The sequence below is a fragment of the Pygocentrus nattereri genome, chromosome 28 (assembly GCF_015220715.1).
Source record: "Pygocentrus nattereri isolate fPygNat1 chromosome 28, fPygNat1.pri, whole genome shotgun sequence".
In the NCBI taxonomy this organism is placed as follows: domain Eukaryota; kingdom Metazoa; phylum Chordata; class Actinopteri; order Characiformes; family Serrasalmidae; genus Pygocentrus; species Pygocentrus nattereri.
The window spans coordinates 21,343,189-21,487,367 of record NC_051238.1 but is presented as its reverse complement, the minus strand read 5'-3'; the positions used below and the strand labels follow the sequence as shown (position 1 = coordinate 21,487,367).

At 41.0% G+C, this 144,179-nt stretch overlaps 3 protein-coding genes and 1 pseudogene across 19 annotated transcripts in view; 3 read left to right on the top strand and 1 right to left on the bottom strand.

The window, feature by feature from the left end:
• cux2b (cut-like homeobox 2b) overlaps window positions 1-31,574 on the top strand; it is a 182,679-nt gene extending 151,105 nt beyond the window's left edge. For 6 of the 9 annotated variants that reach the window (XM_017702803.2, XM_017702804.2, XM_037535853.1 and 3 more), the window contains 16 exons: window positions 1,784-1,860; window positions 1,949-2,015; window positions 5,778-5,826; window positions 9,847-9,951; window positions 10,233-10,433; window positions 12,342-12,400; window positions 12,522-12,570; window positions 12,868-12,967; window positions 14,020-14,664; window positions 16,665-16,766; window positions 21,509-22,332; window positions 23,087-23,252; window positions 23,386-23,673; window positions 23,952-24,140; window positions 24,780-25,056; window positions 26,744-31,574. In XM_017702803.2, coding sequence (XP_017558292.1) covers window positions 1,784-1,860; window positions 1,949-2,015; window positions 5,778-5,826; window positions 9,847-9,951; window positions 10,233-10,433; window positions 12,342-12,400; window positions 12,522-12,570; window positions 12,868-12,967; window positions 14,020-14,664; window positions 16,665-16,766; window positions 21,509-22,332; window positions 23,087-23,252; window positions 23,386-23,673; window positions 23,952-24,140; window positions 24,780-25,056; window positions 26,744-27,563 — 4,018 coding nt within the window. In that variant the 3' untranslated portion in view covers window positions 27,564-31,574. The remainder of the gene's footprint in view (window positions 1-1,783; window positions 1,861-1,948; window positions 2,016-5,777; window positions 5,827-9,846; window positions 9,952-10,232; window positions 10,434-12,341; window positions 12,401-12,521; window positions 12,571-12,867; window positions 12,968-14,019; window positions 14,665-16,664; window positions 16,767-21,508; window positions 22,333-23,086; window positions 23,253-23,385; window positions 23,674-23,951; window positions 24,141-24,779; window positions 25,057-26,743) is intronic. The other 3 variants (XM_037535856.1, XM_037535851.1, XM_017702805.2) reach the window with 3 other exon arrangements.
• Window positions 31,575-35,175: 3,601 nt separating this feature from the next.
• Window positions 35,176-61,811, top strand: mtmr3 (myotubularin related protein 3). 3 transcript variants are annotated; one of them, XM_017702808.2, is made up of 21 exons: window positions 35,176-35,327; window positions 37,674-37,750; window positions 37,959-38,037; window positions 42,056-42,145; window positions 42,429-42,545; window positions 47,213-47,295; window positions 47,388-47,554; window positions 48,028-48,124; window positions 48,468-48,581; window positions 48,735-48,937; window positions 49,647-49,778; window positions 50,004-50,115; window positions 51,118-51,313; window positions 52,563-52,748; window positions 53,060-53,230; window positions 53,652-53,797; window positions 55,511-57,017; window positions 58,035-58,145; window positions 58,334-58,422; window positions 58,950-58,973; window positions 60,820-61,811. In XM_017702808.2, the coding sequence occupies exons 3-21, from the start codon at window positions 38,035-38,037 to the stop codon at window positions 60,989-60,991; spliced, it is 3,720 nt and encodes a 1,239-aa protein (XP_017558297.1). In that variant the 5' UTR covers window positions 35,176-35,327; window positions 37,674-37,750; window positions 37,959-38,034; the 3' UTR covers window positions 60,992-61,811. The 3 variants fall into 3 exon arrangements, with proteins under 3 accessions (XP_017558297.1, XP_017558296.1, XP_017558298.1); XM_017702807.2 differs by having other exon boundaries at window positions 58,947-58,973; XM_017702809.2 differs by lacking the exon at window positions 58,950-58,973.
• A 1,485-nt stretch (window positions 61,812-63,296) lies between these two features.
• LOC108430361 (citron Rho-interacting kinase) lies at window positions 63,297-136,640 on the bottom strand. Of its 7 annotated transcripts, none has more exons than XM_017702815.2 (40): window positions 136,341-136,639; window positions 117,166-117,263; window positions 116,664-116,807; window positions 116,448-116,567; window positions 109,954-110,124; window positions 108,588-108,641; window positions 108,375-108,428; window positions 107,615-107,755; window positions 106,590-106,718; window positions 104,813-104,908; window positions 104,106-104,222; window positions 103,823-103,932; window positions 102,882-103,056; window positions 102,295-102,492; window positions 100,543-100,596; window positions 95,931-96,128; window positions 91,775-91,968; window positions 91,498-91,633; window positions 88,475-88,579; window positions 86,943-87,083; window positions 86,749-86,829; window positions 86,138-86,336; window positions 85,155-85,328; window positions 84,775-84,798; window positions 83,952-84,107; window positions 80,532-80,709; window positions 78,414-78,502; window positions 77,673-77,777; window positions 77,340-77,509; window positions 76,476-76,556; window positions 74,176-74,311; window positions 73,821-73,960; window positions 73,607-73,699; window positions 73,151-73,259; window positions 71,785-71,913; window positions 70,384-70,464; window positions 70,216-70,294; window positions 69,953-70,126; window positions 64,802-65,117; window positions 63,297-64,434 (listed from the first exon to the last, which is right to left on the bottom strand). In XM_017702815.2, the coding sequence occupies exons 3-40, from the start codon at window positions 116,805-116,807 to the stop codon at window positions 64,411-64,413; spliced, it is 4,875 nt and encodes a 1,624-aa protein (XP_017558304.2). In that variant the 5' UTR covers window positions 117,166-117,263; window positions 136,341-136,639; the 3' UTR covers window positions 63,297-64,410. The 7 variants fall into 7 exon arrangements, with proteins under 7 accessions (XP_017558304.2, XP_017558306.1, XP_037391812.1 ...); XM_017702817.2 differs by having other exon boundaries at window positions 86,722-86,829; window positions 106,590-106,715; XM_037535915.1 differs by lacking the exon at window positions 84,775-84,798 and having other exon boundaries at window positions 86,722-86,829; window positions 136,341-136,640.
• Window positions 90,612-90,774, top strand: LOC119262753 (annotated as a pseudogene).
• Window positions 136,641-144,179: the final 7,539 nt, after the last annotated feature.

Sequence of the window (144,179 nt, the reverse complement as noted above, 5' to 3'; positions counted from 1 at the left end):
AGGTAACGTAGACTTCTGTGATGTCACCATTAAGGCTGAAAGTATGTAGTCATTTTGGAGCAATAAGTGCTGCCTTCAAGACAACGTCTTTTTCAGAGAGGCCCAGCATATTTCAACAACACAATGCAAAACTACATTCTGCACACGTTACAAAGGCACGGTGGTGAAAGAAGAGAGTGCGGGTGCTGGACTGCTGAACTCTCCCCAGTAGTGAATGTTTGTCACACCTTAAAGCACAAAACTTGACAACAAAGACAGTGTACTGTTGCACACCTTTAAACTTATTTGCAGGACAAACGGGACAAAATTACACCTGAAATGCTTTGCCACTTAGTGTAGTGTAGTCTCGCCTCACAGCAAGGAGGGCCTGGGTTCGATTCCCCGGCCGGGCGACCAGGGTCCTCTCTGTGTGGAGTTTGCATGTTCTCCCCGTGTCTGTGTGGATTTCCTCCGGGTTCTCCGGTTTCCTCCCACAGTCCAAAGACATGCAGTAAGGCCAATTGGACGTGCTAAATTGCCCCTAGGTGTGATTCTGTGAGTGTGTGAGTGTCTGTCTGTCTGCCCTGCGATGAACTGGCGACCCATCCAGGGTGTATCCTGCCTTCCGCCCGAAGACTGCTGGGATAGGCTCCAGCACCCCCCCCGCGACCGTGATGGAGAAGCGGCTTAGAAAATGCATGGATGGATGGATGGATGGGTTGTCAGTTTGTAAACATTTATTAGGGTTAGTAGTAAATGCTTTACCATCGCAACTTTTTTTTTAATGTTTGTTGCAAGAATCAAAACAAAGTTCTTGAGCTAAAACATTAAATAATGTGCTGTTGTATTATTGTCAATATAATACTAGTCAGAAATAATTTAAAATCAGTTTTCAGTTTTAATTTTAAATTAGCACACTGTCCCAAGTTTTCTGATTTGGGGTTGTAAATAACATTATTTACATTATCACAATGTATTAATATACAAATGCACGAAGGAGTAGATAACTTTTTAAGGTTAGGTAAAAAAAAAAGGAATGAAACAGCCTCAAAGAGAACCAGTTTGAGTAGTTAGATAAATGACTAAATAACCTTTAGTTATCTTAGAAGTTATTACAGAAGTCATCTATGGAATATCTAGAAGTAGAGGTGCAAGTCAGCTCTGGCTGATCTGAGTAAAGATGGGATAAGTTTTACATGTAGAGGTGGAGAGATGTAGGTATCACATTAGTGAGTTTAGTCCCATTCAAATCCACCTTGTCCATCGTTTTTATGGACTGCACACTCATGCTACAGTAAACATTCCAATGGCTTTTACCTACTAGAAAATAAACCATAGCATTAAGCTCAGATGATAACCTCCCAGTCTTCCATGTGCTTGGGTTTACCTCCCAGTTTTGTCCATGTGCTTCTTTGCTTCGATTTTCTTTTCGTTAAGATGTACACCAGTAACAGAAATGGCAAAATGAACAGAGCAGAACTTGTTATTACCTTCGACGGGAGTTAAGATTAATAGCTTTGTAGGGTGTTAGGAGAAACTCAATTACAGTTATGTTAAATGTTTGGCTGAGCGAAACTTTTTTGGTGTGTATGAATTGAGTAAATCCCATCTCTGTAATTTATATCAAGATTCCTTATCCCATGCAAAATGGTTATAAACATTACAGACATTCTGTGTAAATGTGAAAACAAACCCATCTTAACACTTAAAAGAGTAGAATCATTTTTGAAGAAGACTGGTGTCTTGTTAATGCTGGGAGTGTGGCTTGTTCTACCAGTTGGTGCTGTACTCTTTGACTCCTCAGGGAAGCAGATGAAGCAGACACTACGCTCTCTGGCAGACTGGCCCATGCTGAGGACAGGATCAAAGCTCTTCAGTCATGTCAGTATTGATTAAAACCATACACCACTTAGGCCCGCGAAAAGGTTAAAGGTAAAGTGTTAACCGTGTTCATTCTGTTTGTTCACAGCACTGAACAAAGCCCAGTCGGAGCTGCAGGAGCTGAGGTGTAAATATGACCAAGAAATGGCTGCAAAGTAAGCCTTTATTACTACTGAAATGTTTTTAATCTGCCCCCATCATTACTTTCTTTTTTTTTTTGATGTTTGATGTTTTTCTCTTCATGCCACATCTGCCTAAAACAGATAATCACTGTATCCAAGTCTAACAGTAGTTTTACTTGATGACTGCATCCAATACATCACCATCAGCAGCACGTACATTAGGATTGAATGTGATATTGTATGTAGTTTTGGATGCGGCTGTTTCTCAAGATAGGAGATATTTTTCCTATTCTGTCATAACCAGGCGCATCTTCTCTATTCTGGTCCTGGAGTTGCCCATCGTGCACATCGTGTTTTACCCAGAGACACTTCAGGGAAAACAGCAGGGAGAACATATACATAACTTTTTCTACTACTTTTCATTGGGATTCCTAATAAGAGTCTTCAAAAACTACAGTACGTTCTGAACAGTGCTGCTTGGATCCTGATGAGAGTACAGAAACATGAACACACACCTATCCTTCACTCTCTCCACTGGCTTCCCGTCTCTGTTAGGGTTGAATACAAGGTCTCCCTACTCACGTACCGGTGCATCCGGGGAAATGCTCCTCCCTACCTGAAAGAACTTCTCACTCCACGAACCTCATCATGATCTCTCCGCTCTACAAACTCAAATCGCCGTTCCCAGGACTAAGCTCAGCACCATGGGTGATCGGGCTTTTTGCTCCGCAGCACCTCGTTTATGGAACGCCCTCCCTCCCGCACCACAGACAATTGAGAGTTTTAAAAAAGGATTAAAAACATTTCTTTTTAGCAGAACTTATGGTTCTTAATCAACTTGATTGGTTTTATGCCGTTTTATACTGGTGATTTTACTTTGTAGCACTTTGAGATTTGTTTCAAATGTAAAGTGTATTATACATTTTTTAAAATTATTATTATTATTATTACTAAATACTTAGGTTTTTGTTTGATATACATCTGTGAAACTTGCTGGAGGGTTGGAAAAATGAAAGGCAGTTTATAAATGATATGTGCAAGGATCCTATCCTAACAAGCTGTTGCTGTATCTGTGCTGCAGCAAACCTGTGGATTCCACAATCTTCATTAGATTGCACTGTCCTTAGCCAGTCAGCAGTGCAGAACAATACTTGATAAGGGCACTAGATAAAATGCTCTTCACTAATCGAGTAGTCGCTGCTTGGCAAAGTTAACATGCTTTACAACAACTGGCTGCATTTTCTTATGATGGCCAGTTTAATAGACGAGGCAAATGCAACACAGCCTCCTGCTACAGTTGAGGGGCTTATTTTAAATCTGTATACGTTGGCATATTATTTTGCTAAACCTTTATCAGTGGGATATTTAATATATTTGTGTCGAATTTCATGCAGTCAATACAACAATGTGTGTTTTTCAACAGGTTGTTTGTGATCGAATTCAGTTGTTTTGTGCTGTGTATCTCTAGGGTGATGTGCTGATAATATACACTGTCCAGCTGTTTTGTAATTTGCTTCATTCTGTCTGTTGCTTTGTCTGTCATTATGTTGGCTTGAGAAGGATCGTAGAGCCTATATTTGACATTTTTGAGACCAGTCTCAGGTATGGTTTTTGCACATCATTCCTTCAAACATAGCATTGGGATAACACTGATTGCAAAGGACATTGCAATCTAGCAACGCCTTAGCAACCAACTGGGATACCACTGCACCAACATAATAACACCTTAACAGCTGCCTGGGATTCCATAGCGACAGCCAAGTAATACCTTACCAACCACCTGGGAAAACATAGCAACACCTTAGCAACCATCTGGCGTTTCATAGCAATTGGCTTTGTCAAGCCAGCTTAAAATTCATTTACAAATGTTCCCTTTCTAGTTCCACATGCAGTGTGTCTATAACACAGCGCGCTGATGTATATAAATTGAGTTTTATTTTTTTATGTGAGGCACCTGGATTGTAACTCTCACTCAGACTAAGCATTCAGAATTAAGTTTGCATGTTCTCCACAGGGGGAGACATTAGCACTCAGGTAGCTTTTATGTGCATAATTAGAATGGTTATAATAATAGTAATGGTTATAGAACTATTACAGCTATCATACAAATAACATTAGTTTTTTAACTAGGTTGTGGATGACAGTACAGTAGCATCAGTGGCATAGTGTGTATGGGGCAAATGAGACTGGATCACTGTATTAGAGTGATTAATAATGTCACCCCTCCCATTTGGCAAAACCATGTGCCACTACTGGTTTACCCTGCTCTATAACACATGATTCAACACAGAAGGGGTGTGTTAATTTGCTATTGAGTTGATCAGGTGTGTTAAAGCAGGGTAAACACCAAAATACACAGGGAAATCTTCAATGATGTCCCCATATATCCAATTGAATCATTGTATTTTCAAGGTTTATCTCCATCCTGGATGTCTTTACGGCTCCCTGTATGCACGTGCATGTCCAGCACTGGGCAGCAGGATGTTAGCCTTCTCTCTGTCTGCTTGGCTCTGGCTGTCGGCCTCTGACAGACCTGAAGAAGGATTGCTCCATTTACAGATTGCCTCAGCAAACACTTGGGCCTGTCATCATCTCCCGACATAATGTTTCCAGCTCACGCCTTGAACGAATCTGGAACTCATACAAGGGGGGCTGTCAATAGGCATTCGCAGTAAATGGCCGCTTTGTTCGGTTCTGCTATGGTAGGCCCGAGAACGCTCAACTAATGGATTTTCTTCCAGGCTTAATCCATGCCGCAATTGAACTGAAAGTTTTCAGATAAAGCGTGCACTCTCCATTCGGTTGGATTTGAAGAATTTTCCATTTGACTCCCTCTCTCTCTTTCTGTCTCTCTCTCTCTCTCTCTTTCTCTCTGTCTTTTTCTCTCCCTTTCTGTGATGTTCACCAGCAATATATGAGCCCAACTACTGGCCCAACAGCTCTTTAGCTTTTTGGCTGCTGTTCTAATGCTACACGTACTTCAGCAGTCTTTCTCAAAGCTTGGCCAGATACCTAGGAATTCATTAGCGCAGCCACTTATTTACCCCAAGAGAGAGGAACAAAGTCACGCTTAAGTGTGGTATGGCAAGTTCAAAAGGTGGTGTAGAGTCTTAAGAGGCACCTATCTCTCTGATTTTGCTCTTAAAGCAAATGTTCTCTAATTGAGAGGGGATCTTTGTTTAGAGGAACCTCGGAGATTCGTGTATTTAATCAATCTTTCAGCCTTCCTCATTATTCAGCCTCTCCACCTTTTGAAAATCAACTCCCTGATGACTGAGAGGAAACTGTTGAACTTCAAACAAACCTTATGAATCATCTCCCCGAGACGCTATTCAAATGAGAGCTCTCTGATTGTTGGGAGTGTGTAGGCATGTCGAGATGTGATGTCGAATAATGCGCGATAGATGTGACTCACTCTGCTTTAATGACAGGAGACCTTGCTTCTTCTTCCTTTCCTTTTTTTTCCCTCATTTCAGCGACTTTCTCCAGCTCTTAGCAACTTTGGAGGAGGTTTTGTAATCGGGCTGTTTTTTGTTTACGATGGAGAGGCTGTTTTATGGTTTGAAATTGGAGCAGATATGCATTGTGTGGCAGTGACGGCTCTAGTTTCTGGAGTAGCGCATTTGTTGCGAGGGCGTGCTCCGTACATTGATGAACGCCAAAGATAAAAGATGGTTTGCTTACAAGAATTTTTGTGTGGTGATGCATATAGAGGCATGTTGTCAATATTGATGCTGTATGACCTAAAATGTTGTCGTTGTTGTTTGATGCCCCGGCGTTTATTCTGTTTTTCAGAGCGGAGGAAGTGGGCACGCTCAGGACGAACCTGGAGAAGGCCAACCAGGTGAGTACAGGCCTCTCCACTCCGCCGCTGATTGAGGATCCTGCATTTGTTAAGATAATCACCTTTTGTAATCAAGCCTCGGGGCTTTAATTAGACGCCCCTGCAACCCCTCTTCCTCTGCCCCCGCCCTCAGCGCTCTCAGGGCCCCCGTGATTAGCCGTCTGCCTTTCTGCAGGCAGCGGAGGGCCACCAGACAGCAGAGTGCGATGGCTGCTGAGAGAGAGGCGTGATGCAGCGCGGAGCGGAGTGGCGAGAGCGCGGGGAGGCTGTTAGTTGCCTCGTCGCGCTGATTGCTTCCTTTTTTTCCCTTTTTTTTCCTTTCCGCAGCGATTTTCTTTTTCTCCCCTTCGCCAGCAGCTCTTAGATAAATGTTCCGAAAATGAGTCATTAATTAGCAGGCCGTGTGTGACAGAGCAGGTAAACAGTTTGGGAAGAAAGTGCCTGCGAGTAAACACTCACCTCAGCAGAACAGGACCAGAGAGAGAGAGACAGACAGAAACAGTGTACATTCTTTCCTTTACTCAGCTCTCTCGCCCGACTGTGTTTATAGAAAGTCTACAGTTTTGTGTTATACTGTTTCAGTTTACATAATATTATATAGGTATTTAACAAATTACATGCAGGTCACTTTTCTAGGGCTGTCAGACGATTAAAAGTATTCATCTAAATGAATTGCATTATTTTGCATAATTAATTTCATTTGTCATTAATGGCTCAAATTTGACTGTGACGAAAAACGCAGTTGCCAGTTTTTATTACTACAGTCCAGTGAGAACAACAGCGATTCAATGTCCTGACCAGTGACTGTGTATACACTCACCAGCCACTTTATTAGGTTCAATTGCATGTTAACACAAATAGCTAATCAGCCAATCACACGGCTGCAACTCACTGCATTTAGGCATGTCGAGGTGGTCAAGACAACTTGCTGAAGTGCAGACCGAGCATCAGAACGGGGAAGAAAGGGGATTTAAGTGACTTTGAACGTGGCGTGGTTGTTGGTGCCAGACGGGCTGGTCTGAGTATTTCAGAAACTGCTGATCTACTGGGATTTTCACACACAACCATCTCTAGGGTTTACAGAGAACGGTCCGAAAAAGAGGAAATATCCAGTGAGCGGTCAGTTGTGTGGACGAAAATGCCTTGTTGATGTGAGAGGTCAGAGGAGAATGGGCAGACTGGTTCCAGATGATAGAAAGGCAACAGGAACTCAAATAACCGCTTGTTACAACCAAGCAATGCAGAATACCACCTCTGAACGCACAACACATCAAACCTTGAAGAAGATGGGCTATAGCAAAAGGGGGTCCAACCTTTTACTTGCAACTAATAAAGTGGCTGGTGAGTGTACATTATATACACCAACTGGCCACTTCATTAAGCACACTCCTTGTTTCTACAGTCTGTTTTATCAGCTTCACTTACCGTATAGTTGTATTTTGTAGTACAATTGTAGACAGTAGTCCATCTGCTTCTCTGCATACTTTGCTAGCCCCCTTTTGCACTGTTCTTCAATGTCAGGACCACCAAAGAGCAGGTATTATTTGGGTGGTTGATCATTCTCAGCCCTGCAGTAATGCTGACGTGGTGGTGGTGGTGTGTTAGTGTGTTGCGTTGGATCAGACTGTACTGGAGTATGTTTTTGTTGTTTTTCAGGTTTTGACAAAACTTAAAAATGACTGTTGCCCTTTACATTGTGTGTAAATTTCATAAACAATGGACCAAAAGAAATAGCCCAAAATTACAGGCATTCCCTTTACTTGCATTAAAAGTTTATTTTTGGAGATAAGAGGTTTTCTTACAATTGAGGCCCTCAAGGGAAACCGTAGCTTTCCACTTATGTCAGTTTACTTCTGATTTAGGTTTTAAGCAAACACTGTCTACTGTAGTCTGTTGATGGTTATGAAGTTCGTTGCTTTAAAAGCCATTTAAAAGCTCTATTTGAACGAGAGGGCTACAGTCGTGATTCTCTCATAGCAACATACAGCATGCAGGCAGCTGGGCTTCAGCCTACACTAACATCAGAGGGTCAGACTAGATAATACGCTTAGGCTTGAACTTTCACAGGACTCAAATTTTTAAAGATTTACAGTCTGTATTAACAGATTTTATTCTGCACTTCTGACTTTTTGCATTTGTTTCAGTGTCAGTATCAGATTGTGGACAACTAACTTTTCATAAGATTTAAATAAAAATAAAATATCTTTCCAATTTACAAACAGACATGATACTGATTCTAGGATTACAGTCAGTCCAGAATGTCCACTTGTGGGATGTGTGTGATATATTAAGTCATCTAAAATGATGGTGTGCTTTTGTTTTATTCAAGGTAGCGATGCACTGACATGGAAGTTCTTGGCTGAAACTGAAACTCAGGCACGCTGGGCCTTAAGCCAAAAGCCAAAAACAAGCTTGACAACAGGGCTGCAGCCAACAACTACTTTTGTAATCAATATGACTTTATTAATCAATAAGTTGAGAAGTGAAAATCTGCCAATATAGTCTGGTAATAATGTTTCATTCAGCAGATTAAAAATACAAGGATTATTCTTATTTTATAAACGCATAAAATACCTACCCTGTTTTCTTTTTTTTTTTATTTTCATTATCTTAATTTTTATTTTGTAAAAAGGGCTTTTAGATTTAGATTAGATAGAGCAGTAGATTTTTTGCCTCTGTGTGGTGGATTACATAGTGTCATGACTTTGATATTACAGGTCTTACACTAACAGTGCAGTTATCACATCAGATATGATAACTTAAAGCAGTTCCCCATACTTAATACTTTTCATATATAGAGGTTATCATTCAAAATAGATTTAAAAATTTTTAAATTCTCTTTTTTATGTGGAAAGTGGAATAAGTGTATCTTTAATCTTTTGTTTAAAGTGAAGTTTTTTCATCATTTTCAGTTTTTTGGGTTGTGCACGACACTGTAGTGCAGTTTGCGCTGTGTGTATTTCACATCAAATAAATGAGATGTGCAAACATCAAGCCAGGTAATCCACAGTTTGATTCGTTTTATCGTCAGCGTTATCGATCATGTCAATTAATTGTTGCGGCCCTACTTTACAATAAGTAAAACAATAAGCTTACTAAAATGATTACAATAAATGCAAAAAACTGAGGATACAGATGCTGTGTGGATGCTAGCAGGGGCTTTCTCCTCATTGCTCTGGAGTATTGAGCAGTACGTTTTGTTCTTAAATTGTATTAAACCTGTAGTGGAGAAGTTCCTCACTGCTCTACTCCATCTCGATACTTGGCATGAGCAGTGATTGAGGCAGTCATGGGCTGGAGGTTAGGGAAGCAGCCTCGTGACCGGAAGGTCGCTGGTTCGATCCCCAGAGCTGACAGCACATGACTGAGGTGTCCTTGAGCAAGACGCCTAACCCCCAACTGCTCCCTGGGTGCTGCGGATAGGGCTGCCCACCGCTCCAGTCAAGTGTGCTCACTGCCCCCTAGTGTGTGTGTGCTCACTAGAGTGTATGTGGTGTTTCACTTCACAGATGGGTTAAATGCAGAGGGGAAATTTCCCCGTTGTGGGACTAATAAGGGTCACTTAATCTTAATTACAAATCACTTGGGTAAGGCCCCTCATAGAAACTGTAAAATAGTCCCACATGTTCTTGTAGGTCTATTTAATTTTTTTTTGGACATTTTTCTCTTTCTGTTTTTTGCTTCAGCACGTCACCAATTCTAGTCACTGGTTTATGTTTTTCTATGAGCTCTTGGTAAAGTTAGTAAGCAGGTTAGTATATTTAGTAAGTAACTATCATAAGTAAGTAATAGTGCTACTCCTAACTATATGAATAAGTAAGTTAAGATGCTTAGTAAGCAGGTGCGAGTTGGTTAGTAAGCAGGCCCTTCTGCCATTCAGAAAGTTTGCGCAGCGCTGTAGTTTTACTGTTTTAGTAGTTCATGTTTTAAGATGTACTTTCAGAGAGCAGCTGCACTTCACATGTGCACATAAGCAATACTGACAGCTCTTGTAAAGCTGGACTGTGTGTTTGATGGCAGAGAGCAGAGTTGGCCCAGAGGGAGGTGGAGCGTCTGAGGGAACAGCTCGCCAGTGCCCGCAGTGCTTCTAAAGGGAGTGGCCCCTCCGACGAGGGTCCCAGCGAGGTATGGAAACTTCGACATTAAAGAGAGGGAAGTGCACTTCGCAAAAGCTCACAAAGTCTTCACTGCTTCCCAAACGATGTTGAGAAGAAAGAGTCACTTGTCCATACTGTAGCCCTCACACTACTGCCTCCTCATTAGTGACTCTTTGAAGCAATATGATTAGGAAACTGGAGTGAGAGAGAGAGGCAGATATTTTGAAGTTGAAACAGGATTTTCATGTTTTTTTTTTCCTCCTTTTCCCCCACTTGCTCTTCACACCGCCGTTCTGGTCCCCATCTCAGGGGAGAGGAGAGAGGGATGAGAAGGGCGAGTGCTCGCCGTCACGGCTGGAGGCGGTGCTGTTCTCTAAGGACAGAGAGATCCTGCGCCTCCTCGAGAACGTCCAGAGACTGCAGTTCACTCTGCAGGAAGTGCAGGACTCCTCGGCCAGTCAGATCGCAGAGCTGGAGCGCCAGCTGGCCTATAAGAGTGAAGCTATAGAAGTAAGTGGAGCTCAAAAGTTTCAGCCGTTAAAAAGACAAAGAACGTTTCTTCTCTTTATGTTTGTTTCTTTCTTTTTTCGTGGTTCCCCTTTATTTACGTCTTTCTTTCTTTTCCCATTTTATTTAGTTACTTTTGTCTTGATTCTCTCCCCACACTCTTTTTCTGTTCGTTTCTGTTTCTCTTGATTCTTCTCTCTTTTATTTCCATCCTTCGTTTTTCTTTCTTTCTTTTTTCTTTCTTTCTTTCTTTCTTTCTTTCTTTCTTTTTCTTCCTCTTGATTTCCTCTTTCTTTCTTTTTCTTTCTCTTGATTTCCTCTTTCTTTCTTTATTTCTTTCTTTTTCTTCCTCTTGATTTCCTCTTTCTTTCTTTCTTTCTTTTTCTTTCTCTTGATTTCCTCTTTCTTTCTTTCTTTCTTTCTTTCTTTCTTTTTCTTTCTCTTGATTTCCTCTTTCTTTCTTTCTTTCTTTCTTTTTCTTCCTCTTGATTTCCTCTTTCTTTCTTTCTTTCTTTCTTTCTTTCTTTTTCTTCCTCTTGATTTCCTCCTTCTTTCTTTCTTTCTTTTTCTTTCTCTTGATTTCCTCCTTTCTTTCTTTTTTTCTTCCTCTTGATTTCCTTCTTTCTTTCTTTCTTTCTTTTTCTTTCTTTCTTTCTTTCTTTCTTTTTCTTTCTCTTGATTTCCTCCTTCTTTCTTTCTTTCTTTCTTTTTCTCTTGTTTCCTCCTTTCTTTCTTTTTTTCTTCCTCTTGATTTCCTTCTTTCTTTCTTTCTTTCTTTCTTTCTTTCTTTCTTTCTTTTTCTTTCTCTTGATTTCCTCCTTCTTTCTTTCTTTCTTTTTCTTGATTTCCCCCCCTTTCTTTCTTTCTTTCTTTCTTTCTTTCTTTCTTTCTTTCTTTCTTTCTTTCTTTTTCTTTCTCTTGATTTCCTCCTTCTTTCTTTCTTTCTTTCTTTTTCTTGATTCCCCCCCCTTTCTTTCTTTCTTTCTTTCTTTTTCTTTCTCTTGATTTCCTCCTTCTTTCTTTCTTTCTTTCTTTCTTTCTTTCTTTCTTTCTTTCTTTCTTTCTTTCTTTCTTTCTCTTTCTCTTGATTTCCTCCTTTCTTTTTCTTTCGTTCACTTTGCAATTTCCTCTTATTTCTTTCCCTCTCTCTCTTTTTCCCCTCACTCCTTTGTTATCTTCTTCTTTGTTCTCAGAGGCACCAGTGTAGGCCTAAAGAGTCTATATTCGTTTCATTGTTTAGTTTTTCTCAAGTGTTTTGTTTGCTTCATCATTTATCAGCATGTCGTTGCTACACGTGTACAATATTCACCCTGTTTGCTGTTTGTTAAATGTATTAATATATTAAAGTAATACCACACTCGACTAATGCCATCAACTATCCATCAGCTTTTTCATGAGCTGAATCAGAGCTGGAAAACATAAAATGTTCCACTTCACAAAGAAAGCTGGGAAACACTGCTGCAGTGGAGTGGAAGGAGCTGTAGTTTTTGTAGAGGCGTATGATTGGCTCATACAAAGCAGCGACCTTGCTATTCGTTTGCCATAAGTGTTTGTCGGCTCAACATTCAGGCATGTTTCTGCACTTGTGTGGTTTTTGCTTGCGCTGGTTGCTACACAACAAGACGTGCCAACACTATAGCAGATTAAAGAGTTGGCAGAGTTAGTTAGAAGAAGTGAAACAAATATACTCTTGCTATTTTCATCATGTTCTTTCTCTGCTTCCAACGGAAAAAGAATTCGTCCTTCATTCTGTGTAGAAGTTTATTGAAGAATGCAGCAGGTGAATACATATGCAAGACTCTGCTCACCCTGCTGTGAACCCATTAGGACTCTATGCTGAAACTGGAGATATCACTTTTTCTATATCACTTTTTCTTTCTTTCTGATTTTTCGTGCATTTGTCTTTGACAGAGACTAGAGGCTAAACTGCAGTCTCAGCTCGACTATGAAGAGATCAAAACAGAACTCAGGTAAAAAGCAAAGTCAAATGATATTAATAAAAAAAAATTTGAATTAAAGGAAAAGTGCATGGATTATATTGGCAATGTGTCACTGTTAGTAAGGAGGGTCTTCCTCTTCTCCCCCCTACAGCATTCTAAAAGCAATGAAACTGGCATCCGCTAATGGAAGCTCATCCCAGGTGAGAGATCTGGCTTTAAAAATTGTGAGCTTTCATTGCTCAGGGTTAGTTCCCATCTCCGTTCTGCATTATATTGGCATGTTGTTCACCGCCACCCGAAACAATAGACAAATGAGTTCAGTTTTCCACAAAAAAGCACCTTTGTTTTTCTTTCAATAGTCCAGATCTGTCAATGAGGAAACTCTGCTGCGATGCGAGTGAATGCCTCGCTAGCCTTCATCCATAATGTGGATGCGCGCACCCACAGCCACTAGCATTGATTAATCTGAGTTTAACTGCCTCTGTGTTTGTGTACAGGAATCTGCCAAAGCTGCAGAGGCACTGTTGCTGGACAAAGAGGCCTTCCTTCCCTCCCATAAATTTCTGATGGACAAAGCCAGAGTCCTACACAGTAATGGTAAGGCTATGACCTCTCTCAGTTGATTTGTGCATTTTCCACTATTTTCTGGGCCTTTTGAAATGATTCTAATACAAATGAGCAGTTTTTCTTTAATCAGTTTGCTGTGACTTAACACATTGAACACTAACCTGTATTACTGAGGAAAACATTATCATACATGTACATATTAGGAACAATACTTATGGAAGTCGAGGAGAATTGGGCACAATCCAACACATTTTGCTTTATTAAATAATTTGAACGAGATCAATGATTTTTATGCAAGCAACCTCCTACAAGTAAAAACTTTTTTTATTGCACAGCCCAAAAGCACAGTGAGTGCAGATGTTACAATTTAGCCCACAGGTGGGATTAAGGGAGCCTAAAAAGTCTGATTAATCAGTTAATTCAACACAGTTCTGTGTTGTTTGAATCAAATAAGCTTTCTAACCAAAATGCATAAAAATATGTCCCTCAAAATCAATATGATAGGAAATGAGGCGCACTTATTTTTAACTGCAAACTACACCCACCGGCCACTTTATTAGGTACAGTTGCTTGTTCAGTTGCTTGTTAACACACATAGTTAATCAGCCACTCACACGGCCGCAACTCAGTGCATTTAGGCATGTAGAGGTGGCCTATGATAAGATGAGACAGTGACCAAAAGCATGTTCTATTGTTTTCTTGTTCTATTTATTGTTACATTTTGCCCAGGGTTATGTTTGCCCCACCCTCCCCTATTACTTTGTATAGTAGGGGAGAGTAATATATAAGCGAGATAATGATATACCCTATGTCTTTTATACCTTTGTTGTGATATCAGCACTAATCAACACTCAAGACTTTTAGGTGTTTAAACCATCTTTGGAGCACAATATGTTTGATATTAATTTAAACAACAGTTTGAAAAAGAAAACAACTCTTCATAGCAATCTGAAATATACAGATAAAGCAGAGTTTTGGAAAATGCTGTAACAGCAAAAAATAATAATACTTATAATATATAATCTCTACATTGCAGACGCAGAACATTAATATTTTGTACTTTCTTCTTGTTGTCCATTAAGAAGACCAATCCGATGGCTCCAGTAAGGACCTTAGCCGGCCTATGGGCTCATACTCCTCCCCTCCAGGGGTGTTACCAATGGATGGTCAGTCCTCCTCTAGTCCAGGACCGCCCAATCCCGATGGGGCTTCGACAGCCCACGACCTCCCCCGTCCTTTCTCAGTCTCCCCTTTTTCTGGCGATAAGCTTGCTGGAGAGCAGCTCCTGCAGAAGCAGCTTCTCTCTCCTCACTTCAAAAGGGACGGCTCCTCTCTCCTGGCCTTCCCCACTGCCCTGTTCGCAGCAAAAGCTGCCCTCATGTCAGCCAATCCGGGTTCTTCAGGCCCCGTGGCCATGGAGACAGGTTTACCCAGCAGCGACCAATCAGAAAGCGGGAGCTCAGGTGGTGGGGACGAAGATCAGCTGGACACGGCTGAGATAGCCTATCAGGTGAAAGAGCAGCTGCTCAAACACAACATTGGTCAGCGGGTTTTCGGGCACTATGTGCTGGGCCTCTCACAAGGCTCCGTCAGTGAGATACTGGCCCGGCCCAAACCGTGGAGGAAGCTGACGGTCAAAGGGAAGGAGCCCTTCATCAAGATGAAGCAGTTCCTGTCAGACGAGCAGAACATCCTGGCCTTGCGCACAATTCAGGTGCGCCAGAGAGGTGAGTGCATCTTACTGGCATCACAGCTCATGAAGGGGTGGAAATGGGCCGGCCCTGTTCTGAGAGTAAAAGTTGAGATGGAACGGGAATTCTGGCTTAGATGTCAAAAACCTGTAATTATTTTAATAGCGTAGTTTTACTGTGTTGTAAAGTTGCTGATGCACTTCAGGAACTGGATGATTATGATGATATATCTTTTTGAATGTGCAGTGAAACGTGGTGTGAATTCAGAACATTTTCACATTTAGGTTTGAGGTCTGCGCATTAAATTGAAGCACCAACCTGACCCGTACCCGCAACTTTGAGAACCAGCCCGATCAGGCTGGACTGGTTTGGACTAAATTTGAGACCAGTAGCCGACAAGAACCGACTCACACACATTAACAGAGATGGATTACTGCAGACAGATTTTTTTTACTAAAAAAGTAGACTTAAAATAGATTTGGAGAACTTAAGACTATAAAATGTTGGTGTAATAAATGTGTTCAATTTAGGGATCTCCACTCCCGGCATTTTTGAGTGGATCAGTTATCAGATAAAATAATTTCTTCTGTTGCTGTAAAGGAACCATAAACAGTATCCACAACCTGCGATGAGGCATGTTTCCAGAAGGTAGCAAAGCTGTTTAAATGTCTGAAGTGTGGAACTGCTTTAAGGTGGAAAATAAAAACATTTAATATCTCCTGTGCCTGTGTTTCAGGCACATTGTTTGAGTGACAAGCTGCCAATACAATGGATTGGATTGCTGGGCAGGGGCAAAGGGGGACGAATCAGGACCATCCCTATGTCAATTTTAAGATGAATCCTTAAAAGCAGTTCATTTTTTATTTTAAACTCATACAAGACAGCGTGCCAACCAAAACTACCCAGATGACAACAGTCATGTGGTCAGAAACTAACCACTGATGAGGGCTAGAGGCTGGTGAAACTGAGGTCAAGCACCCTGAGAAAACAAGCATCTGTGCAAGGATCACGCAGCCTTACAGCCATGCTATAAGATAGACATGCCATATTTGCCATATCTGACATATTTTTATGTAATCGCTGACCGCAACTGCCAGAGAACAGCAGCCGTGCTTCTCTGATCAACTTTTAGCCTGCTGCGCTGAAGTTCAAGTTAAAGATCCTCTCGCCACTGCTGCTCCTGCAGAAAGGCTTAATACATTTTGGACAAGCTTGTCAAGTAAAGTGCAAGAGACTTAAAGATCTTTCCTCAAACTCCTGACCTATTCTGAGCACAGCTGTAGAGAGAGAGGGAGAGCACAAGGCACAAATAAAAACAAATCTGTTATGTAAAAGTGGCTAGAAAACAAATCACAGCTAACACAAGCTCTCTGTTTCTGTGAAAAAAAATTTTTTCACACACAATTTTATCAGTAGCATATCTCTACTGTGGTCGCATGGTCATGTATTGGATCTGCATCCAGTCCAGGATCTCCTATGGAAGTGGCTGGAATCTGGTTTACAAAGATCAGATTTTTTGTGTTCACATTGCTTTTAAAATATTATTTCTTACAAGATTCTGTAATGTGAACGTAGCCTAAGTTCTGAGCCCATACCAAAATTTTATGTCCACTTGCCGATGTTTCCCTCTGTTCCATTATATTGCAAGGCAGCTATATTGTCGGCGTAGATCTTCCAGTGAGATGCTCCTGTCAGCTCCAGTATAGCACCTGAAACCCCAAGTGTTGCTGCAGTGCTTCCTCTCCCAGTCCGACCCTCCCCAACCCGTATTTGTTGTGATACTTTCAACTCTGTTTTCTTCTCGGGTTTTCTCAGCTTTGAAAGTGGAGCTTTCACGTGTTACTGAAACCCTCACTTGATGCCAAGTTCTCAAAGGCTGCCATTGATCTAGCAGTCAAAGGGAAAGCTTTGGAACTCCTCTCTGATCAACCATCCCACTCACCTCATCTCTCTCTCCCTCTTTCTCTGTCTCTCTCTCTGTCTCCCTCTCTCGATCTCCCTTTCCCTTTCTTTCTTACTCTTACTCTGCGTGGCAGGGAGCATCACTCCTCGCATCCGAACTCCAGAAACTGGGTCAGACGATGCCATCAAGAACATTTTGGAACAAGCTAAGAAGGAGATCCAGTCCCAACGAGGAGGTAGGAGTTGCTTTTCTAGACCTAGAGTGGCCCCGCAAAGTATTTGGACATTTGTGCCATGTTCAGATGTATTACATTCATCATGGTAATAAACAAAATGTCAAACCTAGTGGTGTTTATTTTATACAGACCATTACAAGACTGACATTTTATTTTTGGCAGAGTATTCTGAGTTCATGGTGCTATAATTGAACACAAGCTTACCAGCAGCATTGTAGGAAAAACTGCTCTGGACATGTTCTACCTCCTGTGCTTTACAGTACTCTTAGTGCAGTCTGGTTGGAGTTTTTCTCCAGGCTTTGTCCACACAGAGGTTCTACAGTCAGTTTATTGTTGTGCTGAAAGTGTTTCTCTGAAACACATATAATTTTGTTTAACATTTCATGAAATGACTTAAAGAACACCAGTAACATTTTCCAAGGGTTAAAGTGTCCACATACTTTTTGGGGTTGCTGAGCATTCAGCTCATTTCAGTACATAATTACACAATTAGAGGTGATTTTAACATTATATTTAGGACAGGAAGGGCGGCAGGTCCCCAGTGTTCCAGGGAGCTACTCCCAATCATTACAGATGCTGAAATAATGAGCATAACCAAAATTGTTATTGAGCTAGTACATTATTTACACTCATGTACCACTAATGTGAGCTCTATTGCATTCTATTTATTAAATTTATAGATCATGTACTGTTTTAGTCACCCTTAATTTAATATTCCAGGTTCGTTTCTCCAGTTACAAAGATCTCACAGTCTGTTCTGAACAACCCACCAGTGTTGAAAAAATACTGAACATAATAAAATAAGGTAAAATAAAAATTTGAAGCAAAGCAGTGTAAATATGGGAGTTGAATGGTGTGAATTCACAGATTAGTTTTCTTAAGCACTGAGCTTTGTGGACTACATTAATCATTCATATGGAATGTTAATACCTTTGTCATGTAGACTTTAAATATGAAACTTTGTTTCAAGCGGTTAGTTTTTTTATTATTTAAATTTTGAAAAATCCACATCACAGTGTCCCTTTAATCTACTCGTGCACTCACTTTATGAAACATTAAATAATACATTATATCCTCAAGCAGACTTCGGCTCAGTATGTCCTACGCACTCGTGGTTGGTTGAAGTACGTTTTTAAATTAAAATGAATATCCACTAAGGCATAGTGTGTGAAAGTAGTACATTATACCCACATGTATTTTTAGAAAGTATAGGTCAAACACAGATTTAGCACAGCTTATGCAAGTGTACTTTTCAAACGCATATTAAACGTCAGGTGGGGGGTGAAGTGAGATAATAGATCTGAAGATTACTTGCAAGGTTTTATTGCCCTGAAATAATGTTTGTCTGCTTTTTTTTGTTGTTTTGGTTTTTTTTGCTAAAGAATTTAGTATTCTCAAATTGTGGATCCACAGAAATGCTGTAACTATTCCATGGATATTACATTACATTTTACTGCTGAAAGTGTAAGCAGTCAGCAAGGTCCAGACGAATGCGGATAAAAGTGAGAAGAGCGCCTTTATTAACACGAGGCAAAGTCATAATCCGAGTACATGCGTGGGTCAAAACCGAAAGAAAATAGATGATCACAAATGTGATCATCTCACCAGGCAAACAAAACAAAAGAGCAATCCAAAAGACAAGGCCAAAAAGGGTCAATAGCACAAATCCAAAATCCAGCAATCAGAACAAAAGGGTAAGGAAAAATCGGAGTCAAAAAACAAGATCAGGGTCGGAACAAAACAGAGATAGGCAATCAGAAAACCGCTCGGTACGTTCGCAAGGGAAACAACACTTTGCACTTGACCTAACTAAAGCCCAAGCTTTTATACTAAACTATAGCAGTCATATGACAAAACCACACAGGTGAAACCAGTCAGTAAGGGTGACTGAGAGCGCGGATAGGTTCGAGACCGATCGTCACCAGTCACGTGATCCCCTGTTGACTCCTGGGTATTGGAGTCCATGATGGACTTATAAGTCCCTTATCACGTTCCCCCACGCAGTCGTGGGAAATGTAGTCCGCAACACTAGGAGAGTCTGCCTGAGGCGTGACAGAAAGCAAGATTCTATTACCTCTGATTTTAAGTACATTTTGGAAAAGTTTTGGAATCGGCCAGAGTTGGGGCAGTCATGGGACTGGAGGTTAGGGAACCAGCCTCGTGACCGGAAGGTCGCCGGTTCGATCCCCAGAGCTGACAGCACATGACTGAGGTGTCCTTGAGCAAGACGCCTAACCACCAACTGCTCCCCGGGCGCTGCGTATTAGGCAGCCCACCACTCCGGGCAAGTGTGCTCACTGCCCCCTAGTGTGTGTGTGCTCACTAGAGTGTATGTGGCGTTTCACTTCACAGATGGGTTAAATGCAGAGGGGAAATTTCCCCGTTGTGGGACTAATAAAGGTCACTTAATCTTAAAAAGTTACATAACATTATTAATCTGTATTCCGCTGATTATTCATAAACATTTTTTGGAAACGCCAAACAGACATACATATGTTTAAACACAACGACTGTCTATGCTGTGAATTATAATACATAATAATAGATAAAAATAAATGCAGTAAAAATGCATTTATAGTCTTATAGTCTTATAGTACAAGTCAAAAGTCAACTGACCTGACTGAATGGATCCTGTACATAAAATTGCCGTCTAAAAGTAGTTTTCAGACGCCGACAGTTCAGCACGTGTTCTTTAAGCCTGTTCAAAATGTTGCCCAGTGATCTTGAAGCCGCTTGAGAGAATGATAACTGTGGGCACATTTCATAGTTTTGTTGTCAATATAATTTTAAAATGTAGAAAAAAATAAAGAAGTTCCCTTTTAAGGTGTGTTCAGACATTTGACTGGTACTGTATATCATAGTGTCATAGTATCATACTGTATATCACCTGCATAGTACCAATGATTAATATATCAGCATCCTAGACTACCCCTGTCCTGCATGTGTAGTTGGCTTCCTTCAAACACACGTGATTAATCTAATCAGATCATTAACAAGCGCTTCGTTAATGTGTTAATGTGGAAGTGTTAGAGGAAAACAGTAAAATGTGCTGGGCAGGGCTGCTTCTGCAGGAGAATTGACAAACACTGTAGTAAGTTAAGTTTAAGTGATACTTTTTTGATCCCACAACCGGGGAAATTCCACCTCTGCATTTAACCCATCTGTGAAATGAAACACCACATACACACTAGTGAACACACACACTAGGGGCAGTGAGCACACTTGCCCGGAGCAGTGGGCAGCCCTATCCACGGCGCCTGGGGAGCAGTTGGAGGTTAGGTGTCTTGCTCAAGGACACCTCAGTCATGGACTGTCGGCCCTGGGGATCGAACCGACAACTTTCCGGTCACAGGGCCAGATCCCTAACCTCAAGCTCACAACTGCCCCAAAGCAGTATTTAGCTGATATTGAAGCTGCACTATGTTAGATTTTTGGTAAAACTGAAAGATGTGGCATTACTGAGTCAGGCGGTAAAAATGAACCCTGTAAAATCTGAAATAATTATTTGAGTGGTCATTGTCTTGATATCGTCACACACACAGACTCAAAAACAAGGTTCGGCTCAGTGTTTCGTTCACAGATGCAAAGTTAACACAATACTGATGAAGATATGATGATATTACATAATTCACTTACATCCTCAGAATACAGGTCCTTCATCAAGTTTTGGCTGAGTTCTCTTTGAATATTCTCTCAAAGCACTCAAAATCATCAGACTTTACATAATAAGGCTGCAATTGCACATTTCCACCAGAGAGGTCTCTAAATCCATCAAATGTTTTGGTAGGGCTGAACGATTTAAGGAAAGTATCTTATTTCAATTTGTCTGACAAATATCATGACTGCGATTCAAATTGTGATTATGTTCTACAAAAATAGAAACTTTCGGGCCAAGAAAACGAGGACTTGTGGTTGAGCTGTCATGTAAAAAGGTGTTTCATTGCTTCAATTTATTCTGACTCATCTACAGGCACTTCACACACTTTTATTAGGTTAAGTTTCTCCTCTTAAAACTGGCTCAGACGATGTTGTTGAAAATGTAGGCTGTAATTAAAATTGCAGCTTTTACGATTTGGTTTGACAAGTGGTTGGTGAGATGCCTAAGCCACATACTGTAATTCAAACATAAAGCTGTAAATTGCACTCTTTGCGAAAAAGGGCTCTTTATAGTACTAAAAAAGGGTTTATTGATTCCTTAACTCCATTTGGTGCTGTATAAACACTTTTTAGAAGGGTTCTTAAAAAAAGATATACAGCTGGCTTTTCATCATGTGGAAGATAACATTCAACCATTCAGCTTCAAAGAACCATTTATGTATTCAAATGGTTCTTTAAAGAACCCTTTAACAACCATGTTTATTGTTGTTGTATGCCTGCAATTATGCTTATAATATTGATATCTCGTACTTCATATGTCAATAATGATAAATATGATGAAAGAAAAAGGACTCTTAACAACTGTTATGGTATAAGTCAACAATCAATCACAGTACAGAGAAGAAGTGTTGAAAATGATTCCAGGACAGATTAGTGCTTCTTTCGGTTTTAGCGCTACTGGCTATATAACTAAACAAAACAGCAATCTGTTTTGGTTTTAATCAGTGTTTGGAATTGTAATTTATAGCTATAAAAACTGATAAGTTATCAGAATGATCTGTTATCAGGATTTGTGCTTTCTGAAAATCAATACAAAATTTTCATATCGATCAGAATATTTTTATCTATGTGCCTGTTTTGTGTAGGTGATGGTAAGTCCTCTCTGGGTGGCTCATCTGGCCGCAGCAGCAGTGGTGGAGGCAGTAACTCTGATGAAACCATTAAGAGCATCCTGGAGCAGGCGCGGCGGGAGATGCAGGCACAGCAGCAGGCTCTGCTGGAGATGGAGGCCTGTGGCCGGACGCCCATTGGAGACCGCCTGGGCCTGCAGGATCCATCCAAGAGTCTGCCCGTCCCCATGCCCGCCTTCATCAAACAGGAGGAGGGTGGTCCTGTGGCTGTGTGTGCAGCCAACCCTGTCGGCAGCCCCCAGACCCCTCTAAGCGTGCTATCCCCTGCCGCCTTTGTCCAGAACATTATCCGCAAGGTCAAGTCCGAGATAGGAGAGGCTGGGACCTATTTTGACCAGCACTGGTCAACTGAGCGGGGGTCAGTGATGACGGGCACAGGTGCTGTGTCTCACCCTTTCAACTCCGTCTCACCCTCGCTGTCCTCTTCCTCCTCCACTGGACACTCCTCCTCTGTGCCGCGGGCCTGGCCACGGGCTGAGAACGGTGACTGCACGCCTGGGCCTGAGGAGGCTGTTGAGGATGAGCCCCTGCTGGGACGTCCCGTGGAGGTAAAGGTGGAGCCAGAGGTGTCTGTAAGCGGGGAGCCTCCCTGCGGAGGAGCGAGGATGGGCTACTACCCCTCCTACATCCCCCGCACACTCAAGCCCACTGTGCCACCTCTGACCCCAGAGCAATATGAGATGTACATGTATCGTGAAGTGGACACTATTGAGCTGACTCGGCAGGTGAAGGAGAAGTTGGCTAAGAATGGCATCTGTCAAAGGATCTTTGGAGAGAAGGTAGATCACTGTATGGATACAGTGCTTGCAGTGTTCAGTATTGTTTCTAGTGTTTTTCACCTTTTTTCACCTGCCCTCCATCATCCGAGACCGCTGGTGCACTTGTTCTTTTTTTGCTTTTCATCCACAGTCCAGAAATCTTAACTCTAGCAGTTACTTAGATATTCAAAGGATCTGAGTGATAGTACACAGGTGTTAAGAACAGTTATAGAAGTCCTGATAATTCTGTTGATAAACTCTAGTATAGTTAGTCCAGTCCCAAAAAACTGTATAGTACATTGTTATATCAGCACAATATTCAGTAAAGTGTTCGTTTAATATAGACAGTTACACACAAATCAGTCACTGCAAACTTTGTAATAACACGTTGCAGAGTTTGTTTTCTGCATTTTTGCTTCATTTTGGATTGCAAGTTGTGCTTTGCTGCCACCTAGTGGTGGACCAGAGGCTACACTACAAATGATTGCCACTAATGAGTCCTTTTTTTTAGTTTATTTAATGTAATAATTAGAGTCCATGATACATTAATATATATTATGTTACAATATGCATATTAGTATAAATTACAATGGTTAAAGCACTTTTTTCTGATCTGTTGAAGTCTTTTTTTTATGTCAACTTATTTTCACTCAGTAAATCCTCAAAACCTGTCATTTGACAGGGGGTGTTCTTTTTGTTTTTGGATACATGGATCTAGTTTGTGAAACCTGTTTGTATGACTGACTAACTGACTGTATCTGATTTGTTTCTCCAGGTGCTGGGCCTTTCTCAGGGTAGTGTCAGCGATATGCTGTCCAGACCCAAGCCCTGGAGCAAGCTCACCCAGAAGGGCAGAGAGCCTTTTATCCGTATGCAGCTGTGGCTTCTGGACCAGCTAGGCCAGGGCCTGAATCAGCAGCCCAACCACAGCCACAACCAGGGTGAGTTCACTTAGACAGAGATATTTAAATGACAATAATCTTATGGGTACTTGCTTTAATGGAGCTGCATTGTATGATGATTGCATGAAATTAATTGAAAACCTCTATAATCTCTATAATTATCTGTCCTTAGATAAAAGCCCAGTGACGACTCGCTCGTCTCCATCCCCTCCCCCCAGCCCAGAGGAGAGCCACCCAAGCCTGCCCCTGGAGCCGGTCAGCTTAGCCCTAGAGAGCAGCAAGGAGAACCAGCACCCCCAGCAAGTGGAACCACATGGAGGAAAGACCACCCCAGGCATGGTACCCACGCAGCAGCCCCACACCCCACTGGGCATCCAAGAACTGGTGGCCATGTCCCCAGAGCTGGACACGTATGCCATCACCAAGAGAGTCAAGGAGGTGCTCACTGACAACAACCTGGGTGAGCTCAGCAGTTTTGCATGGTTTGAGATACGTACAGAATGTAGACCATTTCTGTGTCTCAGTTATTGAGCTATTTCAAGTCAATGTTCAATATGAACCTTAGATCTATGTGGGGGAGTTTAGATTTTTTTTTTTTTTGAAGGTTTATGTGAAAAATCTTTTCGACTGCAAATGCAATTCTATGCAAAAAATGTGTTTGTCCCTGGTCAAATGACTTTTTATTGAGTTTCTTTGCAGAACACATTTTAATGCCCAATTACGTATGTGTGATTTCAGGCCAGCGTCTGTTTGGTGAGAGTATTCTAGGTCTGACTCAGGGCTCAGTTTCAGACCTGCTGTCCAGGCCCAAACCATGGCACAAACTGAGTCTGAAGGGCCGAGAGCCGTTTGTCCGCATGCAGCTTTGGCTGAATGACCCACACAATGTGGACAAGCTGAGGGACATGAAAAAAATGGAGAAAAAAGGTGAACAAAAGGAAAATGGCTTGCATGTGTATAATATGGGTCAATGTTTACTGTTGATTACTGTAAATATATTGCCGACGTACAACCTCCTGTTTTAGAATAGAAAAAAAGCAGTCATACTTTTAAAGGTACAGTTCTTGTCTCTGGGACAGTGCCCTATAAATTACAGTCTGTGTACCCTTAGGCACAAGTACTTAGACCTTTACAGCTAAGAAAAGATACACATTATTACCTTTGGGTTTGATTTAAGGTATTTTTATGTCAGTTTGACCCAAGACAACAGAGTTGAACCCTTGTGGTATTTCTGCTTCTGGCTGTACCTTTAAGGCCACAGTTCAGCAAAAAGTCAAATCTACGTTTTGCACTTTGCCCCAAATGCAGTTGATCGGCCAAAGACACTCTTGTTTTTGCTCTAGAGCTGAGAAGCTAATGGGGTTAACAAGTAATGTAGCTCTAGTGCAAAACTGAATGAGCAAATATGCTTTTACCAACTCCCTACATGTGGTTGTGTGAATTAGATTTTAAATTAGATTTTTTTTTCACCACACTGTCCTTTTAAAAGATGTGTTGAAATATAAAAAAATGAAAAAGTGGAACTTTTCTTTATGATGTCTCTGTGGTTATATGCATCTCTTGTAGCTTACCTGAAGCGCCGATATGGCCTGTTGAGTCCGAGCTCTGACAGCGACTCTCCTGGTGCTCGGTCTGACTGCATCAGCCCAGGCCTGGCCCCCATGGACCTGTGTCCTTTCAGCCAAGCCAAGAAGCCCAGAGTTGTTCTAGCTGCTGAAGAGAAGGAGGCTCTGAGGAGAGCTTATCTTCAAGAGCCCTATCCCTCCCAGCACACTATCGAGATGCTGGCCACTCAGCTCAACCTCAAAACCAATACAGTCATCAACTGGTTCCACAACTACAGGTCAGAAATGAGTTCTGGTTTCGTGTAACTTGTACCTCATGTGCCTGTGGCAACTACACTGAAAACTTAGGAGGATCTAAAAATGCTGCAAAACTGAACATGTTTATATATGGGGGAATCGTGGGCTGGAGTTTAGGGAACTGGCCCTGTGTTTGCCGGTTTGATCCCCAGTGCCGACAGTCCATGACTGAGGTGTCCTTGAGCAAGACACCTAACCCCCAATTGCTTCCCGGGCGCCGTGGATAGGGCTGCCCACCGCTCCGGGCAAGTCTGCTCACTGCCCCCTAGTGTGTGTGTATTCACTAGTGTGTATGTGGTGTTTCACTTCACATATGGGTTAAATGCAGAGGTGGAATTTCCCGGTCTGTGGGATTCAAAAAGTATCACTTAACTTAAAATTATGTTAAATGAAATAAGACTAAGAAATAATAAGGTAAAGAAATAGGTCAATTGAACCTATATGGAAAAGAAATAAATGTAAATTTATAAAAAAAAACATTTGAAATGCATCAAAATGGCCAACAATATATTTTTACTAGTGTTTAAAATATATTTTGGAATGAAATTTGAAATATATTTCACAAATATGAAAATGCATATATATATATATATATATATATATGTGTGTGTGTGTGTGTGTGTGTGTGTGTGTGTGTGTATTTTCAGTTTGAGAAATATGTGACATACATTTAGTATAATACTGATAAACACAACAGAATAATAACATAATAACACAACATAATAATGTATCATTTCCAAAGTGAGTATTGGTAGTAAGTACTTGAGCTGAGCTGGGTAGTGTGCACTCTGGTTAATGAAGTTTTGCAATAGTTTGCACCCTGGTTAATGAATTTGCTCCAGCAGCCTATTGCCAGATTGGATCTGACAGAAAATCTATTCTGAAATCGGTAAAACTGAGCACTAAGCTTATAAGGAGTGGCAGTGCCTAAGAAAGAATCAGGGTAGTGGCATGAGTAAAACGCAGAATTGCATCAGTTCAAGCATTGGCTGCCAGTCCTGACAACTAAACCAGCAAACTAAATGAAATAATTGTTGAAATAATAAAATAAGGATATTAATATTAAAAGAAATGGAGAAATAAGTATTTTACTTTTACATTCTGCTCATGTTTTCAAACCATTTGTGTGGCATCTTCATATATATTAGAAATGGCCAGTCATTGATTTGAAGAGCACAAGCTTTTATCACACACTTTCACCTTTAGCTACACCCCTGGATCCAGCCCAAAATCCAGCTCACATAGGCCTTCTATGTGCTGCTTAGGAGCTGAGTTAGTAAACACTGCTATATGTAGCCAAGTGATTTCCGTTATATTCCCAGTACTGAGAACCCGGCATTCAGCACAGTTTGTTTTCTCTACTCTTACATACTAGGACTAGCACAGGGGACCTTGTTAATTACTTAATGAGTTGAATCAGGTGTGCTAGATCAGGGAAAACACAAAAATGTGCCCAGGACTAGGACTGGGAATCTCTGTGCTGTTGAGAGCCTGCTGTGCGACTTCAGAATCTTTGATGGAGACCTAGCACCACCTTGTGGACAGTATAAATAGTACCAAAAAGTATACTAGACCAGAGAACTTATTTTCTGATTTTATCAGCAATAATTTCCAGTGACACTCTTAGATGCTTAAGTCTGTGCATTGTCTTGATTTTCCACTTGTAAGCAGGTCACGGATGCGGCGGGAAGTCCTCATGGAGGGTCCTCAGGACAATGACATTGATGCAGAGCCTCACAACTATTCTCCTTCTGTGGTTCGCAGTCCCGTCTCCGACGGTGATGAAAGGAAACAAACCCCGAGCATCCTTGGCCACCCTCCCAGCAATGGCCCCAGGCCACTGGCCGTCAAACAGGAGGCAGGCTTGTTGGAGGACGATGAGGAGTTCCACATTAGGCAGGCTAAATGCTCCTCCATGGGTGTCCAGTTCCCCCAGCTGAAGACTGAGAGAGAGGAGCAGGCATCTGGTTACAGGGACCCAGCTCTGCCCCCACACTGTCCCCAGGGCCTCAGAGAGGATGAAGCGGGCAGCAGTGAGGTCCAGGGCATCCATTCAGGACCTCTGTCCTCAGAGGGCATCCAGAGAAGCAGCTTGGCTGCACGTGAAGGCGAAGACCCGGATAAGTCGCCGGTAGATCCAGTGAGCTTCAAGGCCTCATCAGAGCCCTGCCGCGGCAGCCTGGAGGTGTCCCTCAACTCTCCGTCTGCGGCGTCCTCGCCCGGTCTCATGATGTCTGTCTCTCCGGTCCCATCCTCCTCAGCCCCCATCTCTCCATCTCCACCTAACCCACCCCCAACAAGCACTAACTCCAGCCACGAGCCCCCGTCTGGCCCCAGTTATGGCCTGGACAATCCCCAGTCCCTGCACAACCCCAAACACAGCAAGAGCACTCAGAGGCGCAATGAGAAGATGGCCAACCTGAACAACATCATCCACCGCCTGGAGCGAGCTGCCAACCGCGAGGAGACCCTTGAGTGGGAGTTTTAAGGCAAGGCTGCTAGTCTTGTCCCAGACACTGAAGTCTCTGTAAGAGAACTTACTCTGGAAAAGGCTCTTGAAGAGGTTCCCTGTTCTAAAGTCTGGAGCTAGGCTCCACATTTGCCTGTCTGGGTAGCCTCACAAGAAAAACAGATGAAAAAAAAGAGCGATACTCTCCAACTCTCGCAGACAAAAACCCAGTATCTCCCCGTCAAAGACTTTTAAGAAAGAAAAAAAATATTTATAAACGTGTTTTAGGTATTTTGATAAAAAGGATCTTACTTTGAATTCTATGTTACAGCACTAGCTGTTGTGTTTTAAACAATGAAGGAGAGAAATACTCTTTGACATGAAGACTTTGCAGCTATGGTGTCATGAAATGCACACTGAAGTCCTGTAGATTGCCACTGGGTGAGATTATTTCAAATGAGACCTCTGTCTTAAGCCATCAAAAAGCACTACTTATTTAAAGAAAAAAAAAAGACACTGACCAAATTTGCTACTTTTTGAATAGCAATTTTTCAGATTTTGTCTGTAAGACGGGACAGTTAAAGTCATATAACATGAGAGCTTCATACTGACTGAGGGATAGTCCTTAAAAGACTCTAAATAGTGAACAATGCGTATGTACTTAGTTTCTTGGTGACATGTTTTGGAACATTTGTTACACAAGCGTATAATGTGTGGTTGTACGTGCTGTAGAAATTGTCTGCAATAGCCTTCTCCGAACAAGATGTAGCATGGTACTCAACTTACCCTCTTATCCTCTATAGTTAGTAACCTGTGATATACTTGAGCGATTAAAAAAAAGTGAAAACGTTGGAAAATTCAGCAAAAAGTAAGAAAAAAGGAATTGTAAAAAAAAAAAAGTTGAACGATAGAAACTTTTCAGTGAACTTGTTCTTGGTTTTTCTTTTTTTGTTTTTTTCCCTTTTTTCTTTAAAGATTCTTTGAGGTTTACAATAGGGACTTTTGTGCACTTGAAAGTGAGTGAGCCATTTGCCACTTGTAGAGCAACGTACTTGTCTTCAGTAATTTATTTTGCTTTTGCCTCACTCTCCCTCTGATGCACTGATCTCACGCAGACATGGGCCAAGGCAAGGCCGCTTACCTCAGCGTCACGGTTTGGAGCCAGGGATTTGATCCCTGTGATTCAGAGCTCTTTGTCCCAAAAGGTTTGGATCCAGTCATTATGTAATACAAGCTTGAAACGCGCCTCAAAGACCATTAGGGAGAAACTGGTGAGATAGGCCAGTCAACTGGGAACTGTTAGCATGAACATGTTTCAGAGTAACCATTTATTTCCCTTTTTCCTTTCTATTTTTTTTTCCAGGTGTAGGAATTTTCAGTACACATATACACTAGAGGTGCCACTAGGTTCCAATATGAGACCAATATCAGCGGAAAATGTTGGCTCGGATGATGCTGGACTTGAAAAATTTATTTGAGAAAGACTTCTCTGATTGTGTCACAAATCTAGGCTTAAATATCACAGAACTGCAAAGTCACAACATTATTAGCCACATGATAACAGTAAGGGTGGCAGTGAGGACTGTTTTAGTACTTTGTGTTTGATATATATATATATATATATATATATATGGTATTGTGCAAAAGTCAGAGACCACTCTTTTGGTTTTTCAATTTCCAGTCAAAAGTCCAGTCCAGTTAAATACGTTATTTATTTTTCAGTGTCAGAAAAAATCAAGATAAATGTAGTTAAAAGAAAACTGCATGAACACTTCCAGCGGTAAGTATATCAAATCTAGCTGTATTTCATTTGTCCTCTTTTCCACTCTTTTACCGATGAGTTACAGCTGTGTCTTTCCCCACAAAAATCACTGACATCATGTTCCCAAACAGACAAACAACTACCCAAACACCTCAGCTGCCTTAAAATTTCTTTCTCATGTGGGCCTAAAACGACTAAAGGAGATATTTGTTAAGAGATTATATATAAGATAGTCCACTCACATAAGAGAGAGGAAAATCCAAGGAGTTTCTAGCAGTGGGGTTGAAAAGCTGTTAGAAGACATGCAGAAAATGGGACTCTTAATAAATATCCAAGACTTGGTAGACCAACAGACCTGTCACCTTTGAGAAATGAAGAGATCCACTCCGCTCTTGCTTCAGATCGGAAAACAATCCAAAGGTGTTTCTGTCCATCCTTCCGCTGTGCGAAGACGACACAACGCAATGGGTCTGAAAGCACGTTTAAATGTGAAGAAGCAGTTACTGAGAAAATAGAGCCGCATTTCCATTACAGCACTGAAACTGCGCACCTCAGGGCTAAAGACTATTAAAAGTGTAACTGTAACTGACATTACCCGGACAGGGAGAAGCAGAAAAATCACACAACTTCTAAGACTAAACTTTCTTTGAAAAACTGAAAGCGAGTCTCCAAATCAAATAAAACCGAAGCTCTAGGGTGAAGGCAAAGGGTGGATACACGTAATACTGAAGAAGATATTATATTTAGTTGTTGAGGTTCCTTTGTAGTTTTCTGTCAAGCAAGTAGGTTTATTCTTTTATCTGTAAAAAGTATTTATTTAACATACTTGACTGGAAATGAAGTAAAGAAAGGGGATCTGTAACTTTTGCACAGTACTGTAAATATTTTTCATTTTATAGCTTTGTAATTGTTAAGGAAATATCAGATTGCATTTATATTATTACATCTGATAGTCAAGGAAAAGAAAAGTGGAATCGTGCCATCTCTGGTATTCATGCTCTATTCGTCCATTCCTCACTTGTCCTCTCAGGGCCCCTCTCCCTGGTCCTCATGTATGTGAATACTTCATCATACAGACAGGCAGCAGCTAAACCCTCCGATGTTAATGGCTCCTCCTACATCGTTGCTGTCATAAAACCTTGTATCTTTGAAATATTCAGAAATGTATGTAACACGGCTTTATTCCAGGTAATGGGCCATGTTCACACAATGTGAATGGCAGCTGGAGCTTATAAAACGATGTGAGATCAAACAAACAAACATTACGAGTTACACGGTTTAATATGACGGCGACCGACGAGAGCGCTTACTTGGTTACGGTCATGATTGCTGTTGATGTGACTGCAGCGAGTGTCCTTACGATGTCCTTTCCTGGGGACTAAAAACGATGCTGGGCACATCTGGCTGTTTGTAACTGATGATGCGTATGCGATGAGCATTTTAGAAGGGTTTTTAAAAACCTTTGGTTTTGGAAGTCTGTTCACTTCAGTGAACTTGATGTTCCTTGTTTGCTGTTTCAGCCTGTAGCAACACTCATTACAGCTTCTCTGCTTCAAAGGAGATCCAATGATTTTGTTTCACTGTTTTAAAAAGAAAAAAAAAGGCACAGAAGCATTATTGTACAAGCAAGACGAGACACACACACTCAAACGTTGGCAGACGACAAAACTGGAAGACTGTTAGCATGTCGTGTGGAAAAAGAAGAAACCCTCGCCCGGTCATTTTTGCGGTACACTCTTCGTTTTAACGTCTTAGAGACTTGTGCTCACATAACGTCTAAAAGAAAAAAGCTAAGCACCTGAACCAAGTTGTTTTAGTTTAATCTATCACTTAGCGTTTGTTTAATGTAGAAATAGGCCTAGTATTTTGGGCGTTCTGCTGCTGGTTATTGAAATGCTGTTTTTTTTTAATTTTATTTATATTTTGACACAATTACAAGTGTTGCTTTCCTACTGAGTTTATCGTTTTCTTTCTACTCTTTCTTTTTCTCAATATGTATAGGTCTTCAATACCTCGTATGAGAACTACTTACAGCACTTACCGTTTAAAAATCGTGAAGAGTCGAGAAAAGTTTGAGTATGGAAATTCTTCTAACTTTAGTGTTCCACAAGTCTTTGCCTTGATGTATTGTTGAAGTCGGTAGTAAACACTTGCACATGTCTAACTAGTACTGAGGATTGGAATTATAAACACGTGTATAGATATATGAATATTACACATGTACTGAGAAATAATAGGGGATCTCGACACTAGCGTGCTGATGTATTTAAAAAAAAAAAAAAAAAAAAGAGTGTACAGTTATATTAACCAAACACACAGAGTCAGACCTTGTCTGGCAAGCTTGCCCATGTTCTAGAAACTTCTCTCAGGGTAGTCTTGCTTCTTTAAGCTTTACAAGAACCTGTCAGGTCACATCACTGGTCAGCTTTAACTGTTCACGCCACTGTTTGTTGTTTTTTTTGTTTGTTTGTTTTTGTTTTTTTTTTCCCTACAACATGAAGGTTCCATTTTTCAGCCTAATATAATGGCTTTTCATGGAAAGCTCTGAGCAACCGGAGCTTAGCTGTTAGCTGACGATGAGAGGTGCTGAAAGCTGAAATCAGGACAAAGACAGATTGGTGGTGCTCATGTTTACTCTTCCTTTATTTTGGTCTGTGCTTAATTCAGATTTTATCTACACCCTTATAGATGTATTGTTTTGGCACGCAGCGGTTAACAGACAAAAACAGTACTGATGCTGTTAAAAATGAGACCTGGAGACTCTTTTTAGCCGAGGTAAAGCCACTAGGCACCTACGAAGTGTACTATAATAAACTGCCCACTTCAAGGGATTTTTTTATTTTACATTCTTTGCGGAATTCAGTTGTTGAGATGTAAACAGTCCGAGTGGTTTGATGTGAAATGGTTAATTGTAGAGGTGATGGGCACCAAGGATCACAGTGTCTGTAACGCAAAATTAGCTATTTTAATAACAATCCAAAATAACCAGTGAACATATCGCTGCCGTCGGAAGAAAACCTCGTATCTCCATTTTTGTAATTTCTCAGTTTTTGACATAATTTCAAAGGACCTGTTGCTCTGTACATTGTGTGGAAATTTCATGATGAACGGATCAAAAGAAACAGCCCAAAATGACTTGGAAAGACGTCTGGTTCCATTGACTTGCATTAAAACTACAGTATTTTTTTCTTTCCACTGTGAAGTTCCAATTTTGGAGAAACGAGGTTTTCTTCCGACAACAGCGATATATGAGTCTCTGGAATTTTTTTATGTAATGTTGATATTAAAAAAATAGTGGTAAAAATTTTTTTAGGACTGTTTTGCCAGTGACCTGCATGTACACCTCTGCCTTCAGTGTGTTAATATTTCTTAGGCCATAAGCTCAACTCAAAACTACTGCGAAACAGTGTCTTAGACATCAGGCGGTGTCATATCTATTTCATGTGATAACTTTCTCTAAAAGGTTGCTTTTTAGAGGCGTTAAATGTTTGAGGCGTCTGGTTCCTATCACCGCCACTGACACTAATTCTGACTTCATTAGTTCCTCTAGAACAGCATTAAACATCAGACCACTCCGAATGAGCCTGTTTACATATTAACCATTTAATTATGCAGAAAATTTGAAAATTCAGTGGAATTCCCCCTTCCCCTTGCATTGTTGTCCAAAACAGAGATGATTCATAGCAGCAACAAACATGCCGTCACCTGAATTACTGAGATTAACTTTTCCTACGATTCTAAGATCTTTTTAATTATCTATCTTAACGCCTTTACATTGGATTCTTTTTTTTCTTGCATGCACTTTTCTTACGTTACCTTCATAAAGAAATTGTATGTTGTCTTTTGTATTATCTCAAGAAATCAGCACTTGCGCTCTAAGGTTGGAGAACTATTTCCCTGCATGCCAAAATTGGAACTGGAAGACACTTCGGTGACGTAACACGAAGAGCCTAAGAAGTATGTTACACATAGGCTGATGGGTTTTTACCTCAAAATGATTTCAGCCATAACATACTGTTACTTTGGTGCTTAGGTGTATTGTGAGCCCACTAATCTCACAACCCTTATTATACACTGTCCAGAGTGAGTGGAAGGCCCCAACTTCAAAGACGTTGACTGGAAAGCTGAATTTGACTTTGGCAGGGGAGCTGTACTGAAGTGTTCAGTTGTTCCTCTTTTGAGCATCAAAAAGAAAGCAGTGCACCCTGTAAGAGACGTTTTCCCCCCTCCTCCCTCTTTCTTGTGACATTTTACACATTTTTTGGCACTCATCTCGCATCACCTTAATGGGCAGAGCACTTAAGCTTTGGTTTTAAAGAGAGGGCAAGAAAATGTCATGTGTCTTTTAATCATATGTATCAAGCCATCATTGAATACAGTACATTATTGTATAAAATCCTTTGTGTTGTGTTTTTTTTCTCCATAATGAGGCCCTCTCCCTCTCTCTCTCTCTCTCTCTCTCTCTCTCGAAGCAGCCTCAAACGATAAAAGAAAAAAAAAACAAAAGAAATAATGTATCTCGGAATACAAGGAATGCTTCGACGGCTGTTCCACCCATGAGATAAAATTACTAAATCATATATATACACACACACACACACCAGTCACTTTATTAGGTACACCTGTTCAATTGCTTGTTAACACAAATAGCTAATCAGCCAATCACATGGCCGCAACTCAATGCATGTAGAGGTGGTCAAGACAACTTGCTGAAGTGCAGATCGAGCATCAGAACGGGGAAGAAAGGGGATTTAAGTGACTTTGAATGTGGCGTGGTTGTTGGTGCCAGACGGGCTGGTCTGAGTATTTCAGAAACTGCTGATCTACTGGGATTTTCACACACAATCATCTCTAGGGTTTACAGAGAACGGTCAGAAAAAGAGGAAATATCCAGTGAGCGGTCAGTTGTGTGGATGAAAATGCCTTGTTGATGTGAGAGGTCAGAGGAGAATGGGCAGACTGGTTCCAGATGATAGAAAGGCAACAGTAACTCAAATAACCAAGTTATTGGTGTACCCAATAAAGTGGCAGGTGAGTGTGTGTATATATATATACATATATATGCATATATGTGTGTGCAATATCCAATGACTTAAATTAAAAGTAAAGAAGGTTTTTCCTTCTTCTGTAAAGCTACCATTTTAAAGATCCAAATTAATGACAACAGCGATATATAATCCTTTAAACCGGTGTTATGTGCACATAATATCATCTTCATATCTCACTGTTGTAGTACTGAGACTTTGGTCATTTAAATTGGAAAATGTTTCTAAAAATCACTTAATAAGAATATAGTAACTATTATTATTATTATTATTTAAAATAAACTATTCATGTCTCTTTTTAACTATTCAACCATACATAGTAGTTCATGTAGCCATGAACTACAATGTATTCATTTATTCATTTATTCATTTTTTTCACATTTATTCACATTTATTTATTCATTCATATTCATTTATTGACATGTTGTAAATATATCTGCTGCTGTTGTAAATAAACCTGTTGGCCTGCTAATGTAGAAAGATATATCACGTATGTGATTATCAGCCTCTACATTCACGATTTCTTTATTGTAAAGGGGAGCTCTCAACGTAGGAATGACGTGTATTCGTGTAATGCATGCTGGGTATTGTAGTTCGACGACACTGACGAACAAAAAAGTAAAAAAAAAAAACATGAACTGTCGAAGCGATTAGGCTGAAGGATGCAATGCTGCGCTACGGAGGGTTAAATGAAATTATACATAATATATCAAATACTAGTCTTAGCGTAAATGTCCTTTTAAAGGGCTTTTTTACTCGTAAAGACTGTTGTTTGTATGCCGTTTCACTAACCGCTCCAAGCGTCACCACGCAGCGCAGCCGTTACGCGATGACGACACTGCCTGTGTCTGGCGATGACGACGGGCTCGGCGGAGGGACGGACTGAAGAGCGCAAATGGATACGAGGCGCGATTTGGCTGTTTTGACGTCGTTTGTTTTGTTTCGCGGGGCTCGGAAGAAAGTGCTGGACGGTTCTGCTTCGGAGGTTCCCCAGAGGTTTGTGCACAAGTCGTTTTCTCCACTTCTGTTCCCTGCGTTTGTCGGCCGCGGCCTTGACGCGGGGGTCCGCCCTCTCTCTCATAACAACAACAACAACACAGTCAGCTCGGCGAGCCGAGCCTAGCCTAGCCTAGCCTAGCTCAGCTCAGCTCACGGCCTTGTGAAAGTAACGTTATGAACGCTCTTAATGATGTGGACTCATGCTTTGACTTTCTGCTCCTCAGAATAGCCCAGCAAGGCGTATCTGACCCCAGCGTGGGTCACTAGTCGTTCAGGAGGTGCTGACAGGAATTTGAAATGTAGCGTTAAGTTAGCAAACTAGCTCGTCCGCTAAGCCCGGCGGTACTGATATTGTGGTCTAAACTGTCTGTAAACTTCCACGTTAGCTCGCCAGCTTAGGCAAATTCTACATAAACAGAAGCTGGGTGGGTGTAACTTGTAAGTCGTGCTTTTTTATTTACTTTGGCTGCTTGGCCTTATTCTCTTTCACAACTCCCAGTAGCTTTTGCTGCTTAGCGTATCGTTACTTCAGCATTGGCTTGTTAAGTCTGTGGGGAAATGTTGAAGATCGTTCACTAACGACCAGAATAATAACTGCTAAGACGTTAGTTTGACCACTTAGGCAATTACGAGTTGCCTGGCATGATGAGTTAACCTGTCGACCAAACGACAGCGGTGTGATATGCTTTATAACAGAAACGCCGTTTGTGCTGACTGAGTGAGGTGGGATCCCCACCTGCTCTTTCTTGTTATAAACCTAAGTGAAGGGAATATGTGCCTCTTTTGCCTCGTAGCATTACAGACTAGTTAGAAGTGTTGGTTTTATTTCCAGGGTGCATTCTTTAGTGGTGAAAATCAGATTTGAGTGAAAGTATGAAATTCCATTGAAAGTAGCGTTTCAGGTTCATTTCGAGGCCAGACTGCATTTGAGGAATGAGGAGAATGAGGAAAACTGGGTCTGAGTGGCTTATGGTTCTGAGCTGTGTTTGCTGACCTGTGAACACCTGCAACGGGTCGCTGCAGTAGAAGATGACTGACATATATTTTCATGTTTTGACAAAACATTCATTTAAGAAAAGGTATAGTGTGAGGTCGCCTCACACATGAGGCAGGAAAGCGGAGCAGTACAAAGAGGCAGACTGTCTTGTGTCACTGTGAGAGTGACATCTGAGAAAGACACTGACCGATTCTTACACTTGCTCACAGTTCGAGGCATTGACCTAAATGTAAGTTGAGAATTGGAGAAAAGACACACATTTCTTGCACTGGACACTGCTGCAGTGTGTTTTATGAATGCCCAATGTTGACATAGTGCATGACAAGGGATTTCTTTTACGTGTAACAGTATATTAGGCTGGATGCTAGAATGGACGCTTCTTAATTTCTTTTGTCTTGGTCAGAAATTATATCCAAGAATGACCGTAACCCCACATTTAAAAGCTGTTATTTAGATCTCTCTGTCCTGCATGCTTCAAAATGGTTTGTTTATCGTACGCTTGCTGTGGTAAGCATTGGTGTATGTGCAAGTCAGATATGTTTTATCAGTTGTTGCCAGACCTCCTCTAGGGATAGTGCGCTGAATACAGGGTTTTGGTTGGGCACTGGGCTGCCCTTGTCTGTGAGCTCATACCATATGATTCTCAGGAGACCCAAAGGGCAGAAAGAAGCCCTCTGGCTAGAGAAATTCCTCCCTCTCAAGACATAACAGTTACTTAGTTTGTTTAGTTGGAGAGATCCCCAGTGAGCTGCATATAAGTAGTGTACACATTTCTTTCTTACAGCTTAAAGGTTGGTGTTGTATGATCAAAAAGAATGAGTCCTGGCTTAGGCCCTGTTTGTCTGACATGTAAATGAAGGGTACTGAAGAAGAGGTTGAGAAGGTGAAATTTTCTTATGCATAATGCCCGGTCAGGTTATTCAGATTGAATGTAATTGTCTAGGCTAAGTGACCCAGTAAATGTGAATGTTTAGTTTGTGTTTTTAAAGGTGTTGGAGCCTTTAAAATGCATTTGCATGTTAACCCTAGTTTATTACTCAGATATTTCCAGGGAGCGGAGTTGCAGTGGGAGGTATGGCAAAGCTTATGAAGGTGTGTACACTGTGGTCTGTATCTCCTGCTGGCATTGGTGGTTTAGTTCCTCTCCACATGCACACACGAGCAGGGTGTCTCTCCCCTGTCTCTCTCACTGTGTACCGTCGCTACCAGAGAGGCTATATTTAATGGAGAGTAAAAAGGGGTTTTGTAGAAGGAGGTACGCTGCCCTAATATCTGGAACTGTTCCATTTTTCATTCATGCTGTTTTGTGCATCCTCACGTAATCCTGTTTCTCTTCTCCTTCACAGATCTCAATGCCATAATTCTGATTGAGACGTTCAACACAGACGGGTCCAGCAACAGCATCCGTTTTGTCAAGACCCAGGTGCAGTGATCTCAGTTGAATAAATGATCTTGTGATGCATTCTTTTCTTTTTAGTGAACAAAATGGGCACTTACCTTTGTAAAATAGCCTGTCTGCATTTTAGGTTTATTTTAGGTGTACATTTTCAGTGTATTGCTTTCAGGGTTTATCTCTCTGTGGCTGGGCTGTTTGTCTCTGATCTCACTTTCTCTGTGCTTTGTTGTTACAGCCACAGACCAAATTGGGGGAGTAAAAAATTCCAGCTGAAAGCCGGCAGCAGTGACCCACACTCCTTCATCAGGACCATGGTAAAGAACCCAGTAAAATCCCTCACTTCCGTCGCTCTCGTGGCTGTCAGTTCTCTAAGGCATTAACTGGCAATGGCCCATATGCTGAATCGGAAACTGGCCATTGATTTCTCAGGCTTTTAATCAGATGTATTTACTGCTGCTCAGACAGCTCTGTTGGCCCCAGTTTCAAAGTTCTGCCCTAGATGCTGCTTCAGCGAGAATCTGTTTTTTTTTCTTTGTTTTTAAGTGTTTTTTCTTTTCGTTCTTTAAGAAAACTTGAAATACGTGGACAGGGGTTAATGTCACATCTGTTTGCTCACTTTAATAAGTAGCTGTACTTATATATATATATATATATATATATATATATATATATATATATATGTGTGTGTGTGTGTGTGTGTGTGTGTGTGTGTGTATTACTTGCAGTTACTTTCTGCCATCTCTTGTTGTTTGTGGCTCTGAATCTATACCTAAGATGGTTTTGCTTGTGCTGTTGGATTTGTTTCCTTATTTCATGCGTTTGATTGTAGTACCTACGAGATACTGACTTTCTATATTGTTTACAGTGACCGATATGCTTTGTGTAGGTGTATGATTAAGTTATGTGCATTGTGTTCTGTCTGTCTGCCTGCTCCTGTGTTCGTTTCCGCACGGCCGCCCCCCTCCTGGCCTCTGTAGTGAGCTCCCTCAGGCATGTTGATGCCCATTGTTGGTTCCACGCTCACTGCCATGCTGCTGATCCAACAGATACACATACAGCTTGCTTCCACTATCCATTAACTAAAACCTTTTTAATAGACTTCTGCTGATCTCTTACTTCATTTCATTGGACCTAGGTACAGGCTGGTAAGCTCAGCTGATTCAAGCTGCTGAGCATTAGTGTTTCTTAGGGTGTATATAGGTTGCTTAAAGGTGTATTCAGACTTATAGGTTTGGTTTGTTTTAAAACAAACGTTGTTGCAGTTACTCGGTTAGTGTGGTTCATTAGAATAAATCAGAACGCTGAGATGCACCAAATGAGTTGACGAGACCCTCAGAGGAGCTTGGTTTTGGTCCACTACCAAACAAACTGGTGTGGTCCAGCTGAACTTTGAACACAAGACATTTAAACAGGCCAAAAATGGAGTGAAGCGTTATCTGCTCACTAAAAAACTCTGAATATGTGGAAATGATGAATTTCTGATGCTGTTTTGATGTGCACGTTTTGTGTTTTAAGTTCTCAGTCAGATAATCACACACATGAAAACACCTGTGTTTTTTTTATAAAGGTGCCATGTTTTTGCTGTTATACAAAGGCAGTAATCCATACAAGACTGTGTTAAAGTGAGTTCATCCACTCCACTTCATGAGAAAACCACAGTAATGCACAGTTTCTTGTGGCTTGCTGATTTAGAATAGTGCATGACATACATAAAATCCACTCGCTCGGTTAATTAGCCACAGGAATTTCTCAGAAAGTTTATATGATGTAATTTCACTTATTGTTGTATATAAGTATATAATGGAATATAATCTACACAATCTGAATTTTTACCTGTGTGACATTTGATGACAATTTTTTTTAAATTTAACATCAGACATGTTTAAAACAACACCATAGCCTAAAGAGGAAGGTAAAGTTTGTTACAGATATTTTATTGATGTGATATGTTGCTGTGTCATTGATGACTTCAGTAAACAACCCCAAATAATCATAATTAGTTCTCAAGTCACTTCGTTCCCTCACTTTACTTAATGACCACACTGTACATGAGGCACCAGGAGTACTTGGGTCATGTTTAGGGGTAGACTAGGTGGCGACACTCGCAACCTCTCCTACTTGTGGCCATCCACACACATTCTTTGGCAATTTGATCACAGAAAGCTGTGTTTGAAGCTACTTCTGTGCTGCCGCCTCACATGATGCAGAGCAGAAATGAATGGAATGGCTTATGCGCAGCACGTTGACCCACTGAGGCAGCATGCGGCTTCAAAGAGCTCCTTACATGAGGACAGTCCTCTTAAACGTCTGGCGCAAGGTGGCGCTTTCACAGGCAACAAGGCATTCTAATAGGATCTGACCACACAAATTAAATTTAGACCCTGTAAAGTGTTTAAGATGTTAAACAGATTACTTATGATGATTGTAAGAGTGTAGTAGCTGTACGTGTTTGTTGCTGCCTGGCTGTGGGTTGGATGAGGCCTACACAGAGGGCTTTTCAGCTGGGTTTGAAGAAAGTGAACTGTATTAGCTGGAGAGATCGTTTATATGTTTCTGTGTGTGTGTGTGTGTGTGTGTGTGTGTGTGTGTGTGTGTGTGTGTGTGTGTGTGTGTGTGTGAAGAATAATAATAATAATAATAAATTCATAAAGCGCCTTTCACAAACCCAAGGACGCTTTACATCATTAGATTAAAAAAAAGTTGAAGACTACAAAGAGGGGAAAAAGGAAGGTTTTTAGCAGAGATGAAGACAGAGAAGAGCAATTCTGAAGAGTGGAAGGTAAAGACTTCCAGAGTTTGGGGGCAGCAGCACTGAAAGATCTGCCACCTGTAGTAGAAAGTCTAGTTGAGGGAACTGTGAGGAGTCCAGCATTAGAAGATCGAAAAGCACGAGAGGGACAATATAAAGAAATGAGATCAGAACGGAATGTCAGAGCCAGACCATGTAAAGCCTTGAAGGTAAGAAGAAGGATTTTGTACTTGATCCTGGAACTAATAGGAAGGCAATGCAGCTGTGGAAGAACAGGAGTGATATGAGCTGAGCGCTTGGTGTAGGTCAGAACCCTGGCTGCTGAATTTTAGACGTACTGAAGACGATTGATTACTTTAACTGGAAGGCCATAGAAAAGTGAGTTACAGTAATCGATGCGAGAGAAGATGAAGGCATTGATCAACATTTTAGCATCAGTGTCACTCGGCATAGGACGTAAGCGTGCAATGTTACGCAAATGATAAAATGCAGTTTTGGTGACGAGCTGAATGTGAGACTCGAAAGTAAGAGAAGAATCAAAAAGACAGCCAAGGTTCTTAACAAACTGGGCTGGCTTAATATCGACACCATCATTGTTGACTGAAAAATTCAATACCTGGCGAAAGTGAGGTTTTAGATCCAACTAACAGAACCTTGTTTTTATCAGTGTTTAGTTTCAGATGATTAGTTTGAAACCAAATGTTCAAATCTCTGACACAAGAACTGAAAGGCTGGGCAGAGGCAGAGAGGGAAGTAGTGCTGACGTAAATTTGAATGTCATCAGCATAGCAGTGAAAAATAAAACCATGGTTGCGGATGATCTGACTGAGTGGGGAGATGTAAATGATAAAGAGGAGAGGCCCAAGAACAGAGCCTTGGGGTACACCACGATCTACAGTAGCAATACCAGATTCGTGGGAGTCCATAGAAATGTATTGATGCCTGTCAGCAAGGTATGACTGTAACCACTGAAGGGCAAGGCCAGTAATGCCAACAGATGACAGTCTAGATATAAGATTTTGAAGATTTTGTGTGTGTGTGTGTGTGTGTGTGTGTGTGTGTGTGTGTGTGATCTTGAACTTGAACATTATACGATGGCTTGAAACTGCTCTTAGATCTACAGGCTGTGGTAAACCGTCGACCAGCAACAGGACTACAGGCATTAATTCTTGTTTTGGTCAGGAAACAGTGCAGCTTCCTCTTCATATTCAGTCTGTAATAACTGTCTTAATAATAACTACTTCTATGCTGTGATATCATTTTGACTTGAGCCAGATGAAGTTTTGTGAATATGATGCACAGTTAGAAGCAAACATGTTTTGCAAGTAAGATTTATGTCGGTAGTAGATGTGGTGTACGTTTTGGTAGCAAACTTTTTTTTTTAAAAAAATAGATTTTGTTTATGAATGGTAAGCATTGCCTTTGAACTGATTATAACTGGGGTAATTTGGTGTATAACTATTCCAGGAGATGTCTTTGGCTGCATGAAACACAGTGTGTAGAGACTAGGGCTGCCAGTCATTAGGTCATGGTCTTTGCTCATTGTGCTGTGGTTTGCCCAAGCCTATGCTTTGTCTTTTCAGGAGGAGGAGGGGCAGCAGAGTCTGGAGTGTATTCAGGCCAATCAGATCTTTCCAAGGAAGCCCCCTGTCCTGGAGGAAGAGGATCTGCAGGTAAGAGGGCGCACATCTTCATTGTCTGACTTGTGCTGTGTAACTGTCCTTTTTGGATCTGCATTTTAATTTTAATTCTTGGACTCCTTTAGATTTGTTTATAATGTTACATGCTCCTCTAAAATCCTACTTCTTTAGTCTTGGGGCCAGTACATCTGTAACTGTTCTTAAAGTATATATTTGTAAAATCATATTGTGTGTTGCTTTGTTTATATGAGCGTTTGGAACGTGTTGATTATACTCTTGTGTGTATGTACTCTTGTATATGACAATGTTGTTGTAGGTGCCCTTCCCAGAGCTGGATGGAGAGTTTACGAAGTATGTGGGAAGGGGGGAAGACGCCGTCATCGCCATGTCAAACTACCGCCTGCACATCAAGTTCACAGAGTCTGTGGTCAATGTAAGTAAGCAACTTTGACATGAACTGATCTTTTTCTTTCAAACCTCATAGCCAGAGCTTCTCAACTTTATTTGAAGTGAAATAGTGCTTGGCAGTTGGGTGAAAAAATCACATGATTATTTTTAGAGTGATCTCTAAGCTTTAGTCTGTCAAAAATGCTTTGGCATACCAGACTCTCTCGCCGTCAGATCTTTCCAACCAAATATTTCCTAATGTTTAAAGCTCAGCTGAATTCCCAGCATTCTTTTCCTCCCCAGTGTGCCACTAATTGATCCAGTGCTGCAGTTGCTGTAGCGTCAGGCTAACATGTATTGCTCTAGTAAACTTTTAGACTTGTTTGTAAGATCTTCTTGGATTTCTGTAGCCAAACAGAGTACAACCTGCTTGTGTTGTGACTTAGAGTAGCTGAGTGCGATGGATAGTGGGACCACTGGTTGCTGAAAACACATTTGCGTGTGGCACATGGTGCAATGCTAAATTTAGAGGCCACAGACTATGTTGGATGGTGTTTAGGGACAGTGCAGGCAGGCTATATAAAATGGCCAGTCATCCTGTGTGAATGTTTGTGAGTGAGTTATAGCAAGAGAGTGAGTAGGTCTGTCTTTGCACCCTTTGCTTATTCTGTTTCACAAGCCTGTTGCCATGGTTTCTGTTTTTTTTTTCTTTCTTTCCTGAACATTTCTATTCAAGGTTTCCTCATAGCTCTGTCAGAAACTTCTGTTGAGCACTCTCCTTTTATTGCTCTTACTAAAGCGTGCATTTTAAAGACCGTCCATTTTAACAACAATGTGACCTGCAAACTTCTCAGTGATTCTGAAAGGCTGCATATGCAATGTTTTTGAGAAGTCTGACCTATCTTTTAGTCAGATTCACTTCATTGTAGTGGTGTAACGTTTTCTCTGTGCATCATTTAGAATTCCTCCCAATGCAACTGCATTGACCATAAAGGAAAAAAATATATATTACAGTGTGTATGTCAATAATTGACAATAAATGCCATGAATCTAATGTTTTATTAACAAAGCCAACTTTCAACAAATACTTGTGATATTGATATTCTTCTCCCAGCACCTTACAGCCCATGAGTGGCTCGGGCAGCATTCACAAACGAACATTGTATGCAGATATAATGAAGGAAGGCGAGAGAGAGATTTGCGAACAAAATGTTCAGGCACTGCTGGTCATAAATAAACCAGCCAACACTTAGTTTTAGGTTTATTAGACTTTTTTGCTTTAACTCTGTGTGACACAAGGGCTGCAGCGCCTCAGCAGCTAAACAGCAGAGGAGACAAAGAATTTTATGGATAATTTATTCTTAAAAATTTGTGACTCCCCCAGGTTCTCATGAGCCCCAGGTTGAAAGTCATCTGCAGTGTGTAGCTGATGTCTGTGTTTCCTCTATGTTTCCTCTGAAAGATTACAGTTAATTATTTTTTTGTTTGCACTTGTGACAGTCACTCTCTGTCTTTGCTTATATAGCATAAGATTAAGTGACTTTAAGATTAAGTGACCCTTATTAGTCCCACAACGGGGAAATTTCTCCTCCGGATTTAACCCATCTGTGAAGTGAAACACCACATACACTCTAGTGAGCACACACACATTAGGGGGCAGTGGGCACACTTGCCCGGAGCAATGGGCAGCCCAATACGCAGCGCCCGGGGAGCAGTTGGGGGTTAGGTGTCTTGCTCAAGGACACCTCAGTCATGTGCTGCCGGCTCTGGGGATTGAACCGGCGACCTTCCGGTCACGAGGCTGGTTCCCTAACCTCCAGCCCATGACTGCCCACAGCATTGCAGGGATGACATTGAAGAATGAAGGAGGTGTAACTCTGTGAACCCAAGTGAAGCTCTTTATTTGGAAAGAAGAAACCACAACACTCAGACTATACTTAACGCACAAAACATGACCACTGACCTGATGGCTTCAGGGCTCCAGTAGCTAAGCAGCCTCCTCTCTCCATGAGGAGAGCAGCAGAGGAGATTGAAAAGATTTTATAAAAAATGGTTTTGGGAAATATGACACTCATATTATCTCATGAGCTGCAGGGCGAGCCTCTGACTTGGATCAGTCATTGGTAGTTTGTAGACACTAAATGTTTTCTCATGCATTTTGTGGTAAAATAATTTGTCATTTTTTCCCCTTTTTTCTCTCTTTTTCCATGCCATCTCTCACTTTTGTATATAGCCTGTGTCCAGGATAAACATTTATCTTTTGTTGTCTTAAGAAAAAAGAAAAATGCACACATCAGTACAGAGAACATTACATAAATAAGCTTTAGTTTGACTATCCTCATTACATCATCTGAAGGCAGAGCTATAGCATTGACACTTAATAGATACAGGTTTGGTTGATTTAATATAGTAGCAGGAAATTGGAAAATCTGGTCCATACGCCACAATAATCGCTGCTTAGGCATTTTTAGCTGTCACGAAGATTGTGCTGATATAACGCTTGGAATGTGTTGTGCCTAAAGCCCAACTAAGAAAAAGTAGCTTTGTTGCAATAGACATGACTGAAGTAATTTGAGTGGTATAGTTTTTAGCCTATAAAATATAGGGGAATGCTTTTAATTCAATAAAGTATTTATTGAAGAAAGTAAATTGCTGAATCAAATGAAATTGAATTACAGTTCAGTGTATCAAATCAAATTGTTCCTAATTTCTGATAATTGCTCATGACTTGAATTGAAAGCCAGTGAGTACCGAATCAAACTGATTTGCAGTCAGCTCAAAGATTCCTACCCCTGCTTTATAGTCTGCCACCCTCTGCACAAGCCACTCCAGTGGACCATGTTGGACTTTAGTACAGGGAGACAAACCAGATGTATTCCATTCAAACAAAAAATGTTTTACAGTAAATCCCAGTAAATGTTTTATCATTGTAGTTAAACATCAGATACGCTCTGTGTCATGCCTGGGTTTTCAGAAGATGACTGCTGTCTGTCTGTGTCTGTCTGTGTCTGTCTGTGTCTGTCTGTGTCTGTCTGTGTCTGTCTGTGTCTGTCTGTGTGTGTCTGTGTCTGTGCGCATTATTGCTTACAGAGACCTTAGCTGTAGTACTGTGCCCACAGGCTTACCAGTGAAGCAGTGCAAGGGCATGGGAGGTAAAAAGAGGGAGAAGAGGAGGCAGGGTAGATATTCAGTTGATTAATGGGTATTTACTGTATGAGTGATACTATGTAGGGCGAGGTGAAAAGAGGGAGGAACGGAGGAAACGTAATTTCTGGTCGCTAACAACCTCCCTAGGAATTCTCGAGCGTGGCTAGATTAGAGGGGTGAAATTCCACTGCAGCCACAGGATGTGTGAGCTCAGGAATGCATGGCATCACAGTGCAACCAAAGCCCTCAGTACACACACACAGCGTGTGATTTACTGTCCCTCTCTCTGTATTCTGTTTTGTCTGTATGAAGCAGAACTGTTCGTGCGAGGTGTCAGTAAGTAGCGAAAGCCTGACTGCACGGAGTGCTGGCATAAGTGTTTGTCATCATGAGACAGGCTTGGCTTGTTTCTGCCATGTTTGGGTTTGACTTGCATGGGCTTGGTCAATGTGTCACATGCAATCTCCAGCCTTGACGAGAGGAAGTGCATCTAAAGCAAAAGGCTTAAGAGGCTGTGCGTAAAGCACATGAAATAGCAGACTTTGCTAAAGGTGAAGACTGGCATGGTGCAATGGTGTAAATGTTGGTGCACATTAACATTGAGCTCAGTGCTTATTAAATTACGCTTGAAGAGTGGATACAGTTAGTTTGTGCTTTTAAAGCATCAGGCACTAACAACTAACAAGATTAGCCTATATCACTGTGATAAATCAAGGATGGCTGAAGGAATAGTTTAACGAAAAATCAATTTAAAAACTTGCCATTGTTATTTTGTTGCCATGCACAGATCTGCTCTTTGCGTTGTATTTTATTAGAAAAGAAAGGTACAAAAAAAAAGTTAATATTAATGCCTTAAGCATTTACTTAATGGAAAGACAGTGTGGATTGGGCGCATGGTGGTACTCGGATAAGGATCACTGTCCCTAAATATTTGAGATGAATCTTCAGACTTGTCCTGCTTTCATGGTATACCAGCCTCTTATTACATATTTTGAACATAGTGTTTTGTTTCTGGTGGATTTTTTAAAATTTGGTAGCTTAAATAAAGACAAAGCTTCAGAATACCAAATAGAGAAAAATCAATATCAACATAACAAACAAATATTTGAGTATAGAATTATACCTGCCAAGTTAGATGCCTGAAGTTTGCTGCTTTTGTTTTGCACTGGAGCCAAAAGGCAATGCAAATCTCATATAACAGCATATCCAAAAAAACAAAAAAAAAACAAAATAAGGTCATGTAGCTAAAACAGTAGTGGCAGCCTTTTTGAAGCCTAAATTTTGTAGAGACATGTTTGTTTTGTTTTTTTTTCGTTAAACTATTCATTAGAATTAAGTCCTCTGTGAAAAATAATTTTCCTCATGTTGCATGTGTAGTGCCCAGGCTTCTGCAAACAGGAACTTTTTTTCTACTGAGAAAAGTTCACTCATGGATTCTTGTCAGTGTATTTAAAGTTTTAAATGTTTACATTTTAAATAATTAAAATCATAACATAGCTTATCCTTTAAAGGTTTATAACATGTTGAATTATTTTTTCTCTTTTTCTGCCTCCCTCTTTTTTTCAGGTTCCTCTGCAGCTGATAGAAAGTGTGGAATGTCGGGACATGTTCCAACTCCATGTCACATGCAAAGACTGCAAGGTCGTCAGGTCAGAAAGCACAATGCATACACTCATAATAGCTGCTTTCTGTAGTGACTGTTGGTTTCTGCAGATTTCTAAACTAGGTGTGTTGTGTGCAGGTGTCAGTTCTCCACGTTCGAGCAATGTCAGGAGTGGTTGAAGAGGCTGTCTGTGGCAGCACGGCCGCCTTCAAAGTTGGAGGAGCTCTTCTCCTTTCCCTTCCATGCCTGGTGCATGGACTCATACAGCAGCGAGAAGGAGCAGCATGGTGAACTTTGCAGGCCAGGTGCTGCACCTAAAACCCAATGTCTGCCAGAACTGGGGATGCACATTTTAACTTGCTTAAATATTTGAGAATTGCAATACTGAAAGAACATGTGCCTAGGTAACTGCAGTGAAGGAAAAAATGTGGAAAATCTCCAAAACAAAGGTGCTTCTGCTCAAATGAAAATGGGACTGGAGCTGGAGACTTAGTCTTTTAGGCACTGGTGTTGAAAGGCTAAAAAAATACAGTAGCACAAAAATTTAGAAGCAAGCAGAGGAATGCATTTGAAAACTCATTTTGTTATTCGAAATTTATTTTTTTATTTTTACTGTCCTATTGAAATTGCGATGTTTCATTGAAAGGTTAGTCTGTATATTTCCTTCATCTTGATGTGCTTAAAATGATCAAGTGCTCGAATAGTGATTTCAGTATTTGAATGCTAGCTCCTTAGCTCATTTTTCTCTTAGTTATTTCTGCTGTTTTACCTCTGCCAGGTGAACATGTGATCTCACGGTTCAGCAACGAGGTGGAGAGGATGGGCTTCGATACTCAGAATGCCTGGAGGATATCTGAGATCAACAACAAATACAAGTGAGTCGTCTCATCTGCTGAAATCCACCCAGACATAGTTGATATCTGATATCTGTTCCATGCTACTGTGCTCATCCTTTTACACTCTACCTCTGGGTGCTTTTAACACACCAATTGTGCTGCTTTCTGTCAAGTATATTTCCACTGCTACTATACGCCAGTCACACCCATCCGGTGTTTGACACAGAGCGCATTGTTGTGTTCAAGGTTGGATGAGGTATGGTACATCAGGGCTGGCTAGATGAAGCCGAGGCCTATGATTAGGTGACTTTAGTCAGGTATCAGTCAGCACGATGTCCTGTTCTGATGCTAGTGCCCTTTGTCTGCCCCCTGGCACTGGTAGGCTGTGTTCCAGCTATCCGCAGCAGCTAGTGGTGCCAGCCTGGATCACTGATAAGGAGCTGGAGAACGTGGCGGCCTTCCGCTCCTGGAAGAGATTTCCGGCTGTGGTCTACAGGTCAGTCAGCCAGTCTGTCTCTGTGGTTGTCATCAACACACAGGCATGCTTTTTTTACCCTGAACTTTTTTTTATATTTGAAATATCAGAATAGTAAGAAGACAGAACACTGAAACCTCATAAAAGCACTTTTTGTGTGGTATGTACATACAGGCACCTGAGCACAGGGGCAGTGATAGCTCGCTGCAGCCAACCAGAGGTGAGCTGGTGGGGCTGGAGGAACGCTGATGATGAGCACCTGGTGCAGTCCATTGCTAGAGCCTGCGCAGTGGACAGTAGCTCCCCTAAAACCCTCGCCAATGGCTCCTTCTCCCGAGAGTACACCAACGGGCCTGACCTTTCTGATGTGGACTTCGGTTAGTTTCAAATACATTATGCTTTATACATAACTTGTCGCCTTTCAGCAAAATTTCATTTTCAGTGATGACATGTGAATTGTGTAGATTTGATTGGAAAGGCAAGCAAGGCAAGGCAAGGCAAGGCAAGGCTGCGTGCAGAGAACTGAGAGCAGCAGCTCATGGTAGTTATCAGCCATCCCCCAGATACAGTATTTCATTTTTTTAATGGCCAATCAAAACTACATTGTCACCAAAAAATGAAGTGATAGCTAGGTTTTGTGAGGATATTTAATTTTACATTGTATTGACATATCGCTGCTGTCGGAACAAAACCTCATAACTCCAAAACGGTAACTATACAGGAGAAGGAAAATCATGCATTCCTTTCAATATAAGTCAATGGAACCAGACTTTTTTTCCAAGGGAAATATACACACAATGTAAAAGCCAACATGCATTTTCACATTATGTCAAAAACTGAAAATCGACAAAAATGGAGATACAAGGTTATGTTCCGACAGCAGCGATATTAGTAGAACTCGACAGTAATAACCCCTGTATTGTAATCTCGAAGTGCAGCAGAATCGACAAGAATTGTCATATTAAAATCACTAAAGTTTTCTCCTTTAAACAATGTGGCTGGACCCCACTGTAGAGCACTAGTTTCTGAACTTGTCAACAAGGAAATTAACAATTAATATCCCACCTATTCCACTTTGTGTTTCAGATTCATCCATGACCAACAGCTCAGAGGTTGAATCTATGGCCATCCAGCCTCACAAGCTTCTGATCTTGGATGCTAGGTCCTATGCTGCTGCGGTGGCGAACAGAGCCAAGGGAGGAGGTTGCGAGTGCCCAGGTAAGAGTGCTCCCCTCTGAATCACAAAAATCCATGTTTAATGCTGCCACTTCAGGGTTAAGTTTGTTAATGATGTCATGTGATTCATTCGTTCCTATTTATGAATGCAGACTGTTGTTTGCAAAGGAATAATCTTGTTTATGGACTGTGAAGATTGTAAGCAATTTTGTTGCCATGCTGTTGTAAGAAACTTCTTTATTTTCTCCCACACTTCCTCTTCACTAGAGTACTACCCTAACTGTGAAGTGGTCTTCATGGGCATGGCTAACATCCATTCCATCCGCAAGAGTTTCCAGTCTTTGCGGTTCCTCTGTACCCAGATGCCTGACCCTGCCAAGTAAGCCTGCCAGTGCCCAGCAACCCTAATCATATCCTCCTGCCCAAGAACACGGAGTAACAAAGCTATGATGTTTTATGATGGAGGATTGGAATAACTTTACCTAATGATTTTTTAGATTGATATTTCATGTATTTACATGTAACAGCCAAAATCAAACAGTGCTTATTTCTCAGTCTTTGTTTGTTTATTTTGGGAAAGATACTTCAGCTTCACCATTTGAATTAAGCTGTTGCAAAGCAGAGTTGCTCTTGGTTCAGCTTGTTTGAGTGAGCAGGTTGAGCAGTGTTGCAGCTCTTTCCAAACTCCTTAACAGTTATCCTCTCTACTTTTAGTAATGAGTCACAACATGTGAGTTTTTTTTTTTTTTTTTATCCCTGCCAGCACATCTGCCTCTAGTTTTCATTTTGGCTCATATTTAAAAATTCCCCTCCAAACCTTTTCCATGTATTTTAAAGTCAGTAATGATTCCCCCCAGTGGACCCACTTATTCTCTCTATTCTCTCTCTCTCTCTCTCTCTCTCTCTCTCTCTCTCTCTCTATTCTCTCTCTCTCTCTCTATTCTCTCTCTCTCTCTCTCACTATCTATTCTCTCTCTCTCTCTCTATTCTCTCTCTCTCTCTCTCTCTCTCTCTCGCACATTTTCCGACGGTTTATTCTTGCCTGGGCACAGGGAAAGCTGCGAAGTGCTGGGTTGCCAGGCAACAGGGTTGATCTGTTAAAGTACACCAGCAGTGGCTATACTAAGAGTTAGAAATGTAATTTTGTAATAATTTCTGTACCTGTTAATGGTGAATGTTACATTGCAGTGAGAGGCTTATTCTGGCAACTATTGCACCATCTGTGCAGTTGTCCTCTCCTGTGTTGGTTTCGGTTTATTTGGATAATGAATCCCTATAAGCTTTATTTGTCATTGTATTTTTATTATTACTGTATTACCCTTTCCAGTACAGACTGTCCTGCTCTGTGTGCATTGACAGTGAGTCTATGTTGTGTTTTTAGCTGGTTGTCTGCTTTGGAGAGCACTAAGTGGCTGCAGCATTTGTCTCTGTTGCTGAAAGCCGCTCTGCTAGTGGTAAATGCAGTGGACAGAGACCAGAGACCCGTGCTAGTACATTGCTCAGATGGCTGGGACCGTACCCCTCAAATAGTGGCCCTGTCTAAACTCCTGCTGGACCCTTATTATCGTACAATCGAGGTGAGCTCAACCATTTAAAAGAGATTTTTTTCTTTTTTTGATAAATGACTGGGCAGGGTTGATAAGGAATGTCAAGCTAAAAAGAATTAATTTAAATTCTGTTGTGTCTGTGTGTGTCAGTGTGTGTCAGTGTGTGTCAGTGTGTGTGTGTGTGTGTGTGTGTGTGTGTGTGTGTGTGTATATATATATATATATATATATATATATATATATATATATATATATATATATATATATATATATATATATATATATATATATATATACACACATATATACACATACACACACACACATACTGGGTAGGGCCTTCTTTGCTTTCCAAACAGCCTCAATTCTTTCCAAACTTTCCTTCTGGTACATGTTCACATAATTATATCATGCGGATTTTTCAGGTGTGCTTTCTTGCAGCAAAGCTACCACATCTCGAAAGTGTTCTGTTGGATGCAAAAGGTTACTGGAAATGCCACTAAAGAACATTGAACTCATTGTCATGTTCATGAAGGCAGGCGATGCACATGGTCAGCCACAATAGATAGGCTGTGACATTCAGGTGATGATGATTAACAGGCCCAAGATGCGTCACAAAAACATGCACCGCAAAAACATTCCCCACAACATTACACCACCTCCACCAGCCTGGACTGTTGACACAAGGCAGGTTGGGTCCATGGATTCTGTTGATGCCAAATTCTGACCTTACTATCTGTGTATGAGCAGAAATTCATCAGACCAGGTATTCACCTGTCCAGGTTTGGTGAACCTGTTCCCACTGCAGCCTTGGAGCAGTGGGAACAGGCTCCCACTAGCCTTTCTGTCAGCTGGAACCAGTCTAGCCAGTTTCCATTGACCTCTCTCATCAGCAGTGCATTTTCGTCCACAGAACTGCCTCTAAGTTGATGGTTTTTTTTTTTGTCGTGCACCATTCTGAGCTCTAGAAACTGTTGTCCTTGAAAATACCCAGAGATCAGCAGTTACAGAAATATTCCAACCAGCCCATCTGGCACCAACAATAATGCCACAGTCACAATCACATAGATCACATTTTTCCTCATTCTGATGGTTGATGTGAGCATTATCTGAAGCTGCTGCATGATTTTATGCACTGTATTGTTGTCACATGATTGGCTAATTTGCATAAATAAGTGTGTTCATTATAAAGTGCTCTGTGTGTGTGTGTATAAAATATGTATTTCTTTATTTATATGTAATAACTACAGTATGGAAACTAAACTCATTTATTCTCCAGGGTTTTCAACTTCTAGTGGAAACAGAATGGCTGGATTTTGGCCATAAGTTTGCTGATCGTTGTGGTCATGGGGAGAGCGCAGAGGATCTGAATGAGCGCTGTCCGGTGTTTCTGCAGTGGTTGGACTGTGTACATCAGCTCCAGAGACAGTTTCCCTGCTCCTTCGAGTTCAATGAGGCCTTTTTGGTGAGGGCCACTTCAGTTTTCTAGAGTTAAGACAGATAGCCATGCTGATTGTTTACAGTCAAATGTGATATCAAAAGAAATTGTGAACGTATTGCTGACTGAGTACGGTATATCTGCTGAGCTTGGTGAATTAGTGGTGCTTACACAAGTATCCTAAATATCTGTGAAACACAGTTATAACTTGCCTTTAGTGCTGTTGTAACGACACTTAAATGAACCTGTTTAGCTTAAATCAAAAAAGTTGCTGTACTGAAATAAAAAGCATTGGCATATCATTGTTTTGTATGTGTCTGTGTGTCATGTGTGTACAGGTGAAACTGGTGCAGCACACATACTCGTGTCTTTTTGGCACGTTCTTGTGTAACAGTGGGAAGGAGAGAGAGGACCAACACATCCAGGACAGAACCTGCTCTGTGTGGTCTCTGCTGCGCCCAGCAAATCGCTCCTTCAAAAACATGCTGTACTCTTCACACTCGGAGACTGTACGTCTTTACTATTACTTTTCTGTCCACATTTTAATTGCTGTAATTGCTACATCCAGACTTGTGTAAGAAAACAATAGAAGGGAAGGATAGACACATTACATTAAGCCAGGATAGCATGCATTTATTCCTCTGATACTTGTGGAAAAAGCTGCAAGTACCTCCTTAACTGAAAGTTGTGGTTTTGGTCTGGTGTTTTTTTTTTTTTTTTTTTTTTTTTTTTTTTTTTTTTTAAACAGTGTTTGTGCTGTGTGAATTATTTCCAGAGGATAATTGATGACTTCTTGTTCTTTCACTCTTACAACTCATCCTTCCACGTTAATTTTGTTTTGTGACATTAGGAGATACCATGTGAGAAGCAATGTAAGCAGCCCCATTTCCATTGACTCCCTCATTTGTCTCTTCTGTCGGCTTTGCTCAGGTTTTGCACCCTGTGTGCCACGTGCGTAACCTGATGCTTTGGACGGCAGTGTACCTTCCCAGCTCTTCACCTACGACCCCCTCTGATGACTCCTGTGCCCCTTACCCTGCGTCTGGTGCCAACCCTGAAGACCAGCCTCTGGGCAGGTGAGCCTGCCATCTAGGGGTGCGGGAAAAAATAGATTCTTGGATGCATTGCGATGCAGATGTGAACGATTCTGAATCGATTCACAAATGTCAGAAATCAATTTTCTACATTTTAATTTACGCAATGTTGACAGAACGCAAAGGTCGGAACTTGGAAGCGGGTAAGTGCAGCGCCCGGAAAATCTGTGGCGGCACATAACAAAAACACAACTGGATGAGCGAGAAATCCGACCGGCACCGTCTGCATTAAAAGCCAGGTTAGGTCAGGAGTCACAACCCTAAATGTTAAGAGCCATTTTGTCATTTTTCCCAACAAAAATTAAACCACCTTGGGAGCCACAACATTTAATGCCCAGTATATCTCAGTTTGTGCTAATATCCTAGTAGAGGCTAAAAATATTTTAATAATACTTTGCTCTGCTTTAAACTTCACATCTCGGCCAGAAAACCTTTTCTCAGAAGTAGAACAGTTTATTGTAAAATGTCTCTTAGCGTTCGGCTGTTTTACGAGGCTGAAGTCGCTTCTTATTCTTCAACTTCTTGTTCGAATTTTTCCGTTTCGTCTTTAATTCTGACTGAGGCACTGAGTGTACATGCGGCACCGTTTAAGGTGGAATGGGAAAATTGTGAAACTGAAAAGAGAAGTGACTACATCTTTGCAACTTTTTAGTGTTTGACAGTCTCTCGTTGCAGATTTAATGTTCCAGGAAACCAACTGCAGTGCTTACAAATGCGAGTCCATTCGTCTCCAAATGTTCGTCTTAGCTAAATCTCTCTCTTTGCCTTTTTGTTAGCTACTAGCTAGGAGAGACTGTGTTGCTAAGTGATCTGCAATTTGCACGGCAGTTCATTGAGAAACAGGGCTTTCTCACTATGTTGCACACGTCCCGTCTCACAGATATTTTAATGAGACAGTGACCCCAGACTCTCTATGACCAAAGCCGAAGTTATAAAATCGCTAAAGAAAACGGGCAGGACGGCTGCATGGACATCCGCTGCCACTGGATCTTATTTCACCGTAACTGCGCATTTCGTCACAGGTGAGTGGCAGCAGCGTGTAATGTGCTCCAAACAAAAGCAGTGAATGAGAGCCTTCTAGTTCACTTGCCACATCACTTCCATTTGTTTTGGTAATAAAAGATATTGGAAGTAAATTCATTATAGATCATTACAAATACTTTGCTTTAACAGTACCAAGTCGTCACATAGTGAGAAAAAAGAACTCCTGTATAGAAAAAAAGATAAATCAGAATGCATCGCTAATCGTTTTATAATCGCATCGCAGCCCTCTGAATCGTAATCGAATCGTGAGGTGCCAAGAGATTCCCACCCCTACTGCCATCCAACACACTTGGGGAGGGTCACTTTTCTTGCCTTATCACACACATGCTTCATGACATCTAAGCATGGCGAAGCAGTGCTGTTATCTTTTCAAGAGATTTATAAAGTATCTGTCGTTCATCTCATTAACTATTTGATGTGGTTGCTGGCTTTTTTTTTTTTTTCTTAGGCTTCCATAGTGTTTTGAAGTTTGTTTGCATTTTGGTAATTAAAGGATCTCAAAATTTCTGAAATACCCATTTTTAAGTTGTTATGAGACTCATCACAGAGCTTCAAGTTTAGAGCGGTGACTTTTTTTACTGTGCTATTTGGAATTATTTTTATGTGGAAGTCATTTGAACAAGTTTTTGATTTCCTTTTTCCCTTCAACAGGCGTCCCAAGACACGATCCTTTGATAATTTGCCTAGTGCTTGTGAAGTTGGAAACTCGCTGCCCACAAACAGGCGATCCAGTGACCCTAGCCTGAATGAGAAGTGGCAGGACCATCGCAGGTCACTGGAACTCAATATCGGGGCAGCACCTGATGGTACTGTGCCCCAGGACCCAGAAGGGAGGGCCAGTGGCCAACTCGGGGCTGAAATTAACAGAGCCTCACTTGATGGGGAAACTGAGGAAGGGGAGGATTTTCGGGATATAAATTATGTAAGGTTGCCAATGGGGGAGGGAGTAGAAGCAGAGCTCTCGGTGGGTGTGGCAGTGGGTCAGATGGAGAACATTCTTCAGGAGGCTGCAGCAGACAGCCTCAGAGACGTTAAAGCAGACAGTGCTAACAACACTGCTGCTTTCAGTGGTGCTGAAAATCAGAACAATGCTAATGCTAATCCAGTCGATACTGCTAGAAACTGTGTAATCAATGGGTTTGAGATACAGCTAGAAAGTCATGCTAATGATGGCAGTGCGGAAAGTCCAAAAGAAACCAAGCTGAATGGACTCCATTCAGAGGCTGCGAATGAGAAGCCATGTCAATCAGAGGCTCAGCTACTTCCTGGTCTGGGCAGTCAGAATGCCCTGGAGGAATCCGATGAGCTGGTGGAGGAGGATTCGAAATGCACCACAGAGGAGGGTCTAAACCTTCCTTGCACTCTCAATCCCACTCACTCCCCCTCTGCTGCTTTTAGGACTATGACTAATGGCTATGGGGAGATGGGTAATGCACCTGACCCTGGTCTAGAGACTGTTAAGCCTATTTCAGAGACTCTGGAGCAGGCTGCAGAGAAACGTCTCTCTTTTCTGGAAAGCTCCACAGAAACCCTCACCGAGGACCTGGGTGTCCGGTCAGAGACTCTTGGTCCAGCCCCTGTACCCATACAACTTGCACCCTCAATCGAATCCATGTGCCTCAAACACCACGGCCCTGAGGTGGAGGCCGACCCCCAAGGTGTTCCCAGAACTCTGAACGGCACCTCCAAGCGCCCGTCCCTCAGTGCCTTCCCATCCTCCTCCGCCTTGGCGGAGCCCCTCCACCCAGTGTGTAACGGGGACTTCTCAGAGCATGAGGCCTCCACTCCTCAGTGGGCCAGAGCCAACGGGGACCGTGCCCCCTTGAGCCGCCAGGTTTCCCTGGCCAGTTGTGGCTCGCTCACAGGGCAGCTCCATGCACGGGGCAGCTGCTCGCACCACCGCTGCCTGCACTCGGCGCTGCTGGTACGGCCGCCCACCAGCCCCCCACAGGAACCGCCCTCAGCCCGTAACCACCTGGATGATGACGGCCTCACACTCCACACGGACGCTGTGCAGCAGCGGCTACGGCAGATCGAGGTTGGCCACCAGCTGGAGGTGGAGTCCCTGAAGAGGCAGGTGCAGGAGCTGTGGAGCCGGCTGGAGAGTCAGCAGGCTGTGGGGATGCTGCGCCTCAATGGAGAGTTGGGAGATGAAGTGGTGAGCACTTTGTTTATAAGCAGTTCTTTTTAGTTTCACTTTGCACAGTGAAACTGTTTGAAGCTTTTGTTTGTTGTTTTTGAAAATAATTGATTACCTTGATCCAAAATCTGTTCTAATTGATAACTACTTTGATGAGCTATTGGAGTAGTAGTTCAGTGAAAAATCTAATTTACTTGATTTTCTCCTTATGCCAAATTTAGTCAACACATGTTGGATATAAACACTCATAGCTGAACACAGTGGTGGCAGCCATTTGAAGCCTGAATTTTGGCTGTACATTTGCCCTTTTTTGTAATAGATAACAGTATGTGACTGTATGTCAGAGAGTGAAAGAAACTGTGTAAGCAAGTCTAATTGAGATTACACAAAAAAACTCTGGTTTGATGCAAGCAGATGTTGGCAGTAGATGGGTTGTTGGGTTATTGAGGTTAGGGTATTGGCCCTGTGACCGGAAGGTCGCCGGTTCGATCCCCAGCACCGGCAGTACATGATTGAAATGTCCTTGAGCAAGACACCTAACCCCCCAGTTGCTCCCTGGGCGCTGCAGATAGTGCTGACCACCGCTCCGGGCAAGTGTGCTCACTGCCCCCTAGTGTGTGTGTGTGTGTGTGTATGCTCACTAGTGTGTATGTGGTGTTTCACTTCACAGATGGGTTAAATGCGGAGGGGAAATTTCCCCATTGTGGGACTCATAAGGGTCACTTAATTTTAATTGATCAGAATTATGTCTCTTGGGTTTTTTGTTCTTGTATGTTTGTACATAGCCAGGATCTTTTATCATCTTTTTTTTGCTGGTTTTTACGTTCTTGCTTATGGAATTTCAAAATTTCCCTCAGGATCAATAAAACTCTGTCCATCCATCCATGGACTTTAGCAAACAAAGCTGAAAAATGGGTCAAGATCCTAGCCTACAGATTGAAAATAAGTCTGAAAATCTTGCAGTTTGCACACAGCTTAATGTGATTTTTCTTTTTATCCGTGCCTTATTCACTCTTTGCTCTCTCCCATTGTCAGACCTCAATCGCAGATTCAGACTTTAACCTTGATCCGAACTGTCTGTCGCGCTGCAGCACGGAGCTCTTCTCTGAGGCCAGCTGGGAGCAAGTGGACAAGCAGGACACAGAGGTAGCACACTCCTGAGCACTAGACAGAAAATAACTATCATGAAAGAGTTAAAGCTTGGTTATTTTTCTTCTGTATGTCAGCGCTGGCCTCCAGAGAGGAAGCTTACTATAAAATGATGGAATTAGATGCAAAAAATACTGAAGCAGTTGAAACCGTGAAGATAGTTAAAACTGTTTCGTGTACTGTAGGTGACCCGATGGTACCCTGATCATCTAGCTGCCCAGTGTTACAGCTGTGAGAGAGGATTTTGGCTGGCCACAAGGAAGCACCACTGCAGGTAACAGCACAGGCATGAATAGCCTGCTGTTTCTTCTTCTTCATCTTCTTCATCTTCTTTGCTCACTTCTTTGTGCACACTAAGAATCTGTAGCGATAACTGAGGCTGAATCTTCCTAATATGGTTTTATACACCAGGAAATTTCACTCTTAGGCTCTGAATTTTAAATTGGACAGCACACAGGTCTGTTCATAGAGAAATTATAATGAAAGCTGAATTCATAATTTATTCAAAAGCAACTTTCTGCTGAATGTGTGCACATCTGTGTGTAAACAGAACAACCACCACTAAGTAAACAAACTAGCTGATGAATAATCATGTAAACATGTACACCGCAAGTACTTGCAAGAAAAACCCATCCTGTCACTGTGTAATCAGCCATATGGCCAAGTATCATTGAACGGGTTCTTTGTAAACGTTTCTGTGACGGTGCTTTGAGCCGATAATGTTCGCGATCCTTAAGGAGACTGCAACAGCTAAAAGGGCTTTTAGCAGCAGCTTTTCATTTTCTCCCTTTTTCACAGAAGCAAGGAACATGTGGAGGAGGCCTGGTGAGAAAAAGACATTCACACTCAGACACTGTTCTTTCTCTCCCTGACTTTCTCTCCCGCCCTTATGTTCATCTCTCACTCCCTCTTTACCATCTTTTTAGTGACATGCTGCTTCAGAGTGAGACCTCCCCTTTCTCTGTCATCCCTTCATTCGGCTGAAGTCAGCTCTCTCTTTCAGTGTAGCTGTGACCCCAGATCTCTAAAACAACCATTGCTAATATTCAGAATGGATTAGGATGGGCAGCACAATTTTTGGTTTTCAAGCTCAGTTTTGGGATATAAACCTGTCAGAGAAAAGCTCTGCAAGCTGTAGGGGCGTCTGCTGGACTGCAGAAATTAAGACTGATCTGAGAATAACGAGTATGTTTACATGTACCAAATGATCTGATAACAGCAGAAAATCAGACTTTTGGCATTCATTCCTCGTCCATCACATTTACAATGTTTTCTTTTTAAATACATACGCACCTCTGCCGTTGCTTAGCTGCTCGGCAATAAACATGGAAGTGTTTGTGAGGTTTTTATGGTTCTAGATCGCATATAAATTTGGCCATTTGTCGCATGTTACGGTCGTGGTGTTGAAGTTGAAGAATTTAGTGTTCACTGGTTTGCTCGCAGCTCTTTATCTGGTTTTGTTTGCGTGCATTTGCTGAAGTAGAAAAACTAAAGAAATTAGATGAATGGTAAACAATGTTGGGCTAAAATCTGGGATTTCATACAGTTTGACAGCTACTTTTATCCAGACTAAGAAATCGGAGTATGTTGTTTACATAGCCACTTAAATAATTTGGTAACTGTCAAATTCAGATTATTGTTGTGTAGTTGGTTGGCATATAAACACACTCCCTGTCAAATGTTTCTGAGGTCATCTGAAGCCAAACGTGATTGATGAAAGTTAGTTGTAAAGCTCGATGAATATTATTGTGAGGTTTTCATGGTTCCAAATTGTATGTAACGTGGTCTTTTGTCACTTATCATGGCTGAAGCTTTGAAAATGAGCGTTTACTAGTTTGCTGGCAGCTCTTCTCTTAGTCTGTTTGATGCATTTGCAGAAAGGTTTGTATATATTGGCTGAAAAACGTGATTCTTAAACTGTAATCTCAAATTTCTTAAAACCCGATGTAAGTAATGAAAATGTTGTTTACTTGACCGCTTGAGTCCTCGGGTAACTGCTGAAATCAGATAATGATCGTGTTTTTGGTGTGCATGTAAACGCACTCACTGAAAAACGTTTCAGATTATCTGAAACCAAACATGATTTGCAAAATTTGGTGACACTCTGTGAATATTTGTGATTGGGATTTGTTTCTCAAAAGATATGTGTGGCATTTCTGAACTGTTGAGAAGAAGCCGATGGAGAGGTGTGCGAGAGTGCATGTGAATTTGTGCGAGTATTGTATGAATAGAACGTGCATGACTGTACACGTGTGTTTAGTGGTAAGAGGGCGCATGGTTGTTTTTCTGTGTGACATCACATACACACAGCTTTAAGAGTTGTTAGTTTTCTGCACCTGTTAATTAGCCTAAACTCTCGTATTTAATTTGAATTTGCATGAGGCTGTACTACATTTGGCTATTAAACAGACTGAATGCTCACTAAATATAAAGTTGCCTTATGTATAAGTGGCAGTCATTTAACCTCATTGTTTTGCAGCGTACGTCCATGAAGAGTGACTGAAACCCTTTGATTACATGCTGGACGTGGGCTGCTGTGAAAGCGGGTGTAATTTTGGCATGAATGATAGCTGATTCAGTTTTGCTTTTTTCTCTACCCTCCTACTCCTCCTTTCCCTCACGCTCTCTCAATCCCATATTCTTGAACTTTCCCTCTCTGATACCCCTACAGGAACTGTGGGAATGTGTTCTGCGCCAGTTGTTGTGATCAGAAGATCCCTGTGCCAAGCCAGCAGCTGTTTGAGCCCAGCCGGGTGTGCAAGACATGTTACAGCAGCCTTCAGGCCCCTGCTCCTCCCCTCGAGCTGGAGCTGGACAAACCCATCACCACTAGCTCCAACTAGAACTGTTGTACCAGGACTTCTTTGCTCCCAAACACAAGGCCTGAACATGCAGAACTGCTGAGGAACCGAGGGACAACCGGTAGAAGGTTCCAGAGACTTATCCTTGGTCATAGCAGATAGAAACTCCAGTTGTTATTAATATTTTCATTTTCTTCCCCATCTGAAAGGGATTTGTGTGTATATAGAGCGGGATGTGCCCGGTGGATGTGGCTGCAAAGATTCTAAGCACTTTGGGTGTCACGTTTGTACAAGTGACCGCTGGCTTTGGTAGTTTTGAAACGCACAGATATTTAGTGAACTGCTGAAGGTATTGGTGAAGGCAAGGTTGGACTATGATTGCGCTGAAAGTTTGGTTTCTTTCCTTTTTTTTTTTTTTTTTTTTTCTTCCTCCCCTGAAATTGAAAGCAAAGCTTGCCGGCCTCACTGCTGCAGAGGAGAAAAGGGCCCATTTCTGAGTGGCTGTCAACCGTGAATCTGATTGGAAGATTTTCTCTTTCTGTAGACTTTTCTGTCATCATCTCATTAAGATGTGATTTTTCACTGCTGGACTTTGGACTGATGGTTTCTGGTGCTTCATGGAGATGACAAGGATTTGGTTCTACTCCCAGCTTTGCTTTGTGTTGATATAGTGCTGCTCTTTATAGGCAAAGCTTTTTTTTTTTCTTCAAAGCACTACCAGAGACTGACTGGTTCTCCATAGATGCTTCACTTTTTACATTTTTCTTTTTTTTTTTTTTTTGCGTGGCGGGGAGAGGTGTTGAGGTATTGACTGAACGGGTGGTCTTAAAGCAAAATATAGTATTAATTTGTAGACCTAGTTTGCCCCCCCCCCCCTTTTTTTTTTTTTTTTAATTTAACTTGCAGATTTTTGAGGTTGAACAGCAGTCCTTATGTGGTCTGTACTGTTTGAGTCGTTTTTCACCAGGAACCTGGAAACTTCTCAACACAGACAGACTCTCTGGGCTTTCAGCGCAGTTGCCACATTCAAGTAGTTCATAATTTTCTGGTGATAGCAGGTGAGAGGACGTGCTCAGATACACCTGCATCCATCCTACATCTAGCTACTTGTGATGAGTCAGTGATGCCAGTTTTTCTCCTCTAGAGGGTGCTGTTGGTTTTGTCATCTGCCATGTCATTTCTTCACTTCAGTGAAGATGATGCATTTATTTTTTCCTTGCAGGACTCCCTCTCATGCTTATTAGCCACTTAATGACATCCTCACTAATACTTTTTTGTAACATAATGCAAATTATATAATATATAAAAATGAAAGATATAGCATTTAAAATACAATGTAATTGTATAGAATTCTTGAATAGTGGCTCACAAAATTAGTCACCAAAAATGTCAGTTGTGTTTTGTTTTTTCCTGAGTTGTAGCTATTTTTTCTCTTTTTATTTTGGTGATTGCTGAAAAAGAAAAAAAAGGAAATTACAGAATGAGGAGAGGGGAGTTTTGTTTGAAATGCTGCAGTAGGGTCCCCAATATTTTCCTTGCAGGATTTACATGAATATTTATTATTGACAGTTTATTTTTTTGAGTTTTATGTTCAATTCTGACAATTCAGTTGCCACAGGATAATCAGTGTTTGATGTGTAGAGGAGGTCTGGTGACCTTATTGTATGAGCTGCCTATGCACTGAGAACAGTGACACCAAATGACCCAAACCCACAAACAAAACCCATTTACACATTTTCACATGGCCTACTTTAGACCTCTTATTTGATCATTCACACAATCAGGATGCATAGACAGGATAGACACCTATCATTTTTAATTACCCCAATAGCCTCAGCTAAATGACTCATTTAAAGACTGCCAGCATTCAGACTTTCTGACTCCAGTCACGCCAGCTGCAGAGTCTTAACTACTTTAAAGGATGAGCGTTTTTCATCTGTTGCTCTGCTGGACTGCAGTTTTTTTCCCCTAGAATGACTGAACAATTGGTTTAGTCTTACGGAGTCCATATGGACAGTCAGAAAGACTCACCGTCACTCAAGCTGTCACTGGTGGACTGAGTAGCAGGTGGTCGCTTGATCTATGAATGACTTAATATTAACATCAATCCGTGAATGTGAATTTTTTTTTTTTGTTTTCTTCTAAAGGAGAAAATTCCATGGTTTATTTTTTTTGCACATTGATAACCAATCGGAAATAGACACTGTCACAAACTTATATGAGAATAAATCTGAACATGAAACTCCATGTTGCTCTCTTCATCATCGAACATTAATAATCTGTCGACCTCGTTTTCAGCGTGTTTGTGCTATGACCATAATAATAATAACAATGCAAGAGAAACGTGTAGCTTTAGAATGTTTAATTTACTTCAACATGTTTACAAAAAACAAAAGAAAATCATATTTGTTAGTTTTTAAACATCAATATGTATAACAATCCATATCAAGTTGGATACATGACAGGACTTCCCAGAACTGAGGAAGAAGGTACTCATGCGTATGATGTGAAACACTCAAGTATTTGCTTAAAATCTGTGATTACAAAAAAAGAGGGGGGAGCAGGGCTGTAGCTGTGCTTGTTATCCCACACGATAAGGAAGCAGTAATAGTTCTTAAACAAACCCTGAGGGCTACTGGACATTAATTTCACCATACAGCATAACAGGACGTCTGTACACTAAGCAGCGAAAATTTCCAGAAGAGCCCAGTAGACTTCTTGGAGTCAACAGTGTGTCAGTAAAAGCTAATAATCGGTTTATACTGTATCAACGAAATGCTATACGATTACTGTAACAGCACAAGGACACTTGTAGCGAGAACATGACCTGTCTCTTTTTCAAAAAAAGTTCTATAAGCTTAGAGTTATATTAGCATAAATATATGCAGTGTGCAGTTAGGTTACGTCTGTCGTTTAGCTCTTACAAAATTGTCAGACAAAGGATGTGACAGACAATGTTGGAAAAGCAGCCAGCTTAATTGTGATGACCATTATAGCAGACATGAGAAAGTGAAAACAGCTTCTCTGTAGGAAACCATAGTTCGAACTATATATAAACACGTTTTGTTTAGTTTTTTTGTCATAAAAAATAGACCTGGCTATATCATTCACCTATCATACCTTTAAACTAATATAAAAGTTGGAATCAATATTTACAGTAATGAGGTGCTATGCATTCGTTTAAATAGTCAAGGGCTTCATCGTTATTAGGTATTGTTTACAGCCGTGCGCTCATCAGGGGCCTTCACCATAAACCACCATTATACGTAAATATGTGAGCAAAACGTCTAGGTGCAAGTATATTTGGACAACAGCTAAGGAAAATATTACAACATGGTTCTGCTCACGTTACAGGCAATGGCATGATGAAATAGCTGTGTTAAAAGAGGGGCCTGTAAAATGGCATGTCCATCCGTGCTGGGAGTGGACGATGGCTCTTACTCCAGCTGTCCAGGGCGCTCTCACACTGAAGACTGGTCCCACACCTACACCAGCACCAGGACAGAGAGGTCACACAGTTCAGCAGGCTGCCCGCTCTGCCTCAGAAACACTAACGTTACTAACGGAGGGAATGAGCCTCACCAAGTCACAGTGAATTACAGTTACGTTTCCAGGAACTTAACTAGGATTTCATCACTATTTTTTTTTTCTTTCTTTTTTTTTTTTGCACTAATGTTTACAACACGTCTACAGGTTCTTAAGAGTATTCTCTGTCAGGCACAGGAGAGTGTGCACCATGTTTGCACAGGGTTCTAAACTACTTCAAAGGATCAGATCAGTAGTATGTACTGACGCGCGGCCTTTATGGCGCTAGAAGGACACGCAGTTAACATGGCAGTGCTTCATGCGTACCTTGTTGACGGGTGTGAGTTGGGTGCGGACTGAGCTAGTGTGCAGGCGTGAGCGCTCCCTGTCTCTCTCACGCTCGTCGAACGCCCTCCCCGGCGACCTCTCCCTGCGGCTGTCCAGCACGGCCCGCCCAGGAGACTTCTCCCTGTCCAGCGGCCGGGCCGGAGACTTGTCCCTGCGGAACTCGGTGCGGCCCTCGCGGTAACGGTGAGGAGTGCTGGGCTCGCGGTGCAGACCGCCCTCTTGGGCGCCGGGCCCTGAGGCCAGCCGCTTTGAGATGTGCTCGTTGTATGTTGGTGGACCGCGCTTGTTCGGGCTGCTGTGGAAATCAACATATCAACAGGTCATTAAAAGCAGCTCCCCTGGGCTGAATAACCAGTGACCGTCTATAGCCGGGTCCAGCACATTTTCCTGCTCAAGCATCTGTATGAAGTTTAGCCACCTGGTCAAATCATATGTTTTTGTTGATTTTCTAAACCATCACATCCTCTACAAAGAACAGCTCTGCACGTTTTAATGCACAGCTAATGTAGATTTGCTGAATTGAACACAATATTACAGAAATAAATAGAAATCAGCAAATAGACATTCTACACTGTGGCAAGTTAAACACTAAATACTTCAAACAGACAGAAATGGGGTGTATTTATGTGTCTATATATACACACTGCTGTAACCAATCATTCCCAACCATTCCTTGATCCCATTGTGAATTCAGGCCACTTATATTTATAGGGATGATTCTACAGCGCTGGTTATAAGTCAGAGCTGAAAACACATTCAGACCTCTAACAGACTTGGACTTTGGACTAAAACCCTTGTTTTGAGCGACCCTATAGCTCAATTATGTTCATTAAAACTAATAACTGATCATTCCATTTGGTCACTATCAAAACAATCGGAACATTGAAACTTTACCAAACGTTTAGGCGGCAATTTGATCTAATTTTGAGCAGAACTCAAAAACAGAACTTTTACCAAACACACACACACAAAATCATATTTGTATTAAAACAGAAAAAAGTTTACTTAAACAAAACGACAGGATTTAACTGTTCACCATGTGGCCATGAGGGATAGGATGCAGTCTCACTTCCTGCTCTAAAATGCAGGGGCATGGCTAAAATAAGGCGCCGCCTTAAACCGTGTTTCAGTAGTGACACGAAAATGTGAAGCACCATTTTTATGAATGAAGTTTGTTATTTAACATGCACTCAGAGGAAATCTTAATCTTTAAATGACAATTGTAAAAAAAATGTAACCTATAACTTTACAAAATCCTAAAAATATCCAAGGTCTGAATACTTCCTGACTTCTTTATACACACTCTGCACAATTATTAGGCAAGTGAGTATTTTGACCATATTATCATTTTAGGCATATTTTCAAACTCCAAGCTGGATAAACTTGAATGCTTAATGGATTTAAGCTTAGCAGGTGTATCTGTGATGTGTGATGGGTATCTGTGTAATGAGGGAGGGTGTGGCCTAAAGAGGTCAACACCCTATATCAAGGTGCATAATTATTAGGCAGCTTTTTTCTTTAGGCACTGTTGAAAGTGCTGAGATATTGGGGCGTGATCACAGAACCATCAAACGTTTTGTTGCAAATAGTCAACAGGGTCGCAAGAAACGTGCTGAGAAAAAAAGACGCACATTAACGGCCAAGGATTTGAGAAGAATCAAGCATGAAGCTACCAGGAACCCATTATCTTCCAGTTCTGTCATATTCCAGAACTGCAACCTAGCTGGAGTATCAAGAAGTACGAGATGTTCAGCACTCAGAGACATGGCCAAGGTAAGGAAGGCTGAAACCCGACCACCACTGAACAAGACACATAAGCTGAAGTGTCTAGACTGGTCCTAGAAGAATCTGAAGACGGATTTTTTTTAAAGGTTTAATGGACTGATTAAATGAGAGTGACTCTTGACGGACCAGATGGATGGGCCTGTGGCTGGATCAGTAACGGGCACAGAGCTCCACTTCGAGTCAGACGCCAGCAAGGTGGAGGTGGGGTACTGGTATGGGCTGGTATTATTAAAGATGAGCTGGTTGGACCTTTTCGGGTTGAAGATGTACTTAAAATCAACTCCCAAGCCTACTGCCAGTTTTTAGAAGACACTTTCTTTAAGCAGTGGTTCAGGAAGAATCTGCATCTTTCAAAAAGATGATTTTTATGCAGGACAGTGCTCCATCACATGCATCCAAGGACTCCTCTGCATGGCTCGCCAGTAAAGGCATTAAAGATGAAAAACTTATCACATGGCCCCCTTCCTCACCTGACCTGAACCCAACTGAGAACTTGTTGGCATTTCTTAAGCGGGAGATTTACAGTGAAGGAAAACTTCTCTGAACAGGGTCTGGGAGGCTGCGGCTGCTGCTGCACAAAAAGTTGATCGTCAACAGATCAAGAAACTGACCGACTCCATGAATGGAAGGCTTCAGGCCTGATAGTTTTCAGGCGCCACGCTGGAATTCCGGCGTACAGATGTGTCTGCGAGAAAAAAAAAGGTTTGCCTAGTGCAGGAGTGACGGCGCCGACATGTCAGTCAAGCGAACCGAAACTAAATACCGGCCGTTTGTGATATTCTGCCCGAACATTTTTTTAAGTCTCAAAGATAATATACGTTAATTAAATTAATTATTTTCAAAAGCTGAGCCGCATCAGAGGCTCCGGACCCGCGGGGTGCCGACCCCTGGCCAAGTGATCTGACCATAGGATCTGACACTTCTCTTGATCTGACATGCGCAGGTTTCACTGTAACCAACACCAAGGCCTAGTCTACTAGCCATTAAGCCAGTCAGAAACAGGGGGGCGGGACTTGCTTTGACCAAACAAACTGATAGATTCAGTAGGAAATCCCGGGAAATACACGTGCGAACTTTTTTCCACTGTCAACGCAAAACGTGTTCCATGGCTGAGTTTATACAACTATATTAAGCCTATATTAAGCCTATATTAAGGGGAAAATGGAACTGAATAGTAATTTTAGGGCTGTAGTATTATTTATGAGTTTGTTGTACTGTAACTGTTTCAAAATATTTAAAATAAATGGTGCATAGTTTGTATTATATTTTTAAAAGAAATGAATGTGTCCTTGTTCATGTCATTTAGTCGATGGTTAGGCTACTAATCCATTCCTAGTTTACTTTGGAGGATTGTTGCTGCTGACCGTTCTTGGTATGGCTGTAGTATCTAGTCTCCTATGCTATAGAAGCAATAAGGTATGTGACTAGTTAAAAACAGGTATGGATTCCTGAGCAGGCCTGCTAGTCCCAAGAGTTCTGGTAATCTGCACAAGCTTCTGAAATATGGGCTTATATTGGGTTTGTTTATCTCATGTCTGAATGTTGTTCATGTATTTCAACAAAATTCAACACAATCTATCATTGAAGGGACTAATTCAAAAGCAAAAATTCTTTGACAGTAATGAAGATCAGGGTTATACATAGACGTATATCTGCGCCCAGGGGCCAACATGTTATGTCTTAAGTGTGTCGCATACATAGCACCCCCACCCTGCTCACCTCCCGAGCAGAGAAAAAAAGTTCAGGCTCAGGAATTTTTCCCACTATCACCCCTGAGGATTATCACGGTATTGAAAAGAAGGGTGGCTATATTGGTCACTGATTTTTTTTATATATCAGAAATGTTTATTGGAAAGTTTTGAGTTGTTTGTTTATAATTCTCACTTGAACAGATGAAAATAAAGTGAGATGGGAAAATGTGTGTTTTTCATTTAGCTGCATAATTCTGCACAATTATATTTGCCCAATAATTGTGCACATATAGATATTCTCCTAAGAAAACCAAAACCTCAGTTTTACTTTCTTAAACATTCATGTTTGAGGTTTATTAACATTTTGGATTAACTGAGAGCTCTGTAGTTGGTGATTAATAAATTATCCTCAAGAATAAGATTTGCCTAATTGTGCACACAGTGTATATGTATGTGTGTGTGTATATATGTACACTGCTCAAAAAAATAAAGGCAACACTCAAATAACACATCCTAGATCTGAATGAATGAAATATTCTCATTGAATACTTTGTTCTGTACAAAGTTGAATGTGCTGACAACAAAATCACACAAAAATCATCAATGGAAATCAAATTTATTAACTAATGAAGGTCTGGATTTGGAGGCACACACAAAATTAAAGTGGAAAAACACACGACAGGCTTTGACTTGTTTTAAGGACATTACATCAAAATGAGGCTCCGTATTGTGTGTGGCCTTCACGTGCCTGTATGACCTCCCTACAACGCCTAGGCATGCTCCTGATGAGGTGGCAGATGGTCTCCTGAGGGATCTCCTCCCAGACCTGGACTAAAGCATCCACCAACTCCTGGACAGTCTGTGGTGCAACGTGACGTTGGTGGATGGAGCGAGACATGATGTCCCAGATGTGCTCAATCAGATTCAGGTCTGGGGAACGGGCAGGCCAGTCCATAGCTATAATGCCTTCATCTTACAGGCACTGCTGACACACTCCAGCCACATGAGGTCTAGCATTGTCCTGCATTAGGAGGAACCCAGGGCCAACCGCATCAGCGTATGGTCTCACAAGGGGTCTGAGGATCCCGCCAGGGGCCCGCCAAAGAAATGCCACCTGCACACCAAGCATCCTGCACGGTGTTGGGCTGTGAGTACAACTCCCATCTGTGGACGTCGGGCCCTCATACCATCCTCATGGAGTCGGTTTCTAACCGTTTGTGCAGTGTTGAGTGTGAAAGCACCACCAACATTCAAAAGTGACCAAAACATCAGCCAGAAAGCAGAAAGGTACTGAGAAGTGGTCTGTGGTCCCACCTGCAGAACCACTCCTTTATTGAGTGTGTCTTGCTAATTGCCAGTAATTTTCACCTGTTGTCTGTTCCATTTGCACAACAGCTGTGAAATTGATTGTCAATCAGTGTTGCTTCCTAAGTGGACAGTTTGATTTCACAGAAGTTTGATTTACTTGGAGTTATATTGTGTTGTTTAAGTGTTCCCTTTATTTTTTTGAGCAGTGTACAAAAAACACACACACACACACACACATACAGATATACAGATATTATCACCAAAGCAGCCTTTCAGAAATTCCAACCTCTAATGAGCAAGTTGAAGCTGACCGTAAAGAAGAAAGACTAATAAGTGTAATTTGTACCTCCTGCTGGAGCCCGTCCGCTGCAGCTCCCCGGACTCTCGCACCAGGTGACCCTTGCAGCAGATCACCCTCAGCTTGTTCTGGTAGGATGAGGCCAGGTAGATGGCACCTGACGAGATGGCTGGACCCAGGTAGCGTGGGTTAGGGATGTCCAGGTGAGCAAGTGCAGGAGGTCTGAAAATACCAGAACATTTAATATCATTCACATCAGAGGACGCAAGACGCTGAGTATCTGCTCTGAGCTGGGGTGGTTTGTAACATACCCGAGAGCAGCATGTCCCTGAAGCTCAATCACATCAAGCGAGTTGAAAAAGGTCACAAACAGGTATGGCTCTCTGAAGGCTGGGGATCAGAAAAGAGTGAAATATTAAAATTCAGCACAGGCTCTGTCTGAACGCGCTACGCTCAAGACAATGTGATTATGCTGTTACCAAATGTCAGAGGAAGACGACTCCATTTGAGTTCATCTGAGCGGCTCCGGCGGCCGTAGGCATCCACAAACACTCCAAACTCTGCCGGTACCAACAAACATTACATGTGCATATGTATTTGGCAAGGGTCATGTCCACTCATCTAAGGCCTGATATGCGGCATCATAAAAAGAATTCAGGCAAAAATGTCATTCAAACACGCAGAGCCTCAAAGCTGTGTTCCAGATTCTTAGACATGAATTTTTAAGGTTGGATCTAAAATATTGAGTTTAACTGCTTACAGAGTGACTGAACTGAAATATTTACTGCATATAAACACAACACTGAAAATAGTCCTTTTCATACCATCTGGTTTCACCTCATTACATTTCCACAACAGATTGATTTATTGGAGGTTGCATAATTTTTATTAACTTCTCAGTCAGATTTAGAAATTAGTTTTACAAAATGTAGGTTTGACGTAATAGTCCTACATTTCTTATAAAATGTATGAATTATTAATTTCTCTGCATAGTATTTGAAGCTACACCATGAGTTTAAAAACCTGGAGGCCTTTTTGCTATGTGTTTGCCAAAGGGGCGAGTCCTATTTCCTTAAAAAAAATCCAAAAAATGTGTCCAGCAACAGGTAATACTTTTCAGATTATGTGTGTAATAGAAAACAAAAACAAATGAAATAATATAGTATCTCTCAAGAAATGGATATACATGATGAAATATGGAAATAAATTCCTGGTTCATTTGGAAATCCAGTGTTTTTCTATGTTCTGTTTCACCATCTGTTATATAAGTTTGTTAGCCACAAATCCAATGTTCAAAAATGAGCAAATTGAGGAAAAAGTTAGAAAGATTCACCATGTCTGAGAAAATAATGTGTCAAAGAGGCCTATAAAATGATTTTTTGGTCGATAGACCGGCGACCTGTCCAGGGTGTATCCTGCCTTCTGCCCGATGACCGCTGGGATAGGCTCCAGCACCCCCCCGCGACCCTGAGGGAGAAGCGGCTTAGAAAATGGATGGAAGGGTTGTTGTAGCCATTTTTAACCCATGTGTGTAGCTTTACATACTATATGTAGGTTTTAATCATTTACTGGTTTGATGAAAATGTAGGAATACTACATACAGTTTAACACTATGCCGTGCTGGAATACCACGACTCACTGAAAGATTCCGAAGAACTCCAGAAAACCATCCAATAAGCCGAAGTGTAGTCGGACTAAATTAACACGATTTAAAGTGAATTAAACTTTTTCTTAACCACAAATCTACCATGTCACTTGTCTGCCAAGAGAGCCTCACATGAGTTTTGACTTGGTGGAAGTTATTTAACCAGAAATGTTTGTGTTTATGCATTTTATTCTACAGAAACAAGAAGGGAGTTATAAGTAGACGTGCATCTGACCATGGAAGCAGAGCAGGTACTCCTCTTTCTGAGGGGTGCTGGACACCTGCATGATGGCGATGGGGAAGCTGTAGGAGGACGTGGTAAACATGGCTGAAGCCAGAGACACGTCGTTCTTGTCCAGGAACTCTGTAGAACAGCACAGACAAAGCCTGATGACTTTTTGTGTTGACTTGTTCCCATAAAATCACTCTGCTCTGTTCTCGAAGGCTGTGATGCAGGGGCAGAGCTTGAAATTCTACTCTGAGAAGAGTTTAAACCAAAGCAACCGATCGTTACATTGGTTTGTGAGTCTGTGACCATGCCTTCAACATGCTGTCCTGAGTGAAGAGATAATATGACTGTAGAAGAAGTCAGAGCAGGAGGTCAGTGCAGCGTCTAGGCTAGAAGGCTGCTGTGATGAACAGAGGAACGGGGAGGAGATCTGGTGCAAAAATGTCTTCACTGGAAATGGAAGGTAATGATGGAAATGTGAGGGAAGATGAGAAGGAGGAAGAGCTTCACTTAGCTTTTTCATAACTCTTCAGCTTTAAGAAGCATAAACCTGGCATCTATAATCTCTTGCATGTTCCTGGACACCCTGATTCATCCTGAGACCCCCCACCCCACCACACCCCCTTTATGGTGGCCGTGGTAGGTCTGCATTTTAGTACCATGACACTGGCCCATTTAAATTAACAAATTTTTTAACATGTTTTTTCCACTGTGTGCAGATGTGTTTTCTTCACAGCTCTCACAACATTTCTGTCATCAACTGCTGTTTTTATTGGCCAGCCTGTTCAATGTCTGGCTGTTAGTGCTTCCCAGTGTTTTTTTTTTTTTTTAGGACATCCCAAATTATTGGCTATGCCCAATTCTTGTGCAATGGCTCTGATTGACTTTTCCTCTTTTCTCAGTGTCAAAATGGCTTCATGGTCATTCTTTTTAACAAAAAAACGCAGCCTTCCCTGGGTTATGAGTTTCATCCCTGGGATTCACTAATTCTTGAAATTATTCTGAGCTAACGTCTCATCTTTTGATCTCAAACTCAAATGTTTTCCGTGCAAAACTAAAAGAATCAGCCTTGCTCTTCCAATAGTTTCACAAGAGACTCAAAGTATTAATGTTCAAGTACAAGTATTTGAACATTTCGTGCCGCTCTAGCTCCTGGCTATATGAAAGCGATAAGTATCTTCTTTTCAGTGTTTTGTCGGTGCAGTGTCATGGCTTTGACATTCCAGCAACAGTTTTATATGAGAAAGGAACATTTTATATCAAGTGCTTCCAGCTATAAGTGCTCTCTAAATAGTTCATGCATCTCAGTCCAAATGATGAAAAGAAAAAAAATAGAGACTTGAATCTCTCAGCTTATTATTGATCCACCTACCCTCCAGCACATATTGCTTCATCTCAATCTCATAGAACTTGTTGGTGCCGATGATGATGCTGTAGCTAGTGAAGTGTATACAGCTACATGGCTCCAGGGTTTCAATCTCCTGAGGGAGACAGAGAGAGAGAGATCATTAGGGGCAAGAGTGTACTTGCCTGTGTGCAGCCCCAGCCCCATGGGAGGTCATTATGGCCAGACCAGAAGTCGAGAACATGTCGGAAATAAACGCTGCTTGGAGAATAACTGCTTAGGGATTTGATATGGTTTGTACAATCTGTTTGTCTCAGGCTGAACTTATAAAATATATTATCTTGACATGTTTGATGGCTGTAGCTGTAAGTGCATGATGTAGATGCATGTTTGCATACCAGATTTACACCATGGAATCTGGTCATAGACCTTTACTTTTAATTATGTTTGTGTAAGGGGCAGGTTGGTATAAAAGCCACTCACCTTGCGAATGCAGAACTTGCTCAGATTATCATTGTAGCGCAGAATTGTGACTTTATTGGGCATCGCTGCACAAATGCAGGAATTATTTTCGATCTAAAGGCAGAAAGAGTGAAAATTACAGGAGGTCTAACATACAGCATGACATGCAGTCGGCATAGGCCAAAAATAGCCTGTAGAGTGTCAGTCAGCAGAGTTGCGGAGGCAGCAGTCTTACCCTGCCTGCAGCAAAAAGGTGACAGCCCTTGACAGTCTCAAAGATGTATGGCACAATTTCAGGCAGGGTTGGGAGATGGGACTGGGATAGAGATTGTTTCACTTTCTTGATCTCCACAAGACACAATGCCCTTTCGTCCCCTACAGGTAAAACAGTGTTAGTACACTCCCTACAGGAGAAACAGTGTCAGTACACTCCCTACAGACCAATGTATTTTATTTTTAAAACAGAACACCAGCAATAATTCCTGATATGATAATAGCTACTGGTGTGAGTGCAACACCAGACAAATGATGCATTAAACACATCACTAGAAGCACAAAGAGAAGGAGGCAGGTGCTGAAGCTCCACTCACCCACTATCATCAACAGCTTGTCCTGCTCTTTGATGATGTGGATTTGGAACACAGAGCCCAAGCCTGGGATGTGAGTCAGTGAATTCTTGATGACGTTCAGTGCATAGAGACCCTCCTCTGAACCCACCAAGACGATCTGAGCACAAAGGAAATACAAATAAATATTAATGAGAAGAACAAAAGATGCAAATTTATACTTGTGTTCTGGTGTCAGCATTGGCACTTAATAACAATTACACAAGAACAGTCAACCCACAATAATGACTGATCTACTCTGACAAATGATGATCCAATTCCAAACCCTGTTATATGGCAAAAAGTATAAACTATATATATATATATATATATATGTACATAAACTATAAGTAAACTATATGGCGAAAAGTGTGTGGACACCTGACCATCACACCTATATGAGCTGGTTGGCCATCTCATTCCAAAACCATGGGCACTAATATGGAGTTGCCGTGACTTTTTGCAGCTATAACAGCCTCCACTTTTCTAGGATGTCCTTCCACAAGATTTGGAGTGTGTCTGTGGGAATTTGTGCACATTCATTTAAAAAAGCATTTGTGAGGACATGCACGATGTTGGACAAGAAAGCCTGGCGTGCAATCTATCTTCCAATTCATCCCAGAGGTATTCAGCAGGGTTGAGGTCAGGGCTCTGTGTAGTCCACTACAGTTCCTCAAATCATGTCTTTATGACCTTACTTTTCACACAGGAGCACAGTCTTGCTTCAGCAGGAAAGGGCATTCCCCAAACTAGGTCACAAAGTTGGAAGCATATTGTCAAAAACTGTCAAAAATGTCTCTGTGACAATGCTGTAACATTAATATTACCCTTCACTGGAACTAAGGAGACAAGCCCACTCCTAAAAAAACAGCCATAGACCATTATGCCTTATTCCACCAAATTTTACTGCTGGCACTATGAATTCTAGTAGGTAGCTTTCTCCTTGCATCCACTAAACCCAGATTCACCCATCAGACTGCCCAGTAGTGAAGCATGATTCATTAATCCACAGGGCATGTTCCCACTGCTACAGAGTCCAGTGTTGATGTGCTTTACACCACTCCAGACGACACTTGCCACTGCACATAAATGATCTTAGGCATGCAGTTTGCATAGCCATGGATACCCATTTCACGAAGCTCCTAATGCACAGCTGTGAGTCTGTGTGGTCTACTGCTATGTGGCCGAGCTGTTGTTGCTCCTAGACAACTCCATTTTACAATTATAGCATGAAATTTTTCAAATGGACTTTGCGGCATCCTACAATAGTCCCACGAGTTCTTCTGTACAACATATTCTTCTGCCAATGTTTGTCCACAGAGACGGCATGGTTATATGCTTGATTTCTCGTGATATCTACCTGTCAGCAGTAGTGAACTCAATAACTGGAAGTGTTGGAAGTCCATATACTTTTGGTATATACTGTATTACTATGTCTGATATTGTATAAACTATATTGGCAAAAGGTTTCACTCATGGATCCAAATCATTGAATTCAGGTATTCCAGCACTTCCATGGCCACAGGTGTATAAAGCCAAGCCCCTAGGCCTGCAGACTGCTTCTACAGACATTAGTGAAAGAATGAGTCGCTATCAGGAGCTCAGTGAATTCCAGCGTGGTACCGTGATCAGACGCAAAGCAAAGCGTGGAATGCAGTGGTGTAAAGCACCGCCACTGGAGCAGTGGAGACATGTTCTCTGGAATGACCAATCATGCTTCTCTGTCTGGAAATCCGATGGATGAGTCTGGGTTTGGCGGTTGCCAGGAGACGGTACTTGCCTGACTGCATTGTGCCGTGTATAAAGTTCGGTGGAGGGGGGATTATGGTGTGGGGTTGTTTTTCAGGAGTTGGGCTCGGCCCCTTAGTTCCAGTGAAAGGAACTCTTAATGCTTCAGCACCAAGAGAGTTTCATGCTCTCAACTTTGTGGGTACAGTTTGGGGACGGCCCCTTCCTGTTCCAACATGACTGCACACCAGTGCACAAAGCAGGTCCATAAAGACATGGATGAGTGACATGGATCAGTGTCTGACCTTCTGGAAGAACGGTCAAAAATTCCCATAAACACGCTCCTAACCCTTGTGGAAAGCCTTCCCAGAAGAGCTGAAGCTGTTGTAGCTGCAAAGGGTGGGCCGACATCATATTAAACCCTATGGATTAAGAATGGGATGTCACTCAAGTCCATATGCGTGTGAAGGCAGACAAGTGAATACTTTTGGAAATATATATAATTTTTTATTTTGCAAAATTATATTTCTAATGGCAGTTAATGTGCACCCTGGTACCTGGTCAGTGAGGGGGAGAGTGCAGTTAATGTCCAGTCTGTCATCCCCCTCCAACTTGAGCAGAGAATTACCCAGCAACTTCTGTTAGGGGCCAGAAAGACGGTTTAGTTATCAACTCATTTACTGTAAACACAGATGCAGTTGCACATTATACCAGTCCTGATTACATATAAGGAACATGTGGGTGGCATGGAAGGCTTCAAGCTGGTAGGCAGGGACTAAGTTAGGGTTTCAAAGGCAAAGAGACTTCTGATTCAGGAGAAAGGTGCAGGTTTAGATTTAAATTTCCCCTCAATAACAGACAGTTTTTTAGGCATCAGGCAATTGTTTAAGCACTATTTACCTGAATCAGTGGAGTGATTAGCATTTTTCTGCAACTGCACCTACAAATCTAAGAACACTTACACATAAAACATACTATATAACAAAAGACATTCAACTGGAACCAGGCTATTAAGGCTCTAATGAATTGTTTTAGAAATGTCATGTAAAACATAGGGTAAGATAGGGAAGATGTGCAGGGGATGAGATGGCCCTGGGGCAAGATGTTTCTCCCCTGACTTGAGATTTATTCCACCAGAACTTTTTTTGTCATTAGAAAACATGTAAACCCATGAATCAAACGACCCCCTTGAGTATACGTCCCCTAAAATGTATTTGTTAGATTTTTTTCATACAGACACAAAGATGCTCACTGTAGTTTCACTGGCTTGTTAGCATCTTTCCCCATCTTCCCTACATGTTCAGCTTTGAGTTGTCATCAGCCTAGCATATAACATGCTTAATACTGCATATAAGCTGTGACCTGTCCACTGTATATCAGGATCAAGATGAGTTTTGTATCAGATTTTTTCCTCAACTCACTGCATCTGACTCTGCTTTCTCACGGGCTCCACGAGCGCTGGCCACGATGGCCTCCAGCACAGCCACCCAGCGCTGCTTCTCCGGAAAGCCTGAACTCAAGAGGTACAGAGTCTGTGCCGGCCAGCATGACGCATGGGGAACTGACTCCAACTTCAATACGTATGGCACATCTGAGGATCCAAACACTTCCGTTAGACCCCACACTAGCAAGAGGACGAGAAACTCAGATGCATGTTATATTTCAAAATCATCTGGCCCAGATTTCTTTTTGTCATTCTGCTCTTCCCTCTGGCCAAAGCTAGGCCCATAGGGCTTAGTGGGAGAGGTTCTTACCGGACTTGGTTGTGTTTGTCAGCTCAGAGCCGCCCACGGAGCTGTGTATGATCACCTCCCCATCCGTCACATACAGATCAAACTCATCCACAGGCTTCACCGACTCTAAAACACAGCAGAGCAGTGGGACAACATTAAATATACTAAAAACCAAAAGAGTTTGTAACAACGTGAAGCTGTCAAGTAGCCAGTGTGTAGATTAGTGGATGCAATGCTGTGCATTGTGTGTGCATGTCTGGGTTTAAAGTGGAATTTAACCATTTTTTGAAAACTTCAGCATAATTCAGTCGATGAAATGTAAACAAACTCAAGAGTATTTTGATGTGAAATGGTTCACTGTAGGGGAAACTAACCCACACAGATTTCTATACAGTGACGGTAATGTGAACCAAGATTTACAGCGTCTTAATGTAACCATTTTATTTCAGAAATTTCAGACATCCAGAAAGACTAGTGAGGCTACAAGGTGTCATATATAAAATCGATGCCAAAATAGTGATAAATTAAAAAAAAAATTCTCAGGTACTATTTTTTCTTGCCACACCTTGCATTGTAAAACTTTAATGCTCAACTTTTGTAAAACAATCTTTCATTACATTTCAAGTAATGACTTTCTTTGTTGTAGCTTTTAAGGCATTTGGATCTACAGAACAGAACATTACACATCAAATCACTCTAAATTACTTTGTTCACACTGTAACAATAGAATGAATCCAGTTGAAGCTGAGAAGAAATAAGGACCTTCTCTGGGCTCTGTCTCATAGGTGAGAATCTTGTTCCCTTCCAGCACCATATACTTCCTCTCCCAGCCCTGTCCACGTTTTCCATTCCTACAAACGAGAAGAAAACTTAACTATGCAATAATAACAAATGAGTGAGGCTATTGCACATATAGGCTGCTATCATTCTTCAGTTAATAGGAAGTGCTCTGTGCATTTGTCTGCATTAGGGGGGGGACTGGGGACAGTTGCAACATGGCACGGTTGCTACTACCTCTATTCAGAAAAATGATGGCATACTGCACATGCTCATTAGACCCTCTCCTCTACAGTACGACAGGACACACTTTCAACATCAGTTTATGTGCTGTATTTGTCATAGTGTCCTGAGCTTTTGTATGAATTCATCAAAATGTACTTATTTTGAATCATTGTTTTGTTGACTTCTAAGTGACATGGTTAGCACACATGAGGTTCTGTCATGGGTGATAAGCTGCCACATCAAAACAGACCTCACAACTGTACTTTTCAACATTTTTCATTCAAAATGTATCCACTTAATTGCTTAAGATAGACAAAACAGACAAGACCATGAGAGGCTAATGATGAACAAAATAATTCTCCAAATAACCTTCAAGTTTGTATTTTCTAACATGTGTTTTTGTTGTGTGGGTGTCATACAATATCATGCATCATCTAAAGGCAGAAACTGTATTCTGTTTTTAGTGGGCTTTGCCAAGAGTGAAGAAGAGGGTTACTAACCGAGGGGTTCTACACCGATCAGGCATAACATTACGACCTTATTGTTTCTACACTCACTGTCCATTTTATCAGCTCCACTTACTGTATAGCTGCACTTTGTAGTTCTACAGTTACAGACTGTAGTCCATCTGTTTCTCTGATACTCTGTTACCCCCTTTTACCCTGTTCTTCAGTGGTCAGAACCCTTATGGATCCTCACAGAGCAGGTACTATTTGGGTGGTGGATCATTCTCAGCACTGCAGTGGTGGTGGTGGTCTGTTGTGCTGGTATGAGTGGATCAGACATAGCAGTGCTGCTGGAGTTCTTAAACACTGTGTCCACCCACTGTCCACTCTATTAGACACTCCTACTTTGTCAGTCCACCTTGTAGTTGTAAAGTCAGAGATGACAGCTCATCTGCTGCTGCACAGTTTGTGTTGGTCATCCTCTAGTCCTTCATCAGGGGTCACAGGACGCTGCCCACAGGACGCTGCCCACAGGACGCTGTTGGCTGGATATTTTTGGTTGGTGGACTATTCTCAGTCCAGCAGTGACACCAAGGTGTTTAAACACTCCAGCAGCACTGCTGTGTCTGATCCACTCAGACCAGTGCAACACACACTAACACACCACCACCACGTCAGTGTTACTGCAGTGCCGAGAATGATCCACCACCCAAATAGTACCTGTTCTGTGAGGGTCCATGGGGGTCCTGACCACTGAAGAACAGGGTAAAAGGGGGTAACAAAGTATCAGAGAAACAGATGGACTACAGTCTGTAACTGTAGAACTACAAAGTGCACCTACGTACAAAATAGACAATGAGTGTAGAAACAAGGAGGTGTTCATAATGTTATGCCTGATTGGTGTATAATATTATTGTACAAATAAATAATACTATGGTATTATTGTAGAGCAATGCATCTTTTCAGAATATTCTGTGGACTGAGACAAAACGTTAGTTTAAAAAAAATTATGTTTTTTATATGTCGAAACTGTCCACAGGGTTGGGCTCAACTACAACATCTGACTTCTTGCATTCAAATAACTATTGTGAATAATATGTCATATGTAATCATCTTTAAATGGTATGCATAATTAGCAGACAGATGTTAGTTTCATATATATGAATTTGGTCCATACATCCATAAATTCACCATATTTACGAAAGATTTTTCTTTGGTAGTAACTTTTTTGTCTCTGCACTATACTAGCATTTCTTAATTCGGCTCTCAGAGGACCCACAGACTGGCACAGCACACCTGATCCAACTCATGAATGGCTTGATAATCAGGTGATTAGCTGGATCAGGTGTTCTGAGGTAGAGTAAAACTGTGCAGTGTATCCTCAGGACCAGGACTGGAAATCAGTGCTCTATAGTTTTGCATGCTGACTGACCTAAACTGCTTCATCCAGCCCTCCAGTCTCATGTGTCCACTCTCCTTAAGCGCCAGGCCTGAGGAACTCCCCTTCTCCCTGCACAGAGCCTCAGATAGGTGTAAGGCATACTCAGTAGGCACACCGCATGTGGCTGGAAGGTATGGAGAGCATTTTGGGTGGCACAAAGCGTGACATTCTAAAGCAGGAGAGAAAATACAATTAAAGCAAGAGTACCAAGATGGGATTAGCATCTTCAACTGATCTCAAATCTAGGCAATTCACCAAATTAAGGTAATGAGAAACGTCAGGAGGATAATCTACCTTAGATTACTTATAAGATAACAATACTTAAAAGAGTAGGAGACAAAAAATATATGTGCACAATTTTCCTCTTACCCCAAAATGTAGTAAATCAACCAAGACATGTTTGATATCAAACTACACTATTTAAGTTTTGGGGATTTGGACAGTAACTAAGTAAATGTAATTCGTTACTGTACTTAAGTAGTTTTTTCGTGTATCTGTACTTAAGTATTTCCATTTTGGGGGACTTTTTACTTTCACTCCACTACATTTCAAAGTCAAATACCTTACGTCGTTCCTTTTGGTTTTTGTGTGCATAAAAACGTAACACGTCAAAACAAAAGAAGCGCAAAGCCAGAGCACCAATCAGGGCCCAGCGGTCACTTTGTTCTGAGCTTGTTTTGACCTGTTGGTCATACCGACCCAGTGCAGCACACGGTTCAACGTCAGCGCAGCAGTGTAAAACTTTGGGAGCACATACGTCACCTAAATGATGAACTAACCTAACTTTGTGTAAATAGACCACAATATAGAAATATGTCCACATATGCAGTCGTGACTGACGCAGCTTTTTTCTGAATTTATACAAACACTTTCATTTTATAGTAAATGAGTTTGGGCTGGTTTATGTTTATGAACAGAGGCCTACAGATCAACATAGTGAAGGAGCTCATTTGTGATCCTGAGTTTAAAGCCAGTTTTTATTCAACTTGTAACTAATTTACAAAGTAATCTTAAACTGAAACTTTGCTTGTGTGTAAAAAGTGATTTCAGAGCCACTCGGTTCTCCCTGATGGAAACTGTTTACCTTCAGTGTTTTGTGCTTATGATCATTTTAATAGACGTCAGCGTCACTAATTAATGACGTTCTATTAAAAGCCACTGGAGGACTTTCACCTGAAATGAGTTCATGAAGTGAGTCCTGTAATAAAAATGATAACAGGACATCAGAGCCAGAATTACTCTTTTAGTACTTTTACTTTATACTTAAGTACATTTGAAGGTAAATACTGTAGTACTTTTACTCAAGTGGAGGTCTAAAGGGAGGAACTTCTACTTTTACTGGAGTAATTTTTTTACCTTGGGTGTCTCTACTTTAACTCAAGTACATGATTTGTGTACTTCGTCCACCTTTGGATTTGTAAACGTCTCTGGTGGGAATGTGTAATTGCAAACAATGTGTGGGGAATATCTTGTAACGTTCGCCCCAATAATTGAACAAATCTAACGATTGCATGTTGAAAGAGTGTTCAGACAAACACAGTCAAAATTTGCAGAATGACAAGGATGTAAGTGAATTATCTGCCCTTGTCAGCATATCTGTCATCAGTATGTTAATTATGCATTTGAGACCCAAACATTGAACCAGGTGTTCTTTATTAAGTCTCTGCGAGTGGCGTTTATATTTAAAGATACATGCTGTGGCCTGAAAATCTCCCATGCAATCTAACACAATCATTAACGAAATGCTACGTCTTTCAATGTTAACAAAACTTTACATAGAATTGCTTTAACTTTGCTTCTGTAGTTTTACACTGGAGCTCCAAAGCTGATTTATCTAAGGATTAGCATTATTAATGGAAGTAATGAAGTACATACTTTACCGGTTGCATCATACAAGCTGCATGTCTGCATTATTAAGTTCTCAAATTAGCACAGTTATTTCTAAAAATGGACAAAAGTACAGATAAAAATTCAGGCTCCAAGATGTTGCTACTACTATTTTCAGCTATGTGACATACTTTTATCCAAATATGTCTTGGCTGATTGACAATATTTCAGGAAAATTGTGCAAAAATAGTTTTTATGCAGAAGTTTTATTATGGGAATTTTTTTCCATCTATTTTTGAAAAAAAGATTTTCATGTTAACATGCTCAAAACATACTGTTCATCGCCCATATATTCCTTAAATGGAATCTACGCTGCAATCAGCCCATTTTAAATTTATCCTTTTTGGGATTAAATATAAAATATATTAAATATATCTGCCTTTTCAACCTAAGGCAATGTAGCTCCACACATTCACAATGAAGTTAGGAGGAGTGTTTCAACCCAGATTGATTGTTTTTTGAAAGAGGCACAATCCAGGACAGCCAATCAGCCAGTCAATTACATATACACTACTCACAAAAAGTTCAGGATATTTGGCTTTCGGGTGAAATTTATGGAAAACGTAAAAGGTTCATGCTATGTTATATCATGAAAGTAGGGTGTTTCAGTAGAAGCATGCGATGGTGATTTCCTCATCTCAAACAATTTATTGAAACAAAAGCCAACATCAGTGGTGGGTAAACCCCAACAAAACATCTCAGTGTCTCAATAACTCGTCATGTGCCCTTGAGCATCAATTACAGCTTGACAACGACGTCTCATGCTGTTCACAAGTCCACTCATTGTCTGCTGAGGCACAGCATTCCCACTCTTTTAGAAGGGCGGCCCTCAGGTCATTGAGGTTCTGGGGTAGAGTCACGAGCCTCTACATGGTGACTCAGCTGATCCCATAGGTTTTCTATGGGAATCAGGTCTGGAGAAAGTGCAGGCCACTCCGTTTGAGGTCTCCAGCAGCCGTTCCTTATTGATGTGCCCTCGATGGGCTGAAGCATCGTCGTCCATGAAGATGAAATGAGGCCTGTGTTGTTCATGTAGAGGCACAATGACTGGATTAATTATGTTATTCAGTAGTTTGGGCCACTGGGTCACTGTACCATTCACAAAGTGTAGGGCAGTTCTGTACTGACTGGACACACCTGCCCACATTGTAACACCTCCACCACCACCACCTTGCCGTTAAGTTCACCTGTAAAGGTTAGAGTGCATTTTAGGTTCATCCTGAAATTTCACCCAAAAGCCAAATATCCCGGAGTTTCTGTGAGTAGTGTATATGTCTAAAAGGAACAGTAACAAAACCAGCCTGTTTCGTTCTAAGAGATAAAGAGAGGTTTAAAATGGTCATGTATGAGTTCATTCTGACTGTTTCTGGTATGTAAACACACAAAAACATCATAAACATACCTCAGAAGAAAAATAAAATACATGAAAAATATAAGATAAGGGTCCTAAGATGTTTAGATGGACAAGACAGAAATACAACACATTTGCATGATTTGTTTCACATAGATGTTTTTACATCGTACCGATACAGGTAGCCGCCTGCCGGCCAAAGTGGACAATGTCCAAACACACGGTGCATTTGGCTGCCCTCATGTTCAGACCCTGGGTGAAGCGGTGAGGGGTATTGTGGGCACCATGGGTACTGTGATGAAGCCTTTCCTTCACACGTCGTGCATACTCTAAACAACGAAAACAGCACAGCTTAGTCATCTACTGATCACCTCTCGTTCTCTCCTAAGCAGTTTATGAAAGCAGGCAAAAGCAACATCAAAACAGCCATTGGTTGAGCAGAGGGTCAGGAGAACATTAGTTTGGAGGGCAATGCATCCTTTCCCTAGCAAAGCTGTCTGTGAGTAGCTTGGAGTTTGACATGCAGGTTCTTAATTGAAATATAGGTTTTGGAGCATTCCAGATGGTGGAGAGTGAGGAGTTTGTGATCATGGATATTCCATGAGGGGCTTTCAGAGATAAGCTCATTGTCCTCGGCAGACTGCGCTTTATGCAATGAGAATGTTCCTGATGTATGAGGTTGCAGCGTAATGAAAATATGATGTTAGATAATGGAGAAGTTTTAATGATGCACTATTGTTCTCTCAGCAAATGATAATGTAATGATTTGCACTCTCTGTAGAAATGATACAAATCTAAACCACAAATCTAGATTCTGCGCTTCTGTACACTGCCACATTTCACTGTAGATAAAACAGTTTTATATTCAGATTAAAAATCTCCTTTGGAACATTATTCAGCAAAAGTGGTTGCTTATAAAGTTTTCTGGCCAGCGAGCTTATCTCTGCAGAGAAAGCGAAGAAGCGAGAATCCTCAGCCTATTGCATAAGAACTTACTTTCAGAAGTGGCTCTCCTTATTTCTGCAGGACAGTGACAAAAAGGACAATGAGTGTGGAGAGACATGATTTAAAAAAAAGGAGAAACACTGAGCTGCAGATAAGAATGGCCAATTTCGGATGCATTTGGTAAGAAAATCTTTCCTAGCTATCATATCATATCAGATCATATCAAAACAATCAACCATTATATTAAAATTTTAATGTAATTTTCTTTCCTTAAATGAATTTTTTTTTCTATGAGCACAGGCAAAACCACTGCTGTACAATATAAGCTGACCTAGCACTTCTTTTATCATACTGTACATGTGCCTTATCTAAAAGTAGTCTTCATTATGCTATTATGCAAAAGAGATGCAGACATTAAGTTGCTTGCTCACCCTCAGGGTTGGAGTTCTCCTTTCTGCGGCCGGGGTTGGAGGAGGTCAGGTTGGGTGGGTTGGGCTGGTGCTCAGGAGATTTGTTGGATTTGGTGGACATCATGAGCTGCTGCCGGGCCAGACCGGGGGTGGCAGGAGTACCACCATGCTCCAGTGCTTTATTAAACTGCATGGCTGAGAGAAAAGGAAAGGTGTAGAAACGAGGTCAGACCCCAAAAAACTGAGCAAGATCCCTGCAGGTTTATGGATTGCATGCTTGTTAATTAGAACTTATTAATGAACGACATACAGAATGTTCAAAAATGCAATTTACGTAATTTTCCACATATCCCAAATGTATTCATTCAACCAAGATGTGTTTGGTGTCAGACAATTGCTTCCTTAGTTTTACATTTACTCATATGGCAGATGCGCTTATATCCACACCAACTTTCCACACCAACAAGTAGGGAAAGTGCAATCCAAACATGCAACAGTAAGAAGTGCCAGTGTCAATGTAAGTGCCTCATGGCTGTGTGTCCAGTACTGTCCAACTGAATGTAGAATGATTACAGGTACTACAGGTACTAAAGACATACCCTTAGGAACATCACCCTTGTGACAGTATTTGTACCCTAAAAGAAGGCAAGACAGTTTTACATTGGAGCTAAAGGAATATCATCTTACCCACTGAAGACACACACAAAATTCAGGCTTCGAGATATAACACATTTTTGTCTGTTTCCCTAGTTAGCAGTATGTATACACAGTGTCACACCACACAAGCAAGTCACTTGAGGCAAGTGGCAGCCGGTTTTCATTACGCTGATTGGTGTATTATAAGCTTCCATTGCTTGTCAGGGAAACATGTCTTAGCTGATCGTCTACATTTTGAAAAAATTGTGTAAATTGGATTTTGGAATGAACTGTTCTTTTCAACAACTTTAAAATCCAAAACCCATCTTCTCTTGACCAAGAGGCAGCATACATGTAGCCCATCTCACCTTCTCTGAGCTCCATACGTGTCTTTTGCAGTGCCTCCTCCAGTTCAGAGCAGCGGGCACGCTCCTTATCTAGCGCTGCCTTCATATCACTGTACTGCAGGGGCACAGGGGTCATGACAGGCACAGAGGGTACCTGAGTCTGGCCTTGGGCTGCCAGTGCTGCCAAAAGATCCTCACGACGCCTGCCACCAAAGATGCCCTGAAACAAAGACAGAGGCAGAGTGAACCGCCCAGGCTCTTTCATCCAGCAACCGGAGCCGAACATCATTAGAACTCTAGCTTACTCAGTCAGAAGGTGCAGGGGTTTAGATGTTCAGTCAGATTAGGTGTCCCTATCTGCACATCACATATCTGCACAGCTGTGATGCTTGGGCAAGGGTTTACATGCGGGTTGTTGTAGTGCACTTATTTGACAAATCGCAGGATTACTAACGGCTTGTGCACCATGCACCATGGACGTGCACTTTCAAACCATACTTACTTACATGGTTATAGGGACACCTAATATGGGCTTCAATGAGAAGCATTTTCAGCAAGCAGTTAGTCAGGTGGGTTAATGAGGAGAATGCCCAGCAGACTCTGACCTTTTTCTTCTTAGAGGGGTGGTCTACCTTGGCCTGCAGGAAGTCTATCAGCTTGGTCTGCTGGGTGATGGTGCCCTCCATCTTCACTTTTTCATGAGAGTACACTGCCTGCAAGGTTAGATAGTTTTTTTTCTTTCTGTGTCAGCACTAAGTATCAGCACATTTCAGAGATCGCAATTTTATTTAAGTGAATTTATGAACATGCTGTGGTGCAAATGTACCTGTATGTTTTCCAGCTGGTACTCCAGGTCTGTTCTCTCAGTCTTCAGTAGGTCAGTCTGATCCAATGCATCCTGCAAGCCCTGCGTCAGTCTGAAGATATGGCTCTTCTGCATGTCCAACTGTTGCTGCAACTTTGCTTGCTGCACACAAACAGAGTAGACGTCACTGCAGTGCACACTGACTTGCATAACTGCTGTGCACATTAGCACTGCATCTGGGTCATTCTGTAAACTCTAAATTGTAGGCTTGTCAATCTTAAGACTTACTGTTCATTATATATTATTATTGACTGTAAATTCAATAAATACTGTGAAGCTAATAAGTAATCTACATAGGTCCACATTGGCCACCAATGTGTCTGTGTTATACGTGTAGAGTTTGCTTCTTTTTTTATTTTTGAAATGTTTTATTTATATATTTTTAAAATCTGCAGAGGCCACGCACTGTTTAAGATACTGCTGTAGCATTTTTATTACTGTGAGCTGAGTCACTTCCCTTGCTGTTAGCGGCTTTGGGGGCATGTTGCTAACACACAAGCAAGTTCATGTGTCCAGAGGAAAAGTGTGTGCAGAGTTAGACTAGTTCTGTACTATTATTGCAGCGTTGTGATGTCTTCTCTTAAGACATTGGTATTTTTTTCAACCATTTTATCTTACGCTTAATATCTGTTTAAGCATTGAAACATTTACGTGTGACTATGGCCTGACACAATCAGCTACTGCGCCAAATATAAACAATATATAATATTTACATGAAGTTTGTCCAGAAGGAGGGTGAGCAGGATGAGCAACAGTAGTTTGATGTGCCAGTAATTGCAAGTTATTACACTTACTATTCTGATGTAACTTAGTCATCACATCGAAATAAAAAGGCAAATCATTTTGCATGCCATCAACATACACTCACCAGCCACTTTATTAGGTACACCTTGCTAGTAAAAGGCTGGACCCCCTTTTGCCTTCAGAACTGTCTTAATTCTTCGTGGCACACTTTCAACAAGGTGTTGGAAACGTTCCTCAGAGATTTTGGTTGGTTATTTGAGTTCCTGTTGCCTTTCTATCATCTGGAACCAGTCTGCCCATTCTCCTCTGACCTCTCACATCAACAAGGCATTTTCGTCCACACAACTGACCGCTCACTGGATATTTCCTCTTTTTCGGACCGTTCTCTGTAAACCCTAGACATGGTTGTGCGTGAAAATCCCAGTAGATCTGGTCTTCGAGGAAATCCAAAATGATTTGACCCCTAGCTTTAAAATCCAAATATAGAATATATAACTTTGCCTATAATTGCAGTCAAATCTAACCACCACCAACTGTTATCAGGTGGGATTTGTTGCTGAGTCACACCTTCTACTTGATTGGTCGCGTGTTTTGTTTTGTTGGTCTGACTCATTCCTCTCAATTGCACAGTGAAGCTGTACCTAAATCACATCATTTCAGACCTCATAACTGCCACAAGTCTTGACAATAACATCTAACTTCATCAGTTCTTTGACAAATAGTAACACAATGAGACAGTAAGACAATACCTCATCCACCAGCCTCTGTTTGAGCTCCCGCTCGGACTCCAGTTTCTGCTGCAGGCTGCGAGCATTCATCTCCAACATGGCGTGTTTCTTCTCCAGATCACTCAGCTAAAGGGGTAGAGAACAAAGAAAAAAGCCTTTATACCCTTTCCTACACTCAAAATACATGAGAGGCAGCAGGGCAACTTTATTCTGTGACAGTATGATTTTAAAAATAAATAAATAAATAAATAAAAGCAGCAACCAGTCATATGCAGTAAGACAGCTCGACAATTATTGTCACCTTTGGTAAAGATTATGGTAAAAAGGCCATGGAAAATGTATTTGTGGCTAATTAGCTCAGTCCCACACTGGGAATATGAGAGAAAAAAGTCTTAATTAAACTAACTGAATTCTAGTGTTGAATTAAGTCTAAGAAAACAACACCTCCAGGAAATCAGCAACAGCTTGAAAGACTTTGATCTCAGTTTCTTATCAACTGACATCATAAATCTAGAATAAGAAATGATGGATCTGACTGTTGATCAGTTGGTCTGTTGTTTCACTGAACACTAAAAAAAGCTTCTTAGAAACTTCACTACAACAGCGATTTTCACTGTGTCTGAGCAGGTGAGGAGTAAGTGATGACATCTGCTATGAAAATGAGACATACTGCACAAACAGGCAGCTTGACAATTATTGTCACCCTTGGTAAAGATAAGGGTAAAAAGGCCATGGAAAAATGTACTCGTGGCTAATTACGTCTTATAGAAATCTAACCTATAATTCCAGTTTTAATTGAAGTAATTGAGTTCAATATGTTGAATTAAGTCTTTAATTAAGTTTATATTTCCTTTTATAGGTCCACCTAAGTGTTCAGGAACTCTTAAGCCATCATTCAAGACCAGTACAAAAAACATGACACACCACAGAGGCCAAATTCCCATAATCACACACAACACGCAAATGAAAGTAGACAAAGTGCATTTCAAGCAGTGTGCATAAAAATGCAGTTAAAACAACTGGAGCTGTAGTGAATCTGCCTGGAATTGCAATTTTTCCCCCACACACCCAGTGAGGAGAGGCAAACATTTCTCCAAGGATCACGGTCAGTAGACTTGCAAGTGATGGTAGCATTTTGGTGTCACCAAGCAAACAAACAATTTGGAAGTGTTCCAGAAGAAAAAAAGTTTTTTATTTGACCACAAGGGTAAGCACCTGAAGTTTGCTGGACACTAGACAATCTGTGTCCAGATGAGACAAAATTAGCAACAGTGGATTAGGTGGATTTGGTGTGAAAACAGTGTATACACAAAAGAACCTCATCCTCATTGTTAAGTATGGTGGAAGGTCTGTGATGATGGGGGCCTGAATTTCTGGTCAGATCTGCCAGCAGGACAATGACAATTTCAAATTCACACAAAAAGTTAAAGGATCACAGAATTAAGCTTGACACAGCCATCCCAGTCCTTTGCTTAAACCCCCACTGAAAACCTGAAGGGGAGAGTCCAAAAGAGAGAACCTCTGACTCTGAAGAATCTGGAAATATTCTGTACTGAGGAGTGGTCTCAAATTCTCCATACAAGCATTATAAAAGGAGACTTATTGCTGTTATGTTGGCAGTTGGAGCGTTACAAGGTAGGGTTGCCAACTATTGTGATACATAAAGCTTGTTTGTTTTTCTAGATTTAAGGCTATTTTCACACTTACTTTGCTCACTGAACTCCACATCAGAGTTTGGGTTTTTGTCACATTGTTTCTTGTATACTGTTTTTATTTTAACCCTCACTAGCCTATCATAGGATAAAACCCAGATTTCCCTGCTCATATCTTCTTAATAAAATGTATTATCATACCCAAAATCTTACTTGATATCCACAGTTTCGATAATGCATCAGTTTGAATTCAATCAAGTCATCCATGTCTGCAGTCCCTGCGACAAAATCAAACGCTTTAGTATTGATCGTCTGACATTATTATCAGCAGCGTGTGTAGTAAGAACAACACAAGCCTCTATCAAGAGTCAAGTGTTATACAGGCAGATTATGCAGACAGGGCTGATGTTGAATCCCCCCTCTTTTTGCAGACTATCATAAAAAGCGCTCCCACCATCAGCAAAAAAAGGAAGCACAGACCTGCAACTTTTGCCAGAGCACTGTTCATCGGTTTGGTGTGAACTGTGGCTAAGATCAAGTGTAGTATCTGTTCTTATCAGTTTAATATCTGATACGTCCTCTATATGAGGACTACATATTAAATTGATTTTTAGAAGAGGGGTTTGCTCTGTCCACTCCACACATCGACCTGTTAAGGGGGCAGTCATTGGCTGGAGGTTAGGGAACCAGCCCTGTGACCGGAAGGTTGCCGGTTCGATCCCCTTGGCTGACAGTCCATGACTGAAGTGCCCTTGAGCAAGACACCTAACCCCCAATTGCTCCCCGGGCACCGTGGATAGGGCTGCCCACTGCTCCGGGCAAGTGTGCTCACTGCCCCCTAGTGTGTGTGTTCACTTGTGTGCATGTATGTGGGTGTTTCACTGCACGGATGGGTTAAATGCAGAGGTCTAATTTCACAGTGACAAATGGTTGTTAATTCTACTCTATTCTACGTAGAGTGTTCACACCCGTCAAAATGAGCTGAAGGTTTGATTGGTGCACATCAAACAAGGCAAGTGTGAAAGTGCCCTTACACTACTTGTGTTAAAGGATAGATTTCTCTCATAATTTCAGTGAGAGATAACCATAAAGACATTTATATAATTAATTATAAAGATTACATGATTGGGAGCACATTGAAAATACATGGTGACTTATCAACTGAGGAGCAGATATAGTTTATAAAACTGTACTGTAATATATGTGTGTGTATATATATATATATATATATAAATATTTATATAATTGGACTCCATACTGTTTACATATTTGTATCAGAATCAGAATATCCAGAGGGACCAATAAAGCATGGGATGAATTAGATTTGCGTTAATCTAATTCATATCATCAGCTGTGGTACCCTATCCCTGCTACTTAGATACAGAGATGTACCGTGTCAGAGAGGCCTTCTGCCTTCAGTTTCTGGTCCTTCAAAGCCTGCTGCAACACCAGGATCTCCGCCTTGTGCTCCTTCACCGCCAGCTCAACAGCCTGACGGGATTCAGAACTACGCTGATCAGCACGCAGCCTGAGAGAGAGAGAGAGAGAGAGAGAGAGAGAGAGAGAGAGAGAGGGAGAATGAGACAGTGAGAAAGTGGGAGAGAATATAGAATATGAATATGTACTGAAATGTATGTGTGTGCCTGAGTGTGCACTTGTGGGCTGTAACCTGTTCTGTTTCTCGTTGTCCAGCTGTCTCTGTATTTCTCTGGCTCTGCGCTCAGCCTGGTTCTTCTCCTCCTCCAGAGCGCTCCTCCAACTCTCCCACTGACGCTCCTTCTCCAGTAGCTCATCATTCAGAGTCTCTAGCTCCAGCACCTGTTCCTCAAGCATGGTGCATGTTGTCTTCAAGGTTTCTATGTTCTACACACACACACACACACACACACACACACACACACACACACACACACACACACACACACACACACACACACAAATACATTAACACGCACATTATCAATTCATTCTGACTGATTGATTATTCATGAACTAATTATGAGATGATATGAGGTGTTAAAGTCTGTCCCACAAAAGGCTGCATTATGTAAACACTAATTCAATATTCATTTTCATTCATTATTCAGTCAGGGAGAGAATATTCTGCAGCAAAATCCCTGATATCAGTGCAACACATACCACTAGCACTTTGGTACTGCTGCTTTGCTGTGTATGATCCACCACCCAAATAATACCCCTACTTGGATACAGGTAGTCCTATGATGATCCACCAATGTTCGGGGTAGAAGGGGGCTGACAAATTTAAGCAACAGAACATTAGAGGGAATGTGTTGTCTCAAATAATGTGACTGAAATCATCACAACCGTTAGTTTATTCATGATAACACATGACCAACAGTTCTGCAAAATACAGAAAAAAGTAGTGTTGCACCAACAGTATCAGCCCTGATATTGGAACTAAAATACAGCATCAGTACTGGCAGATGGACCTTAACTAAAACAACACATCAGCAGCGCAAGATGACAATTTCAAGGGGAGGCTATAGTAGTGGGTGATATACCTTTCCAACTAGGACAAATTCCAAGTGGTATTAGCTTCACCAGTATGCCACAAATAAGCACCAATAACAAGGCATAGAAACAGTGCACAACATGCTCATTTCAGTAATCCCTCATCTCCAGCTGCTTAGCCAGCTGTAGTCTGAGTTAATGTTGGTCTAGGTTATCGTGAAAGTGAGCATTAGGAAGATATGTAGAAGGAACAGCTGCTTTTTTGGTGTAACAATAGCCATCAGCCTAGGGTTAGCCTTTAGCATTACTCTGCTAAACTCTGTTTTCTCTAGCGTTGCCTGTGGTGCGCCTCTGTCATTCAGCTTCAGCACACAACAGCGTGGTGTCAGGGTCTGGTGCTAGCATCAAGCCAAGAAATCCATGAAGGAAAGTCAAAAAAGTATTAGCCACTTGCATTATGGACACAGCCATAAAACTGTTGTAACATCAGGTTCAGCACAACTTTTCAATATTCAGATTACACTGTAGGACGTTTGGTCCAGCCAGTCAAACCCTATTTGTCAGATCATATTCTGCTTGTTTCCGGCAGAATCTACACACATTCAAGCGCACAGTTCTGCAGTTTAAGAACATATCAGGAATCTCTTTCTTAGGACCTTTCTCAAGAACAAACTTCAGGAAGATATTGGTGAACGAGGCCCAACATTCTGTTTGTTTAGTTGTTCCATCATCACAGTTGCCAAATGAAAAGCTCGCTTAAGGTGATATCAAAGAGCAAGTTATCTAATGTGTCCACTTTCTGTTTTGTATGTGCTGAAGAAGACACATAGTGTCTTATCACAAATAACAGCTCAGGTAGACCAATTAGATAGACTGTGACGTCAGACCAACTCTTGTATAATGTGCTGCTACTAATGGGCTGCAGTTTGTAGCGTGCACCTACACAGTGGGTGTGCCTGATGTAATGGTCAATGAGTGTAGGTACAAGATAAATACACCCAAATAGAAACAGGATGGTTTAACTGAAAATACAGGCAATAAATCACTGCAAATCTGTAAGCAGATATTTCATGTAATTTTATGAAGCAGAGAGTCTAATTTGGCAGCTCTGTGATTTTCTGAGACTTGAATTGCGCTGTTCCCACCACACCACTTCAGAGTGACCCAGCAGAGAAGTACTGTAATGAGAAAAGAGGCCGAGAGAGAAAGAAAGAATTGTGGAGAGAGGCTCCAAATATAGGTGCATAGATGCAGCGCTGCTGCCCGTGTGAAGTCCAACGCAGCCGGGGCAGAGGGGAGCGGAGAGAGAGTGGATGACACATCTCTCCATCCCACAAGCGTCTATGATTACCATTCGCTTGTGTTATACAACAGCCAGCACTGAGACACCGCACACCCACACACACACCGCCTCCCACATGCATGCAGCCGCTCCACTTCTCACACACACACACACACACATAAACACACACAGCCTCTGCTGTCCTCTACCATCTTGCTTGTCCGCTGCTACGAAACAAAAGTAGCTTCAAGCATCAATTTCCACCTTGCTAAGTATTAATTGCACTATGGTGAAGAACAAAGTAGTCCAGGGATTTCACTTCTGTGATGAGACCAACATCTGTGTTTTGACTGCACCTGTCAGTCACATCCTTATTAGTTTTATAGGCCTTTAATCAGGAAGGTTTATTATCTTTTATTTATTTTATTTACCATCGTAGCTGTATGTATGTATCAGCTGTATGCAAAAAACATGAAGCACCCCTGGTCAAATGACGTTTTGTTGATTTCACAAGTGAAAATAAATATCTACAGGACGAAAGCTTACATTTGCAGAAAAATGTCATATTTTAGTGCACAATATGTATACACATATTTAATTATTTATTTTTGCTGACTTTAATATATAGGCAAAAAGTAAAACATACAATATAAAATTATGTTAAATTTAGCAAGTAAACCATCATTGGGTACTAAAATGTGCAAAGGTGTGTCGTCTGTACAGGATATTTTCACTTAGAAATTCAACAAAACATAATTTCACCTGGGGTGCCCAGACTTTTCAGTCTTTTCAGAACCAATGTGGTGTAGAATGAGTAGAGGCTTTATCCCCAAGAGACCATTTTAATGATTTAAACATGAAAACGAAGCATTCTGGTTTATTCTAAAAATAAAATGCAGCAAAACAAGTAATTGCTTTAGAATTATTTAGAGTATTTAGAGTAACGACTACGCTGATACAAGTCAACACTTTTATTTAACATAAAAGGTTACTTAGTTGCCTTATGAAGGTCAAAACATCTAGAAAAATCTATCATTTGTGTCCCCTCTAATAAAAGGTCTATGCTCATATCATCATAAGATTTAAATACTTGGACCCCTATGATTGCCACTTGCTCTCATAGCAGCACTCCACAGATGTCAACATCAAGAGAGCTCTACATCTATCTCAGACAAAAAGAAAAGGGTAGCCAAATGTTTTGTTTGATCATGGATCAATGATCATTTACACAACCTTTTTGCTCCCCTGTTGGAAAAGTACTGAGGAAAGAATATGTGAAAATTTAACTTCACTCATGAAAGCTTCTGCTTTTCAGCACCATTAATGGATCAAGTTACAAAAGGTACTTATATACTTATAAAAACATATGCAAAATATTATTATATAAAACTTAAAAAAAGCTAAAAAAGTCATAAGCACAACAAAACATAACTGTGAATCTGTGAATTAACCAAATAAAGACGGAAGGGGGACTCTTCTGCAGAGCTCTACTTGTTGACAGCAGGATCTCTTCCCTTAAACTAAAAACTCAGCAACTTTTATATAATTCACATAAAAGAAATCATTCAAATTGCGAAAGGCGATGAGTTTACATGTATGTTTAAAGCTATTTATCTGGGAAGAAACCTTTATTTCCTTGAGTAAAGTACTAACATTAGAATAACAAACACAAACCCTTTAATACATTGAAATGATATTAAATTAAATTAAAGGAGCACAACAGGAAGCAAAGGACAATCTATAAAACCACCTCAAGATATTTTATACAGATTTTGAAAATATGAAATTCTTTCTTGCATTCTTATTTGTGTTGTCACGGCAAAAATACTTTCACTGCCTAAATAAATACAATTTAAAGATCTAGGTGCAACATTCTCCAACAAGCACCCAAAAAAAGACACTGGTTTGGCATGCCATACCAACATGTGGTTGTTGGGAGACTCTAAAATGTTCTTGCCCACTCCTACTGGGTCACTTCTTACTCTGGAACAGAATGAAGCTGACTGCCAACATTAGACAGTTGGTGTTTGTTGTGCTCTGACTTTTGCACAGTCCTGTATTTGTTTCATACCTGCTTCTGGTTGTTGAGGTGCATCTCTCTGTCAGCCACTTCCCTGCGGAGGCGGTCGACCTCCTGGCTGAGCTGCAGCCTCTCCTCGTTCTCGTCAGTGGCCTCATCCAACTGCTTGGACAAGTAGAAGTTCTGTCTGTTCAGCTCGGCATTCTCCTGCGTCAGCTGCGTCAACTGCTCCTCCAGGTCTGTGATCACCTTGAAAGCAGAGCAGATTCACCTGTTTAGACTGGAACTGACAGCAGCACCAAAGCAGCGCTGATTGTAAATGCACCCACATTCTACAAGCTGCTCTGAGAGTTCTGCTGACTGACATGAAGAAACGGGTGCTCGGGCTGAATCTATGGGTGGTAGTGGCACTGTGGAGGTCTATATTCAGTGGGCCTAAATTTCAAATTATTAATATTAATATATCATTGTGCCTCTGAGAAACGGCCAGCTCTATTTCACAGTACGCCACTCCATCCCTTCTCAAAGTCTGCCAACCTTATGAAAGAGCATCAGCTCATCGATCGTCCTCTATAAATAAACAAAGAACATCTAGCAGTTATGTGGGAGGAGGAAGAGGTGTTAAAGAACAACTTTGAAATCACTCAACAAATTAGCCCATGTCTTTTAAGAACTGTCTTCATATCAGCAGGGGCGGTGTTAATAAGATGTTAATTCTAACGCTGAGCGAGCGATTTATTGTACGCGTTCATTGTTTTGTTTCTTTGCTCTGCATTGCAGAAAACATATTTTTTCCAGGCCAAGAAAACTTGCAGCTGATGTACTGACAGCCCTGATGCTCAGTTAACATGAAGAGCTGAAATTTGCATGAGATTGCAGTGCTGGTCAAGTGAGTTGGCGCAAGCAGAGGACAGCAGAAGTGCCAAAATGATCCAAGCGTAGGAGGCGTCAGCGCATTATTATTATTGCTGTTAAAGGCACAGAAACACATGCGCACTGACCCACTTTAGCTGCCCACTGACCGCTGTTTTGTATTTTGTTCCTGCAAAGATGGATAACAAACTGTTTGTTGGCCCTATATGTGACTGTTATGAGTGAATTAGCACTTTCAAGGAAGCATGTTCTGACCAATAAAATGCCAGATTATACAATGTCACTCTCAAATTAGAACCTTCTAACACCAGCTGCCTTTTACATTGTGTGAAAAATGATCATTTCGTGATGAATGGACAATGGAAATGGTCCAATATGACTTCTTGTTACATTCAAGTGCAAATCTCTGAGATACTTGTACATGAAAAGATGCACTTTGACACATATTTAAGCAAAACAAAAGGCCAGAATTGAAGGTTACTCATGAAGCCACTGTGGTGATGACAGTATCTTCTGGTTGGGATAGTGTAGTTGTTAACACCTCTGCCTTCTACACTATAGACTGGGGTTCAATCCCCACCTGGGCAAACACCCTACACTATACCAATAAGAGTCCTTGGGCAAGACTCCTAACACCGCCTTGGCCTACCCACGTAAAAATAATCAAATTGTAAGTCGCTCTGGATAAGAGTGTCAGCCAAATGCCATAAATGTAATGTAAATGTTCTTAATGCAGAGTTCTGGGCATGAACCAATCAAAATCCACATGTAACTGAGGTCAGATATTTTAAAGACCCATGCCAAATCAAACTGTGGTTGGCTGCCAAAATGGGCACAATGAAAGAAACGTAAACAAATAAAACCAAAATTCTCAGAAACAGCTACAATTTTAATGGAGCAAGCAATGGAGTAAATTATTTGGGAAAGATGTTTTTTAACTTTTAATCAAGAAACAAAGTTTCTTTACCAGAAAATACACATGGCATGTATATAAAATCAATTTATAACATTTTAAAATTTTACTTTCAACTGCAGGAATTTTTGCATTTCTCATGGATAGGAATTCAAATTATTCCAATTTATTATAATTCCAGTAAGAATTTTTTCTAACATTTAATGTTAAAGTATTAAGGTTTAACATGTGGCCATTTTTTAATTGACAAGCCAAAAAATTCCAATTACCATATTAGCTTTTATTTCCTATTTTTCTTGGTCTCAGGAATTCAATTAATCTCATTAATTAATTAAACTCATTAACACACGTGTAAATTACAATTCCACTAGTACATATTACATTTCAAATAGTAAAATTTTTGTTTTTACTTGTAAGAAATAATGTTTCACTAGTAAAATGTAATTTCATGTGTAAATTGGATTCCTTTGTAAAATCCATTTTAGATTAAAAAATAGGATTTAAATAAAACCAGATTTAGATTGTCAATAAGTCAAATTACCCTCCACTGATTTGGATTACAAGCTAAAACTACTTCTAAGACATCAAATTTGATAAGAAAGGAAGAGGCCCCTTTAAGGACAGAGCGTCTTAACGCTTTGCCAAAAAATACATCTGTAAATATTCCAAAAGTTCAAGAACATCATTTCTCAACGAGCAACATCAAGGATTTTAGGTATTTCATCGCGTACACCAAGAAATCCAGAGAAATGTCTGTGTGTAAAGGCCAAGGCTGAAAAATCCAGTGTCCATCACCTTCAATCCCTCAGACAGTATTAAAACTACATTAATAACTGGCATGCTTCTGTGACGTAAACACCACTCATCACTTTTTCCGCAAATGCGAGTTAAGAATGTAACTGTTCCTAGTGAAAGGGGTACGATCACATTTTGGAGCAACACAGGCCACCATGCAAACCACATCTTTTCCAGGGACGTCCCTGAAACACTAAAGAATTTTCACTGCTTTCCATCTTTATTAGCATATCACAAAATGTCTCAACTTGTTGGAATTGATGTTTTTAGATGATTTTCTTTCTATTATAAAGTAACAAATTCAGAGACACTCATTAGAGGTTTTATTACAATGGTGATACATACTCTAAAACGTGTTTCTTTGCTTTAGATCAGGGGTCATCAACTGGCCAACTGTGACCCGGATTCTATAGCAAAGCTGATTATACGCAAGTTAAAATGCTTGTTTTTCAGTACGACTTCTGTAGCAGTCCTGTACTGCAGTTTATCCAGTCTGACGCATTTATGTAAACAACTTGGCAGAAGGTTGAAGAAGCTCTTCTGAACAGAGCATAGCTACAGGGCTAATAAGAAAACAAATAATTTAACATATTTCCATTGAATTCTATTTACTATTTGTTGCCTGAGAGGTGAAGCGACAACGTGGCTTGTTAAAAAGGCTACGACAAAAGCCTTTTAAGACTTTAAAAATGAATGAACAGAGAACTGTTTGTGCTTCCTCTTTGTTACAAGTTCTAAAACGAAATGGCCCATCTGTTCAGAGTTTGTGGTGCTGGTCAAAACGGAATTGTTGACAGTCAGCGCCACTGCAAAATAAACCACTGGTACACCAGAGTGCTTGTCCATTCCCTGATAGGAAGAGCATAAGAAATGTTCATTAAGACCAGCCTCTATTAATATTTATCTATTCATTTATTTGTATTTAATTTATTTTACCTAATGATACGTTTTAGTTGAACGCCCCTGCTTTACTCACAAGGTAAAATCTTCTGTTTAGCCGTTTGAACACACTTCCTTCAAGTAGTTATCCAAATAAACACACAGGACAGATTGTGTTCTGTTCCTGTGCTGTGATCTCTCAGGAGTTCCTGCTGACTGAGGAGTCAGAGTTGACTGTGGTGTTGGATAAGACCCCTAGTTCTCTCCAGTTTGTTCTCCCTAAGCTCCTTTAATCCTTCTCTCCAAGGACTCAGCACTTCAACACTGAGAACGAGGCAAGAAACATTCACCACAAATCAAGAGCTCATTAGTTTCTGTTCTTTGGGAAATGGATATACTGTACAGAATACAAAAAAACCTCTGATATCAGGTACTCTTGTACAGATAGGCACATAATATTCATAAAGAAAGCTATGCAAATATGACTAATAACATTATAAGGAATATTACACTTGATTAGAATGAATAAATAATATGCTTTTCTAATTGCTCTCCAAAAAAAACAGCTATGTAAATCTTCAGAAACCAAGAAATCTTCATCCCCAGCTATCCATGTCAGCCTAAGCCCAGGTATTTAAAAAAAAAAAAGGTCTAGCAATGGCAAATAAAAAATTTGTGAGTGCAAAGCAAAGAAACAAACTCCAGCTAAAAGCTGCTCTGGTGGAACTGTCAGAGAATGCTGATCTGGAACTGCGGTGAAGGCGCTCAAACAGCTTGCGAGTGGGAGGACAGTAAAAGTAGGGCAAGTGGATAAGGAGAAACAGAGAGATGGCTATGTATTAGATAACAATGAAGAGAAGCAAATTAAAAACACTTTTAAACATCTAAACATCTATCTAATCTTCCAGAAACCAATGACCTTGACTAAAGCTACAGTCAGGGGTAGAATACACCCAACCAAAAATAACACTGGACTAAAGGGTTCAGCTCTTTGTGTTGATCAGACACGGATAGAGATTTCGTCAAGAGAAGCGAGTCGACGGTGAAATAATTATAAAGAACATCAACTGAAGGAAACTGTACTGACTGGGTTAATGGACACATAGGATCAGTTATGTAACAGCACTTCAGTTGACATGTGAATCATCAAACGAACATGGTACCCTATTTCTGTACGGTTAAATATAGAATTCAATAGCATACCGCACAGCTGTCCCTCAGGGCGTCAAACTTTCGCTGGATTTCGTCCCGGTGGGCCTTGAAAAACAAAAGAGTGAAATCGTTACGTTTAGAGAGTGCGCTCTTCTCTAGAGTGGCTCCTAGTGATCTGAAACTAGAGTGCATTTCAGCAGAACTGAGTGAAAACTCGAGAGCAGTGGTTAAGATTTGCATGGATACAGATACACAGTCACAATGACAATGTTTAGGATAGCACACAAAGTGTCATTTTAGTGAAAACTCCTTCAGTCTTGGAAAACAGCTAAGAAATAAGAGAATGAAAGTAGCCAGTTCTTGCGAACGTACAACACTGTGCAAAAGTCAAAGACAAACCCTTATCTAATTCTCGGTCAAAATGGCAGTTAATTGAAAGTTATTTATTTTTTCAGGAGATATTTCTGAGGAGAAGAGTCAAAGGAACATAAGCAAAATAAAGAGTTTCCAAAACTGGAGTTTTAATTAATGATTAAAAGATGTAGAGAACAGGAGACTCATAACAACCACAGAACACCAGGTAACCACCAATTTACCAAGTCGCTATTAGATAAAAAAAGCTTTCATGTTTGAGAGAGAAGAGAAAGCCAAACTGCACATTTGCTTCAGATCTGAAAAAATCCACAGGTGTTTGTCCATCTTTCCAATGTGAGAAGAGAAATTAGAGAGAAATTAGATGAAAATTTGTAATTGACATAAATAAGCTCAGACCTGAACATTACTGTTTGGGATTACTTGAATCTTGACAAGCAGAAAAGGCAACCAACTTCTAAGACTGAACTTGGCAAAATATCCCTGCAGAAAGCAAGTCTGTAGTGTATCGTTTATAAATATATCGCTGTTGTCGGACGAAAACCTTGTATCTCCATTTTTGTCATTTTTCAGTTTTTGACATAATTTCAAAGCACCTGTTGCCCTTTACATTGTGTGTCAATTTCATGATGAATGGAGCAAGAGAAACGGCCCACAATGACTTGGAAAGACGTCTGGTTCCATTGACTTGCATTAAAACTACAGTATGTATTTTCTTTCTCCTGTAAAGTTCCGATTTTGTAGATAAGAGGTTTTCTTCCGACAACAGTGATATGCTTTCTGTTTTTTCTGATGCTGGAAAATGACTGGCTTGTATTTCTTGTTTGGACTGGAAATAAATGAAGGGTGGTCTCTAACTTTTGCACAGCCCTGTAGAATATAATTGAAATTTGTTCATGGCTGTAGTGAAATCGAGTATCAAGACAGGGTATTAAAACTAAAAGGTGGCATAATACAGTAAAGACAACACACTATACACATCATACCCAAAGCATGCCTTCATCCAGCTTGTACTAAACATTAAACTTTGTAAACATGTTTGACTTAAAACATATTCCAAGTTTTAAATGGTTTGAAATATTAGCACCTGTTGTTATTTTATTCACCATTTTCAAATATGAGGCACCTGATTGGTAAATTCTGGTAACTTAACTCTCAATGTTACACAGCTTTCTCAGTGATAATACTATCATCTACAGTTTGGTTCATTATACTGGCCACATCTACAATATATTACTTTTACAATTTCCTGCAAATTATCCAAAGCAACAAAGCTGGGAGCTTTTATAGTGGGAGTTTTTATAGTACTGATTCTAGTTTCCAAATGAGTCTAAAAGGTGATTCCCAAGTTTTAAACAGCAGTGTCCACGTATCTCGTGTTTGTTTTTTCTCTCCGTTCACTGCCTCTTTATTGTACGTTCCGTCTCTCACCCGAAGAACGGTAATCTCCTCCTCGGCCTCTGCAGTGGTCTCCTCCAGCTCTGTCTTGGCCTGCTGCAGCTGGCTCTCCAGGGCATGGCGAGCTGCCTGCAGGCTGCTGATCTGTGACTCCCTCTCCTGCAGCGACAGCGTCAGCTCTGACACCTGCCGCTTTATCTCCAGCTTCTGCTCCTCATGCTCCAGACCGATCTGACGGGCGAAAGAGATTTTCACCATTTATGGAGATTAGTCAGCTGCCGCAATTTCCTACAGCACTGCATTCGGAGACCGCATACTGACTTTCAATCTCTTCCTTACACTAGTAATTTGTAAATTGTCAATGAAGCTTGTCAGTGGTTTGAATTAAGTGGCTGTTGCCATGGATGACTTTGTGAAACATCTTTGAATTATGCATGAAATCTGAATGAAAACAGCTGTAGAGATCGAGCTTTTCCTTCAAAAGGTCTCAATTATTGGCACCATTAATTTTTGGCCCTTCAATTCCATCTCCTCGTACACCACTTTAAGTTCTATTTGGTAGAGAAATCTTATTCAGTTCCAGTGTTAGATTTGACTTTCGTGCACTGGTCTGTTCTCACCTCTCTGAGTCTGGCCTCCAGCTCTAGTACACGGCTCTTATTGGCTTGTTCTTGTTGACTCATCTTCTCTAAGTGCTCTTCCAGCTTGGCATTCTGGGCTTCCAGTTTGCCTGCCTGAGACTCCAGGTAGAACTTTTGCTGCCTCAATTCAGATATCATTTCTTCTTGGGCTTTCCTGCAGGCATTAAGAGTAATAACATGAAAGCAGTTTTTGAAGCGAAATTGGTTAGCTTCTAGGCCAGCAACCCAAATATTAAGACGAGCCATTTTGTCAAGTTTCAACAAAAATCAAACAACATTGTGAGCCACAAGATTTAATTTCCATTTTATTAAAGTTTCACCATCTTGACCGTAGATATATCTTAGTATGTGCTAATGTCCTATTATAGGCAAAAAATATACTATAAACGAAAGCGCAGACTTACTTTGCTCTGCTTTACGCTCAGCTATAGGCGCTTTTCTCGCATCTCTGGCAGGAAATTTTTCCACAAAAGTAGAACAGTTTCATATAAAATGTCACTGAATGTTTGACTTTTTGCAAAGCAAAACTCAACTTCACCAGCTTCTTGCTTGAACCCCTTTTCTAGGCTAAAGTCTCAGAGCTGATGGAAGCTGAAGTTGCACAAATGGACAAAAAGTGGTTACTCCTGAAGTATCTAAGTAATGGCACATTTCTGATGACTAACGCTAACTGAAATCTAAAAATCACCACTTTCAGGTCAGAGCCTTACAAGTCTTATGAGATGCCACACCTTATGATATCATCTCTTTGTTGAATACGTAAATATGTGCCAAGAAAAATCTCACTTGGTAAATCAAAATACGGTAACCCACTTTAGATGCGAGGGTGAATGAAAATAGTGAGCGTAGTTGAATCAGCTGAGAGGATGTGAGGTCTCAGAAATCACACTGCAGCAGCACTTGCTTTCCTGTGAACTCACATGTTTTTCTGAGTGTAGATACTGCTGTTGGCTGCCAGCTTGTTTGCCTCAGAGAGCTCAGCAATCCTCTGCTCCAAGCTAGTCATCTTTGATTCCATAGCATTGATTGTCTGAAAGAGTACATGCCTCATTAACAAACAAACGTAGTGTTCAGATTTCACATTGCGTTCTATGTTCTAAAGTTACAACCTCCTTGTTTTGTTGGAATATAGTAATATTTCAAACATAAGCATACATTTATTACATAGGTTGTAGTCTATGTACATTTTGGCCGTGCTCTTACCGCTGCCTGGTCACTGATTAGTTTTCCCTTCTCTCGGGATTCTTCCTCATATGTGTTCTGCTTAGATTCCAGGAGCTCTTTGTCAGCCACGTCTGCCTTTATCTGGTTCTCCAAAATCTTGAAAACATCAAGCACTCAAGTATGACTCAAACTGCACACCAAACGGATGTTCAGAATCATACAAGGTAGTGTTATGGCATGGGCAGGTATAACTGCCAATAGAACTGGTTCCCAAGTCGATCGCCTTCTCAGTTAAACCAAGCAAGCAAACTGGTGGGTATACATGGGTTCCAGACTTCAGGCAATCATTGACTACCAATGATTTGGAAGCAAGTATTAAAGTTTCTTTTGTGATTGTTATTTTTGAGCCTGTAAAAATGGGAGAGCTATGTTTAAAAGTTGTGAGTCCTACACTGTTTAACCAATGTGGATGTAAATACCCTCAAATCAAAGCTGAAAGTCTTTGAGCTCATAATCAACTTCAGTATGGTGTGGTAGACAGCAAAAATAACAATACCCATTGTATTGTTACCTGACTGCCTGTTCTGCTAGGATAAGCCATGGCATGAAGTGCACTCAAACCTGTACTAATAATTATATATAAGTGTCACATGTGTCTGTGACTGAAAATAAACATAAAAATATTTCAATTTAGTCCTTTTGAGTCAAAGACTGTCTTGAGTTGCAGTGGGCACTGAGTGCACAACCTTGATCTTATCTTCATACAGCTTTTCCTTCTGCTCCAGATGAGTCTCCATGCGCTGTGCTGTAGCTTGAGTGTCACGCAAGTTCTCCTCCAGTTCCTGGATAAAGAACAAGATAACAGTAATACCTATTCACTCAAATTATGACAGAATCATAGATACTCCCCTCCTCCACCACACAGACACATACCAAATTCTTCAGATTAAAAAATAAACAATTCTGCATAATTAAATCTTTCAGATGTGAACAAACGCCATTCATAGTGGTCCCGTCATAGAGAAATGTACAGAGCTGCCTGATGTCCGAGACATTGTTTAATGATAGTTTTGAGAAAAAGGTTTCAGATAAAATGTATTTTTGTAATATAGTCATGGTGGAGAGATACATGCTGTCATGGTGAGGCTTGTTTTTTTTTCCCTTTACCAACGTTACATTTAAACACTTCAAAGACACATGTAGGTTCACTGGTCACAGTAAAATGCCTACTTTTGTGTTGTAGACATCATTACCACCACTGCAAAAATCTCTACACAGCAAACATATTTACATCAAACCACTCTAAATGACGTTTGCATCTACACCTCTATTTTTTAAAAAAATGGGATGCTGTGCAAAATGTAAATAAAAACAAAAAGCAACAATGTGCAGATCATTTGAACCATGTATTTCACTGAAAATAGTACAAGGCAACATATCAAATGTTGAAAGTAAGAAAAAGTATTGTTTTTGAGCATAAAACAGCACAGACATTTGCTTTTCATCATCTATAGTACATAATATCAATAAAAGATTCTCTGAATCTGGAGATAACTCTTTATACATGGGACAAGGCCGATAGAAGAACCAATACTGGCTATCATGATCTTTGGGCCCTCAGGCAGCACTGTATTAAAAACACATGATTCTGTAGTGGAAATCCCTGTATGGGCTCAGAAACACTTCTGAAAACCACTGTCTGTGAACACAGTTCATCGCTGCATCCATAAATGCAGGTTAAAACTCTTAAACACAAAGAAGAAATCATGTATAAATAGGATCCAGAAATGCTGCCACCTTCTCTGGGCCAGAGCTCATTTCAAATGGTCTGAGGGGAAGTTGAAAAGTGTCCTGTGGTCCTACAACTCAACTTTTGCAATTCTTGGCCACTGTGTCCTCCGGGGCTAAAGACCACTCAGCTTGTTATCAGTGCACAGTTCAAAAGCCACATTCTGCATGTATTACTACGGTATTGCTCTATATTAAAAGAGCCCGGATGCTCCAACTTTTTTGGAACATGTTGGCATTAAATTCAAAATGGGCATATATTTTTCAAAAAACAATGAAATTTCTCAGTTTCAACATTTGATATCTTGCCTTTGTAGTATTGTCGTTTAAAAATATGGTTTACATGATTAGCATATCCCTGGATTCTACTTTCATTCACATTCTACAATGTCCCAACATTGGAAATTGGGTTGTAAATAACTGAATTATGTCAAATGTGTTGTCAAATTTGAAAAATCAGTGGAATTACCCTTTAATAAACAAAAATAAAGGTCAAGCTATGTTGACCTTTTATGGTGACTGAAACATTATGCATCATTAATCAATGGGTCACACAGATCCTGGCCAGAGAGAGGAAGAGAGATGATCCGTGCTCACAATCTGCTGCTTTTGGAACAAAGACAGACGCTCAGAGAATGCTGTAAGCGTCAGGGGAGATAGTGGGGCCACTGCTTAGTCAGGCAGATGAGACAAAGAATGTGCATGCGAATCAGCGGGTGGCCTACCATCCCTTACCATGATCTTGTCAGCCATCTGCTGAATCTGCTGTGATTTGGTCTGGATGTCCTCTTTCAGTTTGGTCTCCCTGCGTTCCACGATCTCCAGCCTTTTCACCTGGTTCTCTAAGGTCTTCCTACCATCCTGCTTATTACACACAAACCATGAATACCCCTATCGTGATACGGCCATTCTGCAGAATGTAACTCATTCAGCTAAAATGAAGTAAACTGTTGATGCAGAAAAAAAAAATAGATTTTCGATTGATTTTTCATCGTCATATAAAACGTCCGCTCCTCAGGTGATCTACAGTACTTTTCAGTCAAAATGGCCACAAAGTACAAGTCATTAATTTTTCTGGAGATATTTCTGAGAGATCAGATATAAAATAATCCAGTTCCACAAAAACAAAAAAACAGAAGTTTTTACAACTGGAGTTCCAAAAGTTATTAACAGATACAGAGAAAACTGGACTCCTAATAACTGCAATCATGCACGATCTGGTAAACCACCAAACCTGTCAACATGAAATAAACAGTACTTTCAATTCTGAGCTCCATTCTTGCTTCAGATCTGAAAAAAAAAATCCACAGGTGTTTCCATCCTCCTTGAGCTGCGAGAAGACAACTCAATGCTATTGAGTCTGAAAGGGTGTGCAGCTGTTAAAAAGCGGTTACTGAGAAATTAAAACGGACAAAAAAAGGATGAAAATTTGCAAATGAGCAAAGAAGCGGCTGATGAGAAGTAGAAAATGTAACCAACTTCTAGGACTGAACTTTGGAGATGCAGAAAATTAGCCGTGAATTTCTTTTTTTTTTTTTTTTTGGAAAAACTGAATGCAAGTGTGCCAAAAAGAATGGAAGCTGTAATAAAGAGGGTGGAACTGTAAAATGTAAAAAAAATGACATTTTTTGTTTGTAAATATATGTTGTCAGTGTTTTTCCTGGCACAGAAAAATAAATTAATTGTGCTTGATGGCTGTTTTGATTTGAAATGGACATGAAGGGTGGTCTCTGATTTTTGCACAGGACTGTATGTCTGACCTCGGTCTCTCGCAGACGTCTGCGAAGGCTGTCGGTGGAGTCTTCTCTGGTCTGCAGTCGCTCCAGATCTCGCTCAAGGCGCTCTTTATCCAGACGAATATTCTGCAGCAGTTCTGTGGCCTCTGTGCTCGCTTTCACTGCCTAAGAGAAATCAGAAGACTCAGTGCTGTACAGCTAGCAACATATATTTAAAGATGGATAAAGTAGACTTAACTGGTGCTCAAGTAAACATATAGTTCTGTGAAATATATTCTATATACTCCAGTGAAATAATGACTCTAGTAGAAGAAATGAAGTAAAGCCTAGCATAAAACAACTCCAAAAAGTACCAAGTTCCCTACTATCAGTCCAAATGTCTTAGGCATTATTCTTTTCTGTTAAGGTGCCTTTTGATTTCAAACAAAATGCTGAAACTCAAGTGATGTGTAAGCAATAGCAAAGCAGTCCAGGTGTTGAATAAAATAAATAAAATGAAATACAAAAAGAGAGTTAGTAACTCAACATGAATGGCTAAAATGGAACATAGTAAAAAGTTGATCACTTTTCTCACAAATGTTTATGAGTAAAAGGGTCAACAATTTCAAAAACTCAGAGAGGTACTGCATCAAAAGCCCACATAACTGAGAAAATGTGGCTATTTACTACTCAGCTTTGTGTGTTCTATCTACTTCAGTGTGATAAGGGTGAAGTACCGGAGCATTATAAATGCATGTGAACATGTATGGGAAAGCTCATCTTTACATAAAAGGGATTTCAGCACCTTGGCAAGCTTGTCCTGAAGCTCCTCAATCTTTGCCTGCTGCTCTTCATTGGTCTGAGTAAACGATAAGAATTCACCATTGGGTTTTCACTTTTTTAAAGGACTGAAACCATAAAAAAACATCATAATAATGATAAAGTAATAAAAATAATAATAATGAATTAGTCAGCTGTGTAACAGGCCCTGTCATTATGAGAAGTGTTTGAGAAAAACCTTCTGCAGCTTAGTAAGAAGCTCCTCCATCTCAGCTTTGCCTTGTTCTTTGGCCTAGAATTATTAAGACAGGTCAAAAAACGGGAAGTTACAATGCAAATCTACATAAATACTACTACTACTATACTGTATACATACACTATACATATATACTACATGTAGTTTATATATATATATATATATATATACATACATATACACTCACCAGCCACTTTATTACCTTTCTCTTCAGCAGAACTTATAACCCTTGATCTTCCTATGGCGTGTAAAGATGTTTTTTTAGTAGTTCTTTGATTCTATAGAAATGCTTCGACTGTATAGCACTTTGAGATTTGCTTAAAATGTAAAGTGCGTTGCAAATAAAATTTATTATTATTATTATTATTATTATTATTATTAGGTACATCTTGCTAGTCAAAGGCTGGACCCCCTTTTGCCTTCAGAACTGCCTTAATTCTTCGTGGCACACTTTCAACAAGGTGTTGGAAACGTTCCTCAGAGATTTTGGTTGGTTATTTGAGTTCTTGTTGTCTTTCTATCATCTGGAACCAGTCTGTCCATTCTCCTCTGACCTCTCAGATCAACAAGGCATTTTGGTCCACACAACTGACCGCTCACTGGATATTTCCTCTTTCTCGGACCGTTCTCTGTAAACCCTAGAGATGGTTGTGTGTGAAAATCCCAGTAGATCAGCAGTTTCTAAAATACTCAGACCAGCCCGTCTGGCACCAACAACCACGCCACGTTCAAAGCCCCTTAAATCCCCTTTCTTCCCCATTCTGATGCTCGGTCTGCACTTCAGCAAGTTGTCTTGACCACCTCTACATGCCTAAATGCACTGAGTTGTGGCCATTTGATTGGCTGATTAGTTATTTGTGTTGACAAGCAACTGAACAGGTGTACCTAATAAAGTGGCTGGTGAGTATGTGTACATATCACTGCTTTTGGATCAAAACTCTCCATAATGGTAATTTTACAGGAGAAAGAGAAAACATGCTTTACTTTTAATGTAAGTCAATGGAACCAGACATATTTTCACTTCATTTTGGACTATTTGTTTTGGTCCATTTATCATGAAATTTACACAAAATGTAAAAGGCAATTTTGAATTATGTCAAAAACTGAAAAATAACAAAAATGAAGATACAAGGTTTTGTTTTCCAACAACAGATATTATATATGTGTATATTATATATATATATATATATATATATATATATATATATATATATATATATATATATATATATATATATATATATATATATATCAATAACTAAATACTAATGTATCAATAACTAAATACTAATGTGTCAATAACTTGGGCTCCATGCTTTCCATGCTTTTGGCCTCTAAACCCTCTAACCTTCTGGATCTTTTGCTGGTAATCTGCAGCCTTTCTCTTCAGCTCCTCACTGGTCTGGCGTGACTCCTTCAGCTCGGACTCATATAGGTCACTGCGGCGGCGAGCGGCAGAGAGGTTCTCCTCCAACTGACGAATAGATACCCGCATCTCTTCTAGCTGGGCATGGTATTCCTGCAAGCCAACAGAAAATTAAAGTTTCAACAGGTAGGAGAGCAAAACTGCAGATGAAACATCTAACAGACGTTCAGGTTTGTGTAAGAACCTGTGGGTGAGGCATCTACTACTTTCTATACGCATCAGTGAGAAAATAAGGTGTAAAGGGTGTAATTCAGCATTAAGTCATTTCAGTTCAGATTTTAAACTTTCATGCCTGCATTTGTAAGTAGAAGGAGGAGATGATTTATTATTATTTTAATCTAATGAAAAGTTACAGGCACATGCAAAGGATAAGCAACTGACTAAGGAGGTAAGGCATTGGTGCTGAATGGCCAAAAGGGCAAAGAGTGGGTGTATAGATTGAGGAGTCTGACCCTGCTCTGGTCTTCTAAGAGGATCCATTACCTAGGAGAGCACTTACAGACTTCCTCTATATCATATTCTCTCAGGATACAACTGTGAGGTAGGTAGCCTTTCATTATTTATTGATTACAACGCCATCACAACAGCAAATCAAGTGGGAAAAAAGCAGCCTTCTTTAATTACGTCTTATTTCAATTACATTAAATTGCTTATGTGGAAAATTAATTATTACATCCAAGGGAACAACATTGTTCTTTCATATCTATATATGAGCTCCATTTTTGTTCACACACCTTTTAGTGTTGTAATGCCTGTATATTGGTAATTTGGTTAGACACGAGTGAATCTGTTCAAACCCCTGTTGTGCCACTCCACAAATGGTGAATGGGATTTTTTAATTAATTTCCCAAACATAAAACATTAAAGTTGATCTTGCAGAGAACCGTTAAGAACCGTTATTAGGTCAGATGCAAGAACCTGAAGTACTGGCTCAAAGACCCGTCCAATTTCTCGTGAATTTATGGGTGAGCACTAGTCATTTCATCCCACTTCAACTCGAATACAACTGACAGAATTATTTAACACATACTAAACAAGGAAAACTACAGTTATAGTTACCAATAGTCAATTGACGTGATGCGCTGTTACCAACAAAACATCTTATAATTAATAGATAGATCTGGTTATATAATCTGAGCTGAACTACAGTGATTTGCTGAAGCTTTCTTTTGTACCTGCTTTTATGTATCTCAAGTCAATTTTCTTCTTCTTACTTTTCTTCTTCCTCTTATTATTTTTTTATTCATTCAATAATTGTGTAAATATGAGTGTATTTCATCTTATTATAGACATGATGAATTAGTGAATAAAAACACTCAAGAGCTCACATAAAGTTGACCCTCACCAACAGAGTGGCCCATAAGTGCACAAGAAGACAAAATGCACGTGTTAAAAAGTCCCTGCACTGATAACACACCTGACCACGCTAGTCGTTAATGTATTCACGCTAGCTTAATCCCTTTTTATAACTGTACTGCTCTGCTCCAGGTCAGCTCCTGCACGCAAGGCCACCCATAAGGGAGGAAAAAGGGGTAACAAACTTCCAGGGTCTAGCCATTAGGAGAGCCCAAAGAGTCTGAGCGCTCTGTTTATATATGACAATGGAGCATATACACTCACCGGCTCCTTTAGTAGGTACACCTTGTAAAAGGTTGGACCCACTTTTGCCTCAGAACTGTCTTAATTCTTCGTGGCACACTTTCAACAAGGTGTTGGAAACGTTCCTCAGAGATTCTGGTTGGTTATTTGAGTTGCTGTTGCCTTTCTATCATCTGGAACCAGTCTGCCCATTCTCCTCTGACCTCTCACATCAACAAGGCATTTTCATCCACACAACTGACCGCTCACTGGATATTTCCTCTTTTTCTGACCGTTCTCTGTAAACCCTAGAGATGGTTGAGCGTGAAAATCCCAGTAGATCAGCAGTTTCTGAAATACTCAGACCAGCCCGTCTGGCACCAACAACCACGCCACGTTCAAAGTCACTTAAATCCCCTTTCTTCCCCGTTCTGATGCTCGGTCTGCACTTCAGCAAGTTGTCTTGACCACCTCTACATGCCTAAATGCACTGAGTTGCGGCCGTGTGATTGGCTGATTAGCTATTTGTGTTAACAAGAACTTGTGCCTAATAAAGTGGCCGGTGAGTGAAACTAACTGTTATTTTGTCCACATCATGCAGCCCTACTCAAAATACTCATCTTTGTCATCTGCCTACAGGACATTTCTAGTAGTCTTTGGAAAACTTGGGACCCGTAGCGATATTTTTTGGAGAGCAGTGGTTCCCAGTCTTGTTCACTGTTTTTTGGTGGACTGATCACAGATATTATTGAGCGCAAGAGAGTCTGAAAATCCTACACTCTAGGATTCTTTGTCACTTGTTTGAGGGTTTTATGGTGTTACCCTCCTATAGAGAGTAGCAATGGTGCTGTGTTTCTTTCACTTCTTTCACTAAAAAGCTGCTGGACTGTGGGCAAACAGAGACCGAAGTCATTTTTGTGTAAAATGGCTGAGCATTTTAAACTCACACTGGAACAAATTCAATTATCATCTTTCCTGATTGAGTGGAAAAGCTCCACTCCACCTTCATTTGAGCGCTGGCTTAATGATGTTGCTTTATTTCTCTATTAGGAAAAAAATAGACACACACTTAAAGGTAAACACGTAAATACTGTCATATTTGGGCCCTCTTTTTCTCTTTTTTCTCAGAGTTTAGGCAGTCTGATGTCTCAGGTGGATCACAGTAATTTTTTTTTCTGTCTTTTCTCTCTTGCTTGTTTTTAGTTATTTTGTATTGAGTTGATTTACTATTATTTCCCATTGTCTTTTTCCATGGTAATGTTTTGTCCTGAGTGTGGGCGGCAAGTGACAGGGTGGGTGGATGAGGGTGGGAGAGGGAGGTTGAGGGTGGGAGAGGGAGGGTAGGAGGGTTAGGTAATTAATGCGAACAATTGTACAAAATTAATGTAATCAATCTCTGCTCTGTATCCTTTTCCATCTTGCTAACCCAATAAATAGAATGGTCAAAAAAAAAATCATCTTTCCAAACAGGTCATTATCCCAGAGGTTCACATAGTTTCCATCAATATGCAAATACAAAAACATGGCATAAATAATAATGCAAATAAGCAGAACGCAGAATAAAATTCATTTCTTTTTTTGTAAATCAGAGTTATGTGTAGGGGGCACATCTAATAGGTGAACTGAGCATAAAACTTTTAGGATTCTATTGCTAAACTCAACATACAGACAGTGCAGAAAGTCAAATGAAAATGAACAGTAGTTCCAGTAATGAAAACTGTAATTAGAGGCAACAGAAATGACAAAGATGAGGTGCTTGACATTTTCTGAAATTACCACCTTGCTGAAGACAATGTGAAGCAAACCATTCGTCTATTTACGGTGCGTCAACACAATCTGGTTGCGTCAGTCCTCTCAGCTAGCATGATCGTCTAATTATCAATAGCAGGCTAATTGCTCCACCATGCACACAACTTCAGTCATGAAATCGCTGTTGTGTGCAAAATAGACACAAAAACATCTGCAGGAGCTCCTAAAATAGAGAGAACCATGGATGAGTGATTTTTGAAGTCGAGTGATAAAACAAAGCTTTCCACAACTACAACAACAATTATATATATATAAAAAAAAAACGCAGCATATCCAAAGAGCGTAAAAACACTTTATGTAATATCTATTATTGTAGAAGACAACCAGGCAGAAAGAGCTACTTTTTTATCAATTTAAGGCTCTTCAGAATCCTTTAAATGCAGAAAACGACCCCTCTATGTACAAAAGTGCAGGCTTTGCGCTGACAGTCGAGCCTATTCAGGGAGTCTTAATGTTGCCACTATAGACCTACAGACTTTGCACAAAGACAGCAAGCTCAGAGCACTTTCTCCCCAGGCTTTTATTTATTTATTTATTTTCCCTCAAGAATATCTCCTGCTGAATATCTCGGCTTTAAGGAAATCGCGTTCTCCATCAAAACCTAAACTCATGCTTGATTCATAAGCCGCTCTTATCGATTCTTTGTGTTTATCATAAACATTGTTGAAAAAGTTTGCTGTTGTCCAGGCAGCACGATGAAAAATTAGGCCAGCGTGATGTTAGCTTGGTGGAACACAAAAGAGTCAGGCACTTCAAACATAATTAGCTGTGTGCTCGTGAAGCTGCCCCTGCAAAACCCATCTGATAAAAACCACAAGCAGGCAACTTGGAATGAGTGGAGTGAGGCAATGGCATTCAACCTCAATAACAATGCACTCTGTCACCTCTGCAAACACATCAAACTCCTTAAAACAGAGTGCCTGGACTCTTTCAGAAGATACAGACTGATGAAGAAGTAAAGGGAACCAGGAACAGACTCAAACAGCTTCAGCTTAGCTCCCACATCAGCTGTCATAAGGTGCCATTATAAGGAAAGGAGGACGTAAACGGTTAATCCAGCCTAAATGCTGAGTGTGGCTAATTGAAGACTTTCGCCAGCTCACGATGGTCTCCTCGCTGCATCTGCACACCCTTCACTCCTGGCTACCATTTTCGGTCTCCATGGCAACTACAGTGCGATGGAGCTGGAGGAGCTGAACCATGCCAGGGAGCAGCTTGTTTTTCTACCAGCACCCCCTGCGTATCATATGGATTAGCCTAACACTCCACACTATTCACCACTGGTTCACATGCTGAAATATACAAACGAAATATTTGGAAGATTGCAGTATGACATGAGCTCATTTCGCCAGTACGCCACAGTTGCTCCGCACTAACCGATTTGTATTCAGCCTCTGCCAATGGCATGTGAAGCCTTTTCAGGAGGGAACATTATTTGGGCTCCTTCCCAAGGCTCATACCTCACAGACTCAATAAAAGCACATGGCGCAGCAGCAAGGGTTTAATAAAGCAGCATAACTCGCACATGCTCCAGGAAGAAAGGTGTTGCCAGATCAGGCCGTGCATATAATTAACACATGCATTGCAGGAAGCTAGCGCACATGACAAAAATCACATACAGTGCAGCCCAATGGAGATAGGTCCAACACGCTCAATGAAGCACAGTCACAATACCAGACGCTACCAGCAAAAACCCATGAAGAATTACTCGCTTTTTAAAAATGGACATTAGGTACACTAGAAGTGGGCAAATTGCAAAAACTAAGCAGTTATAAGCTGGTTTTGAAAAGCTCTGGGTAATGTGGATTAGACAATCACCATGTTTACCATGATTTGCCAGTTTGTCACGAATTCAAAACACTAGCAAACCAGGCCAAAACCGAAAAAGCTACTAAACTACACCAGCTATTTCACAACCTCAGGGTTCTGTTTATCTTTCACTTGAACGACATGCACGCACAGGCTTGGTGAACAAGTTACTACTTTCCAACTGTCCCAGCTGCGCTTGAAGGCAGCACAATATTCCAAACGTGGCCATAGGTGATTACTGCGTAGAGTTTTGTTAAGAGGAATACAATACTGGTTAAAAATATCAATAAATTATGTAATATTGCATATAGTAAGCGATTAGCTGTAAGATTTTATCAGAAACACCTACCATGTAATGTTGCTGTACCTGATGCACTCATACTAGCACAAGACACATTAACAGGCCACTGCTGCAGGGATACACTACATGTCCAAAAGTGTCCAGGCACACCTTATAATGAGTGAATTCAGCTACTTTAAGTACACTTGCTGCTGACCCAGGCTTTGAATTGGATGCACAGCTTGTATCTCGACGGAAAAGCAGTGCCATTAAACAGGGCAGCCAGGAGCACCCGCCCATGAGCCTATCATCACCATGGCCAGTGCCAAACAGGGCCTCTGAGAACTGTGTTCTCAGAAGTGATGGAGCACCCTCAAATACCCTGGGATGAGCTGGACTTAGGTTTGTGATCCAGAACTAATCATCAAACATAGCTTAAAACTAACATCAAACTACCTTATCTTACTAAGGCTCCTGTGGCTGAATGCAATCAAATTCAACAGCAAGGTTTCAACATCTAAATGTTTCCCAGAAGAGCAGAAGCTGAGACAAGAGTTTACAAAGTTTTGGACACATCATCACTGCAGTGCTGAGAATGATAAACCACTCAAATAATATCTGGTCAGGGGTGGTCCTATGGTGGTCCCTTTCCATTGACGGACTGTGGAGAGAGTGGCTGCTGGGTTGTGCAGCAACAGATGAGGCGCAGTCAGCAACTGTATCTACAAGGTAACTTTAAAGTGCACCGATGTTGTATTAACAGCCAATAAGCGTAGGTACGAAGCAGGTGTATCTAAGTTTGGCATCTCAGTGCATAGCATTATGGGATTTATTTTAAAGGCCAATTGATTTATCGAAGCATGCATGGAGCACACAATCAGGCACAAATCAGTACAAGATATGCTGTACTGTGTAAGAAGTGAAGGCACTCATACTGTACCTGCTCTTTAATCTCCTGCAATTTGTTGCTTTGTTCGCGGATATCATGGAGCAGCTGCAAAGCCTTGTCATCCTCCTGTGACACCTCCATACGAGCCTGCTCCAGACTGCGCTTCAGACTCTGCACATACGCGCACAGAAGTCACCACTTAGATGCGGCAGTATGTCTTTATGATTAAAGATAAAGTGCTTAATATGTGCTATAAAGTAAACTCACACTGCATTCTGTGATGTAAGTGGCCAGGTCCTGTTCGAGGATAGTTCTCTGGGTCTCTGAGGCTTTTAGCTCGACATCCTTCTGCTGAAGAACTGACTCCAGGTCAGACATCTTCCTCTGCACTTTAGAAATCTCCTGCTCCATCTTTACAAAGGCAAACAAGAACGAGTCCAACCGTTGCATTGGATTGCAATGCATATTAAAAAAATCTCTTAACCAGAGTTACTGCTGATAACCACAACTTCTCATAGCCAAATGGTGCAATCGTATCCAATACATTGGATCCAATACAATACAATATCCATTACAGTGGTATTTTGTTCTACTTTTATTCAGTTTTATCTCAAAAATAGTTCTGAAGAAGTGTCAACAATATATCACTTTTCACAGGGTGATCTATAATATCAGGTGGTGAAGTAATGAGGTCTAAACCTCCATCAGATTTAATTACCCAGACAGCCTTGCAAAAAATCTACAGCAAAAAAAAAAAAAACAGACCTACCTTCAAATATATCTCTGGATGTTCTTGCTGTTAAGCTGTGAAGGTTTTTTGCTCTCGCTGTGCTCTTGGTCTGAAAGACGAGGTCTGCAGTACTTGCCCTTTAGAGGAAAGAAAGTAAGGGGGGGTGCTGAGAAACCCAGAAATATCACCAATCGTTGAAAACATGTGAGACTTACTGTGGATTTTGCTTTATAAAATTAGCTCAAAACTGCATGTGTCAATGAAAACACAAACAGCTGCAAGCAAGCCTGCCTCCTGGGCAGACACTCTCAATTTATTTGACTTAGTAGAAATAATGGTGATTTCAAGCACCGAAATGCATTTATCTTTGCACCAATGCACCCAAAAAGCTATTAAATAATTGGGCTTGGTTCGTGAGGCTGAAACCATCAGCGCAGAGAACAAATGATCTCCATAATATGAGTAACAACAACAATTTAATTACTATAATTACAGCACTGAATCTGGATAGAATAATTTGGCCCAATCAATTCAATAACATGCATAATGCACAGCTGTCCCACAAGTTCAACTAACTGCGAATAAATGTAACCATGCGTGTTTACACATTAAATCTGCGGAACTAAACTGCTCAATTTCAATGCAAAGCAATGCCAAATTGCTGACGTGGCTGGTCGGGCTGGTCTGAGTATTTCAGAAACTGCTGATCTACTGGGATTTTCACGCACAACCATCTCTAGGGTTTACAGAGAACGGTCCGAAAAAGAGGAAATATCCAGTGAGCGGTCAGTTGTGTGGATGAAAATGCCTTGTTGATGTGAGAGGTCAGAGGAGAATGGGCAGACTGGTTCCAGATGATAGAAAGGCAACAGGAACTCAAATAACCAACCAAAATCTCTGAGGAACGTTTCCAACACCTTGTTGAAAGTGTGCCACGAAGAATTAAGGCAGTTCTGAAGGCAAAAGGGGTCCAACCTTTTACTAGCAAGGTGTACCTAATAAAGTGGCTACTGAGTGCATCTTGGCAAAAAGGGGACACTGACCCAAACATAAACCAACAGAACTCGCTGTTTTAGTTCACTTCAATTCAAAATGTATTTATATAGCACAATCTACAATTATACAGAATCACATGTAGAACCAGATAAAGCTTACATTTCTTTTTCTGCTGAGTATGAAAATCTGGGCAAAACACTTGTTTTATGACCACTAGCATAAATGCTAGTAGTGCTAGCCAGCTTATGTCACATTAGCATACTCTTTAAAAAATAGAAAATCTAAAAATAGCTTTCAGCCACAGCCATAACTTGGTTTGCCAGAAGGGTTTTTTCACGTATCTCCATTCAGGAGATTTAAAGTGAAAACAGCCCTGGTCTGATAAAGCAGCAGCCAACTCAGGGATGCAGCCACAGGTATCACAGACCTATCTCATCAAATGAGGATAGAATATTTATGTGCATTCTTTTAAGATGATAATAATAATAATAATAATAATAATATTTGTGATTACTGTCACTTTATTATGGCCCATCTGTATCTAAACCTGCCTTATTTCTTCAGCCCTCCAATCCTTGTTTATCAACTGTTGTTACCTGCCATTGCCGCAAGCCTTCACTTTCATAATTAACATGAAGACACTAAAATCCTCCTTAGTTTTGGAAGCGTTTTATTAGATTCAGTGTGGAAACTGAGACAATCCTAAACAATCAGCAGTGACTGGTTCTGAGCTGACCTCAGAACAGCTGTGAAAGATGCTACACCACCCAGAGCAACTTTCCATTCTTGGGATGTTCAGCAACATAAATACTACATGCTTATATAAAAAATAGCTAAGATATAAATTTTATGAGAGTAATTAACAAATTAGGCTTGTAAAATGCAAACCCATTCATTTGTTTTTTACTCTGGCCTACTCATATTGTTGAGCATGCTACTCTAGCTCCAGTGGCTGCTCAGTTTAGGCTACAAGCGCTACAGCTGGCAATACTGGATACTGTAATAACTGTATGAGTGTTCTACCTTCTCATCAGCTGGGGTTTGATGGAGAGAGACTTTTATAATATACCTAAAATGTATACTTTTCAGTAATCAGTGAGGGCCGAAAAGAGAAAGAGTTAAGCAGAGTGAGAAAGTTGGCAGTAAAGGTAAATGTATATGTAAATGACTAATTAATTACATATGAACAGGGTAACTGAGTCAAATCAGATTATGTAACAGTAATAGCAGTTTATGGAATGAATGAAAGTGATACATGCAGCGGTGAGTTTAGTCACTATAATGAAAAAAATGTGCTAAAAATTTGATTCTAGTTATGCCTCTGCAATCAACACATCGACATACCACTCTTGTTTACATTCCTGTGCACTTACCGGTCATATAACAATGCTTGGTGCCTTTATAAAGAGCAAAGTATTTGCTAAATTTGTCACTGGCTTCAGCTGTAATAGTCAAAGACGGAGGAGAACACCCTCAAGCACCACAAGGGTAACAAACATCATGATCTTGAAATGTCAGTACTGAGCTAATGGTCAATGAACAAGGCACATTTCTAGTTTTCTGGTGCAAAAGGTTGTGTTGCTTCGTGCTGTCCCTGTTTCTCAGCGTACATAAAGCAGAGTTTATTTTTATCAGTCAAAATCATATTAGGCATGCGCTCAGGGTTTTAACTGCCACTCCACAGTGTATAGTTGGCATCCATTGGGATGGAGAGAGAGGGGGAGAATAGGGAGAGAGGGAAGGAGAGAGAGTGACAGAATAAAAGCGGAGCTAATAAAAGAATGGGCTCCTCTCCCACTCCTCCACACTCTAGCCTTGAGAATTTGATTCTCGCTCTCGCTCTCTACCTCACACTGTGCTTGAAGGCTTACCAATTACAGCACACACACTCACATAAAAGACAAAAAATACTTCTGAAAATGAACCTTGGTTTGGAAAAAGCGCTTGCAGATTCATAAAGATGCGCAACAAGCAGACAGAAAACCAGTCCTACTAACAGTGCTCTTCACTCCACATGCTTTGTGTTAATTTATGAAGGGGTTCAAGAGGACGTCGCACACACACACACACACACACACACACACACACTGCAAATCTGCTCATCGAAGTTCATGACTCACGCCGTCACACTGTGCACATGCAGTAATGTACATATGTGCACTGCTCACTGTGAGCCTATCTGTACATCAACACCCTCTCACACACATATCCTGTGTTTCATTTACAGTCACTCTTTTTCTTACAGTGCAAAACTCAGAGACCACCCTTCATTTATTTTACTTCCGGTTAAATGGCCATTAAGTAGAAAATACCCCCACCGGCCACTTTATTAGGTACACCTTGATAGTAAAAGGTCGGACCCCCTTTTGCCTTCAGAACTGCCTTAATTCTTCGTGGCACACTTTCAACAAGGTGTTGGAAACGTTCCTCAGAGATTCTGGTTGGTTATTTGAGTTCCTGTTGCCTTTCTATCATCTGGAACCAGTCTGCCCATTCTCCTCTGACCTCTCACATCAACAAGGCATTTTCGTCCACACAACTGACCGCTCACTGGATATTTCCTCTTTTTCGGACCGTTCTCTGTAAACCCTAGAGATGGTTGTGTGTGAAAATCCCAGTAGATCAGCAGTTTCTGAAATACTCAGACCAGCCCGTCTGGCACCAACAACCACACCACGTTCAAAGTCACTTAAATCCCCTTTCTTCCCCGTTCTGATGCTCGGTCTGCACTTCAGCAAGTTGTCTTGACCACCTCTACATGCCTAAATGCGTTGAGTTGCAGCCGTGTGATTGGCTGATTAGCTGTTTGTGTTAACAAGCAACTGAACAGGTACCTAATAAAGTGGCCAGTGAGTGTGTGTGTATTATAAAATACTTTTTTAGTATCAGAAAAACACATTTACACAGAAGCCACAATTAAATATAATATCATATTTTTCAGTATTTTGTGTGTCCATCCTTTGCCTTTATTACAGCGATCATTCTTTCAGGAGGCTCACTTTCAACTGTAAAAAGAAATCTGCAGGGATATTCTACCACACCTTCAAAGCTCAGACTGAGAAGATGGTGGCATTTTCTGCTTCTCATGATCCAAATAATCCCAAATGCATTCATTGCTCTGAGAACACCAGCAGCGTATTTATTTGATTTCCAAATGTTCTTTTGTCCATTATTTTTTCTCAGTAATGGCTTCTTAACCACTACACATCCTTTCAGACCCATAGCACCAAGGTGTCTTCTCACAGTGGAAGGATGGACAAACACCTGTGGATGTTTTTCAGATCTGAAAGATGAAAGCTGTAAGTATGGTGTATCTGACTGTAACAGTTTTGGTGGTCCAGCACATCTTGTGCAGTTTTTAGAAATCCCATTTTCTTCATATGTTTAATTTTTTTTTATGAATTCTGGAAACTTGTGTTTTTCCCCAACTTCCCTTTCCCTTTCCCCTTTCTAATGTGAGTGGATCTTCTATCTAATCTCCCCAGAAATATCTCCTGATATGAATAACTTGTACTTTATGGCTGTTTTGCGTGAATACTAAGAGAGTGATCCCTGACTTTTGTACAGCATGGTATTTATATTTATATAATTATTGACTGTAGCCCATCTGTTACTGCACTATTTAAGACCACTGCTAATGAGATATTAGATATCAGAGGAGTGATACTAACATAATAGTGCCATATTAGTGTGTGTTGCGCTGGAATGAGTGCATTAGATACAGCAGGGTTGCACTTCTTGTGTTAAGAATAGCCCACTAAGCAAAAATATCCAGCCAAGAGGGGTTTTACAGCTCATTCAGAGCAGCACATGCACTGCCATGCCACTACCATGTCACAGACACTGCTGTGCTGAGAATGGTCCACCACCCAGCACCACCCATCTGGTCAGCATTTACATTTACAGCATTGGGCAAATGCGCTAATAAAAACTGTGAGGCGCCTAGAACCAATCACATACCAATCGAAAGAGGGGATCACAGAGTTTCTGACTGTCACCTGAAGACGGCCTCCTTCAGTGTGCAGGGAGATCACAACCACTGAACAGAAAGTGCTTTAAGCTCTCCACTTCAATAAGAGTGAATCCATCATAACAGTGCAACGTGATTTTCAGCAGTGAACCTCCAACAGCTCAGAGCATTCGTCACTGGTTCCACAACACTGGATGATCTCTGAAATCGCACTGAAGAAGCCGTCAGTACAGTGACAGCTGACATGCTCAATTGAGTATGGGATGAATTTGACTATGGCGTTGATGTTGTCTGGAGATCATATTGAGCACTTGTAAAATTACATAAACTTTTATTCTCACTTAAAGCATTTACAATTTACTGCATTGTTTTGTAATGGTTCACAAGTGAATTAAATCATCTTGACATTGGATGAATCGTTTTGAATCACCCTGTATTACTGTATAGACTGGTGAGCTTGGAAACAGAAACCGAGGGCAGCAAATGTTGCCCACTAAGCTGTATCAATCACCCTGGGCTATAACAATAAGATAATCCTTTTTAGTCCCACAACGGGGAAATCCACAGTAACATAGCAGCAGAGGGATAGCAAGACAAAGAAGTAACAAGAAGAGATTCAACAAATGGGTTACAGTCAGTAATCGTATAGGTGGCCAATAAGTGTGGTTTACAGGCTGATCAATATATTGATTGGCCAATAATATTGTCCATGGTTTTATCTGTATATGTGAAAATTTGTGATATAAAAAATGTAAACAAGTGGTTACAACCAGGGGAACCCAATGCGAATCACCCCCTATAACAACAATATAGGCTGAATTGGTGATTTTGAATACATCATGCATTGGCCCTCCATCCATCCATCCATCCATCCATTATCTTCTGCTTCTCCAGGGTCGGGTCACGGGGGCAGCATCCTAAGCAATGAGGCGCACACCTCCCTTTCCTGAGCCACTTCCACTAGCTCTCCAAGGGGGATTCCGAGGCGCTCCCAGGCCAGCTGGGCGATATAGTCAGGCCAGCGTGTCCTGGGTCTTCCCCGGGAGGGAGGCGTCCAGGAGGCTTCCTAACCAGATGCCCGAACCACCTCAGCTGGCTCCTCTCGACGTGAAGAAGCAGCGGCTCTACTCCGAGTCCCTCCTGGATGGCCGAACTTCTCACCCTATCTCTAAGGGAGAGTCCAGACACCCTGCGGAGGAAACTCATTTCGGCCGCTTGTATTCGCGATCTTATTCTTTCGGTCATTACCCAAAACTCATGACCATAGGTGAGGGTGGGAACGTAGATCGACCGGTAAATCGAGAGCCTTGCCTTATGGCTCAGCTCTTTCTTTACCACAACAGACCGGTAAAGAGCCCGCATCACTGCTGACCCAGCACCAATCCGCCTGTCGATCTCCCGCTCCCTTGTACCATCACTCGTGAACAAGACCACGAGATACTTAAACTCCTCCACTTGAGGCAAGAGCCTATCCCCGACCCAGAGAGGGCACTCCACCCTTTTCCGCCTGAGAACCATGGTCTCGGATTTAGAGGTACTGATTCTCATCCTGGCCGCTTCACACTCATTGGCCCTGATGTCTGCGGTTTTTAGTTCACTTGTATTCAGTTGAATTACGCTTGTATTTAAACTATGGAAGTAATAGAAAACTGCTTTTGTTTCAGTGTTAAGTTTTGGATGGAAAGGGTTAAATTCTTAAAACACCCAGCAGAAAATTGGCATATCAGGAATTGTTTTTTTTTTCTGTGGTATCTAGGTAGACATAGCTAAGCAAACGTTGTTGTTTGGGACTTTCAAGACTTCAAGCCCAAACATGATAAACTAACGCCATGATCATATTTGATTTTCAACAGGCAGGACCAATGGTGTGAGAACACATCACTCCAGGCCTTCTGGAAGTCCCAGATACATCACTTACTGTGAACACAAGCAGCAGCCTAATGAATTGGTTGTGAAAAAAAGGAAAAACATACTCTAATGCATCTATTACAAGCTTTAAATAAAACATTAAATGTCTTTTAAAAGTGTCAGCTGCTGAATAAAATTCTCATGCCATTAGTTCAGCACTAACTAACCACTAGAATCCTACAGGGACAGTAACAGAGGTTAGTAATAATGTAGAGGTAGATTTTTCCCCATGTTTGGACCGAGTTAACATTTATGGCCCTCACTGAAGGCATAGCTCTAATAGTCATGAGAATAATCATGTTATAACACAAAAAGCTCCACCCCAGTGCTACAATAATTACACTCACCAGCCACTTTATTAGGTATACTAGTAACACTCCTTTGCCAGATAACACATTATATATAGTGGAATCCATTGTTTTCTGTGCCACTAGTTGCCACAGAACCTTAAAGCATAATACACTCACCAGCCACTTTATTAGGTACAGTGCTAGCTAACCTTGCTAGTAAAAGGTTGGACCCCATTTTGCCTTCAGAACTGTCTTAATTCTTCATGGCACACTTTCAACAAGGTGTTGGAAACGTTCCTCAGAGATTTTGGTTGGTTGTTTGAGTTCCTGTTGCCTTTCTATCATCTGGAACCAGTCTGCCCATTCTCCTCTGACCTCTCACATCAACAAGGCATTTTCGTCCACACAACTGACACTCACTGGATATTTCCTCTTTTTCGGACCGTTCACTGTAAACCCTAGAGATGGTTGTGTGTGAAAATCCCAGTAGATCAGCAGTTTCTGAAATACTCAGACCAGCCCGTCTGGCACCAACAACCATGCCACGTTCAAAGTCACTTAAATCCCCTTTCTTCCCCGTTCTGATGCTCGGTCTGCACTTCAGCAAGTTGTCTTGACCACCTCTACATGCCTAAATGCACTGAGTTGCAGCCATGTGATTGGCTGATTAGCCATTTGTGTTAACAAGCAATTGAACAGTGAGTTTCTGTTTATTTGAGTTTATTAGTGTTACAACTGAAATTGTAAATGAAAAAATATATCAGGTCATTTTATATTGGAATTTTTATCCTCTAAAATCGGTATCATCCATACATTTTTCATATTGATTAGGCCCTAATGTAACAATGCAGTTGTAACCGATAAACTGGTAACTCCTGGTACTATAATGACAAGCGGAGATGTTAAAGTCTTTAAAATCTCTAAAATACTGCAGTGTGCAGACAGAACACGGCCCTTAGACACACCTCATAGGCTCCACTTTATCACTGTCAAATTATTTTATCTGTCAAGTCATTTACAAAATTCATAGTCAGTATGTTATTATTATATTGTATATATATTATACCCATGTTTACCTGAGTAATAAGCTGTCGAGCAAACCACAGGGCACTCGCTTTCTATCTCCCTCTTGCTGTTGCTCTCTCAGGATTCTCCTTAGAACAGTCATTTTCAGACAGTACTGTCAGTATGAGTGTAACTCCTATCAACCTGAACCACACCAAACATCGAAGACGTAGCAGTTCGTGTGTAATCTCAGTTCTTTATGACTAACTGGTGGGAAGCCAGTTTTTTAAGCAATTATCATTTTAAGCCCCCACCAAAATATTCTAACTTTCTAGCCGATCACCTCTGGAAGCCTATGTTTGCCAAGATTACATCATCATATGCAGACAGGAATTCAAAATGGGAACATACATCTGAAGCCAGCTGGATGTATAATTCAGCGACTAGCAAAGCAACACCGTTTTTCAGAGAAAAACACGCTCTCGTTTCCATCCCCTGCTGACTGGGTCTAATCTCTGCAGGAACCTTCACAAGCACAATTTTACAGAAGCACTGGGGGAAATCGAACTGGAAATACGTACTGGCTAAGCAAAGCTCAGACCAAAATCAGAATCTTTATTTTTGTTGCTGTCAGTGTCAACAGAAATACCAAATGTACCACAGACGATATCTCTCTGAAAATAAACAGCTGTAATATGAACAGCTACATTGTTGCCAAATAACCTATTTTCACATAGTCATGTTCTTGACTTTTTATGTAGAAATAAGTAAACCCAACCTCTGCAGATAACTATGCAAGAAAAACATTTTCTTAATGCACTGTTTACTTAAAATAAACAAAACACAAACAGTAACTGTACTCTGTTCAAACATTTGGACCCTACTAAGTCAGTACTTCATAGTAACACTCCTTTGCCAGATAACACATTATATTTAGTGGAATCCATTCTTCCATCTATCTGTGCAATGTTTTCTGTGCCACTAGTTGCCACAGAACATTAAAGCATAATGCACTCAACCTATTTTCACATAGTCATGTTCTTGACTTTTTATGTAGAAATAAGTAAACCCAACCTCTGCAGATAACTATGCAAGAAAAACATTTTCTTAATGCACTGTTTACTTAAAATAAACAAAACACAAACAGTAACTGTACTCTGTTCAAACATTTGGACCCTACTAAGTCAGTACTTCATAGTAACACTCCTTTGCCAGATAACACATTATATTTAGTGGAATCCATTCTTCCATCTATCTGTGCAATGTTTTCTGTGCCACTAGTTGCCACAGAACATTAAAGCATAATGCACTCAATGGCCACTTTATTAGGTACAGTGCTAGCTAACCTTGCTAGTAAAAGGTTGGACCCCCTTTTGCCTTCAGAACTGCCTTAATTCTTCATGGCACACTTTCAACAAGGTGTTGGAAACGTTCCTCAGAGATTCTGGTTGGTTGTTTGAGTTCCTGTTGTCTTTCTATCATCTGGAACCAGTCTGCCCATTCTCCTCTGACCTCTCACATCAACAAAGGCATTTTTGTCCACACAACTGACCGCTCACTGGATATTTCCTCTTTTTTTCTGACCGTTCTCTGTAAACCCTAGAGATGGTTGTGCATGAAAATCCCAGCAGATCAGCAGTTTCTGAAATACTCAGATCAGCCCGTCTGGCACCAACAACCACGCCACGTTCAAAGTCACTTAAATGCCCTTTCTTCCCCATTCTGATGCTCGGTCTGCACTTCAGCAAGTTGTCTTGACCACCTCTACATGCCTAAATGCATTGAGTTGCGGCCGTGTGATTGGCTGATTAGCTATGTGTGTTAACAAGCAACTGAACAGTGGTCGGTGAGTGTAGGTCTACCCTATGCCTAACAGTTGGTAAGGTGTTCTTTTCATCAAATGCAGCTGCTTTTGTTCTCCAAACATACCTTTGGTGAGAGTCTACCTTTAACCACAGATGCTGACTTTTGTGAGGAGGTTAGTCTTTGCAGATCATATTAAGATTAAGTGACCCTTATTAGTCGCACAATGAGGAAATCCACAATCTAACCCATGCGTACAGTGAAACACCACATACACACTACTGAAGACACACACTAGGTTCCCTAACCTCCAGCCCACGACTGCCCCCAGAATGGTGCACGACAATTCCTGTGTCATCTGAACCTTCCTGCAGGTCCTTTGTAGTCATATGGATATTCTGATTTGTCTTTCAGGCCAGCATATGAGCTGTTCTGAGTTTCTTGGTCTTCTAGATCTTGACTTGACTTCCACAGTTACCCTTAACTGCCATTTTGGACAATGGAAATTGCAAGCTGGAAGTGCTTTGATACCTTTTTATAGCCTTCCCCTGCTTTGTAGGAATCAATTAGCTTATTTTTATTTATGATCCTTAGTCAGCTCTATCCATCATTGGAACTGTCATCAGCAAACAATTTGTAATGACAATTCTTGACCTGCATAACAAGCCCTAACAAGTCAATTATGGCCCAACAATTTCTGAGTCTTTACAACTGGACGACTTTTGCACATACCACAAATAACTATTTTATTAATATTAAAAAAATAATATTTTAAGTCTATTAAATATATGGCTAGTGCATTAACTTGCAAATGTTTTAATAGTTTGCTGCAGAGGTCGTGTTTCCTTCTTTTCATTTACAAAAACATCAAAACATGTAATTTAGTCAGGGGTGCCAAAATTTTGCAAAGAATGGTATATGCAGATTTGGGGGCAGTCGTGGGCTGGAGGTTAGGGAACAAGCCTCGTGACCGGAAGGTCGCTGGTTCGATCCCCAGTGCCGACAGCACATGACTGAGGTGTCCTTGAGCAAGACACCTAACCCCCAACTCTTCCCGGGGCGCTGCGGATTGGGCTGCCCACCGCGCCGGGCAAGTGTGCTCATTGCCCCCTAGTGTGTGTGTGCTCACTAGAGTGTATTTGGTGTTTCACTTCACAGATGGGTTAAATGCAGAGGTGAAATTTCCCCTTTGAGGGACTAATAAGGCTCACTTAATAATAAATAGGTACAGGTATAAAATGCTACTGCACATTTGCATCGTAGATTGGGCTTTGAAGGGTGGAACAGTAAGAAAGTTATCAGAAAGGCTGATGCTTTTTTCTTACTGAGAATAAAATCTCACTGCTGCTTTTTTTTTACCACATAGCTTTTGGTAAGAAAGTTAGGACAGCTAATGTAACAAATCTATTTGCACATTTAAAAACCACTCAAAGTCTGATGACTCCAAGGCTTGGTAATACAACACTGAACAAAATGTCCACAAGAATGTTTAGACACTGCCTCTGCATGGACTTGAACCAAAGTGCAAACCACTTTGGATCCAGGTACAGAGTCTATGCGCAGGAAGTCTCCTGGGCTTTGATTGACATTTTCTGTAATTGAAGTGGCTTGACAACAACAGGGAACTGTTTTGAGTGATCCACTCTCACACAGATTTGCAACACTTAAATGGCATGAGTTATCACAGTCAAAAGCCGTTGTCTGCTGTTGCGTCAAATAAACTGTGGACTACTTATTGAACCATTTTTTTAGGCACTGTTTAATGTGACTCAAATTCTGCTTCTGATTCTCTTATTCTTCCCATTCTGGGACACTTTTAAGGCTCATTAAAGGACTTTGAGCATAACTCAGCTAAAACAGTAAACGCTCCTTTTACCATTCAGAGAATCTTTTCTTTCAAAGGCAATTTAGGCCCATCACAGACATTATTCATGTGAATGTTAAGCACAGTCTGTGAATAGCCAAGTGATGATTAAATGGAATTTCAGTATGGTGGGTGAAGTTTTTTGCAATATTAGGTATATTAATTATATTTTAATGGGAAAGTTACAGAATGCTGAATTCTTAATTAAGAATGTTGGGGCTACTAGGCATTATGATTCTGAAACATGGCTGAGCTCTGAAGAATGGCTTCCTACTGTAAAACTAGTGCACTATTTTGGTATGTGGGCCTTTATTTTATGAGCTGTGTAGTGTAGTAGGTATGATGGGCCATCAAGACAAGGGAAAAATTTCTTGTTCTTGATTCTTTATGCTCAGTGTATTTTTTCTAAACACAGTTTAGGCTAAGCAAAAAATAAGCGTGAAATTGAATTTCACTTGCATGTCCCTTATGTCCAAACATACCGCGAAACATGACGTGTGACAAATTAAAGGAAAACGCAGATACAGATTATTCTTGAACGGTTGCACTATTTAATCCTGCAGTCTTTCACAGTGTGGTGAACCCCTCCTCTTTACTTATGAAAGACTGAAAGCCTCTCTAGGATGTTTTTTTATATATCGCTGTTGTCGGAAGAAAACATTGTATCTCCAAAATGGTAACTTTACAGGGGAAGGAAAAAACATACTTTACTTTTAATGTAAGGTCATTCATCACGAAATTTACACACAATATAAAGGGTAATAGGTATTTTCAAATTATGTCAAAAACTGAAAAATGTCAAAAATGGAGATACGAGATTTTCTCCCAACAGCAGCGATATGAAATCATGTTACTGACCTGTTGCCAACTAACCACCAGGAGTTTTTTAGCATTACACAACTTTACCAGTCTTTTTTTGCCTGTCTTTTTTTGGAACGTATTATTGGCGTCAAATTCAAAATGGGCATACATTTTTCAAAAGCCAACAAAATTTCTCAGTTTCAACATTTGATGTGTTGTCTATGTATTATTTTCAATTAAATATAGGGTTTAAATCATTTTCTCACGATTGGCCCCTCCCAGTCCTTCATGTGCTTTTGTTTTGGTTTGGTCTTGTCCATGTGCTTTCTTTGTTTTGATTCTTCCCTGTTCTGACCCCTTGTTTCTTGACTCCGCCCTTGATTGTTTTCACCTGTGTTATCCACCTGTATATTGTTAACCCTCGTTGTTTCCTGGTATTTAAGCCCTGTGTTTTCCCCTGTTAGTTTGCTCGTCTTTATTTGGTCTTGTATTTTAGGGTATTCTATGTAGTGTATTGTATTGTTTAGGGTCGTTCTTCCGGCATCTGTCGTGTGTTATGTCTGTCCCTCGTTCTCTCCGTGTTGGCTCATCGACCCTGCACTATCTAGCTTCTCTCAGTGAGTACGTCCGCCTCATCATCGCTCCCCAGCATTACACATTTGCACATCGTTGAATTTTGTTTTTGTTTACATTTTGCACAGCATCCCAACTTTTTTGGAAACAGGGTTGTATTTGGATTATACCATCCAGCATTATCGACTAATGGTGCAAGCTCACATTAAACACCAGTATTAACAGATTAGGCCCTAACAGGGACCAGTATTAATTATGAATCTAGCCTGATTTCTGCTAAGCACATAATACAGATTTTCTGATCGTTCGAAATTATTGAACTCACTGTCATCAATATCTATCAGCTGACTGAGCAAATAATTAAATAAATAAAATAAATACGGGCAGACCTATGTACACAATGAAATCAATAAAATAGTTGAAAATGTTTATATAGGGCCAAAATAAGGAAAGCAAGTTGTTCAGGGCACAGGGATGGTGATCTAGGGGAAGTTAGTTGACAGGTATGAGGTCAAGACGGCAAAAGGAAAAGACCTAATTGATTCTGAATGATGGGTCTTGGCTATTGGGGCACAAACGACCAGTCATAAAACGTCCCAACTGGCTAGTTTTGGAAGACGAACAGTGACTAAAGTGACAGCTATATTTAGATCTATGGGAATGCAATCACATAATACACACTTATAAATGGTGGTTCTTCAAGGGTTCTTTAGTAAAGAAAATGGTTCTATATAGAACCATGAACATTCAAAGAACCCTACCCATGCTTACAGGGTTCTTTGCATTGTGAAAGGGTTCTTCAAATTGATGGGGAATGTGCTGCAGGTGACTCTATATAGTATCAAAAAGCGTTCTTCTACTGTCACAATGAAAGGCTTGTTACAATAGAAGAACCGTTTTTGGTGGTATATAGAACCATCTGCGGCACATTCTCCACCAATTTAAAGAACCCTTTTATAATGGTAAATCCTTTTAATCATGCAAAGGGTTCTTTGAGTGTTCATGGTTCGCTATAGAACCATTTGTTTTACTAAAAAACCTTGAAGAACCATAATTTTAGGTGTGTAGGTCTGGCTCAAATGCTGCCTTTCAATTAACATGTTATGTGTCAGGATAAAACAGAATATAAGATGTGAGAATAAGTTAAGTGATACTTTATTAATCCCACAAACTGGGAAATTCCACCTCCGTGTTTAACCCATCCTTGAAGTGAAACACCACATACACACTAGTGAATACACACACACACTAGGGGGCAGTGAGCACACTTGCCTGGAGCGGTGGGCAGCCCTATCCACAGCACCCGGGGAGCAGCTAGGGGTTAGGTGTCTTGCTCAAGGACACGTGCTGTCGGCCCTGGGGATTGAACCGGCAACCTTCTGGTCACAGGGCCAGTTCCCTAAACCTCCAGCCCACGACTGCCCCCAATATCACATATCAGTGCAGAATGAGATCAGACTGTCAGTAAGAACAGTCCATCCACAACTACAGAGAGATGGATATCACAGCAGAGCTGCGCTTCATAAACCCTGCATTACAAAGACAAACACGCATTTGCCAGTCAGTGGTGTAAATACCAAGCGCAAGCACCGCTCTACAGAGACACAGAAAAGAGTGATATGGTCAGGTGAGTCATCTGTAAGCATATTCTTCAGATGTGGGCGCAGGCATGTGTGACATACACAAACAGAACAACACAGGCCTGAAGGCCTGACACCTACAGTGAGGGCATCCAGTGGTCAAACTCGGTCAAACAAAGATGGCCATCAAAACACCAACTGAGGGAAAATCTGTTAGAGGAAATGTGTTTAATCCCTCCAGTACACTTACAGGGACTGGAAAAAATGCCAAGGGGGACTGGAGCAGTGCTGCCACTTCATGTTGGTTTTTCCACTCATTTGTCACCCACCTGTATAAGAGTGACACAATCAGTAGACTTTAACCCCTTAAACTCTAGCTTAATTATCCAGGATTTACTAATGAAATTTTACTTTTCAGTAGCGAGTTAGAATTATTCAGTAATACAAACATTCTTTTTTGGGTGACTTTGAGAAGAGCTCCAGTTCAAAACTAAAGTAGAAAACTGTAAATTTAGTATTTTTTGTTTTTTGGTGGGCCATTCTTTTAATGCCCCTATAGATCTTGACTTGTTAATAACGGTCTGGCCCTGGACCTACGCTTTGCGTCTGCTGTAAAAAGCACTATAGGAATAAAACTAAATTAAACCGCATTTATAACTAGCAATGTGCTTTTCCTGTGGGAAATGCAGCGATTGTACAGTATAAGCAGTTGCTCGGGTGTTGCTGGACAGTTACTATAGTATTTAAGGTAGTTCTAAATATGCTGATAAGTGGTTGTTATGGTATCCCAGGGGGTTGCTAGGTGGTTGCTATGGTATCCATAAATGGTTGCGAGGGTGTTGCTATGGTATGGGAAAAACTGTCACTCAATGAATTTCAATGATTTCCTTTATACACGATTTTCGTTCAAACAACTGTATTCAGCACACTGCTGCCAATCAGACCCAACACTCCGGACTTAGAATGGTGTCGATGTCTCAAAAGCCATGGGACAAGTTAGCGGACAAAAATAAAAACAAAAACAACATAAATACTGTCATATAATTAAAGTTTCACACTGCTTTACAATGTTCCATCACTAAATAAAACCTGGATCCATCCTTTACGGAGAGTGTAGAGCTTCTGTAGCATATTTTAGTACAGTAGGCTTATTTAGTATAGAGGGTTTCAGTAGAGATCATAGAGACTTTGTGTGGAGAGTCTGAGTACAGAGGAACTTTATACACTCACCGGCCACTTTATTAGGTAGTAAAAGGTTGGACCCCCTTTTGCCTTCAGAACTGCCTTAATTCTTCGTGGCACACTTTCAACAAGGTGTTGGAAACGTTCCTCAGAGATTTTGGTTGGTTATTTGAGTTCCTGTTGCCTTTCTATCATCTGGAACCAGTCTGCCCATTCTCCTCTGACCTCTCACATCAACAAGGCATTTTCGTCCACACAACTGACCGCTCACTGGATATTTCCTCTTTTTCGGACCGTTCTCTGTAAACCCTAGAGATGGTTGTGTATGAAAATCCTAGCAGATCAGCAGTTTCTGAAATACTCAGACCAGCCCGTCTGGCACCAACAACCACGCCACGTTCAAAGCCCCTTAAATCCCCTTTCTTCCCCATTCTGATGCTCGGTCTGCACTTCAGCAAGTTGTCTTGACCACCTCTACATGTCTAAATGCACTGAGTTGCGGCCATGTGATTGGCTGACTAGATATGTGTCTGATTAGCTGTTTGTGTTAACAAGCAGTTGAACAGGTGTACCTAATAAAGTGGCTGGTGAGTGTATAAACTATGTTGGCCACTGACACATCCTGACAGGTGTAATAACTGAGATTAAGTTGAGTCGTAGACGTTGTGTCACAGACCTGTTGACAGTACTGGGGTGGTCGGTACCTCAGAGCACAAGCGTGTAAACCCGGCAAACGTCATTAAAACCGGGATTTCTGCCTCGCCTGACACTTTCAAGCAGTTGCACTTTAAGCTCCCGTCCTTCGCTCGTCTCTCCGGTCACGACGTGAACGTTTTTGCCTCGGTCTCAGTCACGACTCCAGCTAAGAGACCTGTGCGGTGGTCATATCCATTAAAAACACCACTTTCTTCCTCCGACACGTCTGGGGAGCGTCTTTTGCCTCCAAAGCGGATCAGTTGGCCGGTGAAGCTGACAGGAAAGACGCTGGGGGATTAACATCACGACTCGCATTAGCGTCTCGCCCTGAGCAAATTCCTGACAAGACTGGATTTATCGCGGGTTATCACGACTGTACACACAATGGCCCGTCCACTAGTCTGGACAGAAGCGCTGACACAACGTTCAGATAAACCCACTTCTCAAAATGCCCTCGTCAGACTCCGACCAGGTGTGTCCTCTCACACTAGAGGATGTGCCTTAGACAAGCAGCCTGATCTAAATTAGAAACTAACAGCAGTAACCGACTAATATCAGGGCCGTGTTCAACCAAACGCTCCCGCTGGAGCGCAGCTGAGGCGCAGAGGCTCTGCGCAGAGAGACGAAAACGCAGAGAATCTGAGTAGCTTAGTGATGGGTGGGCTGGGAAAAGACACAGGCAGACAAGAGCTCTTCCTAAAGCTCATACCGTCAGAACATCAAACCCCGGATTAAAAGGGCTTGTGACACCAGTGGCTGCGTTCTGCAGAAAACCAGTCATCTGAGCGACTTGCCTGAGTTGGAGCCAGAGACGCACTCCTTCTTATTCCTTTCCTCAAACGCAGCATTAAGCAGTCCTGTCAACTGTTGCTTACTGTTAAATCAAAGCAATGTGAACAAGCCACTTTGAGCCTGTCTGTCTGTGTTTCTTCATATCTAGAGATACATCAGTGCTATAACATCTCTGTACCTGAGGTTATATTAAAGGGGAATTCCACTGATGGTTCAAAAAATTCGGAATAATTCGATCGTGTAGAGCGTATCCAGTCATCCAGAGTGTTTTTATGCTAAACGATTCGTTGTGGAGAAATTCATCTACTTGGATTTCTTTACAGTGGTGGTTATAGGAACCAGGTGCTGCGATGTGTACAGTTCAGTTATAGCTATTTCATTTACCATCCGATAGTCTACACCTCTCTTGAGTTTTATAAGTAATGCTGAGAATGTAAAACAGAGATAGTGGTTGGGATAGTGTAGTGGTTAACACCTCTGCCTTCTACACGATAGACTGGGGTTCAATCCCCACCTGGGTGAACACACTATACCAATAAGAGTCCTTGGGCAAGACTCCTAACACTGCCTTGGCCTACCTGTGTAAAAAAAAAAAAAGATCAAATTGTAAGTCGCTCTGGACAAGAGTATCAGCCAAATGCCGTAAATGTAAATAACTGGGGGAAAATAAATGCCACGAATGGCTTAAAAAAAGTCAAAGTCGCAAAACTTTTGTAAAACAATATTCCTGACATCAGGCAGTGTATTCACGACCATGTCATTTAATAGTGATGTAGCTTTTAGAAGTGTTCTGATGTCTGGTTCTTATCGCCACCATTGAGAACAATACGGATTCTGGACGTTTCTGTAGAACGGTCGATTTCACATTAATCGTCTTTGACTTACTTTGTTTTCCTGTGAATGATTCAATTAAGCGAAAGCTCTGATACATGGAAATGAATATCCCTTTAAGAGACAGATAGAGAGATTGAAATAGAGAGAGAGTTGGGGGGGCTGTAAAGATATGCTGTTTCCATAGAAATAAGTCTCATCCGTCAGTCGTCACCTTAGCTCCTTATACTGCTCTTTTCCTGATGCATTCCTTACCCACTCCCACTACACCCACATACAGTACTTTTCCATCTCATCATACTCTATGGGCAGCTGGTCCAGTCTTTCAAAAACACTGCATGCAAGCAAAGCAACAGAACAACATGTTGGCTCTAATCATCCAAACAGAAACATTTCTATTTCTACTCTGGTACAGTAGATACTTCTGTTGTATTCTATGGAATATCCTATTGCACTACATTGTGCCATAGAGATGCATTGGCTTAGATCAATATGGGAAAAAACATCAGTGGACAGATGAAGAGTAAACAAAGTAGCAGTTATCTATTCTCCAGCATCAGTGTCGTGACACATAGTGTGCACCACGCCTCCAACAGTGCAAGCACCTGTGCTGGCAGTCTCACTCACAATTTCTCATCTCCTGCCTGATCTACGCCTGTCCGAGACGCCAGCTGCACCGAGCTTGAGCCTGACCGATCTGTCCGCGTCTCCACAGCGATGTTAAAGCCGTTACAGATGAATTCCCAGTCAGCATGCACAATTAACCATGCAAATAAACATTGGACACTCTCTCCCACACAAACACCCACACGTGCAGCAGCCTCTATCTGAATCAATAATGCAGCTGGCCAGTTCTTCTGTTAACTCTGTTGATTGACTCCCAAACCGGAGTACTTATTTGGACGTGCCTAAAAGTGGCTTACCTTTGCCCAGAGTTCGCTTTAGATTTTGCAGGTCCTCTGAAAAGAAGCCCAAGGGTGGTGGGTCTTCTTCACCATCCATAAGCAGGCAGATGGGCTACTTTGGCTGGACGCTTTCGGAGAAATCATCTTCAGCCTGGAGTGTAGTGTTGTTGAGGAAGATGGAGAAAGAGAAGCTGTGAGCGAGGGAAGAGAGAAGAGAAAGCAGAGGAAGAGGGAGGGAGACACAAACTGCATCCCAGAGTAGAGCAGCAAATCACGCTCACGAGTGCCTCGCTCTCACACACACACACACCCACACACACCCACACACACACACACACACACACACACACACACGCTCTCTGCCTCTCTCTCTCTCTCCCACCCTTCTCTTGCAATGCAGTAGCTCTCTCTCTAATCACAGTAATACATGCAGACTGAGTCACTGCTTAAACTCAGCGCGCTCTCTTTCTCCCGCTTTTTGAACAGGGCATCTATTTTCTCTGTAGGGTCTCCACTTAAAGGAATACTGTAACGTTTTTAAGTCTAACCTCTATCTTCTGCATATGTATCATACAGTCGATTACCACTGACAGCAGTTTTCCAGCTGAGAAAGTAGCAGAATAACTGTTCACTTGAATGAAGTAAATGGGCAGGTGTTTCAGGCTCAGCACCTGTATACTGCCTTCTGCCTTCTTCAAATAGATTGGCAGATGTGTCTGAGAAGATTAGATATAAGATAATCCACTTGCATAAAGAACGGGAAAGTCACATGATAATAAGTGAAAAAAAACTGGAGTTGAAAAAAAATGATGAAAATATAGAAGAAATGTGACTCCTAGCAACCATGCAAAACCTGGCAGACCACCAGAACTGCCATCATCAGTTAAACAGTCCTTATAGTTTTCATCTTTGAGAGAAGAAAATAAAGCTCCATTCTTCAGATCTGAAACATTCCACAGGTGTTTCTGTCCTTCATTCTACTGTGAGAAGACGTTATGGGCCCAAAAGGATGTGATGGATCTGGATGCTGTCAAGAGGAAAAGGAAAAGGAAATGGAGAAAAGAAAAGGAAATTTGCTAATCAAACTGGTGACTGACCACCAGACCTCAATGTCCAATCCGCAATATCATTGAATGTGTTGGGTTTACTAGACTTGTCAGAAGTGAGAAAATACAGCCAAACTCTAAGTCTGAACTTTGGAAAAATATCCCTGCAGAGTAAAAAAAAATGAAAGCAAGGCTTCCTAAAACAATGGAAGCTGTAATAAAGGCAAAAAGGTGGACACAGTCAAGACTGAAAATGTGAAATTATATTTAGTTGATAAGTCTTCTGCAGAATCTTCAGATCAATACAGTATGTTTTGTTTTTTGCTTTTCCTGATAAACAATGAATTTAGAACTATTGGTCACTATGTTTGCACACTGTGAAATCAGACCTCTGCATTTAACCCATCCGTGCATTGAACCACCCACATACACTCACTGGCCACTTTATACTAGCAAAAGGTTGGACCCCCTTTTGTCTTCAGAACTGCTTTAATTCTTCGTGGCACACTTTCAACAAGGTGTTGGAAACGTTCCTCAGAGATTTTGGCTGGTTATTTGAGTTCCTGTTGCCTTTCTATCATCTGGAACCAGTCTGCCCATTCTCCTCTGACCTCTCACATCAGCAAGGCATTTTCATCCACACAACTGACCGCTCACTGGATATTTCCTCTTTTTCTGACCATTCTCTGTAAACCCTAGAGATGGTTGTGCGTGAAAATCCCAGTAGATCAGCAGTTTCTGAAATACTCAGACCAGCCCGTCTGGCACCAACAACCACGCCACGTTCAAAGACCCTTAAATCCCCTTTCTTCCCCATTCTGATGCTCGGTCTGCACTTCAGCAAGTTGTCTTGACCACCACTACATGCCTAGATGCAGTGAGTTGTGGCCATGTGATTGGCTGATTAACTATGTGTGTTAACAAGCAATTGAACATAATACCTAATAAGTACCTAATAAAGTGGCTGTTGAGTGTATATCTGCTTCAGATTCATACACATCCTTATTCCCCAATGTTATGAAGGTCCCTCTATTTTAATTTCAAAATCCTCCATTAATTACCAATGGGATGGTAATTAATGGAGTCAAGCGATTGGCTAGGCACCTTCCCCTTTTTAGAAACCAGATCTTGTGTGCCTCTTTTTAGCAGACAATTTTTGCATGTGCTGTAGAAACAGATGATTGGGATGTGGTCCATTGCTTATTGTTCTCAGAGTAACTTCTCTCTTACCTTCCTTATCATTAGACTACCTGGCAGGAATGGGCTTCCATACCATACAAACACCAGCAATAAACTCTCAACAAATGAATGAGTGACGCTGAAAATTGAAGAGGTGAAAACTGAAACACATTTGTGGGTCTGCTTTTGGAAAAGTGATTCATTATACATTGATCAAGAGGAAACAGTCATCAGAGAAAAGATTAACCCCTGACTTTTAATGAGTCTGCACTCCCTCTGTGTTCTTTTTCAGAGACTCAGAGCTTTTCCAAAGAATGACACGTAATGAATTCACTGGCCACTTCTGTTTGGTGAAAGCACCTCCAGCTGCTCATGCGGTTGTGTATTCTAAACATTATTTAAAAAAAAAAGAAAGAAACAAAAAACAGAAACGGATTATATACAGAAGCTCTCTCTCTCACCATCCTACTGGTGATGTTACCAGGCAACAAGGTATTATGTGCAGTTTGAGCCAATTGCAGGGGGATATGGTGGGCAATGGAGAAATGCATTTGCAGACGGGATGTGATATTTGTCGGATTAACTTAATCACAGCTTCAAGGAAGTCTTTTGACGTCCAGTGTAACTCATATACACTTGTCTTTGCCATTTGTAGAAAATGTGCTGTTGGATAGACTTCCACCAAACTGCTGGACTGAAGAAAACAATACAATCACAAGCCAATGAAAACAATCCACAGAAAAGGGTCCTGCTGTCTAGTTGAAGGATTTCTAAATGCCTTTATGTGGTTCATCCACTGAAATACACAGTACAGTCATTGTGCCCAAAATGGTCCAAGAAAAAAGGCATAAAGGAAAAGCCATCAAATTGGACATTCATGTGCTTTCATATCGACTTTAGTAACGTCTCATTCTCACAAGCTGAGTCTGCATGTCTGCCCATTCTCCTCTGACCTCTCACATCAACAAGGCATTTTCATCCACACAACTGACCGCTCACTGGATATTTCCTCTTTTTCGGACCGTCCTCTGTAAACCCTAGAGATGGTTGTGTGTGAAAATCCCAGTAGATCAGCAGTTTCTGAAATACTCAGACCAGCCCGTCTGGCACCAACAACCACGCCATGTTCAAAGCCACTTAAATCCCCTTTCTTCCCTGTTCTGATGCTCGGTCTGCACTGCAGCAAGTTGTCTTGACCACCTCTACATGCCTAAATGCATTGAGTTGCAGCCATGTGATTGGCTGATTAGCTATTTGTGTTAACAAGCAACTGAACAGGACCTAATAAAGTGGCCAGTGAGTGTACATCAAACATCTGTGCAATTCCCCTTTAAGTTGGCACATTCCAGTCCAAATGACTTGGACTGGAGTCTAGCAGTGAGTTCAGAGAGAAAACATGCAGAAAGCGTTAGATTCGTTTCATATTTTCAGTAAGATTGAACTGAAAAACATCAAAGCCTTTTGCAAATTTTTACTGAGGCAGCCAATAATTCTGAGATATGTTTAATACAAATGTTATTTGTTTTACATTTATTTATTTATTTATTTGAATATTTTTACCTGAATGGAACAATTCTCTCATATTTTCAATGTAAAAGGCCGAGCTGCTCACAAAGACATTATTTCATAGCCTTTTGCTCTTGTTTACCAAGGATGCCAGCAATTCTGGAGAGCACTGCATGATGTAGGAGTGAAAGTGCTGCCATTTGCAGTGACACTCATCCTGTGAGTAATGGCAGCTTAAACTTTGAGTGAGGGCAGAAAGTACAATGAACCACTTGGCATCGTTTCTGCTCAGCTTGTGAGAAAGAGACGTTACTAAAGTCGATATGAAAGCACAGGAATGTCCAATTTACAATATACTTTACAGCCTTTATGTGGTTAATTTGTTAAAATACATTGCCCAGTGACTGGCAACAGGAAAATGCACGAAGGAAAAGCCATAAAAAGAAAATTTTCATAAATTTCTATATATTTCAAATGCTGAGATAAAATCAGTCATGGTTTAATGTAAAACAGTTAACTGTAGAGAAACTGCCATTTTGTTAGTTGAAGGGAGCAAGTCGGACATGTGAGGGCAGTGCACTACCTGACCACAGCAAGTGCTATTTCTATGAATTTGCTCAGATGTTGTAAGATTTACATTAGTGCGATTTCCCAAGAGGCAGAGTTCGGGATGTAGTTGGGAGTAAAGGCCTCAGTTTGTGTCGGGGTATCACATCTCCTGCCAGAATGTTTTCACTGACTGATTTCTTTACAGTGGTGATGATAGGAACCAGGAATCACGATGTCTGCAACACAAAAATGGTGATTTTAATTAACATCCAAAACAACCAGTGAACCCAAACATGGTGGTTGAACTACAATATAGACAGGAAACATCTTATTGCTCTCAGTGACACTGGCTTGTCAGGGTTGCTCCTACATCTAGGCATGCTCCTTCGCACCAAGAGAAACACATGACAGATTGTCCAACTTAAGTCAAATTCCCAAATGCATAAGCTCTAGCTCATGCCTATGTAGGATGCATGCATAATCGGTCTGGACTTCCTCATGGTGGCCAGTGCAGTAGTCAACTTCAGAAAGGAAAAGCTGGGCTTTGAGATGGAACAAAGTTCTGGCAATGCAGCGCCAGAGCCAGTTGGGAGATCTTCAGCGTTGGGAATGCTGTCAGGTGAGGGCACTACGGCTTTTCACAGGTGAAGTAGTCAATGCTGGCAGAGCCAGCTCTGGTGCACAGTGTTGACAACTCAGTGGATGATGGAGAAAGCAGAAGGCAGCTGAAAGAAGTGCTGCTGTTACACTGGATGTGATGTTGTGAGCTGTGAGGAGTTCCATCATACCTAGGAGGAAGATGTAGCTCTCTGTCTCTCCAGTCTGGTGCATTGATAAAGAGGATGCAAGTTGGTGTTTTGCTGCTTGCCAGGGGCAGAGGAGGACAATGGGGTACGCCAAGGACACTGCCCAACGAGACGATTGTTCCGACAGTCATCCCACGGCACTTGTGCTGACCTGGACAAAGACATTCTGAAACCCCTGCAGCAGAGAGACTGTGGCAGACATGACGTGCCCCTGTGCACCTCAGAGACTTTGCTCAGGCTGAGTGGGCAACCGGTACGGCTGACCCTGTGAGGGGGCTATGCAGCTTACACCACATGTTCCATGCTTCAAGAGGAGCTCAGGGCGTGGCATGCAAAGCTGTGGCTGTATGCACATCCCCCCTCCATTAGGACAGGTGTTGTTGCTTTGAATGGTCTTATTTGTTAGTTTTAGATGTGATTACATCTTGACTGTCTTATTTAATGTGGTTTCAATGTTTACCTTCAGTAATGTTTACCGTTGTTTTCCTGGTAGTCATGAGACTGTCTTGCATTCTTTTATCTTTTTTTAGCACTCCCTAATGAGTTAACACCTGTTCCTTGGTTTGCTCTTGTCTGGTCTCTTGCTCAGTTACTCTCTTTCTTCTCCTCGCTCTCACTGGCAACGTCTTCTTCTGTGTCTTTGCAGCCTCTGCCATGATGTCCATGCTGGGAACACAGAGTTACCTTCTTCTTATAGCTAACTGAAGACCCACAGCTGCTTATGTGTGATGTGGCGCCAAAGTGTTACGCAGTTCTTGTGAGAGGTCTCGTGTCCACTCTTCCAGTAACATAGCCCTATATCAGACGTTCCAGGCAATGACATCATTCTCCCTAAAATAAGTCAGTACACCATCAAAATTATTTTGAAGCTGTTATTTTAAGGTGACACTGATACAAAATTTTGCTTTATGTGACTTTGTTTGTGCGATGCTAAACATTTCAGCATAATTATGGTAACAAGAGGATTACAAGAGAGGAATAAGCACCCTCTATTGGATGTATGTGGAAGTGCAGAGTAAAGATAAGGCTACTTATGTAATCACAGCGAGCTCTTTGGGAGGAAAACGGCTTTATAAGTCTTTGAAAAAAAATGAGCATTATATAAGAGCATGTAGTGTCTGTTTAGGTTTCTCTCGAAATAAGATAGTAACAAAAGAAGCACTGGGTCAGCACGATGACTAACACCTGCAGAACAGACCCAACAAAGGCTTTACATAAGGGAAAATGCATTTAACAAGGAGGTTGATAGACACACAAAGGCAATAACACTGATATCTGAGGGCCTCAGAAGAAATGTCATTCGCTGAAGAGAGTATCTTTAGAAACCAGTTAACAATCAGAATCAGATCCTGACTGTTGTTTACTGTTCAAATAAATCAATAATCGGAAAAAATATAAAATAGTCCGTCATTAATATGGCATGGTGATTTATGATTGCTTCAGCTGACACATTTGAATGAACTTCTCTATAAAAATGGTATGATTTTCTACCTGCTATGCACCATATTCATAGGCTCAGATACAGCCTTTTACATAGGCTACAGGACTTTTTGCTAAACTGAAGCCAAGTGCTACCTTAAGTAATCATTTTGGTTGTAGAAGGGTGAACTTTCATGAATACGTCTCCTCTACCAAAGAAAACAACAATACTCAAAAGATGTTCATTACTCATGACCTCCACCAGATAGCAGTGTAGCCCTATCCAGCGGTGAACTGTGTTGGCGGAACGTTATGGAAGATCATTGAAAACAAGGAAAGATGAGAGAGAAACGTGACCAGGTGATCAGAATCAACGTGACTGTGTTACTAACTCATTATCCACATTTACACTGTTATTGACATTGTAAATTCTTTATTCACTCTACAATTTGTTACTTTCATTTACAGTCATGCAGACATTTGTTTTGTGGATTTTCTAAGTGAAAATAACATCATCTACAAGGAATATATCACTTTAATGCACAATTTCTATTTATTTGCTTATGTACTTAAAATTTAAATATAAAATAAAACATAAATATACATCTCTCTCTCTATATATATATATATATATATATATATATATATCCATCCATTTTCTAAGCCGCTTCTCCGTCAGGGTCGCGGGGGGTGCTGGAGCCTATCCCAGCAGTCATCGGGCGGAAGGCAGGATACACCCTGGATGGGTCGCCAGTCCATCGCAGGGCAGACAGACAGACACAGACAGTCACTCACACACTCACACCTAGGGGCAATTTAGCCTGTCCAATCGACCTGACAGCATGTCTTTGGACTGTGGGAGGAAACCGGAGAACCCGGAGGAAACCCACACAGACACGGGGAGAACATGCAAACTCCACACAGAGAGGACCCCGGTCGCCCGGCCAGGGAATCGAACCCAGGCCCTCCTCGCTGTGAGGCGACAGCGCTACCCACCACGCCACCGTGCCGCCTATACACACACACACACACACACACACACACACACACACACACACACACACACACACACACACACACACACACACACACACACACACACACACACACACACACACACACACACACACACACACACACACACACACACACACACACACACACACACACACACACACACACACACACACACACACACACACACACACACACACACACACACACACACACACACACACACACACACACACGACACTTTTTATTAGGTACATGTAGGTACATTCAGACATGTAGAGGTGGTCAAGACAACTTGCTGAAGTGCAGACCGAGCATCAGAATGGGGAAGAAAGGGG

Bases quoted from the DNA above. Each gene is read 5' to 3' on its own strand.
- mtmr3 (XM_017702807.2), top strand. The intron at 42,146-42,428 runs GTAAGAGGGCGC...ATGTTGTTGTAG, and splicing joins TGGAGGAAGAGGATCTGCAG to GTGCCCTTCCCAGAGCTGGA. The intron at 52,749-53,059 runs GTGAGGGCCACT...ATGTGTGTACAG, and splicing joins AGTTCAATGAGGCCTTTTTG to GTGAAACTGGTGCAGCACAC.
- LOC108430361 (XM_017702812.2), bottom strand. From the start codon at position 116,807: ATGGAGCAGGAGATTTCTAAAGTGCAGAGGAAGATGTCTGACCTGGAG. The intron at 100,597-102,294 runs GTGAGAGACGGA...TTGTTTTTCAAG, and splicing joins AGGAGATTACCGTTCTTCGG to GCCCACCGGGACGAAATCCA. The intron at 86,337-86,721 runs GTCAGAGTCTGC...TCTTTGTTTCAG, and splicing joins ACCCCTCTAAGAAGAAAAAG to GGCATCTTTGGTGGCAGGCG.